Here is a 144,179-nt window from a genome sequence, read left to right as displayed (position 1 = left end):
AGTGAATGAATTAGCTAAGTGGTGAATACAGTAGGAGAGAGAGAACAAAGTAGAGGACGCTGAGAAATGAACAGAGAGAGAGGAGATGAGCGGATGAACTGAGCAGGTTATGGATGTAGGTAGAAAGACATAGACCAAGAAGCTGAGAGAGCACTGGAGACACAGCCATGTGTTACTGTAGATTTCCACATCCACCACATTATGTAATTGCTCTTTCATATAAAACTTTACCTTGTCCTTTCTGTCTTTAATTGTCAAGTCATGGTGGAAGAATGGTGGAAGAATAAAATAAAATTCCCAGTAAGCAATTTAGTTTCCTGTCTCCCTCTCTCTCTCTTTCACACACACACACACACTGAGCTCTCTGCTCTCTTTTCGGCATTTCCTACATCCTGCTTAGATAAAGGACAGTCATCAAAATAAAGGCAGCATCAGAATGCTTTTTCATTGTGAACAAAGATTATATTTCCTGTTCCTAGTCTCATTCACATTTTTCCCAGTTTTCCTTTTCCTTATGCTCATGTTGTGATCGTGTCATCATCAAGCTGTAATTATCCTCTCTCTTTGGGAACATACAGATATCAAGATATCAAAGGAAACCTGTAGGCTGGGAGAACTAGTTAAGTGGGTGTGTATGGAGATCCGAAGTGGCTTTGTGTGAGGACAGTCTGTACACTTTGACCAGTGCATTTCTCAGAATGACAGGCAGTTCAGGTTAACTGTCCTATTATATCAGGCTGTGGTGCCAAATTACCCCCACTAATAACAGTAACATCGAAATAATCACAAAAATATCCAATATTATTCTTATCTGTCTCGTGGTAGTAGTATTTTTTTTATCTATGATTATAAAAGTAATCTTAACTCATGTGCTTTTCCTGGAAAATCTGAGGGTTCCTGAACAACAAACACCCTGCTGAACTATTTTTAGACCTCCCTATGACCGTCCTGAGGTCTGCTCAGTCAGCTGCGTGTTGTTTAAATGTGTATTCAGGATTTTCCCTGAGCACTGGCCATAAAACAGATTAATGGACATGAAAACATTTTCAGCTGACTACTCTCTTACCCTCATGTCACGTCACTGTCCATTTTCCATGTTATAACTACAATCTAAAACCGGATGAAGGAATAAACTATCTCTCTGATTTCCATGTTAGAGAACACGTTTCACACTTTGTTGTTTGATGCTGTGAAGATTAAAATATGTCACTTTGGTTGGATTAGACCTCACCTTGTGGTTTTTTGAACATCAGTTTCAACATATATTTTATATTATGATGTTATCTTGTGTTCTTGTTAAGGTCCAACATTTATTTTTATAATATACGAATATCTGAAAGTGATGTCTGAATTGATGCAAAAAACTATTTTCGTTTGGTGGAAAAAACCTGTGAAAAAAGCTTTTAGATGATGGTGACATATCTAAAGTCACATTAATTCAATAACAGGAGAGATATACTGTGTTTTAAGTTGGGTATATGAAGCTGGAGATTGCCAACATTTTAGACTAATGTTGAACATCATTCACAAAACAATATATTAGATGAACTGGCTTTAATCTCTGTGACCAGCAAACGTTTTGTTCAGCAAGATAATCTCCACAAGTTACACCACTTTCATGTCTTTTGAAGCCTAAATACAATCGCCCACTTCTGTTTTCTGCAAAAGTCTTTTCTTCTTAGAAAATTAATAATAGTTTGCAGGAGCCCGAGTATAAAAACAACAAGGCTGTAAAGGTGGACTGTCGACAACCTCTGTACCTCTGTCTCATTTAGTCACTCGTGAACAGTTTGCAGTTACACGTACAGTTACAACAGTTTGTTTAGAGACATGCGTTAAAACCACAGACCTTATTTCAGCCATCGAACCAAAAACCCAATCAAAAAACATTAACTTTGGGATGAGGGAACCAGAAGTGCTAAAATGCTAAAATGCTAACTTACTTCTGGGTTTTAGCACTCAGACTGCAGCACTCCGTTTTATCAGCCTTCTCATCTAAGAAAGTGGAGAAACATATTTCCCAAAATCTTCAACTTTTGCTTTATTTCAGCAGCTCAGTACAGAGGCACACCTATCTGTGCTGAGACACGTTTGCCTGTAATTAATATGAAATATCAGATGACTTATAAACAAAACAGCAACAGTCAAATACGTCTACCCCTGGAACGACTCCTGGTGCTTGACACTGCTTTGTCATTCAGACAGCTTTTATTTCACCAGCACACCAGGAAGCACTCCGAAAAAATAACAAGGAAAAGGGGGATCAACCCTGACTACTGACAAGGAAGTTGTACTAATTTACAGAGCACTCTCTTCCTTGCTGGTCAGACAGACTTTTTGTTTTCTCAGCAGCAAGCGTTCACTTCCTCCTGTGAGTAATAAGAGCAGCTTCACACAACCAGTCTGCTTGTCAGAGCAACTGACTGACTGAGAGCAGCTCACACACACACACACAGAGGCAACTAGAGGAGCTCATGCTTCAAACCATGGCTTGCTGAATGTGTAAGTATAAATTAAGACAATTTCAGACAGCGTAGCTTTGCTTTGTGGCTTCAGTGTGAATCCTCAGCCAGAGCCTGTAGTCTTGTTTTGTTAAGACTTGTTTCATGTTTCAGATTAGGAGAGACGAGTAGGTGCCAGGGAGTGATTGTGTGCTGACTTATGTGCAAAGAGCAAAGGTTTTTGGAGTTTGGACATGTGAGGCAGAAAACAAGCAGAGATTATTACAGACTTCATTTTCAGGAAAAGAAAATGAGTGTGAGGGTCTTTTAGATGAACTGAATGTCAACTCAGCAGCAAAGGATGTGGTTTTTTGCAGGGTGTAGCAAGCTTTTGCAAAGCCAATCCACTTGCAGGGGTAGGATGTCTCAGACAAAAACAGCTTTAACTGTAAAGTCAAGTCCTTTTTATGGTATGTGTTTTCAGATAAGATGTTTAGTTGTTATGGCTTTTGTACGTTAAAGAAATGCTGATATGGTTTGTATCATCTTTGTTTTTTTTTTTTCCTCATTCTTCAAATATCACATTGACACATCAATGCAGTAGAAGCTAACTAGTTCATCTTGTCTGGAAAAGATCAAAAAGACTGTACAAAGAAAAATGCTTTAAAGAATGATGGATGTGTTTCATCTGGAAACAATGACTGAGTTTAGTTCAGGATGTTGATTACAACTCGACATGCCTTCTCAGTGTCCTCAGAGTTAGAGAGGTTTGTGTATTCATTTTTCAGGTGTAACACCATATGAGACGTTTGTTAAGGTTTTTTTTACTCAAAATAGCTCTGCTTGTGGGAGGGAAAGTGGAAGAAGTGGGTTGAGTCATTCAACAGTTTTCACCCTCAAATACATCAGTGTGATCTCTCTTTGGCCATGAATTTCAGGGGGTTTCCAGAAAGTGTAATAAAACATGTCTGGAATGGGGTGAGGCTTGTCACATTAACATCCCACTCTCACACCAGTTCCATTCATTCATGTTTGTTTTGGTAACTGACTTCAATGACACTGATGGTAAAATTAGACCAGAGATCAGTACAGACCCTCAGCTTCCTCCTTCAGTGTGTGTGACAGGGGCTTTCTTAACCAGCATGACGTCAGCCAGTATTTGCGCTTGCGTTGGCAATCATGAGGCTGTGGTAAGCAGAGCAGATTCTATCAGCGTGAACCACACCACACTCGATTTGTCCGAAAACCCCTGTGAGACCACAGCTGTGCTTCCTGTGTTTACAGTGACAGAGCTTGATTCGGCCTCCGTCCCCTTTTGACACCTGTCAACTGTTCCAAAACACAGGCTGTCACTGTGGAGACACCAATGAGCCAGAATAAGGAGGCAGAGAGGATTCCCCAGACAGACAGTCCTGAGAAGACAGAGGAGAGGAGACACACAGGAGAGAAATCAGCATCCATAATGGACCACCAGCAGCATGCCAAAGTGGAGCGATTTCTCAAGTTAGGATACTCGCACAGCGATATCCTGAGGGTACTGGAGAGCCTCCGCCATGATGCCCAGACCAATGATATCCTGGAGGAGCTGATTAAGACCTGTCACACTCGTACTTACAACAACAAAAGTGTCCCTAACAGCCCCAAGCTGGTGTCCAGAGGCTGCAGCCCCAGTCCCAGTCAGCCCAGACCTGGACCAGACAGAGAACCAGCTGCTGGCTTCAGACCAGTGGTTATAGATGGAAGCAATGTGGCCATGAGGTGAGTCCATTCTGTCATTAACAATACTTGTCTTATATTTCTGTATGTTTATATCCATGCAGTGGGAGCAGTATGCATATCCTTTACTTGAATAAAACTACCAATCTGTAAATTGTAAATTCTGATTCAAGATTTTTTTAACCTTTATTTTTACAAACATTTTATCAGCAAAATGTGCCTAGTATCAAAAGTATTTGTTGGGTAGATTAGTCTATTTCAGAGTGTTATATTGTTAAATGATTTATATGCTGTTGGATAATTTGATCTGTATTGATGCATCTTATTTTAAAAGTTGATCATGTTTTGTTTGTAAAATCTGCCTCTGCAAAGTAACTATAGTTCTCAGACAAATGTAGTGGGTTTCAGTATATGCCTCTGAAATATAGTTTCCAACACTGTCATTAAAATATTTTATATGGCAGTAAAAAAAAAAAAAAAAAAAAAAATCCTACTTCCTGGAAAAATGTATGAGGCTCAGAACGAGCAGAGCTGATAAGTTCATTAATGAATTAATTGAATGAAATAATAGAAAAAACACATTAGAACTGCAGTGTTTTAGTTTTAAAATCTTTTTCATATTTAAGCGTCTCCATTTGTGTCAGATCTGATGTTTAGTTCACAGATGTGATGACACTCCACTTCCTTTTAAAAGATTTGGGAAGTGAAAACATGATGTGTGACTATATTCTGCTTTTTTTCCCATTCAGTTCAAGAGTACATGGTGTCTGATGGACAAAGTGACATGTTCATTCATTTTCACATCAGATTCAAGCTGCTTACACTTATCTAGAATGACTTGCAAAAGTGTAACACTACTGAAGTGAAATTCCCACATCATATGATCTCATAGTTACCTGACTTGAATCGGGTAACAAGGAAGTTCTTAGTCATAATGTGTTCAAACAAATACCTTGGCCAGTAGGTGGAGGACATATTCATTCAAAACAGAAAACAAAAGAGAGATGTTGACACAACACATATTCCTGTAAGGACATGTTTTACTTGAAAGAGGAAGAGGGCTTAAATATTTACTGTCACACCTTTATTCCCAGACAAGGCAGTGTAACTTCAGGCGTGAAATCTCAGAGGCTGTGTTTTACACTGTGTTTTGGTGTCTTGTATGTGACTGTCAGTTTTCTGGCAGGCAACTTTAATGTTGTGGTTCAGTTTTTCCGCTCTCATTGACCTTGTTTCCATCAGCATCAGACAGCTCATATCAGTGAAAAATCTCTAATCTGCTAAACCCACAGCTCTGTACCTGCACAGCACTACACAGCAGACACACACAGTTAGTGACTAGTCAGTGAACATAGCAGAGCAGCTGAAGAGCCAGATATTTACCTCAGGAACTGATCCAAAACAATTCAATTCACTTCAGTTTTATTTATGTAGCACTGAATCACAACAAGTCATCTCAAGGCACTTTTCATATAGAGCAGGTCTAGACCAGTATTCTTTAAAATAGGTATTTACAGATAGAGACCCAACAATGCCACCATGAGCAGCACTAGGTGACAGTGGCAGAGGAAAAACTTCCTTTAAGAGGCAGAAACCTCGAGCAGAACCAGACTCAGGGTGGGCGGCCATCTGCCTCGAAGAGAGAGAGGGGGGGAATTGGATGAGATGGGGGATGGGGTGGTGAGGGAGATAGATAACATATCATAATGCAGATTCCATATAAAAATATGAATTATATAAAACAGAGCTAAAAAGAGTGAATTTTGGATTTACATTCATCTGGTGGCCAGGAACACAACTCCATGCTGGCTCTGTTTCTGCTAGGAGTTTGTCATAGCATCTTAACAGGTCTGTTCTGCTGCCCCCAGTTGGCCCAAAAAAAGCAGTAAGATGTTAGTTAGCCACATTAGCTTGAGTAGATGATAATATGCCACTGCACCTTCCATAAGCGTGGAAAAAAATCAGTTATTACTGCTTTAAACTAGTCAAACATACATGGAGTAGACCGTGTTCAGAACAAATGTACAGAACAAATACTTCTGTCTTCTGAATGAGTACTTTTTCAATAGATTACTGCTAATATTTAGTACATTTGGATATCTTTATAAATGCAGGACAGATAGTTCCTCTGCATGGCTTGTTTCCATTAAGGTGCTGCTGATTTCATCAGAGTCTGGTCATTGTGTAACTCAGGGACTTTAGCTACAGGCTAAAAGTATAAATGATCAAGGAAATACATTTAAAATAAACTTTATCACAGGCCAGTTAAATTATGCAAGGCAGATAGATTTACTTAGAACCCATAAACTATCTCATGTCAAGCCTTGTCTTTGGTTCCTGTTGTATGCAAAGCGTCTTGCCACTTCCTGCTGACAGAAAGAAGGGGAACCCCCATACACACACACACACACACACACACACACACACACACACACACACTTTTTACTTTCTCCTGTAGGCAAAACAATCCAGTTTACTTCTTCAATAGCACTTTAGTACATCCTGGTAATATGAGCGTTAGGTTAGATAGATAGGTTTGGATTGCAGAGAACAGATGTTTGTCAGGTGAAATAACTGACTTGAAAGCAGATCAGACTTCACTGTACTGCTGATAAAGTAGGTTCAGGCTTCCCATTCACTTATTCTTATCATTTTTTAGGGTCTAGTATAGAGAATGGCTCACTTAGCATAGAGACCTTATTTTTCACTCATGATATTGTCACATGAAGGAAAACTATTTGACTGTATCTGTTGTGTAGCACTTTAATTTATGTGAAGGATGGGAATTCTTCTTCCACCACTGAAAGTCACACAATTACACATACAAACAAACTGATTTTGGCAGCAGTATTCCAGCAGCTCTTGTGTTCTGTGAAAATAACAGTTTTTGTCTATGGAGACTGGCAGTGATACATATAGATGTTTTTTTGATTTTACTCTTAAATAAAAAGGTCTATTTCAAGTAAGGACAATCTGAGCCTGTCAGTGGCTTTAGTGGATGTACTTTGACATGGATGATTGCCCATTGGATTATATTGCAGCAGCTGTTGGCAGTTGGCAGAATCACCATTCTTTCTCAATACTGCACCGATTGCTCAACAATGATTCGACATCCAAAAGCTTATTGATAATAAGGCCCAGGTTCAAAAATCCATCGTTCTCCATTGAGGACTTTTCAGGACTGGTATGTTCGTTTCACACTGACCCGATGAGAAGTCTTAATGTGGTCAAGTTGTGATCAGGGTTTAGATTTGACATCAACAGCAATGACCCCAACACATGTTAAGACAGTTCATTGCTGTTGTTATTGTAGTGGTCTATCTGCAAGAGCTGTGCAGAACAATGATCAACAAACAGTACAGCCTGATAGGTGCTTCACAACTGTGGTGACTTCATTTGTGCAAATTTAAAGCAACATGTCAAGTTTGCTACAGAGGAGAAATTACACTTGACAAAGGTGCTCATTCTTACCCTCTAGACTGCGGGGTGTGTGCATGCCTGCTCTGTGAGGGATGGGAGGAACATTTCATTTCCTTGTATGAATGCCAAATAATAATAAACTTTTGCCTGAAAAAATGGAGGCCAGTATATGAAACCTTTCTGACTTTAGAAATGTTGCCACTGTTTTGTAAAACACAATCATTTATAGAGAACTGATTTTTTTATTCCACATGCACTTTGTCTCACGTTTTGAGACAAAGTGCATGTGAACAGTCTCTGTTCAGTTACTCATCTCTGTACTTTTGCAATTGTATTTTACAGAACTCTGAACCTTGTGACACTATCTACTTCCCAAAAAAGAAGAAGAGATGTGTGTGCACAATGTAGAAAGAAACACAAAAGAAGAAGTTGTTTTTTGTTGACTAGCTTCTGTGTCTTTGTAGCCATGGCGACAAGAAGGTGTTTTCGTGCCAGGGCCTCCAGCTGGCAGTGAACTGGTTCTGGGACAAAGGGCTGCGCGACATCACTGTATTCGTTCCCCTGTGGAGGAAGGAACAGCCACGACCGGATGCGCCCATCACAGGTAAGGTCACCTGACTGAGCTGAGGTAGCACTGTTTGGTCATTCTGACACCTGTATGAGGTTAGGCAAGGGGAACTGCCACCAACTCTAGGAATTCCCTGTAAGTTATTTTTGTTGTTTAGAACAGTTTAGTCAAGATTCATCTTCCTTTTGGCTCATCTCAAGTTTGATTCCACCTGCAATGTCACATTGTGTTGTAACAGGCTGGAGGTGGTTAATAGGCAATGAATGCATCAGTGATTCTGACAGAGCCAGAAGTTTCTGCTCGAACACAATAACCTTCATATTTTAGCACTGTTAAAACTCAGGTTTTATCTGGATACATCACCTGACTGTAAAATATTTTCGGTCAATAAGATCTGTGAACTCTCAGCCTTATTATAGTGGTACAGGCTCATGATTAATCTGTCAATAGGTGAATTCTTAAACAAAGATTCCTAACCTTTTAACATACAGTAACTCATGTCAGAATCCAACATATATATTCACATGACTTAAACACCACTTTAAGCTTTAAGTTTCCATGTTCTCCAACACAGCACTGATTTTACATTTTAAAGTTGCATTCATCGATTTTTACCCACTCTCATTAAGCATATTCAACAGCAGTAACATTCCCATGGAGTTGTGTGTCAGTCCATCTTTCACATTTGAGGCTAATATTTACTCCCCATTTAAACTCTGCTGTGGCCTCATCAAGTCCTAAAAGATACCTTTAGCTGCTTAATGTCTGCTCATCGCTAACTGTATGTGTGATAGTTGGTGGTGTATGAGAGCTTTGTTGCTGAAAACAGCTGCCTGCTGCCCCTGGGAGTGAGGCAGAAGACCAACACAATGAGTTAAAAGAGGCTAAAGCATTGTGTAGAGCTGCAGGGGGAAATGGAGTGTTGGGTGATAATTCTCTGTGGGTTTCACATTACACATAGTTGTTCATATTTTAAGAATATTTATTATATTAACAAGCTTTAGCTTGAGTTAACTTGAGTCTGCAAATTCACTCTGGATATAGAATTACAACATTCAGGTCCCAGAGTTTTGTAATTGTCAAGATTGATTATCTTGACTAGCCTGGATAATCTCACCATCCATCTTAATGAAATACAGTATGTTAAGAGGCTTTTTTGGACTTCTTGCTGACAGTGTAACATCTTTAATAAGAGCTTTTAAGTTTATCAGTCCCACAGTATCAATTATTACTGACAATCACCACTTTACTGTACTAATATAATGTTTTAAACATCAGAAAATAGCAGGTAATTTTAAGCTAACATTACTGATCCAACCTCTCATGGAAAGCTCTCGCATAATTTGAATCACCTATGTGCAGGTGCACCCGCTGTGGGAAAAAGTCACACAGGAAATGAGTTGTTTTACACTAGAAAAACAACTAGATGAATTTGAATGAACTGAAGAAAAAGGAGAAGTGTCTTTCATATAGCATGTTGACACAGCGCCTACATTAACTGGAAATATCTAAACTTTTATTTCTTATCAGCAAAACCGTCTCCAAAATCAAAAAATAAGAAAAGACATCAACTGTCCTGGCTTGTTAAATGCTGGCACATAACTGATTCTGGTAATTCCCCATCCCTCTGTCCTCACTGTTGTCTTCATCCTGTTCAGTAACTGTTACCTGCTTGGTTTGACAGTAGCCATAGTGATTTCTGTGGAATCTGTCCAATGGATTTCACCTAGTTTCACAGTGAAAAACAAGTATCAAACAGCCCATGGGAAGGTCTCAAACGACGAGGAAGTATAACCAACAAAACTGAAATCCAGTATGTTCTTAATGTTGGATCAAGCCAGCTAAAAATAGGTTATTTCCTGAAAGCAGTCATGAGCAGTTCATAAGGCCCCAAATACAGTTCCACACCTTTTATGATCACGCTGTAAAGCTTACTATCAATACACGGATATGAAGGTAAAGATAAAAGCTCAATGTTCAAGTCAGACACTGCTGTAAACATCTGTTCAGTAACATTTCCACACAGTATGTGAAATTTAGCCAATGTTGAACAGACTTGTTTTTAATTAGCTTTTTATATTTAGTCATATTCTTTGCTATTTATTTCTTTTCAGACACAAGAAAGACGAGGTGATAACTCTGGCAACAGCAAACAATAAACCTTAAAATAACAACCCTGTCTCTCTTAACCCTGCTGGATTATGTTCAGAGGCAGGGCGTTTTTTGAATGAATGAATGAAGCGTTACATTTATTAACAGTGGTGGAGTGATGAAGAGATGGTGTCCTGTCTGTGGTTTCAGGCAGCCACAGCTCTCTAATTAAGGTTAAGCAAAGGTTGTGGTTTAGTTGTACAGAAACGTCATTTTCAGGAAACAGTGTTGAACATAATGACTCTAAATAACATTATTCCCATGTGTCTTGTAGATCAACATATTCTCCATGAGCTGGAGAGAAGGAAGATCCTGGTGTACACGCCATCTCGCTGTGTGAAGGGTAAGCGGGTGGTGTGCTATGATGACCGGTACATTGTCAAGCTGGCCTTCGATTCAGACGGCATTATTGTGTCCAACGACAACTACCGCGACCTTCAGACGGAAAATCCCCAGTGGAAGAGGTTTATAGAAGAGAGGCTGCTGATGTACACCTTCGCCATTGACAAGTAAGACTATGGTGGTTTTAGGTCAGGGTACACAGGCAATATGAACGGATGACTCTAAAGGGAAAAGAAAAAGCACTTCCTCTGTACGCATTGTTTGGGTGAAAGTTAGTTTTTCTCCCAACATTATACCATGAATTGCAGTAATGTCACTTGATCCTAACTGTGTCTCTGTGCTGATGCAGGTTCATGCCCCCAGATGATCCTCTGGGTAGAAATGGTCCCACCATTGATGATTTTCTGAGAAGGAAGCCCTGGATCCCAGACAACAAGCTGCAGCACTGTCCATACGGTTAGTTCACCTTTCTGTTTCACCCAACTGCAGACAGCACTGCTCAGGTTACACTTGCTGAGCAGTGGTACAGTATATATATATATAACTGCAACAGCAAACCTAATAGCAATGGACTGTGTTCTATTAATCTAGGACATGTTGTTAATTTACATATTTGAAAAGTGTTGATAGTGAACATTTCAGTAAAATGTTCACAGACAACATATTTGTCTTCCACCAAAATACACAGATCAGCCACAATATTAAAGCCACTTGCATAATATTGTGGAGGTCCCCTTTGTGCCGCATGGAAATGGGACCTCTGAGGGTGTCCTGTGGTGTCTGGCACTGGGATATTGGCAGTGGATCCTTTTGGTCCTGTAGTTTGCAGGGCGGGGCCTCCAACATCTGGCTTGTTCTGGTGCATCCCACAGATGTTCAGTCAGATCTGGAGGCCAGGTCAACACCTTGGGCTCTTTGTCGTGTTCCTTGAGCCTTTTCTGAGCAGTTTTTGTGGTGTGGTGGGAGCACCGTCCTGCTGGGGGAGGCCCCTGCTGTTGGGGAGTGCATTTGCCATGGAGGGGAGGGGCTTGGTCTACAGCAATGTTACATTGGCTGGCATGCTATCAAAGTAACAGCCAGATGAATGTCAGGCCCCAAGGTTTCCCAGCAGAACTTTGTATTGTAAAGAGATGATTAATGTTATTACTTCACCTGTCAGTGTTTAATGTTGTGGCTGGTCAGTCTATCTTGCAATACAATATCCACTAGTAGTGACACTGTAATGACTACAGTATTATTAAATATTTTTATGGTTCTGTTTAGAGTGTCACAGCACTTGGTTAAGGTCAGGGAAAGATCGTGCTCTGGTTTAATACAGAAAACATTCACAGTGACTTCAGACACTGGAGGATAAAATCAGAAACCTGTAAAGTAAGAACCGGTTTAAGAAGAGGGTGTGACAAAAACCAGCAAAAACAAATGTTACAAAGTGCTTTACAAAACATTAGATATAAGTGCAGTGTATAAAACATAAAAAATATGTAACACAAAAACATTAAAATTATTCAAGGAATTATAAATTGCAGTTGTAAAAGTGCAGCAGCTTTTACTTCAACTGTAGGAGGCAACATCATTACATCTGCAAAGTTAAACTGCTGCTGCTATGACTTCAATGATTTCTTCAAGAAGGTGGTGGAGGCTGGCAGGTGTACAACTGGCTACAATGAACAAACAGCTCCATTTTGTGATGAATCTGCAGAATACTAAGAGACTGTGATTACTAAATTCTCTTTACAGTTGGTTTAGGGTGTGGTAGCTGTGGGTGAGAAATGACGCTCAAGCATATGCACACAATATTATCACAACTTTATACATTTAAAACAAGCATACATGTACAGATTTTTTTTCTTTGTACAGCAGAGTTTTTGTTGTTAACCTACACAGTTGTATTCATGTGGCTGTATGGCAGTTTACACCCACATAAATACTGATGCACAGGAATATTCCCTGATGTGTTTACATTTTCAGTAAAGACACAGTAAAGTGTAGTCATGTAAAAATGAAAGTCCACAGTTAGCATGGCTAATCAACCTGAGAAGTGCAGTGTGTTTCTGAGATTATCCAGCTGACGCAGAAAACATTTCTCAAGACTAAAATGTTGTCCGCACATAGAGGAAGTGTAAAGTCCCAAAACATTGCCATTCATCAAATTGGAGTTTCAAGATTTTCAAAAGACAAGTGATAAAAGTACTATGCTCCAAACACTGAGAAAATCTCTGTCATTGTGTTAATTCTTTGTAGACTCCTTTAAGAAATCTGCCTTCACTGAAACTATGATTTTTTTGGATTTCAGTAATATTTTTATGAATGAGCATTCAAAGTGATACTAAGTAGCTGTGTTTGCTAATGGGAAGATGAATGGAGAACGGGGCGACTGCAGTTTCTTTCTTGCTCTTCTTTTCTCTGTTGTGAATCCTAACTGTGGTATATGAAACGTGAAGGCCATCCATCTGTCTGGGAGAGATTAGCTGATTCATTTACCTGCCTGTCAATCAGTGATTGGCTCTAAGAGATGTGTAGACACTGAGGAAACTGTGGCCAAACAGCAAACCAGTTAATTGAGGAGCTACAGTTTAAACAGCTGTTGCCAGTGTTTCAAAAGTCTGTAAATGATTCTTGTTTCTTTCTTTCAGGAAAGAAGTGTACTTATGGAGTGAAGTGCAAGTTCTACCACCCTGAGCGAGCCAACCAATCACAGTTGTCTGTGGCCGATGAGCTGAGGGCACTGAGAGACAGGGCCAAGAACTTCTCACCCAAACTGAGTTTGCAGGACACACACTTCTGCCCCACTGTGTACCAGCCGGAGCACAGGTACAACTCATCTACCCCTCCGCCCCTGAGCATAGAGGACCAGTCACACAGAGCTTCACCCAGTGAGCAGTTCATCTATCAAAAAGACTCCAGCAGCCTGAGAAGCCAAGCAAACACAAGCCTCCACCACTGTCCAAGTTCAGACGTGGACGAGGCCTTCAGCTCCATGGAAAGCTCCATGTCCAGGCTCTACATCCACGACATGCCCTATAGCATGGAGCACCTTCCTCACAGCTATAGCAGTGGGGTGCCCAGCTACAGCCTGAGCCACGATGACCACTCCCTCTCAGGGTCATACAGTAAGAACAACCAAAGGCCCTGTTTGAGTGGAGGAGGTTACTACCCTCATCAAAACTGCTCGCTGTCCTGCAAACACCCCCCTGTGTGCAGCCAGTGCAGGTGTGGTCACCAGCACACCAGGATGTCCCAACAACCAGCATGGGGCTCCTGCCCAGCACTGCCTCCACATAACGGGGAATATCCTGGCCATGTTTCAGAAAAGCTGTATTTCAGGCAGCCCTCCAACAGACATACCCACAGCTTGCCCAGGGACCCATGGGTGCAGAGCAGCCTCTCTGATGCCAGGCTGAACGGCCGGGCCAAGAGCCCATTCAATGAGCAGAGGAGGGCCCTGAGGAGCCAGCTGAGCACCCTCTTCCCCCAGAGTGTGGTAGAGCAAGTCATGAATACTTACCCAGATGTCTCAGACACATCTGAACTGATTTCTCTCATCCAGAACTACAGGACTAGCCACATATCCCTCTAAATTAAAAAGACTTTTTTTTTTTTTTTTTACTGAAACTGAGCCCACATTGGAGTTCTCATTCCCAGAAGCAAAATTAAAACTGAAAAAAGCAGAAAATTTCTACTCTTCTGAAAGTGACTGTGAATTTCTATTATGATGAATCATTCTAAAACCTACCTTTTACTTTAAGCATTAAAAAGTGACTTAATCTGATGTAAGAAAATGTAGCAGGCTAAATGCTATTTCTTAATCCTAGTGTAAAAGTGCAATGCACTACGCTCCATACATGCTACTTATTGTAGCACTGATAAATGTTTGATTAAAGCAACACGTGTTGTTTTTCTCATGCTGCCTCAAAGTGAGGAACGCTATATTCTGTACTTCTGTAAAGAAAGTCAGTGACCTGTTTTAGATGTGAATTTCAAAGGATTGTGTTTTTTCTGTGCATGTGAAATAAAACCACTCAAATCACTCTGGTTACTGGTCTGTGATTAACATATGAAATACACTTCATGGAGGGAAAGGCAACTTTAATAACTGACCATAGTGGCAAATAAAAAGATATATTATACATCCCCTTTAACATACTTTAGTTGGGGCTGTCTTTTATGGCCCAGGTCAAGTTAATGATAAAATGATATTTCAGACAACAATGTGCTTCTAATGTTGTGGTAACAGTTTGGGGAAGATGATTTCCACGATTTAAGATTTAAACAGACAGAGGTATTATCAGCAAGATGCACTTAAAATGTCAAAAATAAAAACTATTCATTAGGAAATATGAGTCATTTTATTTAGACTATTATTGGATATTTTTTGTTGTTACATTAACCACTGAAGCAGCATTTACATTTTGCAGCTGATTGAACTGGAGCTAGCTGTTAACTACCTTACACATTGTTGGTGAATTGACATAATGTTGCATCATATTTTATTGATGAGAGACGTGTTTTGTGTTTAGAGTACACGTACAGTAATTCCTTCCAAAATTTTGTGGTGTGTAAGTATAAAGTAGCATAAAATGAAAATAGTCTCATAGAGAATGTATGCTGCAAAATTGTACTTAAGTAACTTGTACCTGAGTAAACATGAATGCCCCTGGTTTTCTCAGAGTTTGGTGAGGAGGAACCTGACCTGGGTAGATCTTGACCTCAACTGTATCTAACAACTGTGGGATGGTGTGGAGCACTGACTGAGAGCCAGACCTTATCACTCACCACCAATGCTGGACATCACTAATGCTAATAGTGACGTCTGGTGGAAAGACTGAAAAAGGCTGCTATAAAAGAGCATTAATGCCCATGGTGTTAAGAGTGAAATGTTCATCAATCACATATGAGTGTAATGTTTTAGTGTCTACATACATCTGCACATATAATGTATGACTAAATCGTACTGCTGCTCTGCTCTCTGGTGGTTAAAAACTTCAAATGTTGCTACAATCCAGTCAGCAATGACACAGTAGGTGTTTTCCATCTCATAAAGGCCAAATACCTGCTGTTTAGCCAATGGAGTATCACTTCTCCATCCTGTGTGACTGACTTTAACTGTGACATTTATAGGGACTGACCGATATACACATTTCCATTCAGCTGGGGAGTTTCTTGAAAAACAAGAAATCCTGAATGGAGCATATACCCACACACTCAATTTGTGAAGCATGCAAACTGATAACTTAAAAAAAGACTCAAATCATTTGATTTAAAAAAAAAAAGAAAAAAAGAAGAAGCTGTTTTTTTTTCCACCTTTATCTCCAATAAGACAAATGAAAACTTTATTTTACTAATTACAATGGCACACATCTAATGATTCATTCATAGCTACATGTTCCCTATTTTCCATTGCTCTAATGTTAATATGATGACATTGGTGTGTCTATATATGTTGAGGGGAAGACTGGTCTATTGTTTATGTGTGGAAGTTAAAATCAATGAAGCAATCTGAGGAGCATGTGGCTGCTTAATTAAAAACACTGGTGGTTAAACACATTGAGCTCCACTATTTTCAGCCAGCTACCTGCATGCATTAATAATGGACTCAACACTTGACTCAACTGATAACCTCTTACAGCTTTTGTTAACGTCGCAGCTCCTTAGTTACATCTCAGGTAAGATTTTATCTGTTTTTCTAAACAATCATCAGAGTTATGTTCTCAAGCAACACATATTCACAGTTGTGTAGTACTCAGTTTAATAGTTATACTTCATCATCCTGAGAATTTACTGTGTGTGTGTAAATACATAGAGTGCTTTAATTTATTTTGATTCATTTCTCTCTGAACTCATCAACAGCTGGTGGTAAATGACAGTGTCCGACAAACTGCCTTTACTCTGATTTATGTTCATTTCTACTGCCACCTAGTGTAGAAAAGAATCTGTGTAGCACCACAAGGACACACCAAAAAACATTCAGAATATTTTTTTTATTATTTTTACAAATAACTTATCTGTTACAAAGACAGTTTTCCCAGCTAAATCAAAAAAAAAAAAAAGAAAAAAAAGAAAAACACTTTAGATATCCAAATTATTTTTTTCCATTTAATAAAACATGAATAAACTGCCTCTTCACACCAAGGTGCAGATAAAGCTGAAAACTGATCTCTTAGGGTTGGAAAAAGGAAAAGGTATCGTGTAAGTGCTTAAGAGACAATAAATCATCTCCTACTTTTAAATGGGTACAATACTAAGATTTTGGTTTTAAAAATGGCACTTGGATGTGACAAAATAGATCATCAATACAAATTCAATAGTTCTAAAGGCACTAATGCAAGGCAACTTTTCACAAATGTGGAAAAAAACTAAAAGTAACTACTCCACAGTTAAGGTAAGTTAATGACAATAAGTAAACTTTAGAAACACCCTCATCAATAAAAGCTTAGGAGGATGAATTGAGCCAAATGAAGTAAGAGTATACAAAGTGGAGAATCCTGTTGTGCTTACACTTTGCTAAAAACATGTGGTTTTGATTATTTTTTTGGTTTCTTTTTTTGTTTTTATTTTTTGCCTTTGTCTGCTTCCAAGATGTTGTAACAATTCTGACATATTGTATTTAAGGCATGGCATGGGACCCATATGAATATTTCTGTATTACAGGAACACCTTTCAACAGAAACATTGATTTTGATCATTGGACCTCACAGAAACCCAATTCAGGTGCACAGCAACACAGAAACTTCTGATCCAATCAGCTGTTCCAGTAGCACCTTGACATCAATCTGCAATAACATCCTGATTGTACTGGAAAATGAGTGTCCCTTTGCACTGAGGTGTAGTTGTCCCCAAACATTAAACCTACATTCCAGTTGTCAGATACGATGGCAGTTTGTAATTTTATTTTTTGACCCCTTCCCTCCCCCAACAGTCCCGAACATATTTGGTGTCCTGGAGGGAAATAAAAGAAAACAAAACAAACAACAACAACAACAACAAAAAAAAAAAAACAAAACACAACAAACAAAGACTCCTCCATCGCCTTCCACTTTGCTGCATCTGCAGATCGTACACAGGTAACTCAGCAATTACACAAGCGATGAACGGACCTGGCAGACGTAGCTTCATGATGACTGCAAAGGTTTTTACTGCTCTGCTCCACTCCTTCTGCAAGGCTTCAACTCTCACAGATATCAAGTAAAAAGCTTAAAAAGGGAACATGGTGCTTATTTGTTTGAAAGAGGGAAACAAAACAGGACAAAAAAGTTAATTAAGTCTATAAAGCTATACTTACAGGAAATACAAGTGATTCATAGTGTGAGGAAGAAGGCTTTTAAGGCACATTCTAAAATTATGTACAGTAAAAAGCTCAAGGGGAGTTTCTGCCTCCGTGTACTGTACACAAAGCATGCAACATAATTTCTTTTTTTCATTAACTCATAAGAGACAGAAAAGGGATACTGAAGGGGGAGGACAAGAGGCACGTTTGAGTGGCAGCAACGCTGCCAGCTCCCCCTTTGACATCCTCTAGAAACAGCAAACAAACTTTAAAGTCCATGAGTAGTCTGTTAGTTCCCTTCAGATAGCAAACAGTGGCTGAACACAGTTCCCAATCTCCTGGTCATGCCACCACAGAGGAAGAAAAACAAATTTCTCAAATCAGCAAAAGGCACATTGACACCTGTGTTGTGTGTGTTTATGTTTATGCATGTGAGTAGGTGTGTATATGTGTGCTGTCACACTGCAGGGCCACACTTGTAATACTGTAAGTGGGAGCAGCGAGGTATCCCCGGGGGTAAAGTGTCACCCATTGAGCAGAAAAGGGGGAAGTGACCCCACGCAATCGAGTCTCTAAGGTGAGGTATCATCTGACTCTGCCAGCCTTTAGGAAGAAACAAGTTGTAAACACTATCCAGTCAAGCCTTCAGTGGACAGCATTCTACAAACCTTAGAGAGGAAAAAGAAAAGAAAGAAAAAAGAAACAAACAAACAAACAACAACAAAAAAAGGGGGGGAAGAGGCCGCACAATGACTATGCCCAGTCCCAGTTTTTATACACATAGGGAACAAAGAAACAGAGCGGGCTTTTTTCTATTCTAGTCTGGTAGAAGACAGGCGGGCAGAGGAGGGAGCGGTGCACCTCGTTGGCTCAGAAGTGCCGTGGGAACTCGCACTGTTCACAGCGGTTGAGGGCGGGATGGTTGAGGAAGGTGCAGGCTGTGCAGTTCCACTGCGTCCCCTCATCCTCCTCCTGGTCTGCAATGGGCTTCACAATCTTACTGCCCGAGTCTGGGGCAAGGAGAAGGAGAAGGAGAGGGTCAGTGAAGGACAGAAGGACAGTGCATGTTTATCCATGAGGACATCAAATTGTTTATGTGGCTCTGCTGAAGTGAGCACTGCACATACTCTGTGAGCTTACATGCTGCAGTGATCTAAAGTCGACACGTAACCTGGAGGCCTTTTTTAGGTTCAAGAATTAAGATGAAATTGGAACACATGTACATGCCTGCTAAAAATGTTTCTTAAAAGTCCAGTGCATGAACATGGAGTCCAGGAATGTTAGGTGTCATCATACAGAAGAGTGGTGGTGTTAAAGCAACACATCATTCTAAAATACTGCATTAGCTGCAATATCAACGCTATTGTTAGGGAAGTGTTTCCCAAGCTGCAGATCACAAGATAACTATGATACATTAACAAGGTATAAAACCAGAGAAAAATATACACCTGTGCTAACTTTTTCTCTAAAGGTTGCCCTGAAATAGAAAATCCTCATAAGAAGGGAGGATGCTCCTCCAAACTCCTAGACAATATGTATGCAATCTGCAATGAGGGGTCACATACAATATGTCTGTACTGTAGACAAAGTTTCATTTCAAGGATTATATGGCACATCCCTAATTTTTATCCTGTAAGTGTTGTGTAAACTTCAAATGCGTTTACCTAAGTTTGGTAAAACTCCATCATTTAATAACTCCTTCAAAAAAAAAAAAAAAAAAAAAAAACAATCAAGCATAAATAAGCCCAAATACCACTGATGACAATGAATTTTCAGAGAAGCAAACAGCTTCACAGAATTAAAAACTACATGAAAACAACAGGGGGTTTGAAAGCAAAAACAGAACCTGTGGATACATTAGTGGACCATCATAAAGACAAGGCGACTAGTTGTGTAGAGGAAAGACGAGAAACACAGAGGTCCCAACTGAGTGACAAGGGGAGGGACCAGTGGAGGGCTCCATTATGAGCTCTGAGCTTATATTATATCTACACCATCCTCCAGTACCTTCCCAGGTAGAGATGGATGGGAGGTACATGGATGGACAGAGATTACAGTGCAGGTGCAGTAAGGCAGATGTAGAAAAGAAATCAGTAGGTATAAACAGGATTAGATTATATCTGTGAAATGCAGTCTGTCTTTCTTTAGCACTGAATTGCTGAATCACTGTGTATTGATCAGCTGCAAAGATTTTTGTGAGTGTCAGTTTGAGTCTTATTTCTTACCTATGAAGTGTTCTGCCATCCTGATAACAGTTCAATATTTGGTAGAAAATCGTTAAAATTGATCAAATGATTCAAACTGATTTAGTGTAGTATTTTAGTAAACACATTTTGTAGTTGTAGTTATCTAAACATGCAACACTACTAACACAGTCCTGAAAGTACAGACTGAAAACATGACAAGACAAAATGCAAGCAATCAATCAATACAACAAAAGTGGATGTGATATGAGGAAATAAAATAGAACTCTCCCTACAGTGTTGGGAGAACAGGACCAATAATAAATTGAATAAAATAAATGAAAAAATATTTAAAATGAAATGAGGAATGGTGAGTGAAGACCATACAACCCCAACAGTACTTACCAATAGATAAAGTACCTTTGGGTTTGGGTGGGACAGGACCGAGGAATCCAATGTTGTCATAAAAATTGTGGATTGCACTGGGATTAAAGTGTGGTCCTGGAAACAGATGGAAACAGAGCCACAGGTTTACCTGGAGTAAACAATTATGTACACTCAAGCTTTAAACAAAACCATCAGTAGAGTACAGCTCATTCAGAAAGTATCCAGACCCCTTCACTTTTTCATATTTTGTTTTGTTGTAGCCTTATGCTAAATTTATTTTCTTGTAACCTTAACGCCGATTGTTGCGAATTCGCATCATACCGTTTGCATTCAGACTGCAGCCGAGATAGCGTCAGCTTGAAAGCAAAAACACAAATAATTAATTTTTTTTATACAATTGTAAATACATTCAGGCATCAAGGGGTTAATCTACACCTAATAACAGGAAAACAGAAAAACTGAATTTTAGAGATGTCTGCAAATTTACTAAAAAGGAAAAACTGAAATATCACACCGATTGATTGACTGATCTTTGCACCCCTGGATGTGGGGATTTTCTCCCATTTTCTCTGCAGATCATCTCAAACTCTGTCAGGTTGGATGGGGACAGTCTGAACAGCCATTTTCAGGTCTCTCCACAGAGTTCAAGTCAGGTCTCTAGCTGGGCTGGACATTCAAAGAGTTGTCCTAAAGCCACCCATACACTGTCTTGCTGTATGGGGAAATGAGAGGCACCTGAGCTAAATTTCAAGCGTCATATCAAAGGGTCTGAATACTTACTTGTCTGTATGTTTCAGTTTTTACTTTTTAAGAATTTTGCAAAAAAAATCTAAAATTCTGTTTTGTCTTTGTCATTATAGAGTATTGACTGTGGACTGACAAGAGAGAGATTTTTTACACTTTTATTTTAGCCTAAGGCTGTAAGCATAACAAAATGTGAAAAAATGAAGAGGTCTGAATACTTTCTGAATGTACTGTATATTAAAAGCATCACAGTGATGCAAAGCAAAGCTATACTTGACTATAAAGCAATAATAAATGCATTTATTTACAAATGCATACCGTACACAAAACGAATGCCAAACATTCATGTTCATGAATGGGCTGAATCCACATAGACACTGCACACTTGAATTAGGATAGTCCAGTTCATCCACACACTGAACAGAATAGCTTAACTATAGGTTCTAACCAAAAAAATATGTGTACAGTGTATACTGTATTCAAAGTGTCATTTTTCTTAAAAGTATATATATATATATGGCTCTGATCTTTAAAATGTGGCTTGGTCTTTGGTCGAAATCCCACTGCAACCTTGAGTCCATAGCCATAACGACTCACATCTAACAATACAATCTCCCTAAAATCATTAAGAGAAAAAAAAATCTAAATTATAGGCGAGTGTAATTTGGCATCATAACTGGTCACAGTCATTGTCTACTGTTTGACTACATCTGGGTATAAATCCCAGGTAACATCAGATTTGTGACTTTGGTGAATGAGAGGCACTATTCATTTGTATGAGTTGCCCTGGTCCTTCCTTCACCTGTGTAAACAGGCTGGCTAGTGGCTTGATCTCTGTCAGCAGCAGAGTGTTGCCAGGGTGCTAATAAATCCTGTCTTGCCGAACAGAAACAGGATGCAATTCAGGAAGCAATGGTGGTTAACAGGACAATGGCAGCACCATGACTGCATGTGCCACGAGGATGTGAGCAGGCCCACTACAAGCTGCAGGCCCTGGATCAGATCTGACCCTCACACTCAATGACTTACTGCTAATTCTATTATTATACAACACAGACAGGTGCGTAATCTGAATGCCAGTTTCTAAAATATCTAAATAACTGAGAAGATTCTGTGTTAAATAGCAGAGACAGAAAGACAGACAGACTCCTACCTCTTGTTTGAAGGAGATCAATTTCTTTGGTGAGGCAGTCAATGTCGATCTGCAGTAACCTGTTTTTGCATCGCAACTGCTTCATTTCCTCAATCTGACAAAGAAGGAAAGAGGATAATATAAGCTCACACAGCCTTGAAGCACAAGACACTAAAGACACCCTGCTTCCAAGTCAGTTAAGCAAATCTGTGAAGTCAGGAGGAGAACTGCTCCACTCTCCAGAGCTGACTTACCTCAATAAACAACACAAAACCAAGGAGCTACTGAGCTCAGCAACAACAGCCAATTAACCTGCTGCAGCCACTTTGCCCCTTTGTTGACTCAAAAAAACAGCTAACTCAACAAAAAGCTGTGTGAGTGCTTTGAACAAACTTACAGCTGCAAATCCAACATAAACATGAAATGGTGCAGAAAATAAACACAAAAGACATGTTCACTTCATGTTGTTTTGAACTCCCAAATCACTGGTGCTAAGTCTTCTCTGAAGTAGATGCAGAAGTTGCTGCAGCATAAACTGTGAAGTGAATCTGATATGGATTGTGTGCTCTGTCAGTCTGAAAATATGGAGAGATATCAGCCAAATCATAAACAGACCCTGTAATCAACATAGTTTCATGGTGTAGGAGCACTGAGCAGAAACCAAGAATGGCAATGTGACCCAGATTCCGTTAATGTCTCAGTAACCATAAAAACATTTATTTGCAGTTATGAGGAACATGTCTGATGATTCTTAATCAGACATTACAAAGTTAACTGCTAACAAATCATAATGAACTAAGTTTTTAAATTGATTGATGTGCCAAAGAATGATGTTAGTCAGAGTCCATGAACACCTTGCTATTAAAAAATCCAAACTTTTCTTGTGTTAGCTGGGATAATATGACAACCAACTTAGTTACATTGCACTATAGCTGATGGTTACTGTTCACAGTATGTAAAATTGGAATTGGACTGCAAGGCATCCATACAACTGCAACTTCCCGCTTCAATTTAGTCTATGTTGCATTACACGCCCACCAATGTCTCCCCACATTTCCTGCCTGTAATTCCAACTGTTACTATCAAATTGTGGCAAATTAATCTTACAGAAGGAATTTGGGAGGCAGAGTTGGATCTCTCCAGCCGTCTCCTGGTCAGGTCGTTCTCCATCTCGTTGACCTCCTCTTTTAGCTTCTCCAACTTCTTCTTCTTCAGCTCCAGCTCGTGCCACAGCCTCTCCATGCGAGCCTTCTGATGGACCAACAACGCTAGAAAAAGCACACAGAAGCAGTTTGGTAGGTAACTATTCCCTATGTGCTATATACACTGACTTCAAAAACTTTACAGGAAATGTAAATAAAATGTAGCAAGACACATGATAAGGAAGAAACTATATTTTTTAAAACCAATAATAACTATTATTAATATTATTATTATGTTATTGTTCATAACTCTCATTCTATGCATGTGCACATGCACTCTATCAAGTTGTGTTGTTCCTTAAAAAGGAGGGGGTTGTTTGTATGTATGACTGCGTGCGTAGCTACTACAGAATGTCCAGCTGTACCAAAAAGTTTGTCTGTACGATGCTTCACTTCACTGATTTGGCAATCACCAACCCAAGACCAAGACAGTCAGGCTTTGCAGTTAATATAAAAGAATGGAAAATCTACTATTTGATGATTCTAGTGGATCTTTCCAATTATATGGTGAGCTTTTAAGTCTTTTACACTTGAGAACAAAAACATCCTGTTGTCCACTACAGAGGACAGCAAATTTGAATAAAATAAAGTTCTGGCTTATTTTTTCTTTGCAATGTTTGTAAACCACACTAACACTTAGTTTATGGCAGAAAAATTAAAATACAAATATTTTATCCCCTGGATCTCAGCAGAGAACAGAACAAAAACTGCTGACGGCAATCCCTTCAAGGAACACTGCTGCGGATATACACGACTGCCACATTTATAAATACACCACACACTGATCTCTGCATATACCAGTAAAAACAGTTTTGAGCCTAATTCCCTTTGTAAAACAATTTTGTGTAAAGACAGAAAGAGGAGCTACACAGATTCCTACACTCATGTTTCATTACCTGTTAACATGAGGAGATCAAACTAATCTTGTGGGCTGCTGCAGGTTAGTTTAATACAGAGTCTTAACCATGCAGCTGATCTGCTCATGTTGCTACAGCACATTTCCCATAATTCATTATAGTTCCAGCATTTGTCGAGAGGTTGTAAGACCTTCTGCACACACATTCTGTGATAAACAACTCACTTGCCTGCATACGCACACATGCCACTTAACAATGAGGACTTAAAGCAACATTAATGCAACTCATTAATGTCTGTCCTGTGAAGAAAAGATCAACTCAATCTTCTGTCAAGATGTCCTCAAGCTAAACTGCTACCTGTTTGTCTAATACAAGTCACAGTGTGGCTTGTAGCATTTCATTAAGGCAAATAAAGGTGACTAATTTATACATCTTGGTATGAATATATTTGCAGGTTTCATACAGTACGTATGCAGTTGTCTGTTCGTTGTGGTAGATCTTTTGCACTTGCACAATAATTCAGTAAAGTACCGCCAAACTTTACTGTGGTTTCATGGTTGTATTATGCCTTGCTTCATCTGTTTGCTTGTCTCCTACTCTCTGCTCACATATACAGTATTTTAATACAAATTCACAAAAAGCTATTGTCATTTAATGTTTATCTGTTTCTGTTGTAAGACAATGGAACAAGTATAAAACAGTAACTGAAACACAGCCCATTTAGATTACATGTTAACAAGCGGTCACCTCCAAACCATTTCCAAGCTGCTGCTCTGCACTGCTAAAAATTCAGATTTTCTAACCACAAGTTTTTTTTGTTTTTTGTTTTTTTCAAAAGAGCAATGGCCAATTGGGAAACTCCAACTGTGACACCGGCCAACCAACGGTGCAACTTCATCATGAAGTCGCGCAGCAGTCGGCCGACCAATAGCATAACTTTAACATCAGTTATTCAGTCAGTCAGTCAGTGACAGATATTTGCATGCTGCAGCCCACCCAAAAACAACATATGCATTCAAAACACATGCAGTCTCCAGCAGGCAGAAACAAAGGGGTGTCTTTTGGCACCAGGTCTAAGGTTCCATTTGATTTAACCAAACACTATTCTGCTGCCAAACAGAAATGAATGGTTGGTGGTTAACACATTAACATATAATTAACAGTTACGTAGTGACAGGTGCATCTTTATCAGGTACAGCTCTGAATGGGATTCAGCAGCACTGGGGTTTTATTGTACATTTCTTCCCAGCCAAAACAGATAAAATAAGAGGAAACTGGGCTCATGAGGGTCAGCTTCAGGGTCAGCATGAGAGGCAGCATACCCAGTGTGAAGCCCCTCTTTACTGAAGTCCCTGCAGTGCAGGAGCCACAGCCGGTGAGTCACACGCAATACAGTCAAAAGCCCAAAAAAGGAAATAGCAGTGCGCTCTGACATGTTTGACTCACACTACAGGACCTGCCAGTCTCAGGGGCTAATGGAGCAAACACAGCATTTAGTGTGGAGGACTCACACTACTGTCATCACACTGGCCCTCGCCCAGCGAGTCACCTTTGCTTTTATCTACCTCATAGGAGATGGACAAAGCAGTATTTGTACACTGACTGAATATAAGTATACGCAGTTTGGCTCAAGAAATACATAAGTCGATGTTATGGAAAGTGTCTTTTAAAACCACAGAGTACATGTTTAAAGTCAAATTACTTTCATGGCTGGATACAGGAGAAAAGCATTTAGGCCTACAGCTGGTAGCAAAAAGCCTGATTACTATTATTTAAATGAAAAGACTTAAAACTGGCCTCTGGCCTCATCACCGTACACAACATGGGTATAGAGGAAGTGCACTCCTTTAGTCAAGTGACTTTTGCTAAATAACCATTTAATGCTGAAGCAACCTGCCAAAACTCGATGGACAATTCACAGCACAAAAAAATGTGTGGACATTTTTGTCTCTTTGGTCAAGGCCAGCCTGTGGGCATAAGAGCTGATCTGTGAAAATAGCCACAAGACACTGGCCAAAACTACTTAGCAACACTTGCTCTAGTGCCAGGCACTGAAAACATAAGCACACATCAAATGCCAAAATCAACACTGGATAAAAAAAAGTTTTAAAGGGTATGTGGATTTTATTTAGAAGATTGTACTTATTGTAAACATATCAGTGGCAAGAAAAAGTATATGCATTAATTGGTTATAAAATGTGATCTGATCTTCATTGGAAGTTACGAGTATAGACAAACACAACATGCTAAAGCTAGTAACACAGCTAGTAACATAAAAATAATTTTAATGTGTTGTTATGTATTGAACACAACCATAAAACATTCACAGTGGTAGTGGAAAGAGTAAGTGAACTCTTGGATTTAATAAGTGGTCAGCAGCAATAACCTCAATAAAGCACATCCGGTAGATGGTTCAGGATCAGACCTGCACAACATTCAGGAGGAAGTTTGGACCATTCTTCCTACAGAGCTGGTTCAGCTCAGACATATTCTCAGGATGTCTGGTGTGAACAGCTCTCTGAGCTCATTCCACAGCACTCTATTGGGTTCAGGTCTGGGCTCTGACTGGAGGTTTAGCAATTCTGTGTATCATTTGTTATTATAATTAAACTGTTATCTTTGATCAGATGGAGGGAAAAAAGAAAACAAAAAACAAAGACAAAGAAAAATCTGCATCATATATCATTATCAGCTGCCCCTAATTTCTAAAGATCTCCATTAGCATCAGCCACAGGAAAAACCCATACTGGTCGACCTCTACTGTATATAGTTCCATTCACTAGATTAGATAGTGTGTGTTGTCACCTTTGGTAAGATGTAAAAAATGTTCTTGAATAATCAATATTTTGCTCAATCTGATTAATGTTGTACAAGAGTGAATATTGTCAACCCCCATGGTACAGAACTCCAACCACCAACAAATAAACTGTTGTATCTACAAAATTCCCTACAACAGCTTTTTTAAAGGTCATAAATATAGGGATTCACACTTTTTCAAACCTACACTGAATGTTTGAATGATGTATTCAATGTTGACAGGAACAAAGCAATAGGTATCAATTGTATCAGTTACAACAGTGTGTGTTTATTCATTACTGTAAATTATATGAAGATCAGATCTCATTTTGTAACCAATTATTGTAGAAAACAAGGTCTTTTCAGAGGGTGCACATACTTTCTCTTGCCACTTTAAGTACTTTAACTTTTCTGGGGAATTTATTTATGTTTAGTCTTCTGCCAAAGACTGCCAAAGAGATTACTATCATAATGCCAATACTCACCTTGTGTGTATGCTGCATCATCAGAGCTCATGCTGAGTCTGCGAGGCTCACTTGGCCTCTCCCTGTGTGGTGACAGCGGGTCTGAGAGATGGAGGGGATCTGGCTCCACAAAGTGGTGGTCTGATGGTAGGCTTAGGAGGTTGTTGGGCTCAAAAGTAGGGGACACTACTCCAGGGGACACAGCTGGGGGCTTATTGGGGGACACTGTGATTTTAAAAGTGTATTTGGTGTTGGGCTGAGTCACCACCACACGAGGGGAAGAAGCTGTGCCTCCCCCTCCCACAGAGGGACGAGACTTAGGTGGATGGTGGTGGATGTAGGCAGGGCCCATGCTCACTTGGCCTCCCATGTTCCTGGCCCCCGAGGGCCCCTGTAAGGGAGGGTTAGCTGAGATGTAGACTGTGGGGGGGTTTCTACCCCCACCATCGTCGCTGGAGGCATTGGCAGAAATGTAAAACTTGGGTTGGGTGCGGGGGCCGGTTGAGGCCACAACGGCCTCCTCAGAGGGAGTGGTAGCAGCAGTAGGTGGGCTAGCAGAGATGTAAACAGTAGGCTGGCTGCGGCTCAGACCTGGGCATCCGATGGACAGAGGGGTGGTGGGGACAGTAGCCACCCCAGTTGAGGAGGACGAAGAGGAAGGGCAGGAAGAGGAGGTGGAGGATGAACGGGGCCCACTGCTTTTCCGCAACACAGCTGTTGTGGTTGTAGAGTTGCTCCTCTGAGGAGATTCAAGTTTGATCTCTATCTGATTCTTCCGTGGGCCAGTGGAGATGTTCTGGATATTGTACTGGCTGATGGTAGAGGAGGTGGGCATAACAGAGGAGGAGGAAGAGGAAGAAGAGCACGAGGAGACACCAGAGCTCGAGGCCTGGCTTCCAGTGGGAAGAATGGAGGGCGCCTGGGGATTTGTGGGGGAGCTGATTGGCATGTAGACATGAGAGGTCTGGTGGCCCTGGATCTGGTGCTGTGAGGTATGTGAAGAGGAGGCGTGCTGAGGGCCGGACCAGGAGCCAGACAGGGAGGAGGGGTGTGAGATCTGGTAGACCTGCTGCGGGTGCTGGGAAGTGGGGCTGTACTGGGCCCTACTTCCCTGTTGCTGGTTATGCCGGGTCGTACCAGACTGGCTAACATAGGGCCTGATGTAGATAGAGTTACCCTGTGGACTGCTTAGGCCTGACTGTGGCCCGCCATGTATGTGCAAAGAAGTGGGGGTGTTGCGGCCTGTCTGGATATTAGGGGCTAGCGTCACTGTAATGGGGTTGAAACGTGGCGTTTGCTGGGCACCCATATTTGTTCCTTTGACACCCAGAGGATAAAGTCCAAGGTGTTGTGGAGGCTGCGGTTTGCGCGTGGGTTCCATCACACCAAATACATTGAGGCTGGAGGGCACCTGCACTGGGGCTGACTGGGGCTCCTGCTGAAAGAATTCACTGCTAGGGGCCTGGCCTGTCTGGAGGGGCCCGTCACTCAGGCTGTGGGCCAGAGTCCGACTGCCATTCATTCTCAGGCCGTCCCGAACTGGGGCCACATGCACATTCTGAGACTGCAGGCCCAGGTTCAGCTGGGTCATGTGATTACGGAGCCTGGTGAAGCTAGGGTCGTCAGAAAAGCTCAGGTTTCCTTCCTCACTGTACAGGTAGCCCGGACTGACTTGGGACAAGTATTCACAGCAGGCGTCTAAGTTGTTGTTGTTCTGAAGGAAAGAGAGACAGTCAATAAACGTATTTTGCAATATTAATGTTTCAGATGAGAATCCTACAACCTGTTCTTAAACATTCCAGTTTAGGCCATACCATCGAATCATAACATTAAAACTATAAGTGTACAATTCCTAACAATAAACATACATATTGTGGTTTAGGAAACACAGGACACACCAACTAAACTCATGGCATTATCCTCTTGCACTTGCAGTAGCCAGTAGGGATGGGCATAATTAATCAATAATCGATTACTGATCACTAAGAATTTTGTTGATCAAGTGGAATATATATATATATATATATATATATATGTGTGTGTAGAGGGGGGAGAGAGAGAGAGAGAGAAATATTGGCTGAAATTCCCAAAAAAGATGGCAGAAATATTTTTGATATTGATTCCTTAAATCAGTTCAATGTAGACCTAAGTCATCAGATGTTTTCAGTGTTAAATTTGCTGATGATACAGTGACTGTTGGTTTGATCACTGAGGATGAAACAGAGCATCAGGAATGTGTGGATGAGTATACGGAAGCTGCAACTGTTTAGAGTGGACAAACATATTATGGTTCTCTTCTTATCCTTAGAGTATTTTAACTTTCTGCTTTACTGCTTGGTATTTTTCATTGTCTGTAGTTAATAAGAACAAACTCAGTAAGATTGTTAATATGTCTAGTAAGATCATAGGTCAACAACAATACAGCCTGACTCTGCTTTGCGAGTCTCAAGCAGCAGGGAAAGCACGGGCGATCCTTAGTGATGTATCACACCCTCTTCGTAGTGAATACGAGTTGTTACCATCAGGACGGAGGTATAGGGTACCAGCTCTACAGACTTCCCATGCCCAGAGCTCTTTTGTACCTTCAAGTATAGCATTATTAAACAAATCCTGAAGACCTGAGGGTGTGTCACCTGCACTGTTGTACTAAATCCCTGATTGAGGGTGACATTGTTGTGGAACACTTTGTTGGGTGTCTGTTGATGTGATGTTACTGTCTGAGCATTTTATGTCTTGTTTTTTGGTGGTGGTGGTTTTAGTTTTTGTCTGACAGTTGCCATAGATACAAAGAAAATTTCCGAAAGGATAATAAAAACTAAACTAACATAATTTAGTTATTTTAGCATTGTAATAAATATATTTATTGAGTGTAAGAAATATGCCTTGAGCAGCAGGTCCCCGGTACAACTCCTGGCCTACAACTCCATTCACTGCTTGTCAATCACTTATGCTCTTCCTCATGGTTCCTGTCTGGCTCTTCACTGTCATTCATACCAAGGCCTTACTAAGAGTCCTAGTTGTTTCAAACTGCTTCCATTTAAGAAATATATAGAGGCCAATATGCCCTTAATACCAATCAATCATTGACAGTCAATTTGACTATTGTTGGTGACTATGTGCATCCCTTATGACCATAATTTACCATCTTCTAATGGCTACTTCAGATCTTAATCTAATACATATAAATCTGTAGCATAAATGTGAAGTTGACAAATCTGCAGATGATGTGATGTGACACAATCATGTCAACATGGACGAAAATCTCAAAGAAATATTTCCAATATCTCGTGGAATCTGCACCACAAAGAATAGTGGTTGTTGTGAGAGCAAACAGGTCCTATTCAGTATCAGCACAGTGTTCATAATAAGGTGCTTAGTTAATGTAAGTCTGTGGAAGAAGAAGTCAGAAGTAGTCAAGAGGACTCCTAAGTGACTCAGGTAGTAATGTTTTTCTAGGGTCAGAGGTTCTGGACCTGCTTACCTGCAGAACACACCGGGAGACAACACCCTCTGGAACTTCAGGGAACTTCTGGCGCAGGTCATGCAAAACCTGAATGTCAATCTGTTGGCTTCCCTGGGCCATTCGTGTGTTGCCAGGTCAGGACTGCTCGTTCTGTTCAGCACACTGGAGCATCAGTCGTGGCAGCAAGTCGCCTTCATCTTGAACATCCTCTGAATTGAGAGGGAAAAAATGGTTGAAAAAACACATTTCTCTCCATTTGATTTTGTGTAAAAACAACGATTTGCACAGTCTGTCTCTAGCCCATACTCAGAAGGAAAACTTCAGTCATATCAGTATTTTGTTAACATTCAGTGGAAAAGTAAGCATGTTCAAGTGGTAGGGAAGGAGTCTGTGTGGTCTATTGCAAATCTCCTCTAAGAGACATTCGTCTGTCATTTGGGGTTGTGTATTTGTTATGCCTGGGAGCTTTCAAGACAACATTTCTGAGATCCTCACTGAGAATAGAGGGCATTAATTTCAGAAGACTTCCTTTCCCTCTTAATAAAAGCATAGCAGAGGGAGCAAACCTCCAACCTTTCCAACCAATCTAATATCAACATTCACTCATTAAGGACAGAAGGGGGCTGAGCAGTAGTCTAGTCTGTAGGCAAACCTCAACCTCTTGATTCCCAAGAATAACTACCTTATTTCTGATACTGAAGCACAGAGAGCTGCAGGGCTATATACTGTGTTTGTCCCTGATTGTGTCAAACACATAAATTTGACTGACATGAATCTTTATTAATCCCTTACCCCTAAGATGAACAAAGAAAACGCTTTCCCAAGGGGCATGACAGCACACTTGCTGCACATATAGTGGTGGAAAAAAGTTTTTGGACACCCCATGCATTTGTGAAATATTGCATTAAGAATCACTCTTGGGTCTTCAAGTGCAATTTCTTTTAGTACAGTCACAGCCAAAATACTAAACAAATCCTAAAAAACCCATTAAAAACTTGATTGGTTTCATAAAAATACATAAGACGTTTTGAGTATTGGGTCCTTTTGGTACCACTGATCCACTAATGATGGTCATGCTTTTTAATAAAAAGACACAATTTTTGTTGCTATGCTTCATGTCTATACAAAACCAGTACATTTCTTCAGAGACAAAATTTCTTCAGCAAGAAATGACCACATCCTGATCTGCATGTGCAGGAAAAACCGCCGAATGACATCACAGGAGCTTCAGCAGCAGTGGTCAGACCAAACTGGTGTCCAGTGTTCCACCTGCACTGTATGTGGCCGATTTTTAGATCATGGCTTAAGGTCCTACAAGGCTGTCAAGAAGCCCCTGGTCAATGAGAGACAGAGGTTAGCCCGGTGTCGTTGGGCCCAAGCACACTGACATGGATTGGGTTTAAGGTCCCAAACCACTGGGCCGTGATCAGAAATCTTCAGCCTGATTCGGGTGTTCAAAAACTATCATGGGCATGCCCTGGCATTGCATGCAGTGAACACTTACATGTATTCTCACGTGGTGGCCTTTAACACACATTTATCATGGTTCATCATCATCATGGTTTGGGGATGCATGAGTGCTGCTGGTGTTGGTCATCTCACTGTCTGTGATGGCATATTGAACTCTGCCAAGTATTGTGCCATTCTTGTGTCTGTGTAATGCAACCACACCTTTTGAAACACAAATAAGATATTTCCCCAAATATTTTGTGATATTTGAGATTGTGTAATATTTTAGGGGTGTCCGAAAACTTTTTTCCACCACTGCACAGTGAGACTTGTGAATTGATTTGGAGTTCATGTTTTTAAGACAAGACGATGGTTTTACTGTGTTGACTTGTGTGCAGTAAGGGTGTAATGATCCATCAATCTGCATCGATTCAATGATCAACAATCCCATAGCATCTATCCAAAATGAAAATATTAATTAGACATCACACATACTGTAACGTCCCTCACCAAGCAAGTGTGGAGACGTCAGATGGTTTTGTCACAACCTTTATGAAGCACAATAACACAGGCTACTGTGCGCCATAGGCAACACTGACAAAAATAACAAAATCTACACACCCCTAGTGTGTAGCATTATCCTTTGTGCTCTTGTGACCCATGTTGCCAGGATAAAGGCTTGCATATCTTAACATAACACCATTTACCTGCTACTGGGAGGCAAATATTCATAAATAGGACAAAAAATGAACATATTCAAACATAAGGATATGTAAATGCATGCTCAAATGAACTCTCCAAATTCTGCAGCACTGTTACAATGTACTACAGCAGCACTTGGAACAGAAAACTTTTGAGGCAAGAGTGGAGATGCCTGATGAGACCGTTTAGAAATGGGATAGTGTACCTGAGGTGTTTATAATATTAAAACCACCCTCACTGAAATTCACGAGATGGTAATGTATTAGAAAAACCTTCTACAGCCTCCAAATAGACATAAATTTGAATTAAAACTTTTCTAAAACTGAACATTATAACCTTAATCAAAGTAGGATTCTTTGCAGAGCTGTTGTATTAGATGCAGGTAGTAGTTTTCACATAGGAATTCCAGAGTATCAGGTCCAGACATTCTCCTGTGTTTCTCTTTCACATGCAGCACACAGGCGGAGAACATCCATGTCAAACAAGTTTTCACCTACAGGAAATATTCTGTATACAATAGCATACAGGAGATGCTACAGAGCCACTTCAAGAAAGATCATCAACACCTATTCACTTCACTGTATACTAGTGAGCTGACTTGATCAAGTCCAATTCATGTCATGTCCCTAATCTCTATAAAATTTAGAAAATTTCTTTCTTGCTTTATTTTTAGCAAGGTGTACCTAACAGACACCCAAGTGAGTGAAAGTGTTAAAATCTTGGCTGTTGAGAAAATGTGTGGTTGGTAGTGTGTTCACTGACAGTTGTGCTTGGCTATTTCCTATCCATCCATGCATAAACTATACTCACACCTGGGAGCTGGCCAAGGCAACCACAGGATTTTACTCCTAGCCACCATGCAACTCCACTTGAGCAGCCAAGGCTTTGCTCAAAAAACTTAGGATTGGTTGCTTCTTATTCACTTCTTGGAACCAGCTGGTCCAGGGAATTTATTTTGCTAACTCTCAGGTAAGCTCACATATGCCATTCAAAACATGACATATGACGCACCCCTTATTCTGCTCTGTGGTGATCAATACAGTGTGCTGCAAGATGGGGGAACAAGAGAGAAGTCTCTTAATACTTCAGACAAAGTGAAATGTGAAGTCTGAAACAAACATAAATTTACAGACATTTGTACACTTATTTAATGATGAGAAAAAGTAAAGAGTGTGCTTTAAATCACAATGGCCTCTTATTTCTGCCAAGAGTATTTATCTAAGCAGCTGTGGTTCTGTATTATCTAGGCTATGAGGATGAGTAATGTCATAACTGAAAAGTCATAAATCAACTTTGCAAAACATCTGTCTGTAGCTGATAACATGAGGATGAGCTATTTGGCTACTGTAAATAGTAGGGCACCAGCTGCAAGGAGAAGCTTCAACACAGAGAGAGATACCTGAGCTCAGTGTGATGAGACATTCTATAATAACAAGGTAGATTCAATCACATTTTGATATAAAGCGAAGACAGGCTGAAAGTCTTTGCTCTCTCTGCTGAGAGAGAGAGCGGTTATCAATACGGGATAATAAAATGTGAAAACTGTCTATTAGACACGGCTCTAACAACCATCAGTCAATGGTATCCTTTGTCTTTTGCAACACAAGGAAATGGAAAGTTTAGCAATTATGCCACCAGACTGTGGAATTCATTTTGTGTGTGTCAAAAGCACAAAATGCAACATGGAGAGCCTCTAAATGCAAACCAGAGGAAAACATTGCCAAATATCAGATTACATGTTTAGAGGAAATCTCTCTGCCTCCACTGAAGCATTTCCTATCTCCTCTGACAGATTAACCTAATGAAGTCTACAGAAAAATAGCTTAAAAGTATCAAAGTCTCACACCACTTTTGTAGTCACAACCCATTATCAGTTTACATCTACCTGTTAAATTTACTAGCCAGGAGGAGACATCAGTGCACAGGGTCAGAGAACAACAGTCAGTGAAGTTCCACTCAGGAGTCTGGGCAGCTCAACTGTCGTGGGAAAGGAAATTCACTACTTGGCAGATGACCCAGTTACAGGTCGGTAGTGTGGTTAGATTGTTTCCCGCTGGCTTCAAAAACAAAAGGGTCCACACCTCTTCACTGTATGTAATAATAGGCCTGCAGCTGGCCCATGTGTTGGAGAGGGAGGCAGTTTAGTCCTTGCTGTCCCTGGAGGTGCTGGTGTAACAGGGCCTGAGGCAGCGCTGCCTGCACAGATAGAGACAAAGCTTCTATTGCTGAGGCTGTTATTCACTGTGCCAAAGCATTGACCCACAGCCCCACACTCATTTCTGGAGGTAGCGGGCCTGCCATGCTCCATCAATGGGCTCATTCACTCTGCCAGAGTGAATGCACCTTAAAATGTCCAAATCAATTACAGCCTAAATAAAATGTGCATAAATAATCAACAGAAGCCTTTGGCAGAAATATAAGCACAGCACCTGATGCTGTGGCTGGTGTTACAGCCCACACAAAACTAGTTAATGCAAACAAAGAAGCTTCACATTACTAGAAACACACAACATAATGTCATGCCATTCTATCTTCAGCATGCATATCTTCAGACTGGAATGTCTGGTGATAATTGTTAGGGATCTTCCAACAATGTGTCCTCTGCAGAAATGGAAGTTCAAACATGAAGAACACTGAATACAATGGAAACAGTAAGGATCCCATCTGAACTCCAATCAGAAACATTCTCTGCAGCTTTAAGAAGTAGCCCAGTGGCACTGCATGGAATGTCTAACTGCTGTGTCTTGGTCCAGCAAAATTTAAACAAATAAAGGGACTAATTGGCAGTAGACACTGTTGAGGGCTGCTGGCAGGCACCCCAGTCTTCCAAAGAAGCAACAGACGTGCTTGTGTATGTGTAGTGCACTCACTGACACATGCACACACAGAGTACTACAGAGCAGCATATACAGCCAGCTACTGTGCTTAAAGGACCAACATCCAATTACGCAAGGAGTCATAATTTTGATTAATTATTCTTGCAACAAGAAAGAAAGCTAATATCTCTACTTTGCACTAAGTTGCACCTGAGTAATTAGCAAAACAGAGCGCTTAATAAGTCAAAATACCCAATAGTTAGTGATGCCTAGGAATGCAAGGAATGTACCTAAAAATAAAACAAGAAGATTCTAATATTAACAGATTAGATCAGTTGTACTACACAATGTTAGAAAATTAACAATTTTGCTCAGCTATAATGCATATCTAGTCTCAGCTGTACAACTTGCAGGATGGTGTACCTCAGACTGTAGCCTGAAAAGAAACAAGCAAACAGCAGTTCCACAGAGGGTCGGCTACACTTTGTCTTATGCTTTTCTTTCCTCATTTTTCTGTGAACTACTCATATACACTCGTCGTTCCTAAAGAATGCAACTTGATTCATACATTTTTTTACATTTCATTCTGATTCAATGACTCTGGAGAACCACAAGCCTTACCCTTTCCTCCCACAGAGCACAGGAACACACAGGCATGGAAACTTTACAGAGTAGACTAGTCTTAACTAAAGAGCTTTTTAAGTCATCACAAAGCTGTGACCCACTGAATCAAAGTGATTTCCCACCATGTTAATGTCACAAGTCAGACTAAAATAAACTTTGAGATAAACTACAATTGTATCATCAGTGGAAACTTGAAACAGTTGTGCATCTTCAACAAGGTGGTCTTAAAACATCCTGAAACTTCATCTTGGAAAGTTTGGCCAAAATGAGAGGATATATCTTAGATCTTATTAGCAATTTATGTGCTCTGAATCAACAAAACACCATATTACTGACATAAATGAATTTCAGACAATAATATTTTTGCTCAAACACTGTAAATTCACCATAATAATGCCAAAATTATCAACACTTTCTTTTCTATGTTGTACATGTTGAACATGAGGTCGACACAGTGTGAGGCAATTTTTTTGTTCCAGGCAAAACACAAACAAACTGCACTTAATGGCAGAGCCCAAATTGCACTCAACTATGCCATGAAGCCTGGGCTTCACTGTACTCACAGAGCTAGGACCAACTCTCCTGCTCTGCTTTTCATTGCCCAGTTTTGAAAACAGGAGTATGAAGAGTGTTTGTATGCAAGGGTGTGTATGTACATGGTGGTGGGAGTGTGTGTGTGTATGTGTGTGTGCAGGAAATAAAAAATTCTTCAATACCAGAGCCTGCAGCTGGTGGTTGATTAGAAGCAGGAAAAGGCACCAGCTCCCTAGGTTGACCAACCACTCCCAAGGCACTGTGGGAATGGGAGGTCTTAGAAAACATGTAGGAGCTGAAAACAGGGGCTCTCTCTGGAGTCAACACACTGCCAGTCCAACTTATAACAACTTTTTGTTTTCCACTGTACACATGTAAATAACAGCTAAAAAAAACACCTGGCCGGTTGTATCTCTCTTGGTCGTATACAAATAAAGAGGAGGAAAACAGGGTTTTCAGAAGAGGTAAGTAACTGAGACTGTGCATGGCACTGCTTGCTTCTCTGTGTGTGAATGTGTGCTTGGGCACAGATACTAGCGGACTCCGATTTCCTTCCTCCTCCCACCTTTTCAGCACAAAATTCCTATGGGCAACAAACCATTGAGCTCATCTGGCAGTTTCTTTAAGAGCAAAGGAGTTTCTTCCAGTATAGAGCCTGGCAGCTGCTTTCACCTGCACTCACTTCAACCACGAGCAGTGTTCTCTGGCCTTTAATCTGCTAAAGCCTGGGCCTTATTTTCCCATGTTTTGGGTTGAAAATGATTGAAATGGACAAAAGTCTTTGGAAGTGAATGAATAAACAAATATTTCCTACCAAAAACAATAGCTGAAAGTAATTCTTAATGTTGTAGAAAAATGTGTAATTCCATCTGTTTTCATCAGTATTTTGTAAAGACGATCAGAGCCCTATTTAAAGTTTGCTTCCTTTGCTTATACGAATGCTTGCTACACATACTCCCACCACATGGGAATTAAGGTAATTCCACATGAATGACAGGCAAGTTAAGTTCTCAATTGTAATCATTGCGATAGTTGGTAAACACAACTCAAGATTTTCTGTGACAGTCATTCTAGCCCCTTTACCCTGTTAAAAGCAGTAACGTCATGCAATTATTCCACCTTGAAGTTCTGTACAAAGGATATGAATGTGGTATCACTGCTGTCCCTGTAAATCACAGAGCCAAATCAAAGTCTATGTAAAAGGAGCGCTAGCTTGGCGGGACAGACACTGACGCTGATGCATCAGTTACACATCATGCCTTTAATTCAGGAATGTCAGCATGGTATTTAAAATTATACACTGTTGTCTGGTCTACAATAGTGCAGTCACTGACTGAAAACTGAAATTAACATTGTACACTAAGAAAGTGATTCCCAAGCAGGCTGACTGTAAATATTGCTCATTTATATGTGATAAAATAATAAGATAATCCTTTATTAGTCCCACAATGGGGAAATTTATGAATGAAAAATGATATGATATAGTTAGATATGATACAGATATCTTTTTACTTTGCCAAATATTTCAATCATGAATAATAAGATTATTATTTTGACAACAGAACTGTATTGAATTACATTCTTGAATTCTTCAAGTGTTAAACAACCTTTATTATGTTTACTGTGACATACAAGAAATTGTAGATACAGATTTCAAAATTACATTACTCAAATTATATCAGCTTATGACCCTATTCTAGTTTAGTCTTGCATTGCCATTACAGATAGAAAACAGGTTTATACAAGAATTTGAAACTCTATCTTAATTTCTATATCCTAATTTTAATCATGCTGCAGGTTTCAAAATGTCTGAATTCAACTACAGTAACTATGATACAGTGTTATTTGGATTTCTCCAGAATTGAAAAGGTTACGGTCACAACATCAACCATGCTGACCTGCAGTAATACCACCCAAAAGACTGCTCCATTGGCAGGATTTTTCTAAAAAAATACAAATAAATAAAAAATAAAAAATGACTGCCTATCCAATCTTTAAAAAACATCAGGAAGTAATTCTATAGCAACAAAAACTATACATGCCAAGCAAGATCTGTATAATTATACAGGGCATTAAGATTTTCAATTTTGTTGTCTCAACAAGGATTTTTTGATCAGGAATATTCACGCTGGAGAAACTGATACATTTCACAGGGTTTCTCAAGGGGTTGCAAATTGCACTCTGTCAAGTCAGTCAGTGGTCGCACTGGTGTGCCTGATATTTAGCAGGTCATGTCCTTGTGTATGTGTGAACGAGGCCCTGCACTCCTCTTCGAGTGGCATCACAACCTTTAAACAGTAACCTGTTGACCTGTCCCGGTAGATAAAATAAAATCAGTTTCAGGTAAATCTTACATCAGAACAACTTATTTCACGTTTTCAAACAAACCAATTTTGAGCTACACACCTGTCTGAATTGAGTGCGCTGCAATAACTGAGTGGCAACACAGCTACCTGTGAAGAAACATATGCTCCTTAAATGCATGAGAGGCACTTAGGGGACATCATGTAAATTGAAGCAACCAAAAATAGCCAATGGAGATGGTCTCGTTCGACTCTGAAAAAATAGCCAAATTATGCCTTTTGCAAAGAATTGCTTGTCCAAATTCCGTGGCTCAGATATAAAACGGTCAACAATATGCATTATGCATTTATCACAGAGTGCAGCCGTAGCACAGCAACTTTATTACTGTTTTCAGTCATTTACATAGTGACTTAAAAAATTTCAAATGTGTATAGAACAGACAAGTAATGCTTAGAGGTATCGCTACGGTGGCAAAAGGTGCAGTGAAAAATTCTAGGAGCACCAAAATAATGTGCTTTGCACCTAAATTGGAAAAAACTTAGGTGCACAAGTGTGACCACTATGACAAATTTGTCTGGAGTCCTGAAGAAAGAACAAAGAACCAATCTAAGTAGCAGCCTGCATGAGAAAACTGTAAAGGACAACAAAGAATCTTTAGAAACTGCTGTCAAACACAACCATCATACAAACATCCCAACCACAAAGTCCTTCAAAGCCTGTCCCAACTCCATGTATGCCCACAGCACCTTGATTGTATGTCAAAATAAAAAGCCATCCATCCATCCATCCATTTTCCTCCACTTATCTGGCATTGGGTCACACTGGCAACAGGCTAAGCAGAGTAGGGTATCCCGAGGCTTTCCCTGGCCAGATGGGATATGTAATCCCTCAAGTAAATTCTTGGGTCCTTCCCCAGGGTTCTTTCTGTGGACATGCCTGGAAAATCTCCAAAGGAAGGAGCCCTGGAGGCATCCTAATCAGATTCCCAAACCACTTCAACTAGCCCCTTTTGATACAAAAAGCAGTGGCTCTGCTCCATGCTCCATTAAACCCCAATGAAATGGCAGAATCAGTAACTGAGCACAGCGACTGGACAAGGGGACATGGCCTGTTGCTACAGGGCCCAGTCCGACTCAGCCCGAAGAAGCTACATCAGGGTTGGGTGCCTTGCAGGCCAGGTGGCAGCAAAGAGAGGGTGAGTGCAGCTACTAAGTAAGAGGCTGTGAAACAGTCTTCCATCCCTAAACAACAGCTTTCGTTTCTGAGGACCCTCCTTCCTATTCAAAGTTCATAAGTTATTATATGTCAAAATAGAAACCTAAGCAAAATAAAAAGCCTTATCCCAAACCACTGATGTTTCTGTTAAAATTCTTTTAAGAAAATCTCAATTAAAAAATGCTTGTGAGAAATCTACAAATCAAAACTTAGTAAGTGAAAAGAAACCAGTGTAGCAATCAGTGTCAGCAGGACACTGTGCTGTGTTTTTCCTTATGTTGTGGAAACTTTAATTGCATGTTGACAAGCCCCAACACACACTTGAGCATGTGCCGTATAATCTATAAGCTAAACCGCCCAAAGCAACTTATAGGAAAGATAACATGACATGACAGACACATGACAGTCATAAAACACACCCAAAAGAAATTACCAAAACAGCAGTGTCCAAGTCACATGACCATGCACATTACTTTCTTATTATGATAGTGTGCTTAAAAGGAGCCAAATGCTTTACAAAGTGTTGGCAGAAAATGGGAATATAAAGCAGTTGGATATCTCAGCACCCCATATCACAGGATAGCGCAAAGTTAACAAAGCACTGCAGCAGGGCTCTGGTCTGGCCAAACGCTTAATAGCTATTTATTATTTCCATCGCTACATGTCTTGGTGGATCCCCCTGTATTTGGATAGCCAGTAAGACAGCTTTCAGTACTGTCCAGGAAAACTCTTCAGATCTTATTCCAAAACAACATGCTGCAGCAACAACAAGACGTGTCACAGCAGATGCTGGAAAACTGCAGGAAGGAGATGAGACAGATTTTGTTTGTGAGTATCAGGAACAACTTCACAGTCAGGTGAATCATGGGGACAGGTGAAACAGTGCAGACATCTGATTATTACTGGCAGATAAAAAGTGATAATTCATGTTACTGATGAGATGCTGTGAATTTGTCTGGTCAAATACTGTGAAACCACAAGTCAAGGACCAGTGGTCAGACTGCAAGATGAGGTGGGGGTACTCTGTTACCACATCAATTGAGTGTATTAATGCAAAGCAGATGTTTGGGTAATTTTAACATCACTGTTTAACAGCATTTTTAATAAAAAAAAAATAAAGATGACCTGCCTGCTCAGCATTAAATTATATACACCATATAAGCTAATGTGTTAATTTACACAATTACCAAACAGCAAAGTTAATCAAATCAAATATAATATGAGCTATTGTTTTCATGTACAGTTCAGAGTCCTCTTTGAGTATGGCTGAACATAAATATAACACAAGCTCTTTGCTTTCATTTACACATTTCACAACCAATAACATGTGGCCCTGTTACTGGTTGTGAAATGTGTATGTGTGCATTTAGGCCATTGTCATCTACACAGTTCACAAGCACAGACAGAACATTTAAACCTCCAAATTTTTATTTTAGAAAACCTCTTAATATGCTCCTTGTTGTCCACTTTAAGTGATAATTGTCATTTTCTTTAATCATACTATTCTTAGTAGCTGGAATGACAATGTTTTTGCTTGATTAAAGACTTCAACAATTTTCAAAATATTTATCCATTAATTTTCTGTAAATTTTCTAACCAAATAATTAACTTAAAAGAATACATACTATACAGAACAGGGCTAAATGTTGTTTTTAAGCATTAAGACATATTTCAACACTGAGAATTTGAGAACTGGATATATGACAAGAGTTTCCATATAAACTTTTTTCTATCACCTTCACCGTCATTTTAGATTACGAATTTCTTTCAGAGATTTGTATGTATTTTAATAAAAGGTTTAGGAAGTTGTGTTTGGTAAGTTTCAGAGTTTTGGCACATAGCCATCCACCAGTGGAGGGATTAACCCTGCATTCATGTGTTTATCCAAAGCTCCCATTTACCAGCTGTACAGGAGAATACAGAGCCTCTTGAATGAAACCTTTTAATGGTTATTGTTTTTGATTATAATTCATATGTCTGTCAAGATTACTTCATTTTTAAAAATACATGTGAAATTTCCAAGCTGTAAACCTATATTTCCATTATTTTAGATAGCATGCAAAGGCAGGATATTTGGTGGGTTAAAAATGTGAAACAACCAAGTGGTTGCTGATGCACTAGACAGTGAGACCATCAGACAAATACAGATACTTGGCTGTGCTAACTGATTGCAAAGAGGAGCTCTGCTTTTTTCTGATCACTGCAACACTGCACTGCGCGGAAGAACACTTCCACATCCACAACAAGGAGTCATAGAGTGACTCATGGACATGTGGCAGAGTGAACCTGCTGGCTGCTACTAAAAACTACTAAATACCAGATGAGTTGTTAAGTGGTAGAGTGTGTTGTACAAGCAGCCTGTGAATTACATTTACCAGGTACGAAACATTTTAAGTCTGTTAAAGTTTACTGACCTAAGAGTCTGGCCACGACCCTGCCCAGAACAATGTAACTGTTTATTTTTGTTGCATCACACACAAACTGCAATGAATTACATGAAAACTGATCTGATACCAGTGAGGGTTGGGAGGACCTGGACTGTGGTGGGGTGATGGGCTATTAAAAAAAATGTCACAGCAGTTGGTTCTGATAGATTTTTTGCCAGGAGTTTGAAGGCTGCTCAGCTTTACTAGCCAGCTGCGTGGCAGCAGATTCCTCCACTACATGATTCACAATTACAGATTATCAGTTTAAGAACCACAGCTACAACCTTTCATACTAGTTTTGCTGCTTGCTGCCACATTAAGGGTTACCATTGGGTTATCTTTAGCCTACCATCAAACCCACACAAATCAGGCTCTGTCAGATGATACCAGTAGCAACTTTAGTACTGTAGTATTTCAATATGCATATCATCCATTATGTACTGATAAAACTGGGAAAAACACTGCTGTTATCTTGATGCTCTCTCAGCTTTTTTTCTCATATCAAATCATCAGATGCAAGGCTATTTCTCTGACAGATTATGGGGAAATTCACTGTTGAGACACTTTTCAATGACTTAATTTGATGTCAAAATTATGGGTAACATTTTCATAGTAGTTTGGAGGTCAGCTAATTCCAGGTTTGTAGTCAGGTACCTTAACAGCCTTCTATGCCAAGTCCCCAAGATAACAAAGCTGCATACAAAACACCATAAATACCAGACATAACTTCCATGTCAATGTCATTCCACAACCCCACCCTCAAGATGAAGTCTCTCTCACAAAAACAGACACACTCACCTTTCACAATGTGTATACAGTGTAAACACAAAAACAGAGCATGCCAACCTCCTTTAAGGTAACGCTATTTATACAATATTATACTTCATTAAAAAAAAGACATTCAAGTTGCAGATGCATTTTTTTAAAACTTGTGCTTGTATTTAAGCCTGGGCACCAAAGCAGTGTACTGCAAACAAGAATTGCAACTAATGACCATTCTATAACCAATTATTTCTTACATTAATTGGGAAATGATTTAATCTATACAATGTAAAAAGTAAAGATAGACATCCATCATAACCAGAGCCCCAAGTAATGTGTTTTAAGGGCACTTTTCAAATGTCAAAAAACTATTAATATCCAGTTTGGAATGATAGATGAACCAAGGGAATCAACAACATTTTAGCATTTTTACTTGAAAATCATAATCAATAATATTTAGAGCTACAACAACTGAGCCCAAGATAATCACCACAAGATAATCAGGCCCATTTTTGGCCCAAGTCCACCCTCCTGACCAAAGTCAGCAAGGGCCTGATTATCTGATGGTTCTAAAGATTATCTTGTCAGATTTTCCTGTGGTGTGAGGTGTACGGAGTCATTTTACCCTACCCGATCTGCTCAGAAGACAATTGGGGCCGCCCCGATTTGAAATCGTTTGTGACAATTTCTGCTTACCTCCAGTTCACCCTGTAACAGGTACAAGCCCATGTTCACACCATATCCATGACTTTGTCCACAGTTTTTCCTTAATTCTACATGACTTTCCTGTTAAAAGGAGTCCAGAAACCACCATCATCATTTCTTCCTCCTCACAAGATTTCTAGTTTTGAGAGTCAAAACTCTGGTTGATGGTAGACAAACTGTTAGTGGGTGGTGTGCTGTGTTGGTCCTCTTGTTGCACACCACACAGTAGAAGAACAAAACTGTGAAATCTGTCATTATTTGTCTAAATTTGTTAAGATTGTGCTAGGCGAAAGTCGATGAATTGAATAGTCAATGTTGATCAAAAAATGTATCCACGAGTATTTGATAATCAACTAACTGTATTTTTCAAGTGTGAGAATTTGCTTTTTTTTGGCCTAGGCTCCAAATTAACTTTTTTACAAGGGCTCCACCGTTCTGCAAAACAATTTCATTTTGGCACACAATCACATAATTTAGGCGTGTTAAAAATTTTATACATAATGCATAATGCATTATAATGCATAATGATGGTACAATGGTACATAATGGTGTAGTGCCCTGGCCACACTCTTTACATTAAATTCAATGTATAATATTGACCACTTTAGGATATCTGAGCCTTGTGTGACCAAAATTGTAGGAGTTGTCTTACATTAGCGTAAACTGAACATTATTTTGTTTTAAACTACTATTCAGACAAAGACGTCACCTTGGCCTTTAACATACTGCAAATGGCATTCTTCACTGTTCTCTAGTGTTTTATTGACCAAACAGAAAATGTATTACTTAAGCAAATAATCATCATATTAACCAATAATAATCCTTAGGCACAATCCTAATATTTATTTTTAAAATACTGTATATCAGAAATCATAAATGTTCCAACTTGTTAATCAACCCATCATTTCAACACTAACTCACCTCTCCTATAGTTCAGAAGGTGCAATCTTCATTTCTATTACATTTGCTGCATATTTTTATTTCCCAGTACCTTACAGTACAGATTCACTGGTGACCTTCAGGCTGAGTGCATCTAGAGCATGGGTGGCAGCAATGCCTCTCAACACTCATTGCAAGGCAACTGAACACAATGAGACTGCTCGCACTCAGGCGCTTAGCGATGACATGCAAAGTATGCACAAGCCAAATCTTCACCCTTTATCACCTTACAAAATGCACTTACTGTATGTCATCATGCTCTTTGAAGCACACAGACAGCGAGACATTAGCAGCACTTCTGTCTTTGGTCAGTTTATTCCATCAGTTCATTTGATCTGTTATCAGGTCCTCACACCCAAGAAAAAAAGAACTCTAGCCTTCTTAACCACAGGTCCAAAAGATCCTTGTTACAGATTCTGTATCACATTTTGGTTGAGGCTAAAACAGGGCAAAGGATACTTAAGTATGATTTAACAAGAACAAAGGTAAAGAGATTTTTCCAATATACCTGAAGGGGATTTCTGCCTTTATCACAAACATGATTTTATATTTCTTTAGCGGACAAAAAAAATTAAGCTATTTCTCCAAGTGGCCCCCAACATGATTCTGTTCAGTCAAAGTAAGCACAATTCCACACCATCGGTGTGCAGAAGTGGTTATCGACGTATCCCTGCTCCAGTGTATTGCTGGACCTTCCATGTGCTTGGCTGAGGAGAAAACCCTCCACCGGAAATGCTTCCCACAGCTGTTAGGAGTATCATTCCCCACCTTGAGGCCAACCAAAAGACAAATACCAGCCAAGTCACGTGACTCCTCTGCTGCTGAGATGCCATTCGGCCTTATTCCAGCCCTCTAAAAACATTCAAGTCATACTTGTCGCCCTCACTGAGCAGGCACTTTTCACCTACATCAGGGTTATTGGACTTAACATTGCCTTGACTAGTATCATGGGTAACAGGGTTTTCCACAAGCGCGTACCATGTCCAGCTGGGTGACAACAACACATACAACTCAGTGCATTTCATTTGTAGGTTCAGATTCCTTCAGTGTTTGTAGTTCAGGAGATTTTTAGAGGGAGCTGAATTATCCTCAGGGGACTTTTCCCCTCCAAAACAAACAGACCTGATAATGAAAACAGGAAAGGAAAACGCTAAATACAGTAGTTTCACATTAAAAATAAAAAAGTGTTTTTCTGGGGGTTCTTCAGCAGACACAGGACATCAGTAAGGGGTTGTATTTAGGTTAGTGTTAATTAGGGCTGCACGATTTTGGAAAAAACTGACATTGCGATTTTTTTTGCGATACATATTGTGATATTTAAAAATACAAGAATTCTCACCAGATGACTTGAATAGCTCTATTTGAAAAGAATTATCTAAAAAAAAACTAAAAATAAAAAGCAGCTGCATCAGCCCCCCTGAGTGGTTTACAAACGTACAACAATGAAATAAAAAGTTAAAACAAAAGAATGTATCATGTTTTTAAACCCCTCTTTTGCAACTATGTAAATTGGTACTATGTCTTTTGCAAGGTGAAAAGTTATGGCATCCGTAATCTCTCTATGCCGTTTGGACTTTTTGTCGTACGGTGTTGCAGTAGCAAAGGCTTCTGGAATGTTTTTTGTGTCGTAACTTTAGCTTGAGTTCTTGCTTTGAACTTATCATATAGCACTCTGTGATGGCGACTCAGGTGATCAAAAAGATGTGTTGTGTTACCTTGTGTTGTGTCAATAACAGCAAGGCACTGTACATCCATTTGGTCTACATCATCTTTTTTTATATCCAAAATATTTCTGCATTTCGGATGTTGCCCTTCTTTTGGGGACTAAATTGTCCTTCACAGTCTCTCCCTCTTGTTTATCGCTCATCTTCGGTGTGGTAAGGGACAGCATGTGCATGGGGGGGGGGGGGGGCTGACTGCTCAGAGAGTGAGAGTGAGCGAGGGAGCAGAGCAGAGCACAGAGCTGGTTCAGAGATGCTCTTCAGGAGCAAAACAAAAGTTGACATGTTCACGTCCTACAATGTGACTATCACACATGCGCATATCACAATGACGTTGTTCAAATGATACATTGTGCAGTGTGTTGGTAAAATGTCTGGTAAATTTATCAAAGAGACTGTATGTAATGCTGCGTGCTCTTCCTGAACAAATCATCTTTGGTTTCATCACTCCATAAAACATTTTCTTCAGTACACTACAAGGGCAGATGATTTTTTTGGACTGTGGCAGCGGTGTCCATGGCAACACCCTGCTTCATACAACCATGTGCTAGGGCTGTCACTTAAAAAAAAAAATCAGTACCAAACAAATTCAAAATAACCCACAATTTGTTCAACATAAAGGATTATCTTTACTTGTGATTTCTAATCCACATTGTGGAACCCAGAACACTCAGGACGGCTGTACTCACTATTGTCCTCCATGTTCCTAACAGAGCAACACTGCATTACCATTAGCTTAGTCTACTGATAGGTCAATAAAGCATGTAGTAGGTGAAGCTGATAGAGAGGAACATCTCAGGATCCCCCAAGAGGAGCTGGAAAACATTGCTGGGAGAGGAACATCTGGACTACCTTGCTTAACCTGCCGCCACTGCGACCTCCAAACAAGATGATGATGGGGGAAATTACAAAGGCTGTTAATTTTTTTCATTACAAAACAAAGTATCTCAGCACCTGCCTAAAGAACACTTCTGGCACTGATCAACAATCAATGTAAATTCTACAGATCGTTAAGGTGATTTTACACTATAAAGCATTACAAGTTAATCTTTTAGAACACTCAGGCTCAGTGAATCGTCCAGTGCTCTACACTGCAGGATGGGCAAGTTAAATGTGTGCATGGCTCTCGTTTCCCATACACCCACAGTTGGCCTGTGTGAAATGTGTACAAGCTGTGCTGGTGCCTACAGAGGGTGAGAAGGACAACGCAGTGCTGGTTCTGCATAGAATGGCACCAGCAGGTGTGCCTTGGAGGGAGCCAGCGACTGCCTGGCCTGATCTGTTGAATAAAAAGCAGTCAAACCACAATTATACACGTACACACCAGAACCCAAGGTTCTGAGTTTTCCACTGCTTTACACTAGAGAGGAGTTTCCATTGATCCTTGACTCAGAACAGGGAAACTATCAGAAACAGGTCAAACTAGAATTACTGCCTCACAGTATGCTTACCTCAGCCAGTACCCTCACATTGAATTAGCATGTGAATTCTTCACTTATGGCCAAAACTCATTTTGTGCAGTCACAGTGACCTTGGCCTTTGACCACCAAAATCTAATCAGTTCATCTTTGAGTTTTAAGTGGAACATTTGTGCCAAATTTGAAGAAATTCCATCTAGGCATTCCTGAGATACTGCATTCACAAGCCCAAAACATGTTTTGTGAGGTCACAGTGACCTTGACCTCTGACTTTTGACCACCAAATTGTAATCAGTTCATACTTGAGTCCAAGTGAATGTTTGTGCCAGATGTAAAGAAATTCCCTCTGAGCATTACTGATATATTGCATTGACAAGAAAATGAGGTCACAGTGACCTTGACTTTTGACCATCAAAATCTAATCAGTTCACCTTTTTGAGTCCAAGTGAATGTATGTGCAAAACCTAAGGAAATTCTATCAAGGTGGATATCACAGTCAACATCTTGAGATACGACACTCAAAACATGTTTTACGAAGTCACAGTAACAATGACCTTTGACCACCAAATTTTAAGCAGTTAACCCTTGACTCCAAGTGAACGTTTGTGCCAAATTTGAAGAAATTCCCTCAAGGCATTACTGAGACATCACATTCATGAGAATGACAACCAAGACAACTGATGGACAACCCAAAAACATAATGCCTCCAGCCACGGCTATCGCTGGCACAGAGGCATAACAAAGGGAGACTTTGACCAGCTTTTATCCAGCATGATCCTCTTTTTGTACTGAATCTCTGGTTAGTCAAAAAAAAATTATAGACCACTACTGGTGCAAGAATTTCAAAGAGACCCACACAGGCAGTTGCCCTTGGCAAAGCTACTCAGAACCACAACAAACAATGGCTGGGTGGACTCCATTGTCCACCACACCCTGACAATATGTTTTCAGAGTGATGCGGCAAGCGATCAAGGGAGTATGAGAGCCTAAGGCCCACATGGTTACTGATAAGACACTAAATCAAAGACCTTTCCCATCGTTAGTGAGTACAAAAAACCTGAGAGAGATGAAAGACCATCAACAGACTGTGGAAGAAATGATGCAGGACAGAGAAGCGTTCTGTGCTGCATCTGCGGGGAAAAAAACTGGGAGTCAGAGGGGGCGTGAGTCCAGAACCTGCCAACAAGATAAGCAGGGGAATGACAGCAGTCTTCAATATCCACCCTACAGAAAACAAGCAGCTGAGAGATCAACTCACCGCTCCTTACTCACACTACGTCAATTAAGGGATACATTTCAAAATTATTAGAAATCCTCATCTACAGTGATATATCTGCTGAGGACACCAAAATTATAGCCATAGTTTTAAAAGGCTTATGCAGAGGTCAGTCAATAGGTTTGGTTTTTTAAGCCATTAGATGGTGGGCAGAACATAATGAAAGGCTAATTTAAGAATGTGATTGATATTGATAAAGAAAAACAAAAAATATATAATAGTTGGATAATCTACTGAACTGGCTTTATTTTTCAGCCCCCACATCACATGTTGGCTATTTCAGAGCTTTGTCAAGCACGCAACAGAATCTTTCGAACGTCAGTCAGAACTTTTAAGAATAAAAGCTCTCAATAGCTCAAGATGAAGCAGTGCTGCAAAAACACACTTTCACACACTTTTATTTTGTAAGCAAAAATCACTAAAGAGAATGTGATTCAGTGAGTAACTGTTGCTGCCAATGACTGCATATAAAGATGATGGAGAGAAAGAGACCTGCAGACTGTCCATGGATATCAGTGTCTGACATTCACTCTCAAGATGGATAAAAAGGATTCTAATCATTCTTCTGGTAGGAGCAGAATTTCAAAATAACAGAATATCAGAAAAATAATTATTATTATAATATTTACAATAATCAAATTACTGGCATTATTATTGCTGGCATTTTGGCCTGGAGGCCACCTGTTGCCAGTCATGGCTTATGCCTCAGTGCCATAAAATTCAGTTGTTGTCCAAAATTGATTATGACACTGCAATCATTGTAGTCAAGAGTTACATGCAACTGTTACAATAGGTTGAGGAAAGCTCATTGTGAAGCATCATCAGGAAGGGTCATGTTTGATTTAACCACACCTCTGAGCAGAGCCTATGCAAAAAGGGAGTTGCTACCTGTAGTGTTGCTTATTTGCTTATAAAGTGGGCTCTTTATTAATAAGAGGTGCTGAACTCAACATGAACACAGTAGCCCACAGTAGCTAGGGCAGACATGTCTGAGCACACTCGAGGAGATAGGTCAGTTTTTAACTGCTACACTGCTGATTTGACAAGCTGAAAGAAATAAATATACAAAACAAAATTATGTTTTGGTTCTGGTGTATACATATATTGGAGTGTTAGATGTTGTACAGCAGTGCTCCATCTTACTTTTGGGGGAAAAATGTTTTTTGGTATTAATTTATTTATATTTTGCCTCTTGGAGACACTGTGAATAAGGCCTAGTCTTATTTTGATGCAAAGATTTGTACATCAACAGAAATACAGCACAGCACAGTGAGTGAAAAGAAATGAAAACACTGTTCTGTTATTTAAATGTGAAAGTGCATAAAAAATATTTTGTAGCTGAAATTAATGAATCATTATGATAAATAATTGATCTAAATATTGATTAAAACTATTCTGATGACCATTTTGGCCATAATTGTGCAGCCCTAGTGAAAAGCTTTGATATGTTAATATTTTCAGATTTCTTCACTTACACTAAACCTAAAATGCAGAATTTATTTCACCAGCATGCCATTTGCTTTTGCATTGCTAACAAGCCATTTTTGAGAAATAATTTTAGTCATAATAATAGGAGAATTGTTCTCAAATAATGTGGCCAGCTACTGGAGGAATTCCTTGAGGTCAATGTAGGGAGCTTTAGTGTGTTTCACAGATAAACGGTACAAAAACTAAACTCATTAAGCTCCCCTCAACCTCCACCAAACCAACTAATACATGTTCATGTATTGTCAATCTTACAAAATACACAAAGTCTGTGTTTACTTAACACAGCAAACACAAATCTATTGTACAACTGTTCTCTGCACCCACTAACCTGTAAAAGCATGCAGTGAAGGCAAAATGTGAAAATGCAGACTAAGAGCAATGCATGATGAAAGGAAGTGTTTGTGTGTCTCATACATACATATGCTGCAGAGTCTATGGTCTGCATGACTCTGAGGAGCAAAGAGGACAAAGATAACTGCTACACCATCTTCCTGTATGCTGTCACTCAGGGGTTGCACTCAAAAAGTCCATGTTGGAACAGCAATGCTTGCGTGGAAGTGCAGTTACACGTAACACTAGAAAGGTCAGTGGATTTTTGGATGGAAGAGAGAGCCAATGAGCAATTGAAGGGATACTTGTAATTATGGTTAATATTTGAACGCCTGTTTGTCAATGTCGAAAAGCACTGGGTTGCACTGCAAGTGGGTCTAGGAAAAGTTGCAGAGAGCCAAGTTGAAATCTGAGAAATGTTTTCTGTTTAGAAATTCAAAACAGCTATTAACTTGTGTGGAAGAATGTGATGCAGCTGACAGTTTGACCTTTTACTGATAAGCTATGACAGAGCTAACATTAACTTTTAATAATCATTTGTAAATGAGATAGGCACTATTTGGAAAAGTGACACCATTTTCCATGATGACTGCCAACACACACTATAAAATTTTATTTTACAAAGGTTTTGATTTGACTTAAAATGCCTAATATAGGAAAAAAATGATATTTAAAACTGCATTTCAAATATATAAATAAAAAGTAAAAAAGCTGATTGTAAAACTAAATACATCAGTTCCATCTGATAGTAACAAAGTTAAAGTAACAAAATTATCTGATATATAAGATTTCAATTTTCAACTGACTCTTGTCAAAAATAAGGTCTGACAACAGGAAGTAAACAAGTTTTCTGTGGGCTCAATTAATTGTGTGTTAATATGATGCTGTTGTGACAGCATATTTTCTTGTCATTCAGAACACAGAGCAACCTAATCCTACTGGTCCTCTGCTTCTATTGACCAATAAATCATAAAAAAGAAACAAGGGTGGAAATGAACACTTCAAGCAAAACACTGATCCCACTAACAATGCAGAAGTGTCTCAAGAGCTGTACTGCTGTCTTACCAAACATGCCTGTTTAACACACACGCAGCTCTGGTTCCAATTAGTTTAAATGGTACATCCAAAGGGAGTCGGCGGAGGAGCTCCACTATATTCCTTTAATTGATGGTTGTGCCACTATCCTATTTCATAGCAGAGTTTCTGTAAAGGAAACTTGAAAAACACTTCATTAGCATGAAAAGCTCCTCTTTAATTATTCCACCGCGTTTGAATCTGATTTACAAGTGCCATTACACAGGATGTCTATTTTGAAATAATTTGTTTAGCTGAACAATTCACCACCCTGTAAACTTTGGTAATACCGGTACTCTTGTCTCCAAACATAGGCTAATGAGAAATGACATTCCTACAACCAATGACAAAGGAATGTTTCTGCATTTGTTGTTTGTTTGTTTGTTTGCATTCATGACTGAAACTAAGAGTTACTGCAAACAACAAGCCTCCATCAAGTTTCAATGATTAACAGTAAGTTCACAAATATCACTATAATTATAAACTATAATTAACAAATGTAGAGAGTAGTATTTCAATAGCTTTCAGCTATTAAAATAAATATCAAAATTAATGAGTGAAACGAAATCCAAATCATGCAACATGTGCATTATAGTCTCACCCATCCCTGTATTATTCCATTGCAGATGGGTTAGACTATAATGCACATGTTGCATGATTTGGATTTCATTTGCTACTGTGGCAGCTGTGCAAGGATGCACTAAGACAAAGTATCAAAAATTTCTAATTCAGGTTATTACAGCTCTGTGTGGCAGTTTGTAAAAATACATTTATATTTCTCAGGTAAATGGGGCATTTAACCCCCCGCTGCTCCACTCATACTGCACCCTGGAGAGATGGTGGTTTTACAGGGCCACTCCCAAGTGTACATGTGTGTGCCTGTGCAAATGTGAACCAAGACAATGCTGATAGTATACTCGCAAAGATGACTTTGTCTCAACTTTTAAAAAAGAAGTCTGCTTAAATAAAGTTATAATAAAACAGTTTTAAGGAATTGGACTCGCCCAAGAAGCTCAGGGTCTGTTCAGCTTGCGACAGAGGATGTGTCCGTTTAAGGAAACTGAGCCAGTAACTTTAGAGGAAAAGAAAAGCATCAGAAACCTAGAGCCCATGTCAGGGGCACAGAGACAGGGGAGGGTTCAGCAAGTCACAGTCACTGTATAGGAAGCAATTCACGCCTCTCCTGTGACGACAGTCAAGACGCCTCAAGTAACTTTCACCTGAACTGAGTGGTGTGGAAAAGTTCACTCTGAAGGTTTACAGTAAGTTCAAACTCTAAATGAAAATGTCATTTGTTATTTGTTATATATTGACGCTAGATTTGCAACTACAAATCTACATATTATAAGCTACAAAAACCCTGACAAATCTAGAGACAACAATAAGAGTACACACAAATTATCAGCCCAGACGATACCACAGCCCACTGGGATGTTTATTGTTATGCAAACAGTTTTTAAAGTTACTACTTCCACATCATTGGATTAGACCTTCCAATCAAAGTGAACAATGTCTAAAACAGTCATATAATGAGAGGAGAAATCGACATTTAAATGTAAATGCATTTAAGAAATTACATAAAAGATGGCAAACAAAGGCACTAGGAGCTCAGAGGAAACAACAATGTGCCCAGCAACTAAAATGGAAACTGTCAGTGGCATTTCCCTTTATTTTCCAGATCAAGTAACTGGAAGGCTGTAAACACATGTTGAGACATTTCAGTTTTAGCTAGATAGCAATGGCTAGGTGGAATGGGAACATCACTGATGTCTTTGACAATGATTCATATCTTTATGATCTAATACTTCACATTTTTATCAGACAAGAGTTCCAGAGTCTGTCAAAGAAGTGCTCCTGACACTTAGCATGTCTCTTTTCCCATCCCTACTCTAACTCTGACTGTATGTGTGAAACTGTGCCTTGTACTCCTCCACAAGCAACAATACAACCCTACAACATGGCAGTAATTAAAAATGAAGAAAACTATTGATTGTTTTTCAAGAAAAATGCTGCTGTCTCCATTTCACCTGTTCCTACCCCTAAAAGCCCAGCCCAGACCCAACATCCTTGGCAGATGTAACTGTTCCACTTCCCTGCCCCTGGTTAGATGTGTAACCAGGGCATTTCCCATACACAGGCTCTACTTACACAACCCACCCAGGTAGATAAAATCACCTTGGTTTCAACTTAGGGTAAATCTTACATGAGAACATCTCATTTCACTCCTTTTTCAAACTAATGCTACACACCTGTTGAGTTTGCTGCAGAAACTAACTGGGGACTAGAGGTTTTTATGTGCGCAGCTACCTGGCTAGCATCTACTAAATCCTACTTATGACACACTGAGGTTAAATCAGCCAATGGTGCAGTCTGCTGATACATGTAAGGCATTTAGGGGCATTTGTAAATTGTAGCTACAGAAAATAACATGGGTTACTCTCTCTCTCCCTCTAAACTGCATGATGCATGATAAATTCTGAAAAGTGTTTTATGCAACACTGATTGAATTGGGAGATCAGTGCCAATACCCAGCCCTAATGTTAAGGTATCGAAAAATATCACTAGTACTTAATTTTAGCAGTATCCAAAACTGCCACCCAACTCTGCAGCTTTGTGGAGCTTTTAGCCTTTTCTAGCCTGACGTCTTGATGTCGCAAAACACAAGTTTCACCACACTTGTCAACCAAGTAGAAGGCAGATGTTTTCAGCAGACAAATCACAATAAGCCAAATGTAGGCTACTTGTCCAGTACCAACTAGCATGAGCAGACTAAGTCAGTGACCAGATGATCAATAAAGTCAAGCATGTAGAAACTAATGAGCCAGATATTGTTCTCAGGAGTTGACTTGCACATATGAAGTGACCACAAACACAACTGCAAATCGAATGTTTATGCAGTGTACAATCGATGTGTAAACAGCTACTTATTAAGGCATAATTTGTCCAAGCTGTGGCCTTAACAGCTTATGAAGGAGTGGCCAAAAACAAAATCACTTGATATACCTTTATCATGTCAAACTACACAACTACAAATTGCTGCAGATATGCTATCAAACTATGCATAAACTTGTAAAGTTTTGCAAAAGTGGCAAACTCTACAAAGGTGGTGTGTACTGTTAAGTGTCAGTCTTAATGCCTGCAATTTAACCCTTGAAGTGGAAAGGGACCATGAGCAGCATGTGTAATGGAGGACTCGTTTTAAAGCGGAGAAGTCAGGAGAGCTCAACAGGGGGAAGGGGTTCCAATAAGAGCTTCTCTTCCTCACAACCACACACTGGAGTGGGGGAGGGTTTAAACACCAAGCCCTCTTCCTGAGTCTGCAGCTATGGGCATAATGTGATGGATCCTTCCCTATCACCTACATGATACTCATTTGGAGGTCTTAAACTGAAACTTTTACTTTAATGAAAATACGCACTGAATAATAAGCTATGGACAGGTCACTGAGCACAAAGTTGCCTGAAAGAATATGCAACAGGTTGCATATACACACACATTCAGAGTTTGCAACCTCTGAAAGAGAATCTGTTCTGACACAAAGAAAAAGTGAAAGGTAAGCCAATATCATTTCCTGTGTTAAGCTGGCTCTGCACTGTTGATTCAAACAACAAGCATTTGTCCTCCATCCAAACACAATCATATACAGTAATTATCCTTTCCCTTGTGAAAAGGGAAAAAAAACTACAAACCCCCACCCTTTGGCATTGTGGTGATAAGTTGTGCAAACTCAGATGATAAATCAGGAAACAGGTTTTTCAGGGAAGAAGATTTAAGTATTGGCACAGACCTCACAACAGCATGCCACAAACTCAGCTTGTTGTAACAGTTCTAAAATACAAGTGTTAATCCTGCTTGTTTATTGTAATAAAGCAAACACAACAAGTGAGCCCAATTCCTAACCTCTATCAACAAATATCGCAGCAACTTAGGTAACACGCTCCAAGTTTAGATCCGTTATCTGTGCGTTAATCATGTTGATTTAGCCTGTTAGCATATACCTGGTGACATCCAAACAAAGTAATTAGCGGCCTGCCATCCAATACAACCACATGATCCTCACCAAAATCATGATCTAGCGCTTATCGTACAGGCTCTGAGCAGTCATTGCTGAGTCTCCAAAGAGTGGCAAATCAGCAAGGCCTCCTAGCAACATATTTGCCCAGCTACAGGCACACATGGTTTCAGTTAGGGGTCTGCACCTATAAACAGTTGGCCATGGCAGCTTATTGGTCAGGAAGTGCAATGTTGACTGCAAGTCAAGACAGGCACAAGCTGCTAATGAATGTCACTCTTACAGTCTAGCTATGACAACAGAGTTTAGGTTAAAAGAGTTAAGAGGCTGAGAAGTGATTCTGAGTATAGAGAGTAAAACAAGCCTGGATAATAAAGGCTACAGAAGGCTGTGCTAGAAATGTGTGATTTCTACCTACACAGAGTAAAACAAAGTAAATTTGGGATTTACAAAGGACAATTCCATTTATTAACTGCCAGTGTCATAATAAAAACACCAACTGGGCACAGGTCAATTACCTGCCAAACTGGCTGGTAGAGATGACAGACTTTCCAGCCACAAACAACATTTTGTATCATTTGACTGTTAGCTGGCATTAATATGAAGACCAGCCTAAGTGATACAACATGGAGAAACACACTCAACACACCCAGAGGCCAAGCAGACTACCACAAACGGCCAAACACTACCATGAATTGAAAGAGGCTTTATACCCACACACTGCACTTAAATAGGTTGACCTGCCATCCACAGTAACATTTGTGTCACATTTCATTGCAACCACCATGATTAAATACAATTTGGGCTGCATGGAAATAACCAACATGATAAAGCAAGGAAAATATCTCTGAGGTCTTTTGGGAACATACTGACAGATTTCTAAAATTACTCAATCATGTCCCATCAAAACAAATTCGATGTCTCCAGCAACTTTCAAAACAGGACAATAGGTGCATCGTCTGGCTCTCAGCTCATCCAGGCAGTTACAGTGGCTTTGACAAAAACACAACAGAAAAGACAGTATCATGTCCGGATAGGTTTTCTCCGGATAAATATCTCTCACTTTTATGATACTACAAACAATAACTGTGGCTGACAAAGGCTCAGATGCATCCCCATTATCAGTTTCAATCACAACTGCCATAAATTAGAAACATCAACAACATTGTCAGAGATATGCAGCTAACAAGCAGGTGAAGTGACGCCCTTATTACCTCAGTTATTAAAAAAAAAAAAACAGACACACACGGTCTTAAATATTGTGTGTCCCTATTAGTTCAACTTGACTAAAGTTGTGCAACACTAAAATTCAAGTCAATGCAAATAGTCACCCCATTTGCATTATCTTACTATGAAAAACACCGGGCTGTAAAAACTAACTAGGCAGCTAAGATACCACATATAGGAAAGTTTCCATGTTACACAAAATAGTTTCAGTGTTGTAGCGACAAAGGGTTAAGGAAGTAATTGAGGTGTAACGGCTTTATTTTGATGCATGTTAGAGGTAAGATGACCTGTATATGACGTTAAGTGAAGCTACAAATCTATGATTTAATGTTTCCATCTACGACTAGTTTTGCGACGTTTCACGGAGAGCTCAGTGGAAAAAGTAGCCCAACATGGGCTACAAAACATGTAACGTCAGTTAGCGTTAGGGTAATATAAAAGACCCAAAATATCTATTTACTGATAGTTATATAAAAAGAGACTTTAGGGAGAGTTTAACGAACGTGTTTTAAACTTCAGATAGTGATTTGCTAACTCGGCCGATACGAGAACAGCCTCCAAACACCTCAGGTTAGCCAACTTAGCTAGCTGCTTGCTGTAGACAAAAACTTTTTCCACATCTGAAAAGTTTTTTTCTTTCAAACAGCGTGGGGCCATTTACAACAGCGTTTACCGCACAAGACGCTGAAATGTTTTAAAGTTTCAGAATAACGATGTTCTATTTGTTTTAACCCGGCTGTTGCTAACTGGCAAAAGCCTACCTTAATGCAACTTACTTTCCAGTCTCCGCTGCCGCCGCCGCTCCCCGGGCCGCCTTCAACACCCGAGACCGCCGCCGGACCTCCAGAGGGCCGCGGAGCTGGGAAGGGAGAAGCCGAGAGGGGTCCAGCTACTACCAGGGAGACGAAGAGCCAACCGCACCAAGGCCCCGGGCCCTGAGTGTCCTCGAAATAGCGTTAGGGGAGGGATACCGAGCCTCAGCCCTCCGCCGTTTGACAGAGACTCGGGAATACGTTTTTGACAGCTCCTCTTCTTCTGCCCCCCTCCCCTCGATAGCCCTTCACTTTTCTCTTTTTCCTTACTTCCAGCAGATACGAATCAAAATACTGTCATAGAATATGGCGGCTGCTTAAGCACGCTACTATCGCGAGAGTAAGAATTGTTTTTTTTTTTTTTCAGTTTGCCAAAGTTGTGTTGAGGGAGGGAGGAGGAAGATGTGATTGTTAAAAGGCTGAACTTAGGTAGGGGAAGCACTGCCAGTATGAAGTGTGTTTTTCAGTGTTTAGTTGGATCTTTTGTATTTTTAATTTTATATTAATTCCTGGAATTTAGCATGACGAGTGAGCAAACAGTTGAGAAGGTCCACGAGATGCAGTTGAAAGCTTTTGAAGAAAGCCAGAAAGGTCAAGTGGACCTTGAGTTAGGAGTTTTCTTGTAATACTATTTTCATCCAAGTCCACAGGGTGTTATGGGATTTATGGGTATTGGTTTCAAGTGAGTGTTTCTGATGTTGCCTGATCAAAATGCTGCTTCAAAGGTCTTTTCTGTCCACCATGAAACTGGCATTTCCTCTGATGAACTGATGAACCCACCAGTTTCCACGTGCAATGTTGCACCCACTTTTTAAATTAGACACTTTTTTTCATTCTGCGTGGACGCCATAAACAGGTGTCTCATTTAATTTTTTTTTTACAATATAATTGATGTGGACTTGCTGCTTCTTGCTGCATTAACCCACACATGGAGTGAGTGAGAAAACAGACGCTGGTGGGAACTCTCATGAAAAAGGACGCCACATTTGTTCTTCAGTGGACTCGGTGGAAACATATGGCGTCTCGTGTGTCGGCATAATGCAGTGACTCACACAGTCACTCACACACAAACTGCTATCTCGAACAGACTGTGACCCCCCTGACTCTGGGTTTGAAGCCGGGGAGCTGAAATCCCCTTCAGTGCAAGCAGCAAACTGACTGCACAGTGCAGCCTCTTATCCTCTCTGACCAGCCTTCTCATGGAGTATTCATTACTTCACATAATGTCTTATACACTTTGTGATGGGACAGTGGCAGGAGGGCTGCAGGGGGAATTATGTGTTAAGTGTCTGTGAATCAGCAAAACTACACACAAAAAAGCATGCAGCAGAATCAAAATTCTCCAGTGAATTAATCTCATGAATGTTGCCACAGAGTAATTCTTCTCTCGTTCTGGTGTCATTTCACAAGCAGCATAATAAGTGGAAGTGGACTGTGTGCCTTGGAATTACAGCACCCCCTCTGTAACCCAACCCACACCACACACACACACACACACACACACACACACACACACACTGCTAGCTCTATTTGTGTACATGCTGTACACAAATTACAAAAATCATTGTGTCCACCAGCAAAATAAAGACAGGGTAACATGTACGCAGCAGTAGCCTGAGAAATAAGGGGAAAAAACCTTGCTCTTGCACTCTGCTACTGCAAACAGCCACACTCCTCAGATAGGCATTTGGAGGAACAAGGCTGGCCACCCACATGCTTGGCATGAAAAGAAGCCTGTTTCTCATGTACTGAGGACAGCTTGTCATGGGTCAGCAGTTCAGATTTAGCTCCGTAGTGGGTCTCCACTCATTATTCCCCTTTTAAGCAAACTTCTGTGCATGTCCACTGGCCATTTGGAGTTGGTTACTCCACTCCAGTGCTAACAAGCTTGACACAGTGTTGTTAAGGACAGGACATAGGTAGACATAAGAAAGTTGTCCTGTTGTCAAACTTCCAAAAGTGGCATATTAAAGTGCAAGTTTGTGCATTCACACAGGTGCAAAAACATTTATTTTATTTTCGCGATGAAGCCTTGGGTGGATGATGTTTCAATCCTAGTTGGATCTTTTTAGATCAAAATGGTTAAAAGTACTATAAAGTGAAAAATCAGTCAGTCCCAAACAGTGGGAGCACAGAGAAAATCATACATCAAATATATTAGGTGTGATGGACTCAGATTTTCCATCTAAAATTTGTAGTTCTGTGTCAGTGTGCAGGTAATGCTCTTTCCACCAATGTTGCTCTGTAGTAGCCTTGCACCTACATGTGATGTGCATATAATTATGCTTCTTCTAAACTAAATTTGGGTATTACTACTTTATTGTCCTCCATCATAGTATAGTAGAATGGAAGTAAACAAAACCCTAGTAAAAGCATATTTAATTTAAATTCACCCATTTGGCACACACTTTCATCCAAAGCAACTTACAAGTGAGGCAATTTGGGCTCCAATGTCTCATCCAATAACACTTTGGCACATGGACAACACTGCTATCAATGGACAACCCAGTCTACCGCCTGAGCCACAGCTGCTCAGATAGTAGATCCTGAATAATGTAGACAACCAGGGAAAAAAGAATTGTGGCACCATTAGTAATTTATTCCTCAAACATTTAGACAAACAAACAGACCAGTTATACCTTTGTAAATAAGATCTACATATTTTGCCTTTTGCATTCATTGGCTTCTTCAATCCATCTTCCCAGGGACAGTAAATTCCAGCAGGAACAATTGCTGTGTAGACTGCAGTGTTAATAGTTGCTATGTATTCTTGGAACTTGAGCTGCCCGTGACCTCATGTGCCTGTCTCCCCCATCTATGTAAAAAATGTAAAGTGATACCAGTAATACAGTAGTAGTAATGATAGTAGTGATAATTAAAGTATTAATTGCAAAAGTAGCAGTAATACTACAAGCAGTATTAGTAATTTGTAATTCTAGCAGCAGGTGTTGAGTGGAGTTGTAGGAGCAGCAGGAGACTTGTCATCACAAATCAGACTCTACAGCTCCAGAGGAAGAAATACCTGCAGAAAGAGACAGAAGAGGAGAGAGAGATGGAAGAGCACAATACTACAGGAAAGAGAAGATATTGAGTTAGTGACATATATTTATGGGATATGAATCCATACTGATGGAGAGAGAGAGAGAGAGAGAAGCTCAGTGCATCATGGGAGATCTCCCAGCAGTCTAGGCCTATAGCAGCATAACTAAGGGATGGTTCAAGCCTGAGCCAACCCTAACTATAAGCTTTATCAAAGAGGGAAGTTTTAAGCCAACTCTTAAAGGTACAGAGGGTGTTTCTACCTCCTGGACCCAAACTGGGAGAAGGTTCCACAGTAGAGGAGCCTGATAACTGAAGGCTCTGCCTCCCATTCTACTGCTGGAAACTCTGGGAACCACCAGTAAACCAGCATTCTGGGAGCACAGAGTCCTAGTGGGATTGTAGGAGACTATGAGATCTTTAAGGTAAGATGGAGCCTGACCATTAAAGGCTTTGTAGGTGAGGAGGAGGGTTTTAAATTCTGTTCTGGATTTGACTGGGAGCCAATGTAGAGAGGCTATAGCACAATAGAAATATGATCTCTTTTCCTAGTTCCTGTCAGTAGTCGTGCTACAGCATTTTGGATCAGCTGCAGAGTCTTTAGAGACTTGTTGGGGCAGCCTGATAATAATGAATCACAATAGTCCAGCCTAGAAGTAACAAATGCATGGACTAGTTTTTCAGCATCTTTTTGAGACAGAAAATGTCTAATTTTGGCAAAATTACACAGGTGAAAGAAGGCAGTCCTAGAAGTTTGTTTCATGTGTGAGTTAAAGGACATATCCTGATCAAAGATAACTCAAAGATTCTTTAAAGTGGAGCTGGAGGCCAGGGCAATGCCATCTAATATACTATGTCATTAGAAAATGTATTTCTGATGTGTTTGGGACCAAGTGAAGTCATTTTTTTCTGAGTTCAGTAGTAAAAAGTTGCTTGTCATCCAAGTCTTAATGTCCCTAAGACAAGCCTGAAGTTTGGCTAACTGATTGGTTTCATTAGGCTCCATTGACAGATAAAGCTGTGTATCATCTGCATAACAATGGATTTATTTCTGGAGTGATTCCTGATAATGTTGCCCAAGAGAAGCATATAGAAGGTGAAGAGGATTGGTCCAAGCACTGACCTTGTGGAACTCCATGTCTAACTTTTGAGTACATGGAGTAGTTGTTAACATGTACAAACTGAAGCCTATCAGATAGATAGGACTTAAACCAGTTTAGTGCAGTTCCTTTAATCCCAATAAAATGCTCCAGTCTCTGTAAAAGGATATGATGGTCAATCGTATCAAAAGCAGCACTGAGATCTAACAAGACAAGCACAGAAACAAGTCAGTTGATGCAATTAGGAGGTCGTTTGTAACTTCTACAAGTGCTGTCTCTGTGCTATCATACAACCTAAATCCTGACTGATAAACCTCAAACAAACTATTGTCCTGTAGAAAGTCACACAACTGTTTTACAACTGCTTTCTCCAGGATCTTAGAAAGAAAGGGGAGGTTAGATATAGGTCTGTAGTTGACTAATATGTCTGGATCATAATATGAAGATGTTTGATTACAGCTACTTTATACGACTGCAGCACATAGCCTGTTAACAAGGACAGATTTAACATATCTAATACAGAGCTGCAAATTAAGGGCAGAGCTTCCTTAAACAGCCTGGTTGGGATGGGGTCTAAGAGACAGGTTGAAGGTTTAGATGCTGAAATAGTTGAAGTGAGCTGGGGGAGATCTAGGTCAGTCTAGGTCAGGTTTCACAGCTGATTCTGTGGATCCTGTGTTTTGACATAAATCAGTGCTGGTTGAAGGCAGGATGTGCATTACAGAGGGCCTTTTTATATCTTTTAAGACTATCCTGCCAGGCTAAGCTGGATTCCTCCACTTTGGTGGTACACCATATGTGATGTTTGCTTTAGTGTACAGGTTCAAGAGTTAAACCCTGGTTCTAGCCTCTTTTGCTTTATTGCTTTCTTTTTTAGGGGGGCAATGGAGTCTAAAGTTGTACGTAGTGAGTCTGCAACACTGTCTACAAGATGATCAAGCTGGGAGAGAGCAGCTTCGGCTAAATTGAGATATGGCATTGAATTTAGGGCAGAGGATTTAGTTACTGCATTATCAGAAAGATTTCTAGTTAGGATGTTTTTGCCTGTTGATACGTAGTCCAGCAATATGAATTCTAAGTGAATGGCTTCAGTTTGGAATGTGGTTACAGTGTTGACTGTGGTGCAGCTGGTATAAAATTGAACCTTGACCAGAAACTATTGTACTTTGTATTTTAAAGGATGGTTTTCTATATTCCAATGAAAACACCCAAACCAACAACGAATGACTCCTGTTAACAGTTATTGTTTGTGTATCCAAAGCCTGATATAACTTGTTGCCTTCCGGCTTTACTATGTTTTTATCCTATGTTTTAAATGTATGTAATGATTGCAGTGCAGTGTTATATGTGTGTTTTTAATCATCAAATAAATCCATTCATTCGTTCACTCAGTCCATTCAGTCATTCATATTCCTTCCTTCCTTCATTCTATATGCCATAGAATTTCAGTGGTGTCCAGAAACTACTAAAAACATATCAGTGAGCCAGATGGTTACATTGGGTGTCATGTTCCCTCTTTACCATGAACACACACACTGTAGTTTATTTTGACTCAGTGCTATATACTGCCATTCATACTTCCATAAATACTCATTAGAGAACCAAATGTGTATTAATGTAAAGCTGGAAAATCCCAAACAAATGCACAGTTTCCTATTGTTTAAGCAATATTTGCAAAAACAAACAAACAGAAAACAGTGTCCTGCTGTTTTAGAAAATTACAGAGTCTTTTGTAAGAAAAAAAAAAGTATTTATTTATGGCCCTTTTTTTCCATCTTTCCAACTCCGGCTGTCTGTGGCACCCACCCACTCAGCCCACTGCAGTCTGGGAACATAGGAAAGTGGAGATAGACTAACACATTGTTGGTTTTGGTCTTAGGATTTATTAACAGTAAGAAAATATTGCCCACCTTATGTTTTAATTGTGGGTTGGGTTCCTAGAAACACCGGCTATTGTACAAGTGGTGGTGTTTGTTCTTAAGTTGTCTGAACTTGGGTCAACTTAACCTTTATTTTGAAATATGTTTTGTTAAGACAGTGGTGTTATTTTATTTTTATTTAATGTCATACTACATTGTGTGGAAGTTTTCATCATGCTTTTGTAATACCTCGTCACTGTCTATCAAGGAATGTTGTCAGAATGTCATGCTACGATTATGCCATACCCCTTTTTCATGCTGTGTTATGTTCTATTAGTCACATGTACCTGCATGTAGGCACCAATGGACCTGAATGGTTTTAAATTATGCTGTTAATTCTAATTAGACTGAGGCATTTCTTTCCTGAACCTATCTTCTTCTACAACAGGTACAGCTTTAAATTCTTACATGCAGACAGACTCCATGAGTGCAGAAGTGCTCTGTTGATGACCCCCCTCACATATAGATTTATGTGTGTGGGGTGCTTGTTCCTCTTCCTAGCTGACCCAAGCAGCAGCACCTGGAGATAGAGTAGGAAGTGGGATCATCTGTATTAATACATTCTGCTGCGCTCTCTCCAAGTCATAAATTTCCTTCAAGTGGTAGCAGCAACACTGCAGGCAGGGACATTGATCTGGTGCTTCTGCCAGAACTCACAAAGTTGATGCCAAGTCTCAGCTTGCCTGCACTGGTTTCACTTGTCATACCACCAGCCATAAAGAAAGCTGAATGTAGTGCTTGCTTGACACATCTTGTGGAATGTCTTGATGGTGTATAAGTGCTCCAATCATCCACAGATATTGTGTAAGAGCATGTGTGTGACTTTATAACAAGCACAGGATCAGTAACAGGGGATGTATAAACTTTCTACAACTCTTCCAAGTTTTAGAACTTTGACCATGTAGCTCATATAGACAACAAAATCTTCACTGTGATAGATCTTTGAAGTCTGCAGAGTTCAAAACACACATACATTGGGTTACATACATTGGCCATATGTTGGAGAGAATATACTTTGAGCAGTAAAAAAAAAAAAAAGGCCATCATTTTTATATTTCACCCACTGAGCATCCACTTGTGCCACACCAAACAGTGAAATGAATGGAGATTGGTCTTCTGTTTTCCACATATTCAGGAGAAGGAATCTATACAGAGTGGGACATGGCTAGAACACACAGGACACACATGTGGCAGGACTTTGTTTGCACTGATCACATGTAAAGTCCTTCGTGGCTAAAATGTGTATAATTTTAAAGTGAGTCACAGTATGGAGGAGGAGCAATGTATATATTTTTGCTAGATCACCTCTGGGGTTGTTTTGTCTGTGTGTTAAGCAATGTTCTGCTAATAATTTATTTTGTGTCTGCCTTACATTTAAAATGTTTGTTCAGCAAAGATACAGGAAAGCATAATGTGAAGCAGTTTGAATTATATGCTACAAACCCTCTAAACTGTAAATACCAGTGGAAATTCTTATTACATTTCTGTAATAACTGTTCAAAGGAGGCAAATGTGTTTCAGTGTAGAGAACAGGTAATGTGCCTATTCAAGCATCATAGGCTTCAGGGCGGCACAGTGGTGCAGTGGTTAGCACTGTCGCCTCACAGCAAGAAGGTTCCGGTTTAGAGCACTGGGCTTCTCTGTGTGTAGTTTGCATGTTCTCCCTGTGCCTGTGTGGGTTCTCTCCAGGTTCTCCAGCTTCCTCCCACAGTCCAAACACATGCAGGTTAACTGGTGACTCTAAGTTGCACATATATACAATGTAGGAAATGTATTCAATGCATCAGCAGTTTTTTTGTAAACATATTTCCAATGCAGCTATTCACATGACATTTACAAAAATATTGGTATTAACTCAGTAAAACTACACAGATAAAGAAATCGTAAACATTCTAATCCATAAAAAAGTTCTGTGGAATAACAAAGGAGAAAAGTTTTGAACACAGTATAAAAAAAGCACAAAAACAGCTGATTCGGCTGATTAGTTCTCCTACCTGTGCTAATTAGAAGCAGTTAGGTTAGTGCATGCTGGAAGGTTAGTACTAGAGCGGACATCCACCGCCTGAATGCAAGTAAAAAAAATTGTTTGTTACCTGCAAGAAACATCTCATGAGTATAGGCAAAGAGCTTTCCAAGACCTTTGCTACAGGATTGTTTGCAGAATGGAAATGGCACTGGTTACAGACAGATTTCTAAACTATACTAAAAATATTCCAATGAGCACCATTTGGGCCAGTGGAAGGAACATCACTTCACCATCAACCAACCACGTACAGGAGCTCATTGTAAGAGTTTCAAACAGGCAGCCAGAAATGTAGTCAGAGGAGCTGCCCAAGAGGAAAAGAGCTACAGTATAGTAGCTACAGAGGTCCCTCTCTATAGCTACCATAGTTAAGGCAGAGGAAAGTTCAAAAAATGGGTATTATACATAGATGTATGCAATAATACATATGATTGTATATTGTATACTGTATACTATCTGTATCTGTCAGCTGGTTCCAGAGGAGGAAAATAAAGGTGTTGGAATGGCCCAGCTAATCGTCAGATTTAAACCCAACAGAGCATGAGGAAGGAACTGAAGATCAAGCTTCACCAGCAGCCAGCAGGCCCCCAGGAATCTTCCAGATTGAAAGACTGTCTGTGCAGAAGAATAGGCTAAAATCCCACCTGAGCTTTTAGTTTCTTCATACTGGACATGTCTTGAAGCTGTCATTGCAAACACAGGCTTCTCCACCAAGTATCAAATCATATTCAGTTAGTGTGTTCAGAACTTTTTTCCTTTGTCGTTCCATGTTAATTGCACATAGATTTTTTAACAGATTGGAATATTATGATTTCTTTAATTGTGTAGTTTTACTACAATTAGTTAATACCAATATCTGGTCTGAAGGTCACGTGAATAGCTGCATTGGAAATATTTTTAATTTAAAAAATGCTGGTGTGAATACTTATTTCCCACAGTGCAGGTGTGAATGTGAGTGTGAATGGTTGTTTGCCTCTATATGTCAGCCCTGTGATAGACTGCTGTGTGTGTGTGTGTGTGTGTGTGTGTGTGTGTGTGTGTGTGTGTGTGTTATTACTGAGCTTAAGGTTATACACCTGTTGAAGTAAATCTGTGAAAAAAGTACACTTTAGTACAATTATAAACATCTATACTGCTGAGTTGAAAAAATAAAAGATGAATCAATCTTTACAATAAGTTTACAATATTATTTGTAAAACAGTCAGCAGAAATGTAAGATGCAGTGTATAAATTATAGTTAATGGATTAAAACATGTAAAGATATACAACATGTTTTTGACACTCATTCTTTTCCCTGAGAGGATAATGCTGCAGGACTCTATAGCAGTTAGCTCACTGTGTCCTTCACATTAAACTGTCACCCTTGGGTGACATCAAGTGGTGAGCAGAAACAGTAACACTTTAGTCAGCTACAGTGTGTTCCTCCAGACCAAACGCAGGTAAAGAGCTGCAGCACTCCCCACATTTACTGTAGAAATAAACGAGATTGAGACAAAAGAGATTTTATTATAATAGAAGATATAAAATAAATATACATGACTTTTTTCTCATTTAACAGTCATTTGTACAGTGAAATTTGGACGTTTGCTAAAAGCAGCTAAATAAATGTTTTCTTTTTTTTTGATTTTCCTGCCTTGAGCTATTGCTGCCTTATCTATAAATGCTATGAATAGACAATACATTTATGCCATATGTATATCTCAAACTTGCATGCACGCACGCACACGCACACCACACACACACACACACACACACACACACAAACAATACAGAGAGAATGTTTTGGAGTAGACAGACACCCCAACCTGCAAGGCAATCTGCTGATGCAGCTCATTGACAGTTCAGTTCTGAGGAATGAAACATGAAGACCAATTTAAAGAGTGTTAAACTAAATAACAGCTGCTGTTTTTTTTTTAATTTTATTTCTGAAAATACCAAATTAAAATTTCTTAGAAAACTGCTTCTCAAAAGATGCTCTGATAGGGCAGAGGGTTACTGTGACCACGTTTTGTGACACAAGCCAGACAATGTTTGTAATTTGAGTGACATGATGGGCACTGAGGGCATCACAGAAACTAAGCTTTGCAGATGGAGTGTCTGTTTGTCTGTACAAAGTGTTGAGAGGGTGACAATAAGTGCGTTTGTTCTCTATTGGAAAAAGACAGGCACATGCAATACTATCAAAAAGGAGGAAATGTGAGAGGAGAAAGCCACCTAGAGGTGCACTAGATTTCATATAGGCGTGTACTAATGTGTGTCTGTCTATATTTACACACACAGGGGAGCTTCATCTGCCTTTTAACTTTCATCACACTGCCAGAACTTTAGAGTCTGAAGCAAGACATTAAAAAACATGAAATACTTTTTTCAGATTTTACCACTAAATATTTGAGCAACAAGAGTGCATTAAATTCTTGTATCAATATCTTGATGAAAAATTCTTAAAATGTGTTGTTATGTACAGCATTTCAAAACAGACTTACTGCGCTTAAGTGACGTGTGAGGATGACATCTATTAGAATAGAAAACAAGATTGTTTACAGTCTTTAGAGGTGTGACACATATATACGTATTTAGCTGCTTGCTTCCACATCGTGTAAATAACAATATGCTACATAGTAATGAGGAAAAAAGCGGACATAGGAAAAAGACACTCACTTGCACACACACACACACACACTCACACACACACACACACACAAATTCCCATGACATCTTTAGAAAATGAACAACTACAAAAGGCACCATCCACACAAACAAAAACGTGGATCATTATCATTCCTGTAAAGACAGTGACACTGTGGAATATCTGTGTTGAAACGAACCACGAGAGGCCGGTGAGTGATCCCAAACAACAGCGTCACCTTCATTCGACTGTACATTGAGGTGGCATTAACACATTCAGTAACTAGACATGCTTTCATGTGAGCATATAGAGATGAAACAACTCTAAAATGACAAGAAATATGGTCTAGTGTTGCCTGGTTTGTCTGACAGAGGTCCCTCTCTATAGCTACTATAGTTAAGGCAGAGGAAAGTTCAAAAAATGGGTATTATACATAGATGTATGCAATAATAAATATGATTGTATACTATCCATATATATGTATTTCTTTACAATAGTTCATTTAGAGTACATTTTTAAAATGCTGTGAAAAAAGGACACAAATGACTGCTGTCTTGGACTACTGTACTCAGTACTACACATGGAATGAATATACATAACCCATCAAAATATAACAAAACCTGTCAACTGCAAAACCTAAGCACAGGTGAAAGCTTTAGACTGGGATTGTTTTGCATAGGAGTTGTTTGACAGAAATTTGTCCAACAGAGCTTCGTGCTCAATAATACTTGTGACACCTCGCTTGTGTGGAGAGAGAAATTTACAACAAAGTGTCTGAATGTATCCTCGCTGCTACTGAGTTTCTAACACACACACTGAAGGGAGGAGAAAACCTTTGAATAGCTGCTGGTTTTGATCCCCACCAAATATGACCGAACAGGCTGAGTCCCCTTGGATCTGTCTGCCAGACTGTCAGAACGCAAGAGTAGAAAAGATGAACTGAACAACTGAAGCAACATACAGCATCATTTCCAAAATGCTTTACATGTACATTTCAGGTGGAAATTAATTCCCTGAAGTTCGTCTTTAAAGATGTACTAATCTATATTTTCAGATTACAGATTGGATCAAACTATGACTATGTGTGATGTGGAGGGTGCTGCTTACAGTGGACACCCCACAGAAAATGATCCCCAAGGTCTGCTCTTTCCCTCTGATCTACTGAGCATTTTAGCCTCTTTTAGCTCACTGCTTGGGTTTTCAAGACTGCAGCTCTTAATAGTGTCATTTATAACTGCAGGCAGCTGTTATAAGTGAAGAAACCCTAATAAACTGTAGGCTCACTGTCTAGCACTGAACAGAAGACAAGTTAACAACTAGCTGTTAAATGTAATAAAATATCTAGCAGCTAGAGAAGCAGACATTTTTCTCAGGACTTTGTGGAGACCAAAACAGAGCTGAAAGGAGGATTGTTTGCTAACATGTTAACCATATCAACTTTATAGAGAGCTGAAGTGAAGCTTATGTGAAATAATGCAAGCTTATGTGCACTTGTCTTTTAAATAACAGAGATTAAAAGTTGTTTTTGGATATTATGAACATGGAAGAAACTGTGTTATGATGCTGTAGTTTCACCCTCTAACAGCAACTCTATTTCATCTTATGATATGGATAGCAGACCCAGGGACACGCTTCATTTTTTAGAAAGACCAGTGAAAAATGCTCTGTGAGAGACTGCATAGACTGAGAAAAGCTAGTGGATCAGAAGCTAGGCAGGAGGCGCTGTCTTTGGACTTCACCTCCCTGTGACATGGGTTGTTGTGTTTTCAGCTTGCTACACTGTCACTAGCCAAAAACAGTCAATGCAACTTTTAACATGTGTGTAAAGTATACAAGAGCTGGTCTACAAACTGATGATCATTTTCAATTTGTCTACTTTAACATGACTTTTTTCAAATATGGTATTTTGGAATGAAACTCTTCTGGATCAGGATCAAAGATCAAAGTCAGGATTTGACAAGAATCCGACAAAGTTCATCTGCACTTGCTACGATTGCATGTTTGTGATTGCTTTAAAAAGTGGAATCCAAAAACAATATGTCTGTCGTTTTGCAGAACTGACACAGTTTGGATGGAAGTGACCCTGACCCCTAACATCAACTGTAGTAAATCCACCTGGCTGCTGCAGAGAAAGACACAGCAGAGGAGGAGCCATCGAAGAGGTTTTGAATAGAATAATTTTGCAGAAAGAGTCTTATTTTTAGAACTGAATCTGACACAACAGACTCATCTTAGTGCATGAAACAAAAAGCCTTGAGGAGACCATTTTTAGTGGTGAGATACAAATAATAATAATTACTGTCTTACTGAGAGCAAAACAGGTGGTTACTTTCAGCATCAGTGAAACATGACTGGAACTCTGAACAACAATAATATCATCTTTTATGTTAAAACAGCATGCTTGCATTTTCTATCCTGCAGCAACATTTCTAGTTATATAACTACAGTTTAACAAAGAGAGTTCCAGTTCTCTTTCAGCCACAAGGTGTCAGTGTTTGCTTTTCCCACTGCAGGCCACACATCAGTCCCCTTCCCCCCACCCCCCCACCTCCATGCCCCACCCCCCTCCAGCCCCTCCCCCACTCCCACCAAAAAATCCTGCCGTGTCCACGTCTGTACTGGAGCAAACACTGTTACAGTCTAGTCATTGGGTGCGTTCTTTATTACAACCTGCATGATGACTGGTCATGTGACCAAGCAGGACCAGTGAGGATGGAGCAAGCTGCGGGGAAATGAAAATAAGAGGAGAAACAGAAGGCAAACCTCACTTTGGAGTTTACCCATGAGGATTTTACTCTAACTTGGTGAATAAAGTATCGAGAGTCCTCGTTTGAGTAAAAGTGATAAAACAACAATATAAAACAGTGTAGCAAGTTAAAATATTTTTTTAGTAGATGGGGCCATTTCATAGTGTTATAGATGGATTATACAACTGGATTATTTTTACTGGTTAAAATCTCATCTAATGTAGCTCTTTACTGTTGCAGCTACTGTAGTTATGATACAGCTCATTTTGTCTACTTTACATACTCTTGAGCAGTTCTGGCTATGACTGAGTCTGGAAAACCTCTCCTGTTAATGCAGTAGGAATCTGAACCTGTTCTCTAATTCTGAAAAAAACTACCTTCTGTTTTGTATGACAAAAGTTAATTGAAGCTCTTAACTACATGTAGTGATGTAAGAAGTATTATATTTCCTTATGAAATGTAGTGAAGTATAAAGTAGCATGAAATGTAAATACTCAAGTAGTAGAAGTAAAACTAGCTCAAATTTATACTCAGTGGAAAATTTTAACAGTTTGGGAAATTCACTTATTTGCCAAGCTAACTATCTTACAGCTTATGTGCCTGACTGTGTCTTGGTTGGAAGTAGTAACTTTCTGGAGTTGCTGCTGTTGGCCTGACAACTAGTCATGGCAAAAAAATTGTTGGAAGAAATAAGAGGAGACAGCAAACTGTTATGTTTACACTTCAGTTTCTGTCCTAATTAAACATCATTTAACTCAGCGGGAAAGCAAAAAGAGCCTTTTGCAAAATGTCAAACTATTTCCATACGTGCAGTATGTCAGTAAATGTACTTAGTTACAGTCAACCACTTACTGTTTTCCAAGGTTTTCTAATAGACTCATTAATTCAATTCATATTTACGTGGGTGTTTATACTTTATATAAAATGTTAAAGAAAGACAAAATAGAAAAGAATACTTGCTCTAGTGGCAGTGTACATTTATACTACTTCCGGCATGTATTAAAAAACGCACCCATTGTCTTAGCATGTCAAATGTCTGCTCAGTGCTTGGCCACAGGGTCAGAGTGGAAGAGGATGGGTGCAGGATGGGCAACAAAACTCACCCCACATTTGTTCCAGCTCTTTGCAGATTGGTTCAGCGGTCAGTGCAGTTCTAGTAAGTTAAACAATGAACAACATGCATAAAAAACATACTGTATGCACACGCACACACACTCAAACTCACACTCACTCACAGGGCAACAGTGATAACAATAAAACCTTAAAAAAACAAAAAAAACAATCTGACATCAGGCAGTAACAGTCTCAAGAAGCATATGGGGGGGGTGGGGCTGTACTGTTAGCTGCCCTATACATTTATGTGCACGTTCGTGTTCAGAAATCTTGAAAGTCTTGAGGGTCCATGATAAGATGGGTGTCAAGAGTAAAGTGTCCTCCTGAATAAGAAAACACTCTAGAGCTGCTGGCCACAAAAAAGAGGCGTTCAGCCTCATTAAACCGCTGTTGTGGCCAGAGGAAATGAAGCCCGGCTGTCAAATGGTTCTTATCTCTAAAGGTAGTGGAGTGACTCAGAGTATACAGAACTTTGAGCTGTAAAAAGACAACTACTTTTCTTACCTTCCAAATCCAAATCTAGATAAAGAGAGGTCTAAATACAGAAACCCTATAATAAGTAGATTAAGTTAAATTGCGCATTTAATATTTCCCTGCAATTGCATCAGCTAAAGAGCTGATTTTTTTCTGTGTAGAAACACTGACTCTGTATCTTTTTTTCCTTCTTAAAAGGACAGGGTTAGCTAAAACCTCTCATTTGATTATCCAAGGTAATAGTACACTAAAGATGAAAGTAAAGGCCTTTTCCTCCCGTGTTTCATCTGATAGCTTCCATATGTAACAATATTTACAATGACATCAACTATCAAGGTAAACTTGAAAATTCTAGCAAACAAGCAAGAGAAAAAAAATCTAATAAAAAAAGGTGCTATATACTGTACATATATGAACACAGCTGCGATTCTTTCTCATGAGGAACATTGTCTTTGTAAGTGCCATGGTTCTAAGTCTGTATGTGTGATGCCTTCACATCTATTTTACATTATTTTCAGTTCTTTTAGAAAAGGTTCACCAGCCTGATGAGGCAGAACTTCTTATTAGAATTTTTTGGTTCCTATGTTTGTTTGCCTTCATGTTACAGTGCTGATGAAGGCTGTCAGGTAGGAGGTCAAAGATGAGGGAGGGTTGAAAAGGAAGATGGTTGACTTGGAATGATGCACAGAGGGAGGACCGGTGACTGATCTGCTGAGGTTGTTGAGGGTTGTCTGAAGGAGGAGGAGCTGCCGGAGATAACTCCTCTGCTGGTTCAGGAGTGACTGGGAGCGTCAGTAACGGTGTGTCTGGTGGGTATACTGGGAGCTCTGCTGGGATGATGATGAGTATCCCATGGTGCTCTGAGGCTGGGTGGAACCTTGGACGTTGCTTTGGTAACCAAGACGGGAGCCAGAGTGCTGACGGAAAGACAGAGGGAGGGGTGGAGAGAAAATACAGCAATGAGCAGCTTGATGCAGCTGACACTTTACGGCTAAAAATCTAAACCCTGAATGTATGTGAGCAGGTATATAATGTGGTACCGAGCAGACTGACACAGAGCCGTGCCACTTAATGTGCGGTGTGTTAAATTACGGATTTGATTCCTCTTATCAGTGGATGTATTTATTATCAGTTTTTTGATGACCAGCATCTGGGCACAGCATGTGAAACTTACTGTTTTTACATTTTTGTACAGTTTTTTATGGATTAAGTAAATGAGATACAGCATCTTACTGCTTTAGGCATATTCTGCACAGAGCCAGGCTGGGTGTTTCCCCCTGCCTCTGGTCTTTCTGCTGTGTAAAGTGACATAAAAGTGGAAATGGTCTTTATGTCTGACTTTTGGCCAAAAAAAAAAAAAAAAAAAACCTGCCAAAATGTCAAATTATTCCTTTAGGGGCAGTGGTGGAAAGAAACTAAATATATTTACTCAAGTACTGTACTTGTATACTGTATGTTAGCTTAAGAAGGATATATTAGACTTTTTACTGTAGTATTTAATAGTTAGAATTGTTTGCTCTTTTCAGATTTAAATGTGGGAATCAGTGAATCAACAAGGTAACAGTACACATTTCAAACTTGTCCAACCTTCAGCAGCTAACAGTAAAATGCTGCTTTGAAATTGTCACAAGGGCAGATTTTCTGCAGAATGAGAACTTAACTTTGATAGCCTGAATTACACTGTGGGTGTTACCTTTCTACAGGCTGAAAAACAGAAAACAAAACAAAAAAATTCCCATAATTTTAGCTAAATCTGTTGGACTCAGTCAGGATTAGATACATTAACTCACAGATAGAACAACTCTGCTGAGTCAGACGGACAAGATGCTGGCTGTGAAACAGGACCTCAGCTGAACTACTTACATGTCTGCATTACACAGTCCTGGTCACATGTGCAACATCTATTTAGGAGAATGAATCGAGGGTGTTGCATGGTGATGGCCTGGAGGATAGTGGGATGTTTGATCAGTGAGGGGAAAGTGGGACACTGACAGTGACAGTCAGACAGCTAGCCACCCTCCTGGTATGTCAGGCCACTCCACTGGTTTATTTATACATCCGCTGAGGCTTGACAGCTACCAGCTGTCTCGCATACAGCTTCAGCCCCTGCTACATACACTCAGTAGGCAGTTTACTAGGAACACCTAGTAAAGCTAAAGCTAAAGCTAATGCAGTCCTGTAATAAATCCTACTTTCATGAAGATCTTTCTATCTTTATTGTTGTTGTTTTAGAGAGATGTTGATTCATTTGTGTATCTCATCAGTGTCCTACTTGATGAGGTATACATCTTGGAAGATGTAGTCTGTGATGCTGTTGAATTATACTGCATTATAATGAGAGTTGCTTCCATGGTCCACAATCAACTTTAAGTCTATCTGCCAATGGCTGGTAAAATGAAACAATTCACCACCCCAATACTTTTCAGCCAACCACAGAACTGCATACGATACAATGTCAGTAAAAACAGTGCAATGAAAAATTACCAATCAATTGACCTTTTTAAAGGGAACTACAATAATGAAATATTACATCACACACACACACACACACACACACCCTACAAACAACACAAGTACTCAACTCCACATACTCAAAATGCTCAAAGTGACTGGCAGTGCTGCATATCATGCACAGCCTGCTATGATTTAAATTTCATCGTCCTAAGATGCAAGCTTATTAAATTTTATTTTAGCTATACTTCCACTGTGCTTCTATTTCCATTTTGGTTGCTCTACTCTGCCATGTGTTACAATGTGCTCTACTTGCAGATTCTCTTAGTGTGTGTATCTGCTAGGGTCTTTTTTTTTTCAATTGTTCCCAATGAGGGGAGAGAACATGTGGCTGCACGCCATCGCCTAGAGAAAAGAGCTGCACCCAGTGTCTTTTTTTTTCAGAGGAACCAGGCTCCATCTAATGGTAGCTCTTGGACGAGGCAATATACTTACATGTACACCTGAAAAGTGTCACCCAGTGTGGCCTAGCTGATAAAGCACACTCAAACAGGCATTAGAGGTCAAAGCAGTCACCTCTAACACACTGTGCTTTGTGTAGTAGAACAGACACATGATCTCCCTGCCCCTGCCTTTATTTCATCACACCTTCCAACACTCACAAATCTCCCTCTCTATGGCCCTATGATAACACTTGAGCCAAAAATAAAACAGGTGTCAGAGTAGGAAAAAGCCAAGCAAAAGCATTCACCTGAGAGATGTGTTGTCAGGTAAAGTATAGCACTTTTCTAGTCACGTCAACCACTCAAAGCGCTTTACACTACAGGTCACATTCACCTGTTCACGCAAAAAATTCATTCAGTGCTTGTTGTAGTGGATCGAATCAATGACCTGCTGACCTGCTCTATCCCCTGAGCCACAAAGATTGGCAGACACTGCACAGTGAGGGGAGACTTTCCAAACTAATAGCTACATCTTGCTGTATAATCTAGTCAGCATTATCCAGAATAGGAAAAACAACTAATACTATCAGTAAAGAAAGAGGTTGATAGACTTGGATCTGTTTTTGATCTTCTCACTGTATTTACACTTAATGGATAATGCTGGTGTTTTTCTATTCATTTCCAATTATCAACAAATCCCATTAATAAACCAAAATCAAATATTTGTTAGTCCAGCTCTCAATACTTTTTGATTTAGATTTTCCCTACTCTGTCTGTGGACCCAAATCCATTTCTCCTAGAGATGGAAATCTTGAAAAATGGCTCACAGATATGTTGTTACATTTCTAAAAAGGTTTAGTCATTTCTAAAAACACAGTTACTGACATTTTTAGCAACTGTAACTCAACCAGGAGAAAATAGTGTTGGGGATTATTTTAGCTTTGAGTTAACTCATATTTGGTGCTCTGGTGAGTACTCAAGCCAGCACGATGATGTTTGTAGGATTCAGTCAAAATAAACTGTGTGTTTCCATGGCAATGAAAAAAACATGTCAGCCAGTGCAGTGTAGCTCATTTATGTGTGTCTAAAAGTTTAATGACAAAAATTGAGCTCTATGGCACAGAAGACACGCAAGACATATCAGGCTTCAGCACTTGTTGACAGGAGAAATTCCCTTTTGGTTTTGGTCTACACCAGGGATTTGTTGACGGTATTAAAAGCATACTATAGATTATCACCATCATTATCACCACTTCTTTCCTCTTGAAGCTGGCAATGTAAAATGTACTGACCTGGTACTCTGACTGTAGCACCCCTGTGCCTGAGGAGGCCCCAGAGGGCCCAATCCGAGGTTTCTTGTTGGGGGGCCCCTGGTCCTGGCCATGCTGTAAACCCCCACCGGTGGTGGCCCCTGTGGCTCCGGCAGTGCCGTTTGTTTGGGTCGAACTCTGCTGGGAGGGAGCCTGCTGGGCTGTCGTCTGCTGCTGGTTCTGGGCCTGAGTCTGGCCTGTCGTCTGCTGGTGCTGCTGGGTCTGGTTCTGCAGTCAGAAGCACAGGGCAACCAACAGAGGCTTAACAAAGGTAATTCAGAGACCAACTGTAGGGAGTGGGGAGAGGTAACCAAAAAATAAGTGTGTTTCATATCAGTCACTTTCTCGTTTGTGCATGAGGAGTGTGCACGTGCACAGTATCAGATCGGTATCAGAGGCCAGCATATGTTCAATACTTGTCAAAATTCTATCAAAATTTCTAGATATAGTTCTTTTGAATCCACATCCTCTCAATTACCCCCTTTCCACCAAATTAGTTCTAGTTCTTGAACCAGTTCTGTTTCAGGTTTTTGGAACCTTGGTGCTATCCAGCAAAGGCTGGGTGTCCACCATTGTAATAAGTGGCGTGTGTTGCACAATACACAAAATAAGTTAGTAATAGTAGCAAGATGGCAGGTTGTATTGATTACCAGTGAGCATTGGTACTGTTGTTACAGATATTTGAACAGGCTACCTTCATTTTATGCAAACATTTCCCAAATGCCTTGTCCTCTCCATCCTCCATCCTACCTATAGAATTTGACACACCCACCGATGTCGCCATGGTTCATAATTAATTATTATTTACTATTTTTGGTTCCAGCCTGGAAACTGACTTTTCCAATTCCAAACAATCGCTATTAACTTGGCGCAAATGATCAGTTGGACTCTAGGATGAAGTGATTAGAATTTGGTGGTCAAAGGTCAATGTCTTTTTTTGGAAATACCCACACATGTACAACTACATTATGTGAAGTCTCTTACTTCACAGATTCTGCTATGAAGCAATACACTCAGATAAGGTGGTGCAGCTGCTAATGTGATGCAGGAGCTGGAGATTCTCAGAAGCTACATTCTCAGAAGACATCTATCTCTGTCCCAGAGCTCACTTTCCCTTCACACCATGCAGCTACCATCTACCAGCTTTGGTAAGGAGCTTTTTCCAGCATGCCATTCTCACTCTCGTGGTGCAACAATGTGACATGATAGGCCCAGCATACAGAGGTCAGCCTTCTGCTGCACTTTGTTTCTGCGTGTACAGTGTGTCCCTGCCTCTGGCAAAGTCACAGCTGAATCCTGCAGTGATTTATTACACTGTAAAAATAGCTGAAAGGACAGTGAAATTCCTCTATTCCCTCTATTCTTTTGCCTTCTGACATAAGTGGAAGTGGGTTTTGATTCAAACAGGGGAATCTACCTCTGCTACACAGAAATGTGAATAAAACACTGCAGATAAATGATAATCTATGATGCACCTTTAATACAATTTAAGTCTTTTTTTCAATAAATATTGACCCTATTTGGACCTTGACTTGGACTGTCTCAGACAGTGAATCTGGAAAATTACCTTCTCTGTTTTCTCCTCTGGCTCATCTTCATTGAGAAACTCTCGTTTTGGGTAGGGTATCTGACACCCAGCAAACACACTAGAAGCAATAAGACAGAAGTCAGTGATTATATGTCTCTACATTAACATAATGTAAAACTGTTGTGTCAACAAAAACATATTCCCGCCCCTAAAATACAGGAAAAACAAAAAGGCAGCTTAAAACTTAAAAAAGAATTTCCTCATTCTCAGAGAAGTAAATCACTGTTGGCCTGTTATTCCTTTGCTGAATAAAGACAAATCAAAGCCTGTTGCAATAGTTTATTAAGGCTCACTCAGTGGTTGGTAATGGGTCCTCCAGGAAGTAAGGGTCTTGCAGTGCCTGCTCTGATGTGATTCTTTTGGTGGGGTCCATGGTGAGGAGTTTCTGGAGCTGAAGACAGAGAGAACAATACTCACAGTGTTACTCCGATACAAATTCAATTAGAATTGAAAGAATGACTGTGAGGTTACGGTGCCTCTCGGTTTTAAGGCTGTTTAAGGATGTTCACATTAAACTGGATCAGCAGTGACTCATGGCTGTTTTTATATTCAGTCCCCTCAAATTCCAAACAACTTAGCAGAACAATGATGATGATAATATTTAGATAGAGAATTTCATGGTCAAACAATGGAATATTCTTGACTGTGACCTTACTAACCTCTGAAACTAGTATGAAAGAAAAAAGCAACAAATGAGGCTGGCTGTAGTACAAGGCTGGCAAAGAATGACCAGGGAAGATGTCTGTCAGGCACTGGGTTCAGAGAGTGACTGCAATGGGTGACACTGAATAAATGTATGACTTTATTCATATACTTTTTGGGGGGGGGCATTATCATGTTTTTGTTCACCTGAGGAATGTAGCAACACTATGTTCACTGGCAAGTCACTATGTTAAAAAAACACTTTTTTGTACATTTCCAGATATGCAGATGCTCTTTCCTTATACTGTGGGTTTTTGTGTGTGCATGTGTGTAGTCTGGGAATTCCTCTTATTGTGGGGACCTAAATCTTTTTACAGAAGTGTTGACAAGTAGTAGTAGTGGTAAGGTTAGGGTTAGGCAAGTAGTGGTTATGTAGTAGTTATGGTTAGAGTGAGTCTATGTAATATCTCCTGAAGTCTCCTGAAGTGGAGACAAGACTGTGTGTGTGTGTGTGTGTGTGTGTGTTCGCTTACCAACAGGAAAACTTTGCTGTCTGGTTTGACTTTATGCTTCTCCATGTATTTGATTAAGCTGCTGTTTGCATACCTATTAGGTGAGAAAACACAGCAATACACTTTAAATAGTAGTGACTGTATTTGAGAATTTTGTTGCTCTATGAGTTTCTGATGATGATGGTCAGATCATCACAGCATCTCCTTACGTTGTCCTCCTGAAGTCCTTCTGCAGAGTGGGATACTCTGGCATCTTCCTAATGTCTTCCCAGTCCTTATCTGTGGAATGCAAAAGCATACAACAAAGCTTTAGGTTGAACAAATACAACAACTTCATCCTGTATATTTACAGTGGCTTCAGTAGTTTTCAGACCCCTTCACTTTTTGCACACTTTATTGTGTTGTAGATTTAATTGTAAATGGATCCCATTTTTGTCAATAACCCATGATGACAAAGTGAACATGTTTTTACATTTTTTTGCAAAGAACACCTGGATTTGGACAGTTTATGTCATTCTTCCTGACAGATCAGCTTATGCTGTATCAGACTGGATGGGAAGCATCAGTGAACTGCCATCTTCAGGTCTCTCCACACATATTCTGGGGTTTAGATGTGGGTTTTGGCTGGGACACTCAGAGAGAGTCATAGACTAGTCCCAAAGCATTTCCAGCGTTGAGGTGCAGGAATGAGAGGGTTCAAAACTGACAGTCAGCTGGCATTATTTCTAGTGGAGAGGTAAGTGATAAAACCTGCCTATGCTTTAATACAAATGGGTGTTCCATCTTTATTGTAGCACTGAGATTGGGGCTTTCTTGCTTAAAACAGCAGCTGCGCTGACAGCAGTATCCATATAGGTAATGGTAGCGCTAACAGTCAGAGGCAAACAGGTGACAGGTATTTGATAATATAAACAACACATTTTCTGGTGGTGACCTTTCTAAAATGAGCAGTGGTCAAACTTGCTATATTCTTTGCAACAGCAGCACCTACATTAATAATATTTGGAAAAGCTAGGGGGTAAAGTTGTCCATGGCCACTTAAAAATGATAAAATAAATAAATAAATAAATAAAATACTGAGAATTCATGGCTTGGTTTTTATCCTAATGTGCAGTGTGTATTGTTGGACCTTATATACACAGGTGTGTGCCTTTCTAAACTATGACCAATCAATTTGCCACAAGCAGATATTCAAGGATAATCAAATCAAACAGGATGCACCTTAGCACAATCTGGAGTGCACAGCAAGTACTAAATACTTTTATAACTGAGAGATTACAGGTTAGATCTTAAATGAATTTTCAAACATTTCCAAAAATGTGTCACTTTCATGATGTTTATTGAGTGTGGATTGATGAACAAAACGTTATCCAGGTAATGGGGCGGCTGTGGCTCATGAGGTAGAGCAGTCGGTGGTTCGATTCCCGGCTCCTCCAGTCCGTGTGCCGAAGTATCCTTGGGCAAGATACTGAACCCCAAATTGCCTCCGATGTGTCATCGGTGTGTGAATGTGTGTGTATGTGTTAGAAAGCACTTATATATATAGAACAAGTGCTGTATGAATGTGTGTGAATGGGGTGAATGTGCTCTGTAGTGTGAAGTGCTTTGAGTGGTCGAAAAGACTAGAAAAGCGCTATATAAGTACAGTCCATTTACCAGGTTACTGTGACCTCACAAACATGTTTCTGGCTATAACTCAAGAATTCATATGATAATTATGACAAAATGTAACACAAATGTATAATAATAGGATAAAATGATGAGGTGATGGCATTTAAATCCAAATGGTCAACTTCACTGTGACATCACGATGTTTTGCAACAACTCCTCTCTGGCCATTATTGAACAACATCACTCAGAAACGAGTGGTTCTGTGCTTCATCATGTGCTAACAGTGTGGTTACAATATGACATTAGAGCATTGACAAGGCAAACACAAATCAGGCATTCAGGCATTAAAGATACACTACCTGATTTTGTTCCTCAAGAATTAGTTTTAACATGCTTGTTGTATTAGAAAGGTACCCAGATTTTACCTGGTCTTGTTATATTTTGTGGTGATTCCTGCAAACAGTTTCACGCTATTCCACTGTTCCTCAGGTGGTGGTAATGCACCAAGAAACACAGCAATACACAGGTAGGGAAAAGGAGTGCTGTATATGTATGTAAATAACACTCAGAACTGTGAAACTTTACTTCACTTGAAATGTATTTAGGACTTTACACAAACTGAAATCACAATGGTTTGAAAACTAGTGTGATGGCCACAAAATGACAGGATAGGATCTCAGTATTTGATGTTCTTTGTTTTGCTTAAATGATGAAGTCGTAGGTGGAGGACTACAGCACAGTGATAGATGTTAATGTTGTATTTTGTCACATGTATCTAATTGAAATTTTTTAATATACCATTAATATATATTTTTGTGCTCTCTGCATTTGTTTATGTATTGTTTGCTTTGCATTTCACATTAGTATGAGGAACTGTGTCGTATATCAGTGAGTGTCTGTAAATCAGACACAACCCAAGCCTCCCCGCTCATTCATCTTTCAATGAAATATTTGATCAGGTTTGAAATGTAAAAATACAATTAAAGATAGTTCATACCTGCAGGGAAACCCATGACGCTGAATATCCTGTCCAGCTGGTCATGATGGAAGGGGTTACTGGTCTTGATGTCTTCTTGCCGACAGTGAAAGATGGGTTCCGATGTTAGCAGCTCCGCAAAGATACAGCCGATTGCCCAGATATCTGATGCATATACATACACAGAGTGCTGAGGTACATTAGCTACATACATTAGTCTTCCTGGAGTTAATTAAAGTTGGTTTTTCAAGTCTGTTGGAAGATGGATTTTGCAGTGGCAAGGGAAAGTATGTGAACCCATTGGAACTTTCTGGTTTTCACAAGTAGAGACAGGAGGGTGGGACTTTCGAAGTAATCACGACTGGGCACCCACTTCTAAGGAGACAAGTCACCGTACTAAATGATCTCCATTTATGGACACGGTGGATTGGTGAACACCTAACTCTCTGAGATTGCTTTGCAGCCCTTTCAAGCTCTATTCAGATCAACAATGTTTCATTTTAAATTTCACAGTAGTTTTAATCCACACCTCCAAACTCTCTTCATTGACTGGACTCCAGGTTTGCTAACACTTGACTCCACTTTGCTTTTGTTGATGCTATTAGCCTAGGCGTTCACATACTTTTCCCAGCCTAAACTGTGAACAATTTGTATTAGTTAAAACAGATCGTGTTTGTTCATTACTATAACTTAGATGAAGATTAGATCACATTTTGTAACCAACTGATGCAGAAAACCAGGAAATTGATACTTTTTCTTGTCACTGTATGTTAGACACTTTTTAAAAACTTCTTTACACAAGAGAGTTCATAAAATCACAAACATGGTGGTGGCCTCAGCCACAGTCGGTGTTCAGAGTATGAACCATTGTGATGACAGATTGACAGTGTTGTCTCATGTTCCAGGAATGATAAATATGGAGACATAGACACATTCCCTTCATACTGATAAAGATCATGAATCATGTGGGCACTCAGACCTTGTTTAATCAGCAATGTACATTCCTTTACACTGAGAGGTCTTGGTGAGAAACACTGAAAGACTGATTATGCTCAACTATTGATCTGAATTCAAAAATGTCATATAACATAAACCTACACATACCTGCCCCAGTCAAGCAAACATTCAGAGGTCAAAGTCCTTAGTTAGTGTAGAGAGTTGTATGTTCATGGACTGTTTTCAACATGTACATACAGGAGGGCTCTCTTTGTACATGTGACCCCGTACTCACCAATAGCTTTGGTGTAGTGCCGGGCCCCTAGCAGAAGCTCAGGGGCCCTGTACCAGAATGTCACCACGACGGGGTCAAGGTCCGCCAGTGGCTTGAGGGGAGAGTTGAAGAGTCTGGCGAAACCCATGTCAGCTACAGGAGGTAGGAAGAGAAGACAGATGTGGTTAGCTAACAAAGACATCATGCTTATCTGCCTGTGACCTGGAGTGTAGATCTTGATGGCAGCACTTTGGTCTCTGGAGTGAATAATTTAAAACAGTACAAAATCCACAGCTAAACCTGAAACAAATTAGCATCCATGCTTAACTCAACAGAGAAGAGTATCTCCTTCATTGCTAAAATGGCCTCTGGGCCACTATTTATCAAACCTAAGGATCACATGTCAGAATGCTATGTATAGTATAAAAAGCTAAATTGACATTTTTCTCAAGTGACTTGCTTCTATATATATCTCTCATTTCATATTCACATATTCAGAACCTAAATCTACAACACAACTAAGTGGACAAAAAGTGAAGAGGTCTGAATACTTTTTGAAGACACTGTATTTTGCTTCAGCCAAGGGCATTATTTCCACTGTGGATAGAAGAGGTGTGTCCCCCTCACTTTCCAAAATCCTATACTTGTCTTGCTCACTTTTATAGTTTGAGGTTGTTTTTCATACTAAAATCTAGATGCAAAAATCCAATGTTGACACAATCAGTGTCCTTAAGTTAATACCATCTACTCAGAGCAACAGCCTGTGATGGAGTGAGTGCTTTACAAACTTAAACTTAACTAAACCTACATACAACCTGAGTTCAGTAGTAAATCTGCAACTACAACATCATCCATTCTCACTATTAACTTGAAACTTAACAAAGTTTACAAAGAATTTCTATTTCTATACTACCCACCATGCCCAAACACATATTGTCCAACCACAGAAAAACATGACCCAGAAAATTTGTGCTCACATCTGGTTTTGTAATACAATCATTTACTTACTATCAGTATACTATCAATATAACTTACCAGTCCTCAGAAACTTTCCCAATTATAAAAGTATTAAATACTATTATTATAATAAATGTGATAAATAACTTGTATTCTTATTTTTGTGGGAACGAATAAAATTGAAGGATTTTTACTTGTAAGTCTATAATTTCACTTTTAGCAGTTTCCTTATATCAACCATGGTTTTTGGAAATGTACCCTTCTCTGCCAGAACGTTACAGCTCGGAACTTGAAATGAAACTGTCATCTAAATAGAAGTGAAAGTGAGTCATCCAGAGCAGCTAACTCACCCCTGCTGTAAATTCTGATTCTGCTTCATCTTAAATTTCTTTTGTGAAACGTGTTCAAACCAGTTGGACAGGTGAAACTGCTGCATGCGTATGTTGAGATCAACTTTCTCTTGCTGGAACAGCAGTAACAGTCACTCAGTCCACAGAAATACTAAATAGCACCAGTTGTAAAAGGTCTAGTTACACTAAGACAACAACCTAGTGCTATTTCTAGGTGCACAAAGTTTAAAAATAGACTCCAGCACTGCAGGAATTACCCTTCAACAGTCCCCTGGCCAGCTGGCTTATGCAATCAGCGCTGATCTGAGCTCCCTGTCAACCTCTCAGATAGAGGTAAGCACTGCTGCTATCGGACACTAAAACAAGCCAACGGCCTCACTGCTCCAGTGTCACGATGACAGTATATCTGCATAATCTACTTATCTGAATCAGTCACGCACTGCACAGAAATATTTTTTCAAACTGCTATACCGATTTTAACTCTTCCTCGTTCAGGACCTTCCCCCATCACCAGGATGTTAGCTGGTTTCTGTAAGAGACAGAGACAAAGAAGTGTTAGATACTATGTATAGTGCAAAAGTGCCATGAGTATATACAATTATACACACTAGTATAATAGTCACACTGGACAATAATTTAAGAAATACACCCTATTTTATAAGTGATTCTCTTTTACAAAATAACAAACAGGTATGTGTGCAGTGGCCCATACTGGCTGCCCTTCAGGTTATTGAACCACACAACCACATGACCATGTCAGTCAGCCATTTTGCAAGAGTGCACTTAAAACTCTCACAGAATCCTGCAACAGCACACCACAGGAATGGGGTCAAACGCACTTAAACACCTGGCCAATGATCACAAACAAAAATAAGCCTGTCGGAATAAAGATGGATTAGTTTACGGACCTAAATCAAAGGGAATCAGCAGTGTTTGAAAAGTTTGGATAAAAAGCAGTCCTGTCTGTTCTGTTTAAGGAATTTTAAGTGTAAAGCTATCACAACACTGACATATCAACTTATGAGGCTGTTATGATGACTTTCCCCATGACTTGTGTCTAATCACCTGACAAATTGAAATCTCCAATTCACTCTCCATTTAACTATATTCAAACACATTTTACTTAGTTACCAATTTTGTCTGCTGTTACATAGTCATGTAATCTATAATATCAAAACGTTCAGTAGGCAGCTTTAGGGCTGAATTTATTTATTTATTGGAGGCCGTTTTAGCTGTTTTAGCTTCGGGTTGCTCTCTACCAGTTCTGAGAAACATCAGGCTATTTTGTATGGAGCCAGAACAGTGACATTAAGATTTGACAGTAAGAACAGAATCCAGCATTTTTTCGATGTCACTGGTTTTCAGTTTCTCTCTGAGTCTTGACGTAGAGCGCGCTTTACTCCGCCCACTAGCGCTGCTTAAAACTACGCCTGATGAAAGCAGAGTTAGCAGGCTGTAGGACAACGAGCCAGAACTCTCCAGGGTGAAAGGAACTGCAGTCTGTTCGCCACTACGTTTGACACCTTTCACGTTACGTATATTCACCTGTTTTCCTGGCGGCGCAACAACTAACGTACGAGGTACTTTAACAGTCCGATAATATGAAATTCAGTTTGCATATGCGTGTAATACTTTGGTACCACTGAGCGCTACTCTCAGCTTCAGTTACACGACTCAAAAGGGGCTTTTAATTTGAAACGGCGCTTAGAGGAAGTGGGGCAGAGGTGACACCCTGATGAGGTGAGTGGGAGAACGAGAAGAGAAAAACAAAGCAAAGAAATAAAGAGGATAGATTGAAATTAACATTAAGTTAGATTAATTAATAATATCCACTCTAATGGGACAAATTCCGAAAAAAAATCCATAAAGCTTTTATGGATTGTATCTGTGTCTTTACCGACTCTACTGTGAAACAGCCCACCTGTCGTTCGAGGTACGTGCGTGTGTCGTGCTGACCAGACAAAATTCTGGGTCGGGCACGGGCTTAGTCATTTCCTAAAAAAGGTGAGAATGTGTCTTTGATGTCTGAGAGCTACATTTGTGCCACCTGGTGATTTGATGCCCCTGGTTGCAGAACTAAGCTGCTGTGTGCTCAGCACCATCCGGACAACCATATATTTTCCTGGAGAAGCCTCTTGCCATTTGTTCACCTGTTGTTGTCATGCGTCACTGTGACTGGCACAGCTGTTATGGAGCAATGACACCAGGGCTGTGACTAGCTAGAAGTGAATTTGATAATCATTACAACTTCCAATGTATAATCCACCTCAGCCAACCCTTTTGCACTTACATGAACCAAACAGTAGGTCCACTTGGAAACAGCCACAGTCTGTGTGCCCAAGACCCACCACCCAGTTATAACAGGGCCTATAGTCATTTGATCTGGTTGTTAAAATAAAAAAGACACTGATTCATTGGCTTTGCTGATCGTAAAATAGAACCTCACACCAATCCACATTTACACTTCCTTTATATAATATTGGGTTATGCATACTGTGCTGCTCATCAAATTAGCCTGCTATATCAAACAAACAGACATATAGTTGCTCGTTTGTGCAGAAAATCACAAGGCTCATGTTTTTAAGTTTACAGTTGCCATCTCATGCAGTAGGATGCAGTATCTGCTCGTCATCAAACAGCCGGTTGATTTCCCCTGCGTGTCTGTGTGAATGTGAACTCCCTGCTTTGGCAGACTCAGATCTGCCTGGCAAACACGTCTTGTTGCTATAGAAACAGCACAAATAATGAGGTCTATTATTCATGCCCACAACACAACACATAGCAATTGGCAAACACAAAGGCAAGTGTCTCTTAAAAGGCCTGACAAGTTCAGGCTCAACAGTTTTTCTTTCACATTCTAAACAGGCCTAACTGAATTAATATGCCTGGCCTCAAGGTATTCATCTTGGCTGTTTGAAATACAATTATCGCCTCTGGACTGTGCTGTAAAAGATCTGAGTGAGTGTCAGTGCTTCTAAAAATGCAAAATGAGCATGCTACATGTTCCAGATAACATAAAGGACATGAAAAACTGAAATAAAAGTGGAACTAGACAAGAGGAACCAGATGAACTCGCACATAAAGACATGGTAAGATATTTCTGTTGCTGCAACAAAATGCAGTATGTGTTTAAGATACACACAAGCATTTTTCAAAAATGTGCACCGAATCGGGCTTTACGCTTCTAAATTCAGACTTCCCCTTGAAATCATCCAGTGAAATTCATCAGTTACAGTTGGTTGGTTTCGGAAATGGAACAGGAGCCGAGGGAAAATAAACACTCTCTATCCCACTGTAGACCAACAAACCCAGTCCTTAGGGACATGGCCCTCTTTAACAAAGCCATCTATATCTTTGTCTCTATGCCAGTTCAGGAGCGAGAGGCAGACTTATACTATAAGACTGGCAAGTTGATGAACAGGCTGTCCTAATACCAAAAAGTCACAGCCAACAGGGCTATCAACAACCACAAGTTGAAGTGTCAAGATAATGAACCCCTACCTGTGCACCATTAAGGCAGTGGCACACTTTGTCTGTACAGTAAGATTTACTGAAAAAGGGGGAAAAAACCCACACCATCTGCCTTATATACATGTGCGGGTCTGCAGACTGAGCTAGTTGACCTCCATGCACAGCAGGAGCTACAGCCTATTCTAAAAAATAATTGTGGTGGTGTGGCAAACATCTGCAATTCTTCTGCTTCTGTTGACATCTAATGCTACAAAAATGAACTAAAATAAAGCTGTGAGCCAAACTACAGGTGTGAAAGTATGCACACAATTTGTGATACGCCTGAATCCCTTATTGATGTCAGGTATGTTTGTTACATATAGTTATTACTGTCAGATTGAGGAAACCAAATTAGAAATAACATCAGGTGAAAACCAGTAGACATGATTCTTCTAGGAATGTTAGACAATAATATAGTTTGCATAAAATAGTGTGTCTATTCAGTAAATGAAAAAATAAAGCAAGGCCTTAAGAGTTTTGGATTTTATGTATAATATTCATTGTTCCTCATAATTAATTATTGAAGATAGACATTAATGTGCCAAATGGCCAGATTACAGTATTTGCTCCTCCCAAACCCTCATGTGTCAGTCCTGATCACAGCATCATCTGCCCTGTGTTGCTGCAGTCTGGCCGCGTGGGACAAACAGCTTCTAACAGCCTTGCAGATAGTAATGTGCATATACAGGACAGTACATATACAGTCAGTCTAGGTTTTCTGCAACAACAGATCAGTAATCCCCCACCCCACCCCTCCCCCATCCTCTGCAGTGACTGCTGGTATGGTCCAATAAGGTGCATGCTTTTTGCTTTGGCCAGTGGAGCTGCTAAGTCAGCATCTTGAGTCAGCTAGCCATGCAGGGTGGTGGGCTCAGCACTAGCTAGAGGTTGTTACATAACCCTTGTGGGGGTGTAGTGGTGGGAAGAGGGGGGAGGAGGCATGACAAGCACCACTGGTGTGTGTGGGTGGTGGGTGGGACAGTGAGGAAGGAATGGAGGAGTGGCAGGACAAGTGGGGGATGAGCGCTATGCAGTGGTGCAATGCAAAGCACATGCCTGATTCCTGTGGTGCAAAGACGCAGAACATGCTACACACCAGCACAAGCATACTGTTATGTAACAGCAGAAATATGTGAGCCATGAAAGATGTGCTGCACCCTGCTTTTCATTTATTATTACTCACAAACTGACAAAGAGCCAGGCACCTGCACAAAGATGATAATCTAACTATAGACAAGAAACAAAAAGAAGAGAATTTGAATATATCTGTTGTGTAGTCACAATGGCAGGAAGCCCTGGCAATGAGACAGCAAAATCACAGTACTAACTGCAATACATCAATGCAGAGTTAGACAGAGTTTGACAATGGAGAATTTTATCAAGCTGTAGTTAAAATAGTTACAAAGGGCCGGAAGAGCTGGTGCACAGATAAGAGTGGTGTGACCTTCAGGGAGCAAAACAACCGCACAGCTTCTGTGGGAGAATTTATGTTGTTGTAAAGGAGAGAGGGCTTCCCTCTCTTATTGCTGTTTTACTTCTTCATTATTACTGTGTCTATTACTGTTTCCCTTCAAATATTGCACACATTAACAAATTCACAAAGAGTCCACAACATAAAATTTAGTTTAGTCATTTGTGTTATGACATACACATTACATTGTGTTTCCCAAATTCAGATGCCATGTGTTTGTGTAAATAATAAAATGAATGATGGCTGAATTCCATTTAGCTGCTGATTGACATGTAGCAATAGGGATTTTTCAATTGTTCAAAGAATGGGGAAACTTGCATTTAGATTTGTGTTAATATTGTTGAAAACAAACAAAAAAAAGGATACTGGACCCTCGAAATGCTTAGAGGACATAACAACTGCACAACAAAAATGAGACATGTCAATGAAGAAAACTAGACTGACTATATGACTATAGCTTTGTTGACTTAAACTAAACTAAAACTAGCAAGAGCTGAGAGCTAAGCACAGATACAGCAAAGACAAACATGTTGAGCCATCTGTTTTGAGCAGGACACGGCTCATTTGCGAGAGGGAGACCATGGAAACACATGTTTACGCCTTAATGCACCCCAAGGAAAAATGGTAAATGGTCCCAAGCTGGACCCAAACCACGGCTGCAATCAGTCCTACACCATCCAGACGCCAGCATGTCCCCAACCTTTTACAGTAATTACTTAATTCTATGGTTTTTCTGCTAAAGTAGATGTATGTCATAGTGAATGGCAGTAAGATGTTAGTGGTTTGTCTACAGTAAAAAACAGCAAGGAACCATAATGTGATTGTAAACACAGTTTCATTGAGCTTTTATTTGATTTTCTCTTCAGTGATGCACAATCTTTTCAAGCACAAAACCTTCTTTGTCTTTGATGATTCAGATTTTCTTTTCAAATTCCTGTTGCAGTTGGTCAGTGAGTCCAGTTTGGGTCAGACTGAAATATCTATCCACCAACTACTGGATGGATTGGCACTTAATTCCCAGATAATGAATTCTGATGACTTTCGTTATCCCCTGTGTTTTTTGTTTCTTTTTCTATTTCTATTTGTCCAATAGTTGATTTATAACCAAATTCCTGCAAAACCAATTGTATTCCCATCAGACTCAGGTGTATTTTGTGTTTGGTTCTAAGTAACAAAGAAAACATGGTAAAAAGCTACATTAACATAGTGAACATCATAAATTTTGCTATGTTATTATGCTACTACAGTAATTGCATGTTAGCATGTTAGTATGCAAACATTAGCATTTAAGCTTAAAGCACAACTGTGCCAGCGTACAGCCTAAAAGAGCTGCTAGTATGGCTCTGGACTCTTGTTTCTGCCAAAATCACAGTGCTTTCCAGTGTCACTACTATAAAACATTAGTGTGGGAAGCCTGAATAAAACAGCAGTTTAAGATTAACTTGTGCAACAGGACTATAAAGGATCTGACCCTAAGCATTTACAGGACTCACTTTGAGATTTTATATTCTAGGGGACAATTGTGCTTAACTTAATTTGTAATGAGCATGTCATCTCAGCTCAACAACAGCCATACATTGCAACTGCAATGGAGACAAAAAAGTTCATAGTTTAGTAATTGAAATTGGCATTGGCAAAGACAAATGCTTTAACACCTGTGCGGAAGATGCCCTGTATATTGTTCCAAATTACCAGAGAGAAACAAAGTGTGAAAGCCTGAGCACGCTCCCTGATCCCGGCAGGTTTACATAATGTGATATCTGGACACCACATGACCATTGAGGATTGCCAGGGATTATGTAAGAGTGGATGACCCTGTAGATAGACAGACGCCTGAACTGTGTTACTGCTTTGCCCTCTGACTTCTTGCCCTCTGAATCCAGCTTATCCACTAAGAGATGCATTCAGAAAAATCTACTAACAGCTTAGTTAACTTTCATTCTCAGTATCTCAGTCTGTGCCTCTGTGTTGTCAGTCAGATTTAAGACAGAAAGAAAGTAAACTGTTCCTATTCTGTACTTTGTTTTTTTTTTCTAAAAAGCTGAATCACATTGATACAGTTCTAATCTGGACCACATGGATATACGAATCAAAATCTTAAAGGATTGACATACTAGTCATTCTGGGGGAAACACTGCATTTATATGCTACCTCTAGGTCAAATCTTTAAAAAGCACAATGTCTATGCTGATGATGTGATTCTAACACAATGGAATTGAGCAAACTATGATCCTGCCTTGCAGCAGACAAAACTTTCTTCAGTTTAACTCAGATAAAGCATAAACTATTATAAGTCCAGACTCTTCAACTGATCACTCTGCTGCATTAAATCATAGAAATCTAGGTGTTACAGTATCTTGGAAAGCAACTTGCTATATTCCTGTCTGAGTCAATACAACCTCTCCAAAGTTCCACTGGTGCAGAATTCCACAGCAATACTATATATATACATAGTATATACAAGATCCAAGAAATGAATACACATAACCCTAATCTTACAAATTTATCGTAAGCCTAATTGTGTGAGATTAATTAACAGCGCAGAGAAAACAACCCGAGTAGTGTCCGTAAAGTGTTTTAACACTTCACCAATGAGCCCACTATATAGTCCTCTACACTGAATTCCCTAGATAGTGAGTAAGGGTTAGTGAATGAGTGAGTGATTTCGGACACAGCAATAGCCTTTATTTTTAAATGTATATTTCTCTGTCCTTTTCCTATTTAGCTGTATATCTGCCATTATCCGTTTCTGCTCTGTAGCGTTAGCATGCATCGGAATTCTGTCGTTCCCACTCCCACCACCCACTTTATACCCACCCATCTTCTGTGCACAAGCATAAGTCGCCGTGATTGGCTGGAATGGACTGCTCCGATCCACTTCATTTATATCCCAATTCTAGAGCCAGGGCTGTGTAAAAACACCAGACTGTTTTTAGCACATACACAGAAGAGGAGATATTCCCTGAATTTGAATAAAAGTACTTTAGATTATAATTGCCAACTGTACCTGAAAAATTAATCAATTACATATGGCAGTGAGCAAACCATAGATAAGACGCAGTAGTTGAGCTGGCTTGTGAAGTAGTGTGACACAGGTAGTGTTTTTTTTTTCATCAGTTCCTCCAAATAGTCCAGGGGTGACCACCAAAATCTAGTCAGTCCATCTCTAAGTCCAAGTGAAGTTTTCTGCAAAATCTGAAGAAATTCCCTCAAGGCAAATCGTATTGTGAGGTCACAGACATTCACCTTGACCTTTGACATTCAAAGTCTGAGAGAATGTTTGTACCAAATTTGAAAAAAAAAAAAAAATGATATAGGCATTACTATATACTAATGTAGTCACGAAAATGGGACAGACAGACAACCCGAAAAACATAATACCTCCAGCCACAGCTGTTGTTGTCAACACAGGCGTAAAAAAGGTCATAAATGATTGCACTGCATCCTGCAGTCTGCTGCTCCACCACAGATTCTATACTTCCCCATATTTGTGTAAAACAAGCAGCAAACCAGGCTCATTTGCTTTGTAATGAGGTAAATTAAACCAGAAAATAATGAATGCTTTTGCTTATCATATAGAGGTCTTTGAATGTTATATAGTTTTCAGTGAGTTAAGCTACTTTTTCTGAGCAGCCTGTAACGTAGGTTGCTGCCTTCAACAAAATGCCACAACATTCAGAGGCAAAAGCTCCTTGCACCCTGTGCTGTATATAAAAAAATCTCTTTTTTCCAAATTTCCTAACACTACTGTCATTTCCATAACAGATAACTGGACATTACAAAGTAAAGTAATATAATGAACAAATAGCACAGGAAAACATAGTCTATGACATTATTCACCAGACAAGAGTTGATTGTCTGTGAGCTCACCTTGTTAGAAGTTAATTTGGCTTAGCAAACCAAGGCTGCAGAGATTTAAGTTAATGCAAAACTTCACTTTGTTGCAAGATGTTTCCTGTGCACACACAACATTTTTAATTCCTGTCATTCTGCCATCGTAGATGCAATTTTTAGACACACAATGAGAAGCCTTGTGTACTGTTCCCAGTCTGACTCTCAGCTACAGAGAATGAAATCTCCCTCCAACCAAAGCACTGTGGGAAAATAGAGGTGGAGAGAATCTCACAGGAACTACCAATGTGTTGTAGCCAGGTTAAAGGTTAGACAAGATTCAGACAACATTCAGAGTTCAGGACGTTCTGCTCCTAAGGCACTACAATCACACTCCTACAGACAATCAAAATCATAACATATCACACTGAAACATAACAACACACACTCTGAGATTACATGGCTCTGCTAGTTGGAGTGGCTTGGTGTAACACGCATGGCAGAGACAAGGTGCATCTGAACAGAATATCTCTTTTTATGTAAATGCCTGATTTGCACATAACCTAAAAAAAGCTATAACTTTTGCATTATTAGCAGCTTAGAAAAGAGCAGTGCTGCACTGTGCTAAATTATTATTAGTGTTTTATTTTTGCACTACTGAGCAAGAATGACAATATAAATTAACCATGGCAGTACAAATCTTATATATGTACAAGAAGATAAATATGTTCTTGTGTAATATGCTAGGGAGAGAATACATTAATATCTTTGCTCTAAATACCTGACTAGCAAACTGTGTGCTAATTCATCAGTGGATATATATATATTATATATATATATATATGTGTCTGAGCAGTTTTTGTGGTGTGGTGGAAGTATTGTCCCTCTGGGCGAGGCCCCTGCCATTGGGGAGTGCTGTCTGCAGTTATCCAAATTTAGAGATAACGTCACTTTTTACATTAGTCCATATAATTCTACTGTACTATTTAATTGATACATAAATTGTTACTCTACATACTTTGTCCACAGCAAACTCATGTTTTCTTTTTGTGGCCTGGTTGCCATCTTTATCTCCATTTCACCATGTGTGATGCCACACTACACATGGCTGCCAGAGAAAAAACTTCTACCTCTCCTAGGTAACACAGTTTCTGTGACGTAGCGGTGTTACTTTTGGAAACAGTTTTGACATGAAGTATGTGTGTCTGTACAGGGAAACTGGAGCAGTGAAGCTAATATAGCTGCTCACCAGATCCCTGTGGAGCACCCAGTTGGCATGGAGGTAATGGATCCCATCCAGAATCTGATACAGGAGAGACTTCACCATCCCTCGGGGCAGCTGCATGGGTTTCTTGTTGGCCTTGGAGGCGCGGTGGAACTTGATGATGTGCTACGAGGCAGAGACAGGTTTCACCTCAGTTGTGCTTGTGGAGTTCTGCATGTCTTGTCAGTTCAGTCAGTGTAGCCACAACATTTACAAGAACAGCTTCCTCTTGGTGGTGCCTGGTAAATTAGGTAAACTATATTATTGTGACTCAAGTGCGTATTGTGATTTTACTGTGTAACCTTATTGGCAGCTGATGTTATACAAAAGGTTTCCTGAGTTTACAATATACCAAGTTAGGAAATAAACATAGGAAATATGGAGTCAGATGAATATGTTTAATTTACCAGACATTTTAGTAGTTTGCTATTTTTATAATGGAAAAGCACACTTAAAAAAAAGGATTTATAAAAACAAATTAAATGTAATTCTCTTTATAAAAAAAAATAAATTATGGTGTTTTATATTTTCTTCTGATTTGTCAAATTACACATATTATTTAGTAAAATCATGTAAGGAAAAAGGGTTTATTGTGCTAATTATTAAAACAGTGCAAAACTGTAAATGGTAGCCTTAAAATGACACAATTTAATAACTATATTAAAATGTGTCTAAATTATGATTATTTTACAGATATTTTCTGTTATTTGAAATTGTAAAAAATATTGTAAACCCTAACAAACATTAAATAGTTTTAAAAAGACAGAAAAGAGTTTTCAATTATAGTTGCAAACAAAATACTCTAAAATGTGAATATGGTCAACATAGCCCCTCTTTACGGTAGGAACTCCTTGTTATGTCTTGGCTGGTAGGATTCCTTAATCTGTTTGGAAAAACCCTCTCCTGTGTAACATTCACTCTCCTCCATGTTTGTTTGTGTTGCCTTTTCTGCCTGCAATTGTGCCGTGCGGGAGACTGAAGCATCATCAAATAACAAAAAGAGAGGTATGCTTTTTAGCAGCATGTTAAGCACATGCTAAAATTAAGTCTAGTAATGAATAACAAAGATAAATGATTTGCCCTATTTGACTTTATAATAGGGATGTCACTACAGCCAATACTTCGGTTCCAAGTCCATGCCAAAATTCTGAAAATGTGACAGTACTTGTTTTTCTACAGTATAGTAGATGTTGTAGGTACGGAAGATGTGATTCTCGGGGGACTGATGAAAGAAGCATAATAACCTCACAAGTGTTCTAGTCTGACTTCAAGTGCAAAAGGAAGAAGAGGAAGGAAGACAGACACAGTGACAACAGCAACGTGGAATTGGTGGCAGCAATTGTGGATGCAGCAACAGGTCTGCTGTGACTTATGGAAAAAAACAGTAAGAGTCACCATGGACAACGAAATGCCAGTATGCAAATGTAGTTAACAAGCATTTTGAATGAAAGGAGTAAATAGACTTATCTAAGCATCTCAAAGACAGGAAACTGGATCTGTACACAGAAGTCAGGGTGAGTCAGTTTCAGTTGCTAACGTGATATTTACAAAATTTTGCCAAAATGTTCATATCCTGGAATGTTTCCGATTATCCTTTGCAAATTGTGACAGCTGGAATCTGTTGTAGTAAATGCTCCACATACAATTTTCAAAGGCTAATGTTATCTTGTTTAGGCTAACATAACAATAGATCTTACTGTGAGCTGGGTTTTCATAATGTTATATATATCAATATGTCCTCACTATTGGTCTGTGACCATGTTAGTCAATTTATACTACTGCTTACACACTGACTATATGGAGGGGATGTGCATGTATGTGTGTGTGTGTGTGTGTGTGTGTGTGTGTGCACATGCCTCACTGTATCAGATTTGGTATCAAGAATTGTGGAATTTTAATGGTATTGGTACCAACTACTAAATTTCTAGTATTGTGACATCCCTACTGTATAATGGATTTGTATCAACAGTGATTTCATTAAGCCATAAATGAAGCAGGTCACTGTTTTATTATTTTATTTATTTTAGTATTGTTTTAGTTTGTAAAGCCTTGAAGTTACACTTTACACTATACAAGTGCAACACGTCTTTTTTTTTTAATGATATGATTTTGAGTTTTAGTTAATAAAAGGAAATTAGGACTAGTTCAATACACCTATTTGCTGTCTGTCCACAGAGTTAGATCTTCACATCCACTCACTCTCTTGTCTGTCTGTTAAATAAAGCTTCAATCAGCAGGCAGTTAGCTTAGCATCCAGACTGGAAAGACTAGCAGTTAGCCTGGCTCTGTTCAAAGGTAGCAAAATCTGTTTACCAGCATCTCTAAATCTCACCAATACATTATATCTTTGTTTAATCTGTACAAAACAAAAGTGTAAAGTTTTCTAAGAAATCTCGAACTATTCCTATAACATAAGTGTCTGTAACTCTGTATTCTGCCGTCACATACACTCCTAAATCAATTTTCCAAATATTGTTATTCTTAAACTAATTAGAAGAAATTAAACAATGTACTAAAACATACAGTCTTGTTCTTAACACACTAAAATGATGCAACAAAAGGGAAAAAAATAAAATAAAATCTAATTGCTGAACCCTTGCATAGTCTAAAGGAAATATTTCAACATGGAAATATTAGTGGTTTTAATCTTTCTCACTGGCTAACATTATCTTAGTGATGTATAAACCATTCACATGTGAACATAATGTCCCTGAAGTGTTTCTCCAATCAAGCCTACAGTCAGATGGATCACTGAACGTGCTGTGTTGCTTTAGTTGAATAGCCGTACACAGTACAAAAAACAAAGCAAAAAACAGATAAAAAGTAAATGTTGCAGCCACATGAACTGTAACTTCATTTCCACAATTAAATACACCACTAATGTTATTATATACTATGTCTTTATCTTTATTTCAACATCAGGAAACCTTTATTTACATGACCCAATAAGTTTTCTGCCAGTCATAGTAAAGGAAAACTGGTTTTCATTGACACATTTATTTGAACTTGGAAAATATCAGTTCTCGTTATGGGACACTCATGTGATACTCTTGTATGTAGTAGCATGCAACAGCATGGAAGGACTCACCCAAAGATCATGTTCAGCATAGTCGAAGAGGAGCCAAACCTTTCTGTCACTGTGGGATAAGAACACTTTCTGCAGGGCAATCACATTTGGGTGTTTGAGTTCTCGTAAGAGCTGAAAGACACAACAGGACTTAAGTGAATATTGTGGAGGGAGATCATTTTAAACAAGACAAGATGTGATAACATTTTAATGTAATGCCACTCTAGTGTATAAGCAAAACAAACATGTATTCTTGAACTTTTTGCTCATGTGATATTGATGTAATAAGCTTGGCTGACAGGAGTACAAAATAAGCAGATTCAGAGAAAATGCATGCTAACAAATCAGGCCAATGTGTTATACTAACATGCTACTGTTTCCAATGAAATGCTATGGTAAGAATTATTCAGATTAAATACAGGTACAAGTACAAATAGAAATTTCATCCACACCCCCAGCAGCATTCATCTACAGCAATTCATTATAAAGTACTATTATTATCTATATTGATCATTGTGTATGATAAATTAACACTGTACATTAGAGCACAATCCAGTGAAACACAATATAGTGTGATGCCAATGGAAACAACAGTCTATACCAGTCAAACAAATGCAGCAATTAGCGGTTCAGGTTTCAAATGAATTTAATCTATTGTTCCAGCTTCAGAGGAACTGTGTGGAAACTTCTAATGTTTTCTTTTGTCACAGCAGCTGAAGGCCTAATGGAGGTTAGCAGGGAAGCAGATTCATAATGGAATGACTTCAGTCCTGGTTAATGCTACACAGTCTCTCTCTTATCTTTGAACTGGTTCATTGGTTTCTCCCTTTCCCATTCACACTGCCATTTGATGAACTATCACAGACAATCCATAATCAATCATGCCCTTTAGACAGACTTCTGTGTCTACAGGGTGTCTCATTTGGGAGTGACAGAACAGAAACAGTGACTCCCACTAACTGGATGAATTATTCATTTCTATTGCCTGTCATGACTCTTACTTCACCTAAAGTAAGACATTCAAATCCTTGGCTTGCGTGTTTTGTTTAATGGTAATGTATGAAAGAATTTGAAGCAATTACATGTAATAGTTTCTCTTTTTTTGCCAATATGTGAATAGACTGTTCCCTGACTTTCTCTGTTGCCTATAACACCCTGTAGAATTTAGGTGTAAAGAACTCGGGTTGAGTGTTCAGGATGCTCGCTCCCAAAAGTCAGCATAACGTTAGCTCCAGGATAAAGTCCACGACTGTTATGAAACAACCGGCCCCCAGCACACAGCAAGAAATGCTCCAACACAAACTCCACGCAAGAACAAAAAACTGAAAACTTTATCTCATGAAATCCCTTTGGCATAATGTGAGCTGGAGCGACGTCAGGAGAAAACTAGAGTCAACATCAGCTGTTTGCTGTCATTCTTGGTTGGCTGTTCCTTTATGCGGATTTTTGCGTTTGACTCTGAATACACATGCACATGCTAACCTGTGTCCAAAAAGACAATTATCCAGCTTGGTTTTCATCGCAGCTCAAAGTAACACTCTATGAGTAACCAAAGCTGTGTAAATACCCTTGAAACCAGGTCAACAACTCACAGGAAAAGGCTCTAATTTCAGATAATCCATTGACGCAAATCATGAATTACGTGGTGGAGCAACTCCTCTTAACAGGATTGTACTGCCATTATTTATTGCTCAATTATCCGGTAAAACATCTTTGAGTGTCTAGAAAAGTATCTAAAGATTTTCTATTTTAGATTATTAATATATTTGAGCTCTGAAGATTCCAAAAATGTTGTTTTTCCCTACAATGCAGACCATTAAAAAGAGGATACTTGTACATACATCTTGAATGATGTCTACTTTGTTCTGTTCTTTATTATGTCTGATCTGATCTTAACTTCAACTCATTGGCTAATGTCTTATAATTGACCTGAACTTTACTAAGGTGATCTCAATAACAGTCCTGTCTGCACACATTTGAAAACAAACATTTGCTTGTAAAGAATCCTGATATGCCAGGTATCTGTCCTGTATATGGAAATATTTCTAAATTTCCATCATCCACAAAACTCAAATCTCAAAACTGTCAAACGAATCTTCAGTATATTCAGATTTAATGCCGTATTGAAAGGACTGGATGTAGGTAAGGAAATAGGAATTGGGTTTCAGTGGTAAATTGGAAGAAGCATAAAGAAACTACAAGAGGAGGAGGTAACCCTCTCCTTGCCTAAAGGGTTCAGTATACTTAAAATGAACGGGTTCATAGCCACAGCATTTGAAAATGGATAATAACTCCTCTGAACAGCCACATTTGATGGTAGGGAGGAGTTGACCATCACACAGAGGGGCAAGATATGATAAATTGTATAAATGGGGAACCAGTTTTGGAGTACCTTCTTAAAGGCATTCATGGTGTTGTATTTGGTTGTTTACATGAAAAGTGCCAGAAGTAAAGTGTTTAGTGAGACTATGACAGAATGGGTATTTTAGCAAATGAATTCTTCAGATCGTGGCCAATAACATGTTTGGTGAGGCCAATGACCTTGACCTCTGACCACCAAAATCTAATCAGTTCTTCCTTGACTCTAAGTGGACATGTGTGTCAGATGTATTGAGATTCCTTCCAAGTGTTCTGATTTATCACATTCACAAGAATAGGAAGAATGTGAGGTCACAGTGACTGTGACCTTTGACAACCAAAATCTAATCAGTGCATCCTTGAGTCCAAGTGAACTTTTTAAAAAAAACTAATTTGAGGAAATTATCTCAAGGCTTTTTTGAGATATCATGTTCACAAAAATGGGACAGACCTAAAAAGAGAACTTGAGAGAGAAGGTCAAATCTTGTCTGCTTACATACACTCTGTGTAGCTGGCCAATCACTGTATAAAGTAGGTGTGTTTGTTGGATTGTGATTGATTTTGGAAAGTTATAACATTTGTCTTAGCCATATCACTTGCAAGGTGGGGTACACACTAAAAGATTATTGGGCCAATTATCGGGCTGAATCTCCCCTTGCGATCAAAGTCAGCAAAGGCCTGATTATCCAATGGTTCTAAAGATGATCTTGTCCTGTGGTGTGCGGTGTGTGAGTGATTTTACCCTCTCCAATCTGCTCCGAAGACAACTGAGGCCAAATAAACAAATTTGGAATATGGCAAGCAGCCTTGAATCCTAGGGTTTCAGAATTGTCTGGTATCTCACAGCATATAAGACTGGCAGAAGGATGAGTGTTTCATGAGCAAGAAAAGGCCACAAGAAAAACAGCACTGCTTTTCAGGACTGATTAATGACTTCTCTCATGTGGCTGACAAACAGCAGGTTGATAAATCCATTACAGGCCACTCTGTACAGGGCTCTGCCTTCCTCTGGTTAGAAACAAACACAGCAGCTCTGTTTTCAAGGGGATATGCACACCAAGCTTTCTCCCTGCAGAATGAATAAAATGACAGCCACTGGCTCAGTGAGACATCAGTGCCCACACAGCTGCAGCCATTTGGTGTTATTTACAGACATACACTGTTGACTAGGCTGTGTCTTTGATAGACTACAGGCTGCAGCACAAAATATGACTTAAGTACAGGATCCTGCAGAACTGCTTCTAGAAAATGTTGCATCAGATCAGAGGAAGATTAGACACACAAACATTGTCTGTAGTTACATTTATCTTACTGAAACAACAGCTAGTTGCAAATTTGCTAGAGCATACATACTGTATACAACACAGTATGGTTTACCATGCTATGTTTAGATATGAGTATTTAAAAAAAAAGAACTCTTCAATTTTTTGACAGCAAGACATTAGCTCTCATTCAATCCCTAGCAACCCTGTGTTTGAGCTTTTCAACCTCCACCCTTGACAAATACAACTAAAATATGTTCCTGTTTGCACAGTGATCAGCATGCTGGGGAAGAATGGCTGCCTGGACCAGAAAACAGGCTGTCTCATGGAGAGTGATAGAGCCTCATCTCAAAGCTGGAGCATAATTTTATGTTTCTACTCGAGGTGAACGGACCATTCAGCCAATTTATTAACTGTATAATTTTCTTTCACTGAATCATTATCACTGAGGGAGTGACTGCACACTTATCTTCACATGGAAAGATACAGTATGAACCAGTTCTCATACTGTATCTGCCCACATGTGCTGCTATGGCAGAAGGGAAAAAGGGGAATATTTATGAGGTCAGGACATTTAACTAAACAAAAGCCATTGTGACCAACAGGGAGAACAAGACTTGTTTCATGGGAATAATGAAATTCATGAATAATGTTTCAATTCACAAAGGTCAAACTTAATGGAATGAACAGATGTGAAACCAGAGCAGGTGCCTGAATGGACACAATAATAATTAAACCACTGGAGGATTTCTAGGCCCCTTCATGATAAGTGGATAACCCTGAAATAAGGTAATTATTTTGTTTTAACAGAATCATGCTGAAGTGAAATTCTATCCAGTTATTCAAGGATAATTATTTTGTTTCAAATTAGCATCATTCCCACTGGTAATGGAGAGCCAAAGCAAAACCAGAACTTCTGGGTTCAGTGTTAAAAGTAAGAAAACCTTATCAAAATCCCATTTGACATTTGTAACTAAAAATCCAGCCTTTAGACAGAGCCTCAACTTCTGAACTTACTGTAGGTGGCTTCCCTCATGTCTTTGGATAAACACTTGGTGTGGTGTTGTTTATTCAATATTTGTGTTTTTTGCTGTGTTTTAACAAATACAATATCCCCTGGGCCTTAGACGCTGGTGGGCCAAAAGTCATGTCTCAACAGAAGAGGTGAACCCATGAACAGTCCAAGAGTCTTGGCTAGTTCAGACTTGTCTGTAATAACAGCAGGACCATGCTTTTGTGCTCACAGTGTAATCACTGTTTAACTATGCCAAAATCACAAATGTTTTAATTTCTTATTGCATTTCAAGTAATACTCAATGACAGATTCAAATTGTTGGATGACAGATTGCACGTATATTGGACATTTATGAGCTGTGTGTTATACTTCTACCAAGGAAAATTATATCATTATTTTAACACAATCTAACAATAATAATAATGAAAATTATAATAATAAAAATGCTGGTAATGAAATCATAAGAAAAAAGGGAAAAAACTGTAGATATTGTCTCTCTATGTGTCACTACTACAAAACGGTAGTTGTATTACCTAATAACACTGCTGTCCAAAAACCAAAATTCACTTGTCTTCTCAAACACACAGTCTCAAGAAACACAAAAACAAACTTATCATTATAGCTGACAACCTTGAGTTCATTGTCCAAACCAAAACTAAACATGTTTCTGTTTTTAACCTGGACTCTCTCCATCTCTCCACCTATAAGGTCTATCCTGATGAATTCAGCCTGTACAGGTCAGGTCACCTCCTACAGCTGAGGATTTACCCAAGTTGCCTAAGCATTATCTAAACACAGACTGCTTCTGCCACAGAGGTTTAAAGGCTGTGAAACCTCAGTGGGCCATGTTATGCAACCTACAACCAATGTTTAGCTGAAAGAATACAGTGGAACTTTGACTGCCTGGATTGTCAAGAAAAGAAGCAGGGTGGCGTGATGAGTAGGAAGTAAGAAAAACTAGATAAAATGCATTTCCTGCAGAAAATGCATGTGAATGCTTCCAGCATTCGCACTATTGCTCTTCAAATCTTTATTAATATTATTATTAGCAATACTATTTTTAAACAATCTATAACTGCCCACTGCTGGACTCGAACCAGCAATCTCTTGATCAATAAACAAGTGCTCTACCAGTTGTGCCACTGATGACCATAGGATACTATGTGGTGAAATTAATTGCAGGTAAAATTGATTGCAGTGGTAGTAAAATTGCAAAATTGCAAAAAGCGTAAAATATTCATAATGATCTATATAATTATATTATATATTGTAGTGACGGTAAAATTGCAAAATTGTTATAAATAGCATAAAAGCATAAACAGCTGAAAAAAGTTGAATAAGCAAAACAGTAAAATCATACACGCATAGGATCAAAAAGTTGAATACATCCCTGAAAGTCCAGGAGAAGCATTTTGATACCTGAATGGTGTCTGTAGCATAAAGCATAAAGGACTAGTTAGGGGCTGAAAAAGGTACAGAAAAATAATAATAGATTTGAAGAACAATACTGTGAATGCTGGAGGCCCCTGCTTCTGAACTCCACGTGAAGAGGATGAACAAAAAACTAAACATCAACTTGTAAAAGTAAAATGATTCACCTTAACTTGTCTTGTTAACTGAAACCTCAATTTATGCCTGTTACAGATAATCACTATAATCATTAAAATGGAGATATTTTGAACATGTAGTGACAACAAAGACTTCCCAGAGGAATAAAATCCAATAGAAAATGAGCCCTGTTTCAGAGGCAGAGTTAACACTACGACCACTACAAATAGATGTCATTTCATCACTTACTAGTTTTTCCTATTTGGTCTGAATAATATATATTTTGGTGTCCAATCAAAACAACAATCAATCAGAGCAACAAACCCTGCCAATGTAGGTGACCTATATTGATTAAAAATGATTTATTGACCACTGACTAATCATTAATGAGTATATGAATGCTAACATCGAAATTCGGTAAAACCAGAAACACACTGCAGCCAAACCAACATCCCCCCCACCCTGCTGCCTCAACTTGCTCAATTTGCTAAACAGTTTTCTAAACAAAGTGAGGTGGTGGTTTGGGAGGAACAAAGACTCCTTTGTTCTACTGGGCAAATCTAGAAGATTTTTAAGCAAGACCCAATGTCTGGTGGTTGTAAGGTTGGTAAGGTTTTCTCTGTGAGAAATAAGTGGGAGGGGCTCGCTTCTGCATACATTCTTCAGATTTATACAGGTAAAGAATGCGGGCACATAGAGTTGCATGTCCTGCACAGTTTTAGAGGCATTTACCATGAATACACTTATCTTCTTGACACAGCTTTAGAGCCATACCTGGAAAAGAGTGAAGACATCACCAAAAGCAATCCTCTCCACACTAAACTTCTGCTATCACTTTGCTGCTATGACAAGGTCGGCCTTCTGTCATCTTAGAAATACAAGAAAAACAGAAGTGATATCTAAAGCAGACTTCATAACAAATAAAAATATTTTTTTCACCACTAAAATGGTAAGCTGTCTCTTTTTCAGTTTATCCAACATAACTGAGGACATACTCAGACTGACATCAGCACTGTTTGAAAAAATGCATCACAATCCTAGTATTATAAACTGCTGCACAGTGGCATCCAATAAGCCTTCAAACTAATGGCTCTACAAATAGGGATGTACCAATGCAATTCTTTGGATCAATACTGGTGTATTGGTTGATACTGACCTTAATAAGCTGGTAAGTAAGTAAGTATCAGCTAAACATCAACAATCCACAGTAAATACAGTTTACTATTCCACTCTGCCCATTTACAGTGGTAAGCTAATGCACATAAATGTGTGTATAGCTTCCTACACATGCTTCTATTATGGTCCCAGCCTTATTTACATTATATTTTGGTGTGTTGCATAAAACACTGGCATATGGGAGCTTTTTCTGTTCCAGCACATATTGGTTGACCTCCAGTGACGATGTAGACTGGCTGATCCTTTATGACTTGAGGTTCTCCAAGACGATGCTGGATGGTTGATGTTGACTGTGGCTGGTATGTGTGTGGGTGGAGGGGCTGCCTGAGTCCCACCCACAGTGACACTCTGCCACAAACAAGAGGTCTTATAATGGTAGTAAAAGCACTGCTGTTTATTCTGTCGTCATGTCAGCTAAAATGTTGGTGACATTCTTCTGTAAACTAATACACATGTAAACACAACAGGCTAATATTGATGTCAACAGAATTTATCAAGGTTATTTCTACATATTATAGTAAATAACATAATTATTGTGACAGGACTTAGTGCTTATTGTTAGCTTTGGCTTTATTGCTAACATTTCCTTTATAGATTTTGTGGGGGCAGTGATGATTTGCAATTTTTCTGTAGACACTAATTTCTCCAGTGTCGTTTAGCTTAGGGAGTTAGAGTAGTAAATGTCCTTTTCTGTTGTTCTTTTGTCCATTTAGGGATTAGGCAGAACTCTTGTGAGGAAGGTAGCTTGGTTTTGTTTACTGGCTTTTGGTTTACTCTGAATTCCAGCTACACTGACTGTAAAAAATGCTCACTGTGTGTAGTGATAAATTGCTCACTTTTCATTTTCATTCATTTTCACTCTCCGCTTCTTGTCCTTGTGTTGTGCTCTCATAATAGACCACAGCATAACATAAAATGGGGGTCCATCCACTCTTTCTTCCTGTGCGCACTGTAGCTGGGACAGTTGTGTGGGTGTAAGATGTCATTTGATATTAACAAGTTTGCACAAACCCTTGCCATTTTTGGTCTGAGTGCCCAATAAAATGATTTGTGCCAACCAATGATGCTGACCAGTTATGAGCACATGCATTAGCTCATGTCCTCTCTGGCACTGAACTGATTTACTGAACACATTCCTGTTGTTCAATTGAATTGAATGGAATTACACACAGCAGACTAATATCACAAATATCCTTTAGAACATTTTAAATGGTCTTAACACACATACCATAAGTTTCATTCCCCCTTTTAAATCAGCCAGATAATTCAATTTCTTTCTGGAGCTGGATTTCTTTCTCAAATCCAGCTCTTTAAGGAGCTGAAACATGAGGCTATTGATAATACAGACAGTTGTAGGTAACAATTATTGGTCAGCATTCATCATGTAAAAATGCAGAAGTAAAAATTCTCCAGTGATGTCTCTGTCTACTTGCCCCACAAGAGACTGTCATGGTCTGATCTGATTATTCTGGAAAAGAATGCTGCGAACGCCAGAACAAAATACATCTCATCTTATTTTCAGTTTGACTGCAGGGGAAATATCAAAAACAGGCCAACTTTGCTATCATCAAAAGCTTTAGAAAGATTGTTCTTTCAAACCTATAAAGACACAGTAAGTCTAATTTCTTGCTTTAACCACTGAGCTTTTCTACTTGTGCAAGTAACATGACACTATGTAAGAACTCTGTAATGCTACCAGCCTATTCTTAAGGTGAATGAATGCTACAGTCGAATCCACAACAACACCTCTATTTACTCACACAAAAATATATGTGAGGCCATCAGGTAATGGGTGTGTCTAGCGACATGTTACTACAACAACAACTTGAGGCCATGACTCACTCCCCTCCACCCTGTTTGGCAGAGAAGCAGTGGACCAGAAGGAGAAACTGGTGACCAGGTAATCTGACACCTTCCTAGATGCAGACATTGACAGAATGTCAGAAAGGAAAATGGAGGGAGAGAGAAACTGACATTTTGAGACTCAAATTTAAGGCTACAGTTTTAATTCCAATGGTGGGCAAAGTTAATTCACCAAAAGAAGCAACCAAGATTAAAAGAACCTATCACTGCAGAGGTTGAAAGTCATGCTGTCATAAGTCAGCAAATGAAAACCTAACAAATTAGCAGTATTAGTAGTCACATAAGGGGATCCAAAAAATATTACTACAACTGTCAGTTCTGTGACATTGCAGAGCCATACTGTGATAGAAATAAAGACTGCAATGTCTTGACATTAAGTGACCACCATTTGTGTGTCTTTGACCTCCTTAAAGATGAATTCTAAAAATATGACAGAAGTGGATCTCCTCACACATGCTCTCGTTGAAACAAGAATCCATTTTCCTTTTCTAGAGCATGCACTGAGCACGCTTCTGGCAGATAATGAAATCACGCATCAATGTGAATGTGGCAAGCGTTCCGAATTGGGCTTAAGACTGGAGGCAGTCGAGGGTATGTGAAATTAACAGGGATGGACAACAAGTACATTCCATTACAGGTGATGTTGCAGTGTTTATTGGAACTGAAAATGCTAGCATTCCCCTGGATAGCGACCTGTTAGACCCTGTGACAATTTGCTTTGCCACTAGTGAATCGTTTAGATTAATCCAGGTAGATGGTATTATAAACTGATTTGCAGTGCATCTGCATCTGGTAGACCTTCAAACTCATGGATTATTACTCAAAGTGGATTTACTGGATTATATGTCATCATCTAACAGTACCGTCTTACTTTGTAACTACACTGGTGAAGAAGTATGTCAAAGAGATCCTGTAGACCCTGTTACTGAAAATACAGTCATCAAAATGCCACTGAAATATCTTTTTTTATAATCTGAAAAATTGTAATTTTTAATTAAACAAAATGGATGCCAGTTTTTGAAGCAATCTGGAAGTTTGTGCATGACCAGTCATACCCCATTGACCAGTCATACCCGATTCAGACCAACACCGTGATGCATGTCAAACGTGTCAGCAGTTTATCTCAATGGGTCTACCTGTGTTCTTACCCTCTGTCATGACACTCTTTCTAACCTGAGTTAAATTAAGGCACGACACTTACTGCCTTTGGTGATCAGGTGTCTCTATCAGGAATACTAAACTGCAGGAGGGCCAAAGTCAAACACACAAAAAGGTAGTGTAGAGGATGAGCAGGAATGTCACTTGGACATAAGTAAAGTAATGTAAAACAAATGCTGGAGGCATGTAGACACTTAACAGACATCTGTTTTAAAACCAGATTTAAATCATGAGAACTAGATATTCTGGTTGTGTAAATCCTTGTGTTACCGCTTCAGTTCTCAGCCTTTAGTTCTGCCTATTCAAGTTTTTCATCTTTCATGTACAGTGACATCATGTGCCATTGCTTTCCTGTCACTCATCAGCCTCAGCCATAAACCACTGCGAAGAGGCCAGCCAGACACGAATCAGGGATCAAATCATGTCGAGTATGAAGCATGTGACTGATGACAAAGACGACATATAGGAGCAGACTGAAACATCTGATCTGCGCAGAGAGATGAGGCTTGTCACGGCTCGTCCAGCTCACCTGACCCTCATTCCTCATCAGTGCTTGCACAGTAAAAGAACCCCGCTCCAGAGTGCCCCTGTAATTGTGCCTCTGCTTTGCTTCCTCACTGTTTGCTAGCTGCCACCTGCCATTCCTGTTCACCTTTTAACCACCAGCAAGTCCATCTCCAATCCCCCTGCTACTCTGCTTCCAGCATCCCTCTCTATTTCCCCATGCAAGTCATTAAAACCACTCAGCTTATTCATCTACATTTGGTCTCTGTGTCTGCTTCTTGGGTTCAAAGCTAAATCATTACAAAGACATTAGAGAGACCTATGCATTCTGAGAACCTGTCTGAGTTTTGCATTTTGATTTTTTTTTCAGCTTATAAGATCAGAAACACTAAGACTGCCATATGGTGCTTTCCATTTATATCAAAGGTCAGAACTCGGAACTGGGAGTGTCGTCACCTACGAGTTGAGAAATGGGAAAAACATGGACACCCACAGAGCCTTTATAGTCACTCTTTCAGAGCATAGACAACTTCAAAACAAATCTGCGCTTCACCTGGAGAACACCTTAGTTGTTAACATTAGATTTTAATGTAAACACTTCACATTCTTAAAACTGTTTGAGAAAAAAAAGAAACCTTAAGCCATGAACGTGAACCATTTCAACCGTATCCTGGACTAGCTATTGTCATTGCTAACCACTGTTAGAAATACCAGTTGATATATACAGTCTATGGTTGATAACAACGCTCTACATGATATTGTTCCTCATACAAACAGCGTAGCACTGAACAGTACTATGTGTATGACTGACTTAATGTGGAACTAGTACGACATAACTGCTATTAACAGTGAAATTACAGCAGAGCTCACTGCTACTGATGCAAATAGCAGCCATCTTGAATTCTTATGTTGGGAATGGTGGGGTTTCCAAGTTGGAATTCTGATTTCAGGGGACATTCCTGTTGAAACTTCCAACTTGGAACTCGGAAAATTCCTAGAGTACAACTGGAACACACCATTACATTACAGGTCAACACTGACCTTGAGCCTGTGATCTTGTCACAAGATTCTTATGTGACATATCTCTGCTTGAACTATGTTTATGTTTAAAAGGTTCACAATTACACTACATATCTATACTATCTATCTATACATTGACCTGATACAGTCGTCAGTTGTGGAGGAAAAGAAACTACACAGTACTGACTCTGCTACACTATACTGAGAAATGATGCCAGTTCTCAATGGGGAAACACTTAAACGTACTGACAGCTGCCCCCACCACATGTTGGCTGATGTGTGTGAAGTAGCATATTTCACAAAATGTTGACCTTTGAAATGAACACACAGACAAAAATATAAAAATATGTGACTTACAGCAATTTCCCTGCAGGCAGACATTGATATTCCAGTGCCCTCTATTTGTTTCAGTGCATACTCCTTCTCATCTTTCCTGTAGAGATAAAAAGAGAGAATGAGATTAACATAACAACACAATTTCTTAGCCAATGAAACTATGCAGCCTTTTCAACATCAGAATCAGAATCAGAATATCTTTATTGTCATTGTCACATGTACAATGAAATTAAAAGTACCATTCTATCAATGTATCATTCCTAAAATAGAATATAAATAAGTAAAATAGAAACAATAAATAAAATAGATAGAAACAAGCACAAACGCACACATGTTCCATCCATTCTGTTCTTATTGCAACCTTAAAAACTAGCATTTTGGGTTTTGATTATTAAAGCAGGACGTGTTTGTGAAGGAAGAGGCAAGAAAAAGCTTGCAAGGGTTCAACAACCACAGAGGAATCCCTTCCATTAGTGACAGCAACGAGCCATCCGATCCCTGCAGGAGTGCTCTGTCGTTGCTTCCCTCCATTTGCAGGATAGTCATTTGCCCTTGTGAATCACATTTGTGCGTGAAAATTAGCTAGTACGTGTAATGTGACACTGCTGGGCTGAGCACGTTCAGCAGATACATAGTGATCATTACCTCAGCCAAGGAGCTAGGTTTTCACCCGTGTCTCTTGGTTGGTTTGTTTGTGAGCAGATTTACATAAAGAGTACTGAGCCACTTTTTACAAACCTTGGTGGAGGGATGGGGCACAGGCCAGGAATGAACCCATTATATTTTGGTGTGAATATGGCTTAAGGGGTGGATCAAGGATTGTTATTTATCACTTCCTTGTATTTTCTATTATAAGAGTTAGACAGACATGTTATGGGTGGTTTGGCCTTGGCAGAGGTATATCCTCTACTGAGTGCCATTCTAGTTTAAGATAAGCAGTGTTGTGGTGTATGAAATCCAGCCTGAGCACAGAGCTATGGAGAAAATGAAGGCTTAGAGAAAACAGATTCTATTTAAAACAGTGCAAAATGGCACAATTAAAATGCAAACATAGTCTATGGACAGCATCCAATAACATCTTCATTCAGTTAGCAGCCAGCACAGATCAAACAAGCTCTTATGGTTCTAAGATCAAATCCACTTCAGATTAATTGGCCTCGGAGATGGTCAAGGCTCTCAGGCACACATGTCTAATACTAAGAGTTGCACAGATGCTCAAAACAGTGCATAACATTTAATTTTAACAAAATTTCCTCATGTAATTTTTAGTCAAATTCACATAATTAAAATGTATCCACTACTCTGCTACACAGAAGCAGAGAAAAGCATGATGAGAAAAGCACAGAAAATGACGAGAAGGACATGTGTTTGTAATTTCTAGGCTTCTTCCTCAGTAAGACATACCAAGACATGCCACCTGTGTTTTCCAGTTGAATAACAGTTACTCCATATAGTCCTCAAGGTATTTTGAAGAAAGGGGCAGTTAAATAGAAAGGATCTCTGCAACTGGGTCTTGGCCTGCACTCTCACGGTACTGGCACACCAAGCCAACCTAACAAAACTACTTAAGACTGATGGCTGTGTTGTCTCACATTCTCTGCTAAAAGTTACATTTACACATTGCAAAGACTACAGTCAATGACAATGGCTGATCACTGATATACATGTATGTTTTGTAGTGTGTGCTTGCCCCCGCCAACGGGACCCCTATGTGCGTCTCTGCGTATACTGCCGCACACAGGAGAGAAGAGCTCCACAGGAGACAGGTGGACAACTCACCATTAAGTGCAGGAAAAGCTCAGACAAGCATTGAAAGTTGCTGAGTGTCATAGACCCTAAACATCCGAAAGTCACAGCAAATTATTATCATTTTACACACGCTATCTGCCACCTGTGGCTTTGCTGGCAGGGAGGCTAGCTCTAGTCCTCTCCTCCGACATCTATGTGTAACCATAATATAAGTACTAACATGTCAAAACAACAACAGATCCAACAGTACAAGACATCATAAAATCTAAAGATGATGGTCAGCCACACACAGCCAAACAACATTTGGTGGGCAAATGTCAGCTTGGTTGGTTAGTGCCCTTGAGGTAGCATTTGTATTGGTTAGTGTGAGTCTGCAATGTAAGTGCAGGCCTAAGCAGTTACGTCATTGTGGTTTGTGCACAGTCCCAGCATGTCTCTCTCAAAATTTGGAAGACTGGTCTGTGGATCTACTGGTGACTGGTCCTTGATGTGCAATACGCAATGCCAGGATCATAAACCTATGCTTAAAAACCACCAACAAGCAGCACTGCAAATGTCCAATCAAACTTTGCTTTGGAACTGAACAGTCATAGACAACCTAAGTTTGGGTAAAATGATCAGAGTACACCCATAGTAGACCTAACTTGACTGCATATGGCAAAAATTCTAAGAACTGAACTGAAAGTGACTAAATTTTTTTTAGATTTTTGCCATTCAAGACATGCCATTCATTCAGCAGTGTGAATGTTGCATTTTAATGCAGAGCACTCACATTTTGTGTGATTTGACATATTAACCACAAGTGCTGGTATCTCTATCAATGCATTCATTGTGACCCACTGAGAGTTTTTCAACACTTAGCCAGCCTATCTTTTAGAGGATAACAACTCTCCTGATAGAAGTGCAACAGATACACAAAGTAGTAGTTGAATATGGCACACCCACGTCTGCAGGACAGAGATGCAAGTTGGAGCTCATATAGGCACAATTCCAGATTGTATACACATGAAGAGAGTCCATCTAATTAAAACACTAACAATACATCTTCACACCTTGTCAGGGACATACTTCCTCTGAGTCAGGATAAACTTGTAAAAGTTACATATTTATTAAGCTATAGGTGTGAAGCCAGCTAACATTAAAACAAAATGGGTGCTATTTAAGATCATTCTGGGGGAAATTGCAATTATTCATCTCCAGATTTTTATGCACTGGAGACAAAGTAGTTATCTACCTTTCAGTTTTCACCCAAATAAGCCTTACATGGTAACTTCACTAGAAATATGTGCCCTCCATCCCGGGGGCCTTTGCCTACAGCCTATGGAATACAATCCAGGCTATAGGGCAGGCTGACAGCAGCAACTCTCCAGATTCTCTTTGTGTAGTTCATTTTTCTGAGGACAGAAACAACCACAATATCACATATTACAAGCTGTAGTGTTGTGTCACAGTATTAACAAGAAGCAATTTAGCTGTTAAGGTCATGGCTTTGAAAAGTTAAAAAAAATAATTTTTTGTGAAATTGGTGTTTTTGTGAAGTCAGATTTTTATTTCTGGAGTAAACCCAATTTTTCTTTTCCAGCTTTTCAGGTATTTCATTGTGAAGAGCTTTACAAAAAAGCATCTGCCCAGTGCTTTCAGGTGGTTAAATTAAGCAAGCACAACTTTTGATGGATTTTTTTAGCTGAAATACCAACTCTGTTGATGCTACACTGCTTGGCTTACTTGAATACCGTACACCTGCCACAGCAGACAGTCTGACTTGTAATGACAGGATAACACTGGTGTAACTAATAACATCAGTGGTGGCTGCACTCTGTTTAAGTCAGTTAGAACTGAGAGAGACATGTCATATTACAGTCACTGCACCGCGCTATAGCAGATTACCAACATACAGTATCCTGGAGGCAAAGCATGACAAAGTGAGTAAATCACTGCTACATCTCTTAGTTACTGTAGCTGAATACAGTAGCCAAGAGGTTTTGCAACACTTGCATGAAACAATAATGGTGAAGTAAAAAAAAAAAAAAAAAGAGGACAAGTTTGTGCATTTGCAGAAGAATTCTTGAGAAAACCCTTAGGTAAGCTACATCAATCTTTAACACCTTTCAGGATGTTATCCTGTTGCAACATTAAACAAGCTCACAGCTATTATTGCTGCAGAGATGACTGCCCAGAACCTGTCTGTGACAACACATCTCTATTATCCAGTGTTGTAGATGAATACAATAGTCACTGTCTGTAGCCTTGAATCAGCTTTAAAGCTCAGTGAGTCAATGTTGAGTCATGTTGGTTAATGTAAACAACAAAAACATGACACATGCAAACCACAAATTTATGGCTGCATTGATCCCACTTTTTCTGTCCTGATACAAAAACCCAAACACAGACTTTTGGCTAATACTGAGTCCTTATCAAATACCAGTTCTCTTTGTTACCTTGCGTAGTATTCTATGTAACATGACACTGTAGTAACCTCCTCATCAGTCACATCTGGCTGATACTCAGTCACTCTGACATTTTTTAATGATATTGTTTTAGGTAGTGACTAACCGCATTATTTCAATTTTACAACACCTGACTAAGAAAGAGTATTTCATGTTGATCTGATCATTTGTCACTTCTAGCTGATACCCTCTCAGGATTGTGCAAGTTTGAATTATATTGTTTGAGAAGGTTTTAAAATGAACTTATTATTATTATTGTATTATTACAATTTTTTCAATAATGGTGATGAAGAAACAGCAATTTATCTGCATTGGTCACATCTGGTCATCTGTCACATGCTGCCCTTACCTGATCCCTGTAACTGTCTTTTAGGATTGTGCAAATTTGGATTATATTGTTCTGGAACAATAACACTCACACTGCTTATCTCAATAATAACAATAATCACTGCATGTTTATGACAACAGTGACTAAATGTATAATTACAATTTTATAATAGTTAATAAAAAAGAGCATTTCATTTTAAACCATCACATCTAGTTGTACCTAATTTCTATTTTTTTTAAAAAGCCATAATACAGTAAGCATCAAAATCTTGAGTGTACAGTCAGTAACTACTGCAAATGTGTGACATTGCTTGACCAACAGATTTTTAAAAAAATAAGCCTATACAATTTATAACATGAAAGAGAGAAAAGAAAGCCATTTATTGTGCACTAGTCCCTGGTAAAAGCACTCCTTATGTTCAATTTCCTTTCCAAGAGGTCAGTCAGGTCAGTGATTAATCTTTCTGCAATCATACAATTTTCACATATACTAAAAGAAAATTGCACTAAGTACTGCTGTGAACTGGGAATTTGCGGTTTTAGCAATAAATGGTGACACTGATCAGAACAGAAACCTGAGAACATATCTGTCCGACTTCCCGTTGCTGAGACTAAAGACTTGACTTTATTGATCCCTTTGGGATGACTCCCTCAGGGAAATTAAATTATAGACACTTGTCACACATGCATTGTACTTTAATATGCTTGTCAGCGACAGAATTGAGGGCAAATTGGAAAGAGATAACTATCAAATGTGAGTCGAAACAAAAGTTTGGCAGTGCAGAGTGTTAAAAAATGGGGGAGCAGCTTGTCCACGAAAAGGCGCTGAAATGTCACTATCGTTTGAAATGACGATAGCAATACCCACCAGCGTGTTTAAGTGCATTAAGAGCAAACAATCGTCATTGCCATCGTGGAGAAGAGACTTGTCAAAACATAAATAGCACCGCAGCTTTAGCGTGTTGTTTTGGGGGTGGGAGGTGGGAGTTGGGGGGAGGGGGGTGGCGACCGTTGGTGAGTGAGTGACTGCGTTACATGAAAACAAAAACACAGAAACACGGGTTAACGCTTCGGGAAGACTAAAATCTAACGCCCGATTCAACACACAACCGAGTTGTTTGTTGAGAAAATGCACCCTGTCGTCAGTTTAATGTCAGTATAAACAATAACGTTCACGGTTATCTTACCCGTCTTTGCGCTTAGCTTTATAAACGTGCCCGTAGGTGCCTCGACCCACTTTGCAACCTTCATATTCGAACAGATCTTCTACTCTCTCTCTCTCGGCCGCCAGCTTTGTTTTGAAGTCGTAATCCATTTTAACCCATAAATACGCCTTAATTTACAATAAAATAAAATATTAATTATTACATGCATTAATTAAATAATCTGGTCGTTTTATTCCCCCACCATTTCCTTGTTTGGGATTTTGGTCTGCTCCGCTTAATGTTCACTGGCTCGTTGACGTTTCTAATTGGCGCGCAGGGCTCACTGGGTAGGGTAGTTCTTTTGAGCAGCCGCCGCGGTTTGCCAGTTTGAAAGTCGAGATGTAAAAAACTACAACCCGCGTTTCTCGCTGCGGTTTGTTGCACTTTGCGTACTCATGAACGCTTTTCAAAAACGGAATGGCACCGGTGGTTTGGATTTCATAGTCTACAGAGATGTTCATTCAAAGTATATACATTTTGTCTGTGTTTTTGTTTAAAAATACCCGGACTGCTAATACCAGTACTTTCATAGTATTCAATAACACATCAAGTCCTCACAGATATATATAAATTAAGGTTTGTCTACAAATGTTGTTGTCTTTTATTGCCAGAGAAGATTTAAAAAGACACACCCTAATGGTAGCAGCCCTCTTGGCACCGTCATTTGATGATGATGACGGCTTTTTAAATATAACTTTGTTACCTATGCTGGTGTCATTCGCACACATAATGTAGGGTCAAATTTTGTGTATGTGTTGATGTCAGCATGAGGTATCAATAATTAATTTATGTATTACGGTCATGCTATAATGTATGGTGGGAATATCCTGACATGTAATCAATCCATGAACAGAGGCAAGGCATATGTCAGAGGTGACAGAAATATTGGAGCTTTAAAATACAGTATTTATACAACAGATTAATAAATTAGTCCCATATTTTCAAATAGGAGCTCAAAATAAAATCACGTACTGTGACATTATTATAATAACCATATAAAATGTAATTTAGGCCATTGTAATATATTAACTTTGTACAGAGCCGTAACAAGCTACGTGTAGGCTGTCAAAAAAAACGTAACGAAAGGAAACCCCGGTTTCGCGATGATTGATAGGTACTTGGACCAATCGAGTGTCACAAGCTAGAGTCTGGTGAATGGATTAGCTGAGCGCAAGACTGACGTAACTATGGCTAGCAGATAAAACCACCGCGCCATCACCATTCAGTGCTTTACACAGTATGGCCGGCGATATTAGCTAGCACTCGCTAACGGTATTCTCTGTAAAAGGGAAGACGGTAACTCAAGAAAATCAACACCTGGATTGCTTAAAGGACTGTACCTCAATAAATTATACCTGATCGAGGAAGGATTCATTAAGCTGTAAACGTTACAACCGACGTTTAATATTTTTTGTTGGGTGTCTGTTGTCTCATGATGGAAGATAACGGTGCACATTTCTTCGAGGGGACCGAGAAGCTGTTGGAGGTGTGGTTCTCTCGACAGGATGAGACTAAAGGAACCGGGGACCTCCGTACCATCCCAAGGTTTGTGTCATTTGAATGTCTCAGCTGCCATGATAGCCTTCGAAAGCATATGGAAACGTTGGCGGAAACGCCGGCCACATACACTGCTTCCTTCCCTCAGTTCATTCGTGACATTTACCAGTTAAATGTGATTAAAATCTTGTTTTCTAGAGGCAGTTTAATCTCTATAATCAGTAGTTCGTCCTTGGATAGCTAACTAGGAGTGGAATCGTATTCTGACACCAGAGCACACTACTAGTAAGCTGACACAGTCGGTCGAAAATGGCCACCTCCCCCTTAACAGTGGCACTTCCTAGCTGAGTCATTCATTCTTCACCCTGGAAATTTGTGGTAATTAAAATTTTGGTATATTATTATGATTCCTCACTTGTCAATGTAAGCGATATATCAGTGGTTATGTTTAAAACACGTCTTGACAGCAAGGTAGCAACCCGTGTATAGCTAGCTAACTCTAGCTTGTTCATGGGACAAAATATTTCAATATTCAGCTGTCTCATGCTGTTTTCTAGCACGTCGTATTACTTTAAAGGTCTGTTGCACCATTAGAATTAGCCTTACGATTAGTTAGTGTGATGTGTAAGCTCACTTTGATGCTAACATTAGGCGGGCTTGATCCTTTTCTTTTCTATTCTTTTTTTTTTTTTTTTTTTGACTCCTATCGGTGCGCACATGTTTTATTGGTTTTGGGACGTCGTTTGAATGAATTGCATCAATATGTTAAATATACTTAACTGTTTGTTTTACGAAGTCAAACGGGATTTGATAAGATGGTGTTGTGTGTTTCTTGTTTTGTTGTAAATGAGGAGGATATTTTTTTCTGCGTCATTCAACAACTAGGGGGCCTGAAGATGTCAAGCATGTGGTCGCTCGTCCTCACCGCGTGTTGCCTCGGCTGCAGCGACACATACGAACATGGGCGCGTACACGTGCAAGTCGCAGATCACTGAAAGAGCAGCGTCCATAACCAGATGAAATTTGTTTTGTAATTAAGCGAATGGTTGTAGCGGCTTTGGTGGCATGGAATAGAATTTACATGACTATTACGAGAGACTGAGTCGCCAGGGAGTGTCTTGGGATGAGATGTCATAGCTGACTGAGAGGTTCTCCTTTAGTCTTGAAATTTCTCTCACCCCGCATGCAGTTATTCACTCCACGGCAGCCCCTAGAGCTGCTGCTTCGACTAAACTTGTCCGTAGTCGTTGCTCTGGTCACGTTTCCAGCCATGCAGACACTCCCCTCCCAGTTCCTCTGATTGGTTAGACTGCCTCCCCTAGTGTGATTTGATTAGAGGCACTTGGTCGCATTTGAAGAAAAGTGTGTCTGGGTCATAGGACATTCTAAGAAATGGATGTGAATGGACACAAAGGCTGTTGACCTTCAGCTTTGTTCAACACCACGAAATCCACTTGGTAGTAGGCCATAAGCACTGAGGAGTTTGTACCAAGTAGAACAAAGTTAGTCATGAATTAATGAATTGAATGATTTAGGTGAGCCTTGTCACTGTGTGGTGCTCAGTAAAGTGTCCACTGGGGTAGTTTGGCAAGGACTGGTCTTGATTCTTCAGTGTGAGAGTTGACCAACTGAATGTGTAATAGGTCTTCATAGAGTAATGATTCACAAAGACAACTGGTTAGAAATCATCACCCCTGTAACACATTGTCTCTCCTAGGTTTAAACCGTCTCTGTTTAGTCCAAATTGCATCAGGTTCAGCCTTTTGAAACTGCTTGCCACTGCTCTACCAGTTATTGCAGTATTACAGCAGTGTATCACTGGGTGAATAGCCTGTGGCAAGATTCAAGGCTAAACCTTCTTGTGCTATGAGCTACTTTTTGGTCATTTCCCAGATCACTGAGGTCAGATTAAGAAATGTGTGTGGCCACTTCTGTGATTGAGGACTGGCATTAATTTACAGCCAGCGGATAGATTAACAGCTCAGAGGGATACTGTCAGTGAATCAGGCTTGCTGGACCTCAGCCAATGTCCAAATAAGTCCACAAGGACATCTGATTCACAAATGTGGAGCTCACTCACATTGCTCCTGCTTGTCCCCACCTCAAGGCTCAATGGCAGCTTACATTTTTCTACGAGTGATTATCAAACACCTAGTCTTTGAAGGCCAGTCCGTGTTATCACATCTACACACTTCAAGATCTGGTCTTCTTGTCTGCACAGCTTGGCAGCCAAATTTGTTTTGTAGTTATCATCACTTGGGAATTATTCAGTCTTATGATTTATTTTTTGTCACTAGTTCTTTTTAGTTTGTTGTCCAATGTAACCAAAATACCAGGAATCCATGTCATCTTGGCTAGCCATGTATCCTTGTCTCCTGGGGACGGATAAACTCTGTTACCGTATTTAGTGGCCTGATCTGGTCTTTCCCTGGAGTCCACACTGTCTTTGAGGAAAATCTGATCCTGCTGAGCTACCAGAAATAGCCTCTGGTGTGTGTTTCACACTGAAATGGGAGCTGACCCAGGTCTCCAGTAACACTGTCCCTCTGGTATGCACCTGGGAAGCTGGCATGTTGTAATAGTACTGAAGTCATTCTGTGTTTCTAACAAAAAGGTGAATTTTATTCTAAGTGGATTAGGCATACCTGCAGTGCTTAACCCTGTTACACTGAGTCAGCCCCTGTATTATTTCAGTTCAGATAAAATGGATAATGAGGGCAAGGATTTCAGTGTACCAAGGTTTAAGCTTCGTCAGGTTTTCACAGGTGCATTTGTATCATGTAAACACATTTTCACCAGTAAAGGTCAAATGTTTGAGGAGTCTGTAACAGCCATCAGTTTGGCACGGTCTTTTGCTTAATTCACTCATTGTACTGCACCTATAACAAGCAAAAGCTGTACCTAGTTTAAAGTAGTCACCTGACACGAATGCTCCCTGTCCCATTCTGTAAGCACGTCAAGTACCTTCAGTGAATCACATTGGATTCTCTCGAAAATGATTGTTTGCACCTGCTGCATACACATTACTGTGACACGCTCCTTGTGTTAGAAATAGTCCCTGAACTTTTTAATTACACCTTGTAGCCAGCTGTAAGATAGTAAAGAAAGAAAAGAGGCTACATGGTTTACTTTTGTCACAAACAGGAGCAGAAAATAAAAGCTGTTGATGCATTTCAGTTTATATCCCTTTTCAGAAATTCTAAAGACACAAATTCATTTTCCTGATTTCTCATTATGGTGGCCATTGTCAAGAAGTAAGATCACGTATGACTATAAAGCCAGCTTGTTGGCTTTGAGCCTGCAGCATGGTATTATGTCATTCTATGTGGGAAGCAAATACCCATAACATAGAGGTTGTGTGGATTGTGGTGTTGAACACTGTCAATGTTGCAGTTTATTTAAGAAATCTTGTAATCCTGACACATTGTTTAGTCTTCTACTCCTCTGTGTGAAGTGTTCTCAAAGGTTGGGTAGTTAGTCTTGTAAAGCACATCATGATGATAAAAAGCACACACACTAAGGCCAAAATCAACTAACCAGAGGCAAGTTTGTACTCAGGAAAGATGTCATCAGATGTCGATCTACAGTCAGCAACTGCTGTAGATCGACTGGCAATAGCAATTGTTTGCTATTCTTTAAAAAAAAGTCAGCTTTGTCTTCACATGAATTACTGTGTATTCGGGGCTCTTGGAAATCAAACCCCTTTCATTGGTGCTTCCTATCTTTAAGATAGCATTTGTTACTTTTCATTTTGCCTCCTGAGTCACATGCATGTCCCCTGCAGAGTTTGGTTGTTGTAGCGAATGGAGCAGGGTTGGCATGCAACAAGGGTGTCTGATGACTTGCCCGAAGACTTGAACTGGGGGGGTTTGGTTACTGGCATGTACCTAAACTATCCTAGGCCACCTGGTTACCCACAGCCACTAGAAGTTTAAATTTATTTTACATTTTTTTGGCTATTGTTTCTTTGTGATGTGGAGGCATGTAAGAGTGAATTATAGCAAGACTTGCCAGATACATTTGTTCTAGTGATATTCCAAGGTTTCCACTTTACTAGGTATAAAAAATTCATCAGGTTTTTCTGTGCATATTAAAAATGTGCTTTTAAATGCTGATTGGAATCCTATATGATTTAATTTATTAGCCAGTAACTGATCTACTGTTGTTCACACCTTCTTTCTGACCACACCCATTACTGCCAGTTAGAGGACCACTCCTGAAAGTCTAGGTAATCCAGTGGGTTACATTTCTCGTTCTTCCCCAGAAAAGGCTGTTGATTCATGTAACCCTGTCCATCTCTCAGGGGGTGAAATATCCAACATTGGCTGCTGGAAAATTCCCCATTGAGCATTGGGCTCCTCGTGCTCTTTCTCTACTGGCCCAGGCTGTGCTATGCTTCCTACTGGATGCTCTGAATGGGCCCAGGCTGCCCTTCCATGGGTGTAATGTAACGCAACTGCAGCTGTCTTTCAGTGGCAGTGGCAGGGGTGGGGGGCAACTTCAAACTGCAGTAGTGTATCATAACCCCGATCAGTTGACAAACCACAGAAAGGTCTGTTCTATATCCATTTGAGATTTTTGCTTGTTTGTTTGCTGATCTTTCCTTTAGCAAAATAATTTCAGAACTGAATCCCTCTCTCTTATGAGTCAGGCATTACTACAGAGGAGTGTGTGCTTTACCTATGAAAAAACATAGGTCATAACAACTCTGCAACAACAAATTTAAACTTTCCAGTGTAAATATGAATTTGACTTTTTCTTTCCTGTAGTGGGATTCACTTCCACATGGCAACAAGGTCTTTTAAAAATACAAATGAATGCCCAAATAGTAAATGTTGCCCGTTTCATTTTTCTTCTAGGTTTGAGTGGGACAAACTTTTGGAGAATGTGCATTGTTTGATCATAAGTGTGACAAAGACTGACAAGCAGGAAGCTTATATACTCAGGTGAGTGCTAGCTCTTTACTTACATGATGTCTCTTCTGTTCTCCTACTGATTAGAAGGCAGGCAGGATTAGACAGCGGTCATCCGTAAGCCGCTTGTCATTTACAGTTCAGTCACTGTCTCAGGTGATGAGACAAGAGACCTATGGGCACATACATTACATGCTGCATAGTCTTGTATACATTATGCCCAAAGGTGGATGTACCAAGTGTAAAAGATTGAAGATTCAAACCCTGCTTCAGCTATATTTAAAGGGTTGATGGTGGGTTGGTATAAAACTGGAGCCTGCTGAGACCACAGTTATCAACAACTGAAAGCTGTAAGGTGCATTCTCCTGTGCTAATTTTAAAATGAAAAATCTAGCAGGTAAAAATAATTTTGTCATAGCAACCAAGAAGTTTCCACAGTCGAAACAGCCTCACTCATGTGATAGGGTTTATTTATTTAGTTCATTTTCCCCCTCTGCCACAGTCTAACACAGACTACAATCAATATACTACAAATGATGTGTAGCCAGAGTGAATTAGTGTGAACAAATATTTTATTATTTCTTAAAACAAACTTTGGTATCAGTTTGCTGGGGTTTATACCTACAGGCATTTTAATACCATTTTTTCAAAGAGACTAAAGAGTACCCTGTAATACTGCTCTGCCATGTGATTAAAACATCTGTGTGCCAAGTTAAAATAATATGCATACTTACAAGTTATACTGAACTTCTTCTAAATCAAAACCTATTATCAGAGAATGCACACAGAAGATTCATGCCCTTCTTGTGTGTGTGTGTGTGTGTGTGTGTGTGTGTGTTTTTTTTTTTTGTTTTTTTTTTTTCTTAATTCCTCAGTGAGAGTAGCATGTTTGTCTCCAAGAGACGTTTCATTTTGAAGACGTGCGGAACCACCCTCTTGCTGCAAGCACTGGTGCCTCTGCTGGAACTCGCCAGGGAGTACTGCGGCTTTGATGCCATCGAGGTTGGACACAGAAAGTATTTGCATATATGTACACATGAACAATGAAAGTAGAAATATCATGATTTCTGCAGTTTCAAGGATATTTGTAGCTGATGTGTGAATACGGCACTGATCAGGCCCTGTTTTTCAGAATTTCTTCTACTCCCGCAAGAACTTTATGAAGCCAACACATCAAGAGTTCCCTCATCGAAACTTCCAGGAGGAAGTTGACTTCCTCAGCCAGATTTTCCCAAGTATGCAACACATCTGTTTTGTCACCCATGTTTCCTCTCTTGTTTAATCTATTCATCTGCCCATTTCTGCTCCAGGTTGTGTTTAATCAAGAATTGTATTATGATAATATCTTGAATTTATTCTGTTAGGAAGTCCTGACAAAGTTGTCAAATTCATTCAGTTTGTAAATTATTCTTTATCATGCTTCCTGGTTTTCATTGATCTCTGTAATACCTTTGCCAGTATGACCATGAAATTGGAGTCTTGTTGACTTGCTCTATTGCATATGTTGTGTGATTTATAGAAAGGCTGACGGCATTGCTTTGGCCTCTAGAAAAACAATAGATGATGCATGTAGTTTTGTATTTGAGATGATGTTCTTCATGAACAGTAACCATAAAGACTGAAACAATCCTCTATCTTTCTGCTTCTTCCAGATGGTGCAGCCTACTGTATGGGGCGTTTGAACTCTGACTGCTGGTAAGCATCATGCAGTATCCTGTACTGGTTGAAACCTGATGTATTGTCCACACAGTATCCATTTCAGTATCATTGGGTATTTGTGCTGCAGAAATGAATACTGAATAATTTTCTCTGTATCTGTATCCTTGAATGTTGTTGACTTTCTTTGTCCTTGAATAAACAGTCAAATCAATAACATAAATGAAAAGACGGATAAGGTGGTCTGTGTTATTGCAGAATTTCAGTAATTGCTGCATCTAGTACGATCATGAGATGGAGGTAAAAAGGTCACATCTGTTCTTAGCATTTATTTAAAATGAAAGCTTGCTCAGAGCCTCTTCTACAGTCTTGGTATTATTAACTGAGTTTATGCCCTGTATATGGGCATGGACATAAATAACCATTTACTGTGTATCACCCACAGGTATCTGTTTACCCTGGACTTACCGGAGTACTGGGAAAACAAGCATGCAGATCAGACACTGGAAGTTCTGATGAGCGACCTTGATCCAGCCATTATGGACCAGTTCTATATGAAAGATGGTGTTTCTGCAAGTGATGTCACTCGTGTAAGTGGATGTCAACATGTGTGTTTATTTGGCTTAACTGTCATTAGCTCTCACACAGTGCATTCAGAAAGTATTCAGACCCCTTCACCTTTTTCACATTTTGTGATGTTGCAGCCTCATGTTGAAATCAAATATATTTTTTCCCTCATCAATCTACACTCAACACTCCATGATAACAAAGCAAAAACAGATTTTTATAAATGTTTAAAAAAAATAATGAAAAGCTGAAATATCACATTGTAAGTATTCAGACCCTTTGCTATGACACAAATTTTATCTCAGGTTCCTTCCATTTCTCTTGATCATCTTTGAGATGTTTGTACACCTTCATTGGAGTCTACCTGTGGTAAATTCAACTGATTTGGAAAGGCATACACCTGTCTATATAAGGTCTCACAGTTGACAATGCATATCAGGAACAAAAACAAAGCCATGAGGTCAAAGGAACTGTATGCAGACCTCAGAATTGTGTGAAAGGGGAAGGCTACAAAACATTTCTGCTGCACTGAAAGTTCCCAAGAGCACAGTGGCCTCTGTCATTTTTAGATGGAAGAAGTGTGTAACCATCAGGATTCTTCTAGAGCTGGCTGTCTGGCCAAACTGAGCAATCAGGGTGAAAAGGGCCTTGGTAACCGAGCCTGATGGTCACTCTGGCTGATATTCAGAGATCATCATCACCGTCAGAATCCGGGTCACCTCTGTTACCAAGGCCCTGATTGTTCAGTTTGGCTAGATGGCCAGCTCTAGGAAGATCACTGGTTGTTACACACTTCTTCCATTTAAGAATTATGGAGGCCACTGTGCTTTTGGGAACCTTTAGTGCAGCAGAAAATATTTGTAACCTTCCCCAGATCCGTGCCTCAACCGAGTCCTGTCTCTGAGCTCTGCAGACAGTTCCTTCGACCTCATGGCTTGGTTTTTGCCCTGATATTCATCGTCAGATGTCAAATCCAAACAATGTCCAAACAATTGGATTTACTGCAAGAGGACTCCAATCAAAGCCGTAGAAACCTCTTTGAGATGTTAAAAACTCAGTCCGTTTTAGGATTGTCATTATGGGGTATTGAGTGTAGATTTACAGCCTTGTGCCTAATTTTAGCACAAGGCTGCAACGTAACGTGAAAAAAAGTGAAGGGGTCTGAATACTTTCTGAATGCACTATAAACCCTTCAGTATTGTTATAGCAACAAGTTTAGAGAGAGACTTTGACAGAGCTAGTACTTTGCCATGAACAGGTATAGAGCGTGGACTGATGCTGACAGTTTTCTTCATCTTTTTGCAGATGAGTGGAATTCGTGACCTGATACCAGGTTCTGTGATCGATGCCACAATGTTCAACCCTTGTGGATACTCAATGAATGGAATGAAGACTGACGTGAGTGTCTCATCCTTCCTCTCATTGCTAGGTTGTGCTACTTGCATATCTCTATAACGTGGCTCTGCTTATCTAGGGAACTTACTGGACCATCCACATCACCCCTGAGCCGGAGTTCTCCTATGTCAGCTTCGAAACCAACCTCTCCCAGACTTCGTATGATGATTTGGTTAGGAAGGTGGTGGAGGTGTTCAAGCCAGGAAAATTTGTGACTACCCTTTTTGTCAACCAGGTATGTATACACAAACTTATTTTTACTTGCTGTGATTGAAATTAGAAGTGTCACTGAGTAAATTCTCTTCTCTCTCACCCCCCCCCCCCCCATTTGCCCCTGCAGAGCTCCAAATGTCGCAGTGTCTTTTCCTCTGCCCAGAAACTTGAGGGCTACAAACGTCTCGACCGCCAGCTGGCTCAATTCAACGATTACAATTTTGTCTTCACAAGTTACGCTAAGAACCGCCAGCAGAACCAGCAGAGCTGAGGGTTGAGGATGAAGAAGAGGCGTAAAAAGAAAGGCGGCCACCTGGGGCTACCCCCCCATAGCCAGCCATACCCCCCAGTAGAGAGCTTGTTGTCCTTCCCCTCATCCCTCCTCCTCACCTTCTGCTTCCGTCATCATTCAGAATCTCCTGGTGGTGACACAGTTGCAAGCCCCAGTTTAACCTCCAGTTTGAGTTGTTTGCATTGTTGTACCTGTGACTTAGATCTCTTGCATGAAAGCTCTTTTCTCTGTTTTGATATTCTAGCTCACTCTTGCTGTGATCTTGAAGTGCATGTAGAGGAATTAAACACGCTCTGTTTGAGGCTGTCCACCTGTGCCCAGTACAATGGTCCTTTCCTGCAGGTCTCCCCCCTCATCCCCCACAGACAAGGTTTCCGCCCGCACTAGGCCAGGGCCCTGACATGCTCAGATCAGTCTGCCTCTTTATGAGCTCTAATCAGTTTATCTGTAAAAATTTCAAATTCATCCCAACTGGTTTGCCTTCATATGTGACAATTGGTATTAATTAATCACTATCAATTAGTGAGTGCACTTTAAAAACCTTCTTACTCAAAAATAATACCAACCTTTTGTCTCAAGTCTTATTGAAAGTATGTCACGGTACGCTCGGCCATTCTTATCATTGTCAAATCTCTAAAACCTATTTGAGTTACTTTGAAAATGAATGCCATATTTGCTGTTTGATGTCACACTGTTGGATAAAGGGTTTGCGGTTGACTCGTCGGTGTGCTCTTTGGTTGATGTTAACTGCTCTAGAACAAAAGATTTCTGCTTTGCTGGGCATTGAAGCAATGCTCAAATTAGTTCCCAACACCTGCGTTCATTCATTCATTCATTTTGCTCCTCCGCCTGGACAATCATATAGTCCTTGTGTTTACCCAGACAGACAAACTTTTAAAGTTGTATGCCTGGAAATTGTGTGTGTATATGAATTAATGTATCATTTGAGACATTCAGTATGTACACTTTGCACCTGGGCTTCTGTTTTACAGTGTACTGTATCTGTAAGAAGCTTCTGGGTCTTCAACCCCTCCCCAGTCATATTCCGTACTCTGATTTTCCAATGTAAAAATATTCCAACTGAATGTTGCACAGTTGATGTGAAGTGCCCTGTCCACCACTCTTTCGAATGTACATGTCTTTAGAGAAAAGCCTGGACCAGGTTTGAGCTGAATGTATGACTCCAGGAGAGCACACCCGCACCCTCCTGCCCCCCAACCCACACTGACCCAGCCCCCCCCCCCCACGTGCCCATAGCACTCACAATGCCCTCTGCTCACCAGCCATTGTCCAGCTCGCAGCAGGTCTACCCCTGCCAGAGCCAGACTGTCAGCTGGCCCCAGAACCGTGACATAACGGGAGTAGGTCCTCTCGGCTATGCCCACACCCCATGTGAATGGGAAATAATGAATCGGACACTTTTTGCTCAGTTGCCCAGCAAAGCATTTTTCTTTTTCCCACATAATATCCATCCTCTCTCTGTCTCTTTCCGCCCCATACAGAAATCTGAACACGCACAATAGAGGCCCACTACTCTGAGCATGCCAGGGTGATCCCGGATCATTCCACATGTAACTGCTGCATAAACTGCCATTTTATTAAAATTATTGTGTCCAGACATCTTTTGCAGTGAATTGGTCAGAAATGTGACTCCCCTAGCAGTTTTTTTTTTCTTTTTGTTTGGATCAGTGCCCTTTGTTGATCGAGGGGGGAGAATCCTGTGACACTATGGTGCATGTGACTGCTAGTGCCGTGTTGCTTGACAGTGTAGCGTTAGCGCCTTCTCTTCCTCCTTTTTTGTCAATAGGTCTGTGTGCTTCACCTTCCTCTTGTTTTACCAGCTGAAAATGTAGTTGGAACTGCCGCATCCTGATGTGTTTTGGATAGGTGGGGTATCTTTTTTTCTTTTTTTTTTTTTTTTCTCCTGATGGGGATGGGTTAACTTGTAATTAATCTTATTTCAAGTTGTGTGCAAGTGCTGAAAGCAGGTTAGGTTTCTTATTAATTACTTAATGTCAGATGTCCAAGGTTTGTCTTCTCTGCCTGCCATTCCACTGAGTGGTGTTCATGATGCTTCTCCTGCCAGAGAATGCAGTTTGAATTTTGAACTGTGGAAAGACATGGTGGTAGTCATAACCTGCTTTCAGCACTGCAGTGCAGTACATTCTGTTCCTATGACATTGCATCAACACCCACAACTGCACTGATCACCTAAGGCACTTGACATACCAGTTGGAAGGCTTCACGTAAGAGATGGCATTCAGAAAAGTTTCTATCTCGTTTGTCTTTTGTGACTTTTTGGAGTGGTTTCATCCTCTCCTGAGGACCAATCTCTGCTCTTATATGAACTACTCAACTTACTGTCAGATGACTCAGGTGATGTGACACAGCTGTAGTCTTCTGAAAAATTTAAACTAGCACTGTTCAAAAATACTGTAGCAGTTTAATGCTAACTGTTCTTGGATTAAGTACATTTTAGCCTTGTTGGTGTGGATCATTGCAACTTTGTTTTATTTTTATACTGTGAACTCAAAATGCATTTTTGCAGTTGTACGGTAATAGAATTTTATACAAAAAAATATTTTGTATTTTTGCTGCGGACCAATCTCGTTTTATTTTTTTCTTCTTCCCCTTTTTTGTCCCGATGTTTTTGTTGTAGAACCAGTGTTCAAAACCAGTTTAAGGCGTGACCTTTTCAATCATGAAGGGGGGTTTTTTGGGGGGGGGTTAGTTCTTTGACTTTCCTTTTGTAACTCATGAAAAATTGCAGAGGAAGGGAAAGTAAAAGCCCCCCTCCGGGTGAGAGCGGGTGCAGTTGCAGGATGTACTGAAGGAGAAACTTTGCTGTTCTAATTCTTTCTTTTGCTGTTCTCTGGATGGTCAAGATGTGCTAAATATATCTGTGCTACGAGCTTGGTGCTTAAATAAAAAAGATACTTATCTGTGCAAACACTCTGCTTTTTTTTTTTTTTTTTTTGTGTGAAAGTTTTAAAGTGTTAAACACAAAACACAAACAAAGGAGCCTGCGATTACAGCACCATATGACTAACACTGCTGCAGTCAACCAATATGTCAAATAACAAACATTGCATCTGCTAAAATGCATGAGAACACTCATACAAAGTCTAAACAGTTTAAATAATACACAGTAAAAGTCATAAGACTGATGATGACTCATTCCATTCATTCACATACAATGAACCACGTGGCTAGAAGGCAGGCCGAACCCACATATGTATCAGAATGTGATCAGACAACAGTGTAATGATTGGCTGTAACAGGGTTACTGCAGTGACTGAAGTGTCTCCTCCAGAAAGGTGAAGGAGGTGGAGAGACATGGAAAAAAGAACAAGCAGAATCAAAGCAGTAGAAGCCAAGCAATCCTGAACCAGTCTTTCATTAGACCCTCCCTGCCATGAGCAGTGTGACACGGCCTTAAATCTGATGCCGAACAACCTTCTTCAATGAGTGATAGAATTTTATATTCTCATTAGATTGCTAATACCGTGTGCATCAATATGTATGTAGCATTTTATAGTTTTTTGGTCCTTTAATCCAGTGATTTTCATAACCTAGTGTTTGAGTCACATTTTTGTGGAGTTGCTTGGGCTGCTACATCCTCGTCTCTCAGATTTGACCATGATACTAACTCACCAGAGTTGGACTTTTCAGATACAGGTGTATTTATCCTACAATTAAATCAATTTGAATAATCAATAAGTCAGTGAACAGAAAATGTAAACTAAATAATTAATTATCACTTTCTAAGCAAAAAATACTGTTCACATTCCATGGTTACATCTTCCCAAAAAATAAGAATTTTGAAATTCATTTGCAGAGGTCTATTTTCACTTTGTTGTTAAATGGTCTTCTTATATTGATCTGTGCCCGCGCCACATTAAACTTTCTTGGATTCAATGTCAATCAAAGAGTAAACCCTCTTTGAAAACTGCAATTAAAAGTCAGTTGGGCAGGTACTTCATTGTAAAGTACTGTTCTTTACAGCACTAGACTGTTGCTGTACATGGCTTTAACAGGTATATCAGGCAGGCTGTAGCTGGTGTTGGGAACAATTTGCAATTAGCTAATACTTAAAAATAAAAACATCTGGCAGAATTGAGTTCCTCAGGTAACAACAAACTGTTTCTGGCAGATAAATGTGGTAAAGGGCTGTATTTTCCTCTGAACCTGAAATATATGCAAAGCATTCAGTAATAAGACATTATGAGACACAGAGAAGAGATTTTAACAGGAAGCCTGCATTACAGACTGGAGGTGTGGAGCTTCACAGTGAATGGCTCCAATGAATGTTGACTTGGGTTAATTTTCTGGACTCTCCTTGGAAAGTGATTCTGCTTAAATGAAAGAAGGCACTGCCACCAGTACGTAGACACTGAGATAAGGAGGTCATGCAATACAGTCATTTAGAAAAGATTTGGTACTCTGTAAATATATCAACTCAGAAATTAAATGATGCCTGGCAAAAACATTTCAAACCGTCTTTGAAAATCTAAAAGCAGATTAACTGGACTTCAACATAATTTTCACCTCAGTTTTTCTCTCTTTTTAGCTGTTGTTATTCATGGGTTCCTTATTTGTCTTCTGTCTTCTTGTTTTGCTTGTGATATAATTTTTATTTTCACTTACGTTTGTTCCATTGACTGGATGAGGTAATAACAAAAAAGCATTAGGAGAATCCTTATCACGACATCATGGCATTTCACAGGGTAGAACAGCTACTACCTTACAGGCAGTGAGTTAGTTAATTTTTAAAACAGCTTATTAAAAAACAGCCCATCCAGTTACACAGAGAGTCAGTGTTCCTGGTAGAAATTCAGGGTTCATTTAGAGAAATTTAGGTGGACGTAAGAATAAAAACAGTTAGTATTGGTCTTCACAGGTAAACTAAATTCATCTTAAATATATACTATATGAAAAATGCCTTGAGATGACTTTTGTTGTGATATGGCGCTATATAAATAAAATTGAATTGAATTGAATTGAATATATCTTTATGATTATGGTCTGCACCTGAAGAAACTCACAGGCTCACTGGGTGGAGGAGAGTGCCTTCCCTCTGGACTGATGCTGCCAATGAAGAACAGCACAGCCTTTGTTGATGGTCACCTCTCTTTCATGTGGACATTATCACTCCAGACTCCATTAAACTTATACGAGTGTTTGTCTGTCGCTGCCACAGCCCTTCTTCACAGCAGACATTTTGAATTTTCATGAGTAGAAACGCACAGGTTTAACTAATAACTAACAATAGCACTGTTCCATTAACAGTGTGACAGTGAACCAGCATGTACAATATCAAGACCCTGATAACTAACTTGCTTTCTTTGCCAGGTCTGTCTTATCATTCATGGGAGTCACGTGCTTCATTACTTGAAATTTATCAAGCACAGTAATACTGTACTACAGAAACATATTCTCAGCATTATTTTGGTCTGTGGCTCCTCTAGTGGACAGTCAGTGCCGTGGGGTGTAATTGTGACACTAGGTGGCGGTAACTGACTTGGAGCAGGATATCAACCACCGCGAGAGGCCAGAGAAAAAGAAAAACACCACTGTTGTCTTCCGTCGCTTTACTTCACGTGGGAGAAGAAGAACGTGAGCGCTCCTGTCGCTGGCAGGGAGAATAAAGACTCAAAATGACACAGTTAGACAGTGTAATGTAAGTGTGACAGTCCATTTTTCACTGTGCTTAAGCGTCTGTATTTATCTTCCCCAGAATTAGCTAGTTCAGTGTACGCGAAGCTGTCTTTGTAAGGCTACCTAGCCTAGCATTCCGCCCGTGAAGTTCGCGCATGGACAGAAATCTTTTTAGGATACATAGGTTTTTATAATGATGGCGGTGTGTCACCTTCTGCTTGTATCCTTGTATCCTCAGAAAACCCAAGACGAAGCGCTCCAAGCGTTTCTTAGAAAGCAGAGCGCCAAAGCTGACTGAGGATGTCAAGAGTGCCATGATTATGAAAGGAGGGAACACCAGTCTAACCATCACCCAGGCCCTCAAGGACTTAGTAAGTAAACTAGTGACTCGCTCACTGACGGAGACCATCAGTACAGGAGTGGCTGTTGTAAAGGTTTAACATTCCAATTATTTAATCAAGCTGGAATTCTCTGTGTACAAACTTGGAGTCAGACACTGTCAGTCTTTCAGCTACATCTAACAGAAGTTTCACGCACAAATTTCAACACATCAGGTGTGACATTCCAAGACCTAATCAGATTATGATGTATCTGAAATACTTTTGAAACTCTGTACGTCTGTTTGTATTGATAATTGTTCATCAATGTAACATGGCAGTTTGTCAGCTGCGGGTTCAGGTTCTTCTAAAGCAGCACCGGGCACTGCCTGCTACTTCCTGTCCTCTGCAGCCAATCAGATTCATTTCAGTAAAACAGTTTTCTGAACTGTGCAAGTCAGTCAGATTCCTGTGATATGATTTAGACTTGTTGATCTGTTAACCCAAACTACATCAGCAAAGCCGAAGACCTGAGTTTGACTCTTGAGGCTCTTGTGTATCCAGAGAGGGATTTAACCTGGACCAGTATTTTTCAGCAGAACTTTCACATAAATCATCAGTGTGAATCAACAGATTTAAACTTGTGACTAAGGCTGTTTATTAAACCTGATGCTGCAATTTGTGATTGAACCAATGTAAATTTTAATAAAACCTGTCTTTCCTGCAGTACTCCCTGAGGAAACCCAATGCTGTGCTGTACAAAAAGTAAGTGATTTTTATATCCTGATATTACAAATAGGATAAATGTATCTTTTATTTCTCTTAGAGTTAAGAGTTTATAGTTTATAGTTTTCAAACATGCTTACAGTTGAATGATCAATATTGAAAGTACAAGTAAAATCATAGCATTTTAAATTCTTCTTCATGTTTAGAGAAAGGTTTAAAAATGAACCTTAAGTGCTTATTTATTAGACTGATGTCATGTAATTTCATGCAACATCACAAGTTGTTTGATGTAACCAAAGACAAAATGTTGATGTTCGCGTACATGTTCACAAACAGTATTTGATATGGCTGTTTCCACTGAGAGCTCTCAGAGTGGATGTTGACAGCAGAGACACATGACAGACTCAACATTTGATTTCTTAAAATATATATTTTCTGACTTCACATTTACACTACAGTTCATTAGTTTGTGCATGGCAGAATTTCTGAGCTGCAGGTGAATGGGAATATTAATGTAGTCTTATGGGAAAAAAAAATGTTTTGTCACAACTCACAGCATGGGGTGATGATAAATCCCAAATGATCCAACAGAACCATTACTGAGTACAATTAGCAGTTCCAGAATGAGAATTGTTAAGTGAAAACCATCAAAGTCTGTCTGCAGTGGATAAAATTTGTATTCCCTTCTCAGAAAGAACATAACTCGGCCATTTGAGGACTCAACATCGCTGGTACGAGTACAGAAAAGCTAATTCCTCAATACAGTTAAATGTTTGTACATGTGTTTCAGGTGTGTCACTAATAATTTTGACTCTTTATCAGGAATTTTTCTCCAAGAAGACAGACTGCTCTCTGTTTCTGTTTGGCTCTCACAACAAGAAACGGCCCAACAACCTCATATTTGGTAAATTCTCTCTCAGTTGTAAACATAAATACACCAGCTGATACTGAATTTCTGTATCTGTTACCAATCAGATGCAGGTAATTTTCAGTAAGCCTTTAGCATACGCTTTGTTTTGGACTGCAGGCCAGATGATACTGTGTGTGTGTCATTATTTCCTTTGTTGTGGTTTATTTCCAGGTCGTCTGTTTGACTTCCATGTGCTTGATATGATTGAACTCGGAATTGAGAAGTACGTCTCACTGAGTGAGATTAAGGTAATGCTTGTCTGTGCTGAAGGATTTGTCCTGTAGACAAACCAGGTGATGGGTCAGTTAATTATAATCAGAGAGGTGATGACACCCTCACAGCTCCAAAATAAGGTCACATTTTGTGCACAATGCAGAAATGTTTTAGACGTGAGCTGATAACTGTGTTAAAGTTCTGCTGCTCCTTTTCCACCCAATGGATTCTGGGTCCTGGGAGAAGCATTATTCTGCTTTTACTGTTAATTCCATGATTAACTTGCCATCATTATAAAGGGCCTTGTTTAAACAGTTAATTTTCGAATTAAGGTGTCCCGGCATAAATGTTTTCTACCCCATGGAGTCTTTGAGAAGTTCACAAGGAATAATTTTCACCTTTCTTTTTTCTTTGTTCTTTCTATCTGTCTACCTGCTGTTTGATGTTTTTCGCTTCCGTGTTATTTTGGCCTCTGAAAGAGCCTTTAAGGGAGGATTCCTGTCAAAATAATAATTGGAGGGTGGCAAATTGGTTTTATTGCAATAAGCACTACACACCACTAAACCCAGTCAGGAATAAAAAGCAACCTCTGTTAAGTAATGAGGGGAATATTAAATGTAATATATTTCTGTGTGATTGATTCTCTTTTTAAGAGGATGTCTACAGCTGATTGCTTATGAAAATACATCAAGTAATGTGTTTTTTCATGTACTTTTTACTGTCTGGGTCTCCTGTGGCGTACTGCACAATGTTGCATTCAGTGGCAGCTAAGCAGCTCATTTGCTGTACAAATAGTAATATGTGTTCCAGTTACCCATTTGTATCATCAGACTAGCATCTCACCTGCAAGGTGAAAGTGTCCATAATTAAGAAAAGCTCACTACAGAGACTGTGGAAGTGGAAATTTTCATCATTTCACATAACATAACATGAGGTCAGGGAGGCTGTCAGGGAGCAGCCTGCTGTGACTGAATGAGTGTTTGTGACAGCAGAAACACTGCATTCTACGATGATACTGACCAAGAAACTGTATTTAAGGTGGGTCAGTCACATCTGGCTTCACATAATCCTCTTAAAAAGGCTTTTATCACTGACCTCATTCTGACCTGTGCTTAATAGATTTCACTAGCCAGACTTAGCTAGACTGTTTGGTTGCGTCCTAGAAGCCATGGTAAACCTTTGGTATCACTTTAAGTTCTTGCAGGTCCTCTGAGCATCTGAAACACGAGGCGACCAGGGGGCATGAGAGTAGAGCACAAGAAGCTTACTGCCTGTAGAAAACAACTGGGACAAGACCCCTCTCTTTTCCCTTGACTCCTCATATTGCCCATTCACTAAGGCACATAAGGCACCTCTAAAAGAATAAGATGAAAACACAGCTGTTTATCCCTGCACTGCTAATGTTGCACCTCACTGGGTACAGCTTAAGCCATTATCCTGAAACTGCTTGTTGAAGAGAACTGCTGATTACCAATATTTACATGATGATGATGGAACAAGGCGAGTGACTTGACTGATTACATGTCAGCCTGACGACCCTGAATATCATACAACCCCCCCCCTTTTCAACAGCTGCTGAGAAAAAAATAGAAAAACTTTTACATTCATCCTGTTGGGGAAGTCTCCCAGAGTTACTGTTAATCTAAGGAGAAGAGAGTCCTGATTAATGGCGTCTGCAAGCGAACGTGCCCTTCATCTGACGCCACTCGGGTCAAATTGTGTCGCACAGCTGTTCAGCCTGTCTTTAAATCTTATTGTTTATCAGATTAATTCTGATTAACTGAAGAAGAGTAGGCTCTATTGTTTCACACACCTGTGTGTAAATTGGAAAATGACAGCTGTTAGTTGGGAATCTTTAACATACTGCCCAACCCTAAATTTTACCATGACAACCAAACCAGATCACCCATGTAAGGCGCCACAGTGACCACCTTGTCTGAGATGCTTCAAAATAGTTTTTCACTGAGGAGTGTCTGTGGAGTATGCTGACTAAACAGAAGTATAAAGTGACTTTATTCAATGAACGTCATTCATCTGACAAAACAATCATCTGTAGTTACATACCATTCTTGAGCCAGTATATTTTTCTTGTTAAGTTTTCTGATGACTACCCTGTTTTCCACTGATAATAACTTACAGACTCCATAAGTATAGTTTGCCTTTTCTCTTGCAGGCCAGTAAATGTCCTGAGGGGACGAAACCAATGCTTGTGTTTGCGGGAGAGGCTTTTGATACAGACAACGAGCACAAACGTCTGAAGAGTCTGCTCATAGGTATGCACTCGTGATAAAGGTGTTGTTTATGGTGAAAATGATCTGTCATTGGTCTGCTAATTTTTGCCCTGCTTCTCAGACTTCTTCAGAGGTCCCACTGTGTCTGCAGTGCGCCTGGCAGGTTTAGAACATGTTCTGCACTTCACTGCCCTGGATGGGAAAATATTCATGCGCAGCTACAGGTGCTGAAATGAATTTTGCTTAAAAAAATCTCAGTTGCTCAGAACTAGTTGTATTTAGAATGAACAGTAATCTTCTGTTTTAATGCTTTTTAGAAACCAAAAAAAGGATTTTGGTATACACCATCCACTCTGTTTCATTTTCACCTACAATAATAGAGATTTGGATGTTGTGTAATTGCAGGTGTCTGTTGAAGAAATCTGGGTGCCGAACACCACGGATAGAGCTGGAGGAGATCGGGCCGTCATTTGACTTTGTCTTGAGAAGAACACATCTGGCTTCAGATGACTTGTACAAGTTAGCTCACAAACAGCCTAAGGCCCTGAAGGTAAAAATCACCAGGATAAAATTCCTGGACATCTTTGCTGACTCCCAGCCTCTGTCTCCTCTGTCTCTCCTCCTGTCCTGACAAAGGGGAATTAAACTAAATGAGAAGTACCTTCACTGGAAATATCCTTGATAACAGAAATAAGCAAAGCGCTGGGAAAAAATAGCTTGAATTTTCATTAATTTGACTTCTTTTGTCTCATATTTTATTTTAATGCTGATTCATTTGAACATATAACCAAGTAACAAACAAACAGGGCAAAACCAGGCAAATTATTTCAGGTACTGTCCTCATGAGGCTGTACTGCATTACATACCAAAAAAAACCAAACAAAACCCATAACAAATTGTTGAATGGTTGAAAATGCCCTGGACCCTTCTCCGTTCTGAAATCCTGCCTGCTAGTTGATTGAAAATATAACCTTTCTCCAGAAGGTGGTGCCAGAGGAAAGGCCATATGCTTAAATTTAAAGGGTTAACCTCTGCACATATACCATTTTAAAACATCCTTCTGTGTTAAATTGTGTTTCAAACATTGCTTCGTTGAAAAGGTGGAGCATGATGTGGGCTAAGATCATTCATCAGCTGTAAAGCTATTGAAAACTACAGCTGTCACAAGGAATGGTGGACCGACTGGTAGACTGAATAAATAACCAGTGAAGTGACCGACTGGTGCATGAGTCATACAAATGGAATATTTCTTTGTCAGTATTTAACGTAGATGTATTGTTGTGTAAAATGTCCCAAAATGACCAAAGTATGACAAAACATCTGGGAAAAAGTTCTTTAAATAAAAGTTAATTTATCCAACTGACATGTTATTAATACCTCTGTTTTTCACTGTTTCAGGTCAAGAAGAAGAAGAACATTTCCCACGATGCCTTTGGTACCAAGTTTGGCCGGGTGCACATGCAGAAGCAGGATCTGTCCAAGCTGCACACACGCAAGATGAAGGGCCTGCGGAAGAGGAAGGGGGAGGTGGTCACCGGAGAGCAGGGTGGACAGGCTCCCAAAGTGGCCAAAGTAGAGAGCTGATGTCTGTGATGGAACAGCTACACTGTTTTCTCCTCCTGTGCATGTGGATGAATGTCCAGTACTGGTCAGTGTCCCATCAGTCTGATACAGGACATCCATCTCATTTATAAGACTGACCATGTGCTCATCATCGCCAGCTTTTATTGTTAGAAGGACTTGGCATGTGACTTGCCACCAGGCAGTCAGGATACAGATCAGATATGTCTTTTCTCTTCTCTCCCCTTTGTATTTTTCCCATGTGACATTCAGATGATTCTTTGTTCTTGAGTGTCATGTATGTGTCAGCTCAATTGTCTAGTAAAAAAATCATTTACTAATGTTATCTGTCTACTGAATTATAAGCTGATTTCTTCTTTAAGTTGAAGTGTGCAAAAATGAAACTTCACCAGCAGCACTCACTTTAAAGGAAATACAACTATCTGGAATCTTCAGGGGCCTGTTTTGGTTTCGCTCACGATAATATCAGAGTTTGTTTATTTATCTGTTGTTTATCTTCCTAAACAACTTTGTTCGTTGCTGCAGGGCCAGTTTTACTCATTTCCAGTTTAACCAATCTTTTATCTCTAGATTCAATTTTTAATAAGAAAGTAATTAATATGGGGCAAAGATTCATTGTTTTGTGGCAGTGATAATGTGTGATGTGTCTGGGATTAACATTACCGACACGTAGTTACTTTGACTGCAAAGGGAGGGGATCAGATTGCAGATGAGTGTTTTTGCAAATTATTTTTATCTGTGTGGACTTGATCTGCTAGCATTAGTAGAAAGAGGATCAGTAGAAAGAGGCCATGTTCATAATTTAGAGGTTTAGACATTAGTATTTCCTGAATACTAGACTTGACAGTTGGGGGAATACAGCTTTGTTTCTTTAAATTCTAGAATATTATATAGACAAAATATATAAATGTTACCACCACGGTATTGCCTTTCGGGGTGATGGGGTTGGGGGGTAATATCAGGCTTTTCTGAAACGACAGTTTTGATTACTTTTCTGTATGTTTATGTTATGCTCTCAAATCACTCGCATCGCACCCACTTTTTCTTTAATTTTCTGCTCACCGCTCATATCCTTCTGCATGTCTGTCTGCTTGCCCAGCACTTTCAGTCTATTTTTAGCAGCTGGGAAGGGGAAGTGAGATCCTTTCATAACAGAAGTAATGGGGGCTGTTGGGGGAGGGGTGATGAATTGGGGGACATTACCCTGTGTATGTATTAGTATTTTATGACTGGTCGTGCTTAGCGTTTTGTGTATTGAAACAGTATTTTGTCTATTTCAGTACGTGGTTATCACGGGTAAATGACAGTGTCCAATCAGCTACAGAATGCCCCATAGCCCCGCCCCTCTGCGCTGTCTATTTATAATATTGCAACAGCAGCTTTTTAACAGTTACTGTAGGAACAGATATTGCTTGACCAGCGTAGCTCCTACCGTAGCTTCACTTAAATGGATTAAACTTTATCCTAACCTGAAAGCCGCCATTGCTCAGACATAACCTGTATTTGAACTTTTACTTCTCTTACTCCTGCCATTGAAGGAGAAATACCTCCAGATTTACTAGCACAAACTGCTGTTTCCACTTTAATATAAAGCTGACATAAAGACAATGACAGAAGGGAACAATATGCCAGACGGTGATGCGGCCGGTAAGGATGAGGTGCTCGACGGCGTACCCGCAGAGGCCAGACGGACGGAGGAGGACAAGAAGGAGAACTGGGACACAAAAGTGTCAGTGCCGGAGCAAACAGCGGCTCAGGGTGCGGAGGACGTCGAGTTCGTGCACCCCGAGGGCGGCTGGGGTTGGCTGGTCATGCTGGCCGCCATGTGGTGCAACGGCTCGGTGTTTGGGATCCAGAACGCCTTCGGTATACTCTTCCTCTCACTCCTCCGGGAGTTCGGCTCCGAGGACGATGATGACCTCCGCTTCAGAACAGGTGAGTGTGGCTGGGACGGAGCCCCACTTCAGGTCAGGCATGAGTAATGTTAGAGGTGGTATGAATTTCCATATGTAATTGTTCTGGAAGAAAGGTCAGTTAATATGGCTAAATTATTACTGTAAGCTCACACTCTGAAGCAGTCTTCTCCAACTGCGACAGTGAATTAAAGTTAACAGTGTTTTGCTTTTATGACGTCAAACGGTTTGTGGCGGGGAATTGAATCGGTGATAATCGCACCGGTCGACCTTTACGCAAAGCCCATGATGTCCTGTTCTTTGTACAAAAGCAGTTCCATTGGCTTATTTAATTTCCTCTTTCAGCAGAAGGGTAACATGCTTTTGCTTAACTGTATATACTGTAAGTCAGCTAACGTCAGTTAGCAAGTAATACGATATGTGTTTCCTGGTGAGAGAGGGAAATGCATGACAAAATTCTTTTTATCTTAAAAAAAGAAAGAAAACCTTTCCATTGAGAAAACCAGTTTTACTGTCGTTGTTTTTGTTCCACACTTGGTCAGATTCTTCTTTAATTTTTTAAAAACTTCATCAGCTATTTAACAGACATTATGCTATTCTTCTTGTGGTACAATAAAGTAGCTAAGTGACAGAGTATTGTCCAGGGGTATTAAAAGGGTTGAGAGTCTATACCTTTCTGTCAGACAACACATGCACAGTGAATATGAATGATGAAAAGTTTCCATGTTTCTTTGTACTCGCTTCCATGAAAAGTTATGAAATGGTTACTTTAGATAGTAGGGTGGGAGGGGTGGGGGTGGGGGATTGGAGTCAAGGAAAAGGGTGCATAGAAAAAAATCTAACCTCGTGTGTGTGTGTGTGTGTGTGTGTGTGTGTGTGTGTGTGAAAGAGAGAGAGAGAGTGAGAGTATGTGAGAGACTTACTCCATGAGTAATGACCATGTGTTTTTGTGCTGTGATTGCTACCACCTGTTGTTGGTGCCGCTGTTTGGCAGATGAGCATGTAAGAGTAGAACTATATCATTGTCTAGGCACTAAACCACACAGGGATACACTGTGTGTTGACATGGCTTTTATTGATGAGCAAAGGCAGCCTTTGTGATCAATGCATTGCATTTTGCTCATCCCATTCTACTGATTTCTGCTTTTAAAGGAAAAGTGAAGCTGATGTCCACACCAGAGAACCCATTGATTTACTATGAAACTTTACAGATTCATTATGAAATTTGAATCCCATAAATCCCCACTGGCAACTGCAGGAATTGCAGCAACAGTGACTGAAGTTGTCCATTCATCCCCCTCAACTATAGTGATCTGTAACTGGCACAAGAAATAATGTTAGATTTTCACAGAAATGTACAATAAAGAATGCAGATAATTACAGTGGTAGTTCTGTAGTGTTACTTGGTTTAATTTATCATGAGAGCAAATTATTGTTATGATTTGGCAATGTGATAAACATCACAGTTCACAGTCTACAACTTCTAACCAAAGATTCAATTCAAATCCACATCAATACTATAAAATTCTGCTTATATTTCTTCAAATGGAAGTATTCTATTATTGCTGCTGTTAGATCTCTGTCTGACAAAGATGTACACCATACAGCTCTGTGTAACTCTCTCTCTCTCTCTCACACACACACACACTCAAACCTCTAACCCTTTAAGAAGACATACTTCTGATACTGATTACATTTATTTGGCTATTTTTATGCCTCTTATACTTTAATTGGACTGTTTTAATAATGCAAGAGTGGAGGCAACAGAAATTAGTTATGTAAAAAGGTTAGTGTTTTTTAATATCATTCCATAAATTCCAACAAAATAGAACTAAATACGTGTAATAATGAAGAAGGTAAGCCAGTGTCTATATTGCCTTTGGAGCTGGGTCAGACTCAGCAATCATCTAGGTCTCTTCAAACCTGGTTTTGGAATTGATTTGGTGTGGACAAAGATGGTCTGCACTGCAGCTCTGTTAGAAGTTTTTCATCAGATATTAACATTGTTGAAAGTGAGGAGTTTGAAAACATTGGCACTGGAGCCAACAAACCATTTAGGATATGCAGGGTTTAGCAGAACTGTCTAATATTGCTGTTCTTGTCTAGTGATAGGGTTGCCATGTAGACCTATACTGCATTTAACGTAACTGATTTCACTACAGACAGCCCAAAAATCTTTGACACATTTCTTGTTCACATTATTTTGTGAACATTAGAAGTTGAGATGGCTTGTATATTAACAATATTATCAATTGCCATTAATTTAGTTTTTCAATCTCGTATTTGAATATTAAAGGTTCCCTTTGGAGTTTATGACCTCTAGTTTATGACTGCTGTAGAGCTGGCTCCCTGTTTTGTTTAGCTTGTGCATGTGCCAGCATGTGAGTGATGTGATACAATTCAATTCACCCTACTATCTAGTTCAGTTCAGTTCAGTTCAGTTTATTTGTATATATACACAGTGTTGCCAATGATTTCACAGTATTCCAATGATGACAGTAATGTTCAGAGACCTGCTGGAAGAAGAAGACTACAAACTAGTAAACATGGACCCAATTCCAATGTCCACACTCACAGACTCTGAGGCACACCCCCGCTAAGTCTGCGAGGGGCACTCTTTCCATAGGTCTGTAGGCCTCCATTTCTGCAGAATTTGCTGTAGGAAATTACCCACAGATCAGTGTTGTAATGTTAAACATGGTGTTACCAGGGGAAGCCCCGAAGTGTTAAAAACAATAAACAAGCATGGAAGGAGTTTACATGTAAGTATGAGCACATAGCTCACTGGTGATTTATAAGATTCAGAGGACATATGCCATACACACTTACACACTTCGATTATTCAGCAACCATTTCTTTTTTTTTTGCTTAATGATGGTGTTATGATAAAAATGAGCAAATTGATTATTGGACAATAATGTCATCCACTGT

The 144,179-nt window shown here is 39.7% G+C and overlaps 5 protein-coding genes across 10 annotated transcripts; 3 read left to right on the top strand and 2 right to left on the bottom strand.

Annotated features, from left to right (window-relative positions):
• The first annotated feature begins 2,328 nt into the window (after positions 1 to 2,328).
• On the top strand, positions 2,329 to 14,665 carry LOC108899324 (probable ribonuclease ZC3H12D). Of its 2 annotated transcripts, none has more exons than XM_018699721.2 (6): positions 2,329 to 2,502; positions 3,787 to 4,199; positions 8,042 to 8,181; positions 10,571 to 10,805; positions 10,988 to 11,094; positions 13,272 to 14,665. In XM_018699721.2, exons 2-6 carry the CDS (start codon positions 3,808 to 3,810, stop codon positions 14,213 to 14,215), a joined length of 1,818 nt encoding a protein of 605 aa, XP_018555237.1. In that variant the 5' UTR covers positions 2,329 to 2,502; positions 3,787 to 3,807; the 3' UTR covers positions 14,216 to 14,665. The 2 variants fall into 2 exon arrangements, with proteins under 2 accessions (XP_018555237.1, XP_018555236.1); XM_018699720.2 differs by having other exon boundaries at positions 2,330 to 2,502; positions 3,726 to 4,199.
• A 1,931-nt stretch (positions 14,666 to 16,596) lies between these two features.
• Positions 16,597 to 60,319, bottom strand: tab2 (TGF-beta activated kinase 1 (MAP3K7) binding protein 2). Of its 3 annotated transcripts, none has more exons than XM_018699712.2 (7): positions 58,929 to 60,319; positions 31,149 to 31,339; positions 27,689 to 29,381; positions 23,456 to 23,616; positions 22,370 to 22,463; positions 20,506 to 20,586; positions 16,597 to 18,912 (listed from the first exon to the last, which is right to left on the bottom strand). In XM_018699712.2, exons 2-7 carry the CDS (start codon positions 31,248 to 31,250, stop codon positions 18,773 to 18,775), a joined length of 2,271 nt encoding a protein of 756 aa, XP_018555228.1. In that variant the 5' UTR covers positions 31,251 to 31,339; positions 58,929 to 60,319; the 3' UTR covers positions 16,597 to 18,772. The 3 variants fall into 3 exon arrangements, with proteins under 3 accessions (XP_018555228.1, XP_018555227.1, XP_018555226.1); XM_018699711.2 differs by having other exon boundaries at positions 20,491 to 20,586; positions 58,914 to 60,317; XM_018699710.2 differs by having other exon boundaries at positions 20,491 to 20,586; positions 58,929 to 60,316.
• Positions 60,320 to 73,371: 13,052 nt separating this feature from the next.
• Positions 73,372 to 117,414, bottom strand: cdk19 (cyclin-dependent kinase 19). 3 transcript variants are annotated; one of them, XM_018699715.2, is made up of 13 exons: positions 117,149 to 117,414; positions 111,460 to 111,535; positions 99,220 to 99,330; positions 96,117 to 96,257; positions 86,527 to 86,584; positions 84,770 to 84,901; positions 83,560 to 83,703; positions 81,161 to 81,230; positions 80,973 to 81,045; positions 80,091 to 80,188; positions 79,777 to 79,855; positions 78,192 to 78,437; positions 73,372 to 74,922 (listed from the first exon to the last, which is right to left on the bottom strand). In XM_018699715.2, the coding sequence occupies exons 1-13, from the start codon at positions 117,274 to 117,276 to the stop codon at positions 74,797 to 74,799; spliced, it is 1,482 nt and encodes a 493-aa protein (XP_018555231.1). In that variant the 5' UTR covers positions 117,277 to 117,414; the 3' UTR covers positions 73,372 to 74,796. The 3 variants fall into 3 exon arrangements, with proteins under 3 accessions (XP_018555231.1, XP_018555234.1, XP_018555233.1); XM_018699718.2 differs by having other exon boundaries at positions 117,369 to 117,409; XM_018699717.2 differs by lacking the exon at positions 96,117 to 96,257.
• Positions 117,415 to 118,374: 960 nt separating this feature from the next.
• On the top strand, positions 118,375 to 130,649 carry amd1 (adenosylmethionine decarboxylase 1). Its single transcript, XM_018699719.2, has 9 exons — positions 118,375 to 118,711; positions 123,523 to 123,609; positions 124,452 to 124,578; positions 124,709 to 124,811; positions 125,229 to 125,271; positions 125,678 to 125,822; positions 127,105 to 127,197; positions 127,274 to 127,429; positions 127,535 to 130,649. Exons 1-9 carry the CDS (start codon positions 118,599 to 118,601, stop codon positions 127,676 to 127,678), a joined length of 1,011 nt encoding a protein of 336 aa, XP_018555235.1. The 5' UTR covers positions 118,375 to 118,598; the 3' UTR covers positions 127,679 to 130,649.
• Positions 130,650 to 133,237: 2,588 nt separating this feature from the next.
• On the top strand, positions 133,238 to 139,660 carry rpf2 (ribosome production factor 2 homolog). The gene is made up of 10 exons (XM_018699702.2): positions 133,238 to 133,379; positions 133,596 to 133,728; positions 134,402 to 134,439; positions 135,092 to 135,131; positions 135,223 to 135,304; positions 135,482 to 135,558; positions 137,697 to 137,796; positions 137,876 to 137,978; positions 138,160 to 138,304; positions 139,153 to 139,660. Exons 1-10 carry the CDS (start codon positions 133,357 to 133,359, stop codon positions 139,336 to 139,338), a joined length of 927 nt encoding a protein of 308 aa, XP_018555218.1. The 5' UTR covers positions 133,238 to 133,356; the 3' UTR covers positions 139,339 to 139,660.
• The last annotated feature ends 4,519 nt before the right edge of the window (positions 139,661 to 144,179 follow it).

Source organism: Lates calcarifer, linkage group LG7_1 (assembly GCF_001640805.2).
Source record: "Lates calcarifer isolate ASB-BC8 linkage group LG7_1, TLL_Latcal_v3, whole genome shotgun sequence".
Classification (NCBI taxonomy): domain Eukaryota; kingdom Metazoa; phylum Chordata; class Actinopteri; family Centropomidae; genus Lates; species Lates calcarifer.
Note: the sequence above shows the minus strand (reverse complement) of the source record. Positions and strands in the feature narration are given on the sequence as shown.

Coding starts and splice junctions, on each gene's coding strand:
- LOC108899324 (XM_018699721.2), top strand. CDS start 3,808: ATGAGCCAGAATAAGGAGGCAGAGAGGATTCCCCAGACAGACAGTCCT. Junction 4,200..8,041: donor GGAAGCAATGTGGCCATGAG/GTGAGTCCATTC, acceptor GTGTCTTTGTAG/CCATGGCGACAAGAAGGTGT. Junction 8,182..10,570: donor ACCGGATGCGCCCATCACAG/GTAAGGTCACCT, acceptor TGTGTCTTGTAG/ATCAACATATTCTCCATGAG.
- tab2 (XM_018699711.2), bottom strand. CDS start 31,250: ATGGCCCAGGGAAGCCAACAGATTGACATTCAGGTTTTGCATGACCTG. Junction 23,617..27,688: donor TGATGCAGCATACACACAAG/GTGAGTATTGGC, acceptor TGCTTTTTCTAG/CGTTGTTGGTCCATCAGAAG. Junction 22,464..23,455: donor CTGCCTCCCAAATTCCTTCT/GTAAGATTAATT, acceptor CTTCTTTGTCAG/ATTGAGGAAATGAAGCAGTT.
- cdk19 (XM_018699715.2), bottom strand. CDS start 117,276: ATGGATTACGACTTCAAAACAAAGCTGGCGGCCGAGAGAGAGAGAGTA. Junction 84,902..86,526: donor ACGAGGAAGAGTTAAAATCG/GTATAGCAGTTT, acceptor TACCTCCTGTAG/CTGACATGGGTTTCGCCAGA. Junction 81,046..81,160: donor AAGGACTTCAGGAGGACAAC/GTAAGGAGATGC, acceptor CTCACCTAATAG/GTATGCAAACAGCAGCTTAA.
- amd1 (XM_018699719.2), top strand. CDS start 118,599: ATGATGGAAGATAACGGTGCACATTTCTTCGAGGGGACCGAGAAGCTG. Junction 125,823..127,104: donor CTGCAAGTGATGTCACTCGT/GTAAGTGGATGT, acceptor ATCTTTTTGCAG/ATGAGTGGAATTCGTGACCT. Junction 127,430..127,534: donor CTACCCTTTTTGTCAACCAG/GTATGTATACAC, acceptor TTGCCCCTGCAG/AGCTCCAAATGTCGCAGTGT.
- rpf2 (XM_018699702.2), top strand. CDS start 133,357: ATGACACAGTTAGACAGTGTAAT. Junction 134,440..135,091: donor AATGCTGTGCTGTACAAAAA/GTAAGTGATTTT, acceptor TTCCCTTCTCAG/AAAGAACATAACTCGGCCAT. Junction 135,132..135,222: donor TTGAGGACTCAACATCGCTG/GTACGAGTACAG, acceptor ACTCTTTATCAG/GAATTTTTCTCCAAGAAGAC.